At 44.6% G+C, this 129,666-nt stretch overlaps 2 protein-coding genes across 2 annotated transcripts; both read left to right on the top strand.

Annotated features, from left to right (window-relative positions):
- Positions 1 to 26,169: 26,169 nt before the first annotated feature.
- On the top strand, positions 26,170 to 70,522 carry LOC144100910 (cytochrome P450 3A6-like). Its single transcript, XM_077633825.1, has 14 exons — positions 26,170 to 26,552; positions 32,094 to 32,193; positions 37,471 to 37,523; positions 45,679 to 45,775; positions 47,407 to 47,532; positions 50,879 to 51,116; positions 53,539 to 53,669; positions 53,845 to 53,929; positions 59,384 to 59,447; positions 59,518 to 59,626; positions 63,456 to 63,547; positions 64,792 to 64,932; positions 67,086 to 67,248; positions 70,417 to 70,522. The coding sequence occupies exons 1-14, from the start codon at positions 26,476 to 26,478 to the stop codon at positions 70,504 to 70,506; spliced, it is 1,566 nt and encodes a 521-aa protein (XP_077489951.1). The 5' UTR covers positions 26,170 to 26,475; the 3' UTR covers positions 70,507 to 70,522.
- An 8,848-nt stretch (positions 70,523 to 79,370) lies between these two features.
- On the top strand, positions 79,371 to 111,329 carry LOC144100042 (cytochrome P450 3A14-like). Its single transcript, XM_077633091.1, has 14 exons — positions 79,371 to 79,706; positions 84,841 to 84,937; positions 89,679 to 89,731; positions 91,174 to 91,270; positions 93,884 to 94,009; positions 94,972 to 95,215; positions 95,297 to 95,427; positions 98,487 to 98,583; positions 102,159 to 102,219; positions 103,609 to 103,717; positions 104,936 to 105,024; positions 107,599 to 107,739; positions 108,947 to 109,112; positions 110,946 to 111,329. Exons 1-14 carry the CDS (start codon positions 79,585 to 79,587, stop codon positions 111,024 to 111,026), a joined length of 1,614 nt encoding a protein of 537 aa, XP_077489217.1. The 5' UTR covers positions 79,371 to 79,584; the 3' UTR covers positions 111,027 to 111,329.
- Positions 111,330 to 129,666: the final 18,337 nt, after the last annotated feature.

Genomic DNA, 129,666 nt, shown 5'->3' on the forward strand with positions numbered 1-129,666 from the left:
CCACCTGACGGTCCTTGGGAGCCACCTAGGCTGCTTCAAGGTAAAGCAGGCTGCAGAAAAGATCGCCGAAATCGCTGAGTGCGAGCTTAAGCGCTAACGCACTTTGCATAGTTGGCTATACAGCCTGCCGATTGGTCGCCAACAGCCCGGTGGGCAGGTGGCAGCGGCAAGCAGCCACCCGTGAGAGGCTTGAGAGAGACAATGGCGAAACCGGTGAGTGCGAGCTGATGTGCTAACGCACTAAACGTGTCTGGCGCCGCAGTATTGCGTGCACTTGCACCTTCCAGCACCTGCTGCGGTTAGCAGATGACAATGGGGAGAAACAAAAATCCTCCTCTCCACTTGAAGGGGAGAGGAGGGAGAGACCGGAAGGTGGCTACTACGGAAGAACTACAAATGACGCAACAAATGTGTACGCTGTTAACGATTCAGATATAGCTCGAATTTGCCGTCTGCCACCTGCCACGCTTGACACCTGCCACGCTTGGCAGGTGGCAAAGTTAACACAGGGAAATCTTCTCTCCACTTGTAAGGGGAGAGGAAAAGGGAAGTCGGAAGATAGCTGCCGCGGGAAGATTTGCAAATGACTCAGCGGAGAGCGCAGCAAAGTTTTTCAGCAGTGTGCTCTCCAGAGCTGAGCAAGGAACCTTTAAGGAATCAAAAACACACTACAAAGTGTGTAAGACGGTATAAAACGAAGATAAGAACTATATGAAAAGAAAATCAAAGCAATGAGAAGAACTAATGCTGCCTCATTGCCATCGCATATTAATATTTAGACACCCTCGTAATTTGTATTTGGTTTTCCGCCGCTTTATCAATTATGTTTTTTTTGCTGTTTTTTTTTGTTGACGCGTACTGCGGCACCGCCTCATAACAAATGCGAAAATCACATCAACTCGTCGAAAGTAAAAGATTTTTCTTCATGCAGAGAGTCATTGAAGAAAGTGTAAATCATACTGGAGTGTGCCGAATAGTTCTGAAACGAATCTAGAACGTCCACTGATCCGCCAGAGCTTTAGGTAAATGGCCGTCACTGCTGACTCAACAAAAGCAGAACACAGCGGCACTACGTTATAACGACTGTGCAATGGACTTGAACTTGGCGACTCGAAAGATTTTTTTTTTTGCATCGAGAAATGCATTGGGGGGTGCGTAAGCATTGATGACACATAACGAACGCTTGTGGGTTACAAAATGAGACGTACAACAACTGCGGAACTGTAAAAGTTTTATATAAAAAGACATATCTACTACGAAGATCACAGGCAGCCTTGCGGAGCTGGATGAATGGTTAGAGGCACCGATTGGTACCTATAATTGATGAATTTGTCTGAACGATATGCCAACATCGGGGCAGATTGACGGCCAGACAAAGACGACCTGCCCTCGTGGCGCCAACTCAAGTTGGTCATAATCCCCTGCATCCTTCACTTCCGCCGTGTCGTACAAGTCCTGATACCTAAGACCCGCCTGGAATACGCGCTCAACGCAGATCTGCTTGCCAAATGGCAGCCTTCCAATAAAAATACGCACCGCGATCTTCACGCGCATGAGACTCACGGCATAAACACCAGCACCGAAGACGAACAAGAATGCGCTGACGATCATGTAGCAAGAAGTGATTGTAGTCCGAGTTGCGTTTTTGATAATATTGTACTTATCCTGCTTATAGCCTGTTTTAGGAGTTTTTGAATTTTTTGTTACAGTTTATGGTACCCTTGCATTGTTATTGTATCATTGTATTGTAGTGCCTCTTCTCGTTTTTCTATTACTGACCATTGATATATATATATATATGTTATCGATCTTCTTCGTCCCCCCTTATGTAATACTCCACTTAGGGGCCTTTAAGAGATAATAAATGATGATGATGATGATGATGATGATGATGATGATGATGATGAGGAGAAGGAAAGTGTGACATGGGCGCCCGTTCAGCGTTGGAGCACACGTTGCGAAACTTCCGTGTCTGCCATGAAGTCTGGACCTCTGGACACATGTCACCAAATGTCATGGTAACAACGCTCGAGCCCGACCCCCGGTGCTCTCACTTTGTGATCCTGTCTCTAAACCCTCTGTCGCACAAGCAGACGTTCGTGCCAGCCCCATTTTAATAAAGATTACTCAATCACTCACTTGCGCCACTCCTTGGCTGGTTGTTTGCGCCAGCTTATTGGCACAAGATACAATCTGAATTCCGATAAAGGTCAACCTAAGGAGAAGTGTGCAGGTGGGTGGTGGAATCCTCGAAAGTGAGTCCGTGCCAGGTTCTCATCGATGGCTTCGTGAAACTTGGCTTACAGGCACCCGCGCCCGATGTGAGAGTAGCAGTGAAGAACTGGTTTATGTTTTACGAGGGTTTGACCTCCCAAAGCGACTCAGGCTATGAAGGACGCCGTAGCGAAGGGCTCCGGAAATTCCGACCACCGAGTGATCTTTAACGTGCACTGACATCGCACAGTACACGGATCTCAAGGGTTTGGCCTCCATCGAAATTCGACCGCCTCGGCCGCGATCGAACCCGCGTCTTTCGGGTCAGCAGCCGAGCACCATAACCACTGAGCCACCGTGGCGGCACAGTGAAGAACTGAAGAGACCGAAGAAAATGGCGAGTTTTCTTCGACGCCGAAGCCGCGGGCATTTTTTTTTTTTTTGCCCTGAGAGCCCAGGTCATTTAAATCGACGCGTGCACACAGATTTTTATGCACGGATTGCACGCCTGGCCGCTGCGGTCTATGTATCGCCGGCCGATAATCCAGTAAAACAATCCTTATTTCAGCCAAAACTTAGCCACGCGGAATGTGCCTCCGAAATTAAGAAATATGTGTTCATTCCCAGAACGATCTGCCGTGGAATCGGAGTGGAGATCTTCATCGTCGCCGGATGAAATGACACTGATTAATAGCAGGAAGAACCAAGCAAAGATTGATGTGTCTCCTTGCTCTGTAAATCTATCACAACCGTTGATATTTGGCGTGTTTGGCTACCTAATGATTAGTTGGGTGCAGTACCCCCATTGTTTCTTTCTTTCTGGGAACTATTGTTTATTTCACTCCAACCTAGCCAGCTCAATAATTTTTGCCAGCGGCTCCCTGCGCGCTTTTCTCGCTGCGTGTTGAATGTGTGTATGAGATTCTTCGTTTCCAGTTGTGTCCCGGTGCATCGATATTGCTCCATATCTTTATTAAAGCCGTACAACTGCTTCACGGGCAATGACCGACCAAGAGTGAATACTTACGACCCTTTTCTTCTCTTTTATTTTATTTTCATCTCATATTAGAACAGCATCTGGTTAAGAAAACGTATGTCTTTCGACGGAACTTAGCCAGCCGAGTAACCACTGCCGCGGTCTATGAGAAAGAAAAAATTGAAAATGTCACCGCTTTTCTCCCGAAGCAAGAAATTTTAGTTTTATTTCTTGATTCATGGTAAGGGGTGTGGGGAAAGTCGCATAAAAACTGGAAAACAGAAGAAAATTCCACTGCGCTACACAGTGTCAAACAACCAGCGGGAAAGGATAAAGAGGATTAAAGAGATTTTGCACGAATTGCTCCAAATGTTTAAAAATAACTGTTCCCCTGCATTAAACTTTTTGAGCCCTCTCTCTGCTAGACACACACGCTTCGCCTAATTTAGCGGGTGGAACAAAAAGTCTGCTTTGAAGAAGTATTCCTTATACTGCCGGCCAGTATCCGAACATACAGTGCGCCGTCATTCTTCACTTGAATTGCCGTTGCTACATCTAGTCACCAGGTTTAATTTCATTTCATTTCATTTTACTGCCTTAAATACTCCTTTAGGGGTATTGCATAAGGGGTGGGCAAAAATAAAATAAATGTTCGCTTTATGCACGATGCGCGGAAACACTCCACGGAACATCAAGGGACAGCCGCCGCGGTGTCTGAGTGCTTAAGGCGATCGACTGCCGGCCCGAAAGACGCGGGTTCGATCCCGGCAGCGGCGGTCGAATTTCGATGGAGGCGAAATTCTTGAGGCCCGTGTGCTGTGCGATGTCAGTGCACGTTAAAGAACCCCAGGTGGTCGAAATTTCCGGAGCCCTTCACTACGGCGTCTTTCATATCCCGAGTCGCTTTGGGACGTTAATCCCCCATAAACCAATAAATCAACATCAAGGGGCACGTGGTGGCAGCGATGTGCTGGGGAAGGTCGTTCCATTCGACTGCTGTTCTTAATAAGAATGACGTTGAAAAGGTGGTAGTACTGCTATACGTGGCCTCACAACTTGAAGGGGAGAACAAGTGCGGAAAGCAAAACGTGAAGCAGGTGCGCAGATATAGGAGTCCTGATGAAGTGCAGAATAGTAAAACCTGTGATAAAGGCAGAGACTGGAAATGCGGCAGCGAGGTGAAAGATGCTGGAGATTAGAAGGTTGTTCTTTTAGGGATGAAGTGCTGACATTGCGTGAGTAGCATGAATGTATGAATCTCGTGGCTCTACTCCGAACCCCCTCAAGGGCGTTAGCAAGATATAATTGGTGGGGATTTCAAACTGCAGATGAATATTCTAATTTGGGATGCACCAATGTCGTGTAAGCGAGTTGTCTCATGTGTTGAGGAGCACTACGGAGGTGACGCTTCAAAAAACCTAATGATTTGTTAGCTGATGAGATTGTTTTTTTTTTATGGAGGCGAAATTCTAGAGGCCCGTGTACTGTGCGATGTCAGTGCACGTTAAAGAGCGCCAGGTGGTCGAAATTTCCGGAGCTCTTCACTACGGCGTCCCTCATAGCCCGAGTCGCTTTGGGACGTTAAACCCTCATAAACCAAACCAAACCAGATTATGTTTTTGCATCCTGTCGACGTCGACGTAGTGCGTCGTCACCAGTTTCCTTTGCTGACCAACGAGAAAAGCTCCTGCTGCGGTGTTTCAGTGGCCAATGCGTCCGGCAGCTGGGCAGGAGTTTCACGGATAAATTATGGCGGGCGGTGTGGAGATCAGACGCAGGCCTCTGTACCTTAAAAAAACTGACGAGGCGAGATGGTTAAGCAGAACGTGCCTCCAAGATTATACTTTTTCCTTTGATGCTAACTTTCCTTTTGCTGCACCCAACTTCCAGAAATCTCATTCGGAGTCGCATTCCTTCTCTCCGCACGCGCCGCCGAGACACATTTTCCAGCTCGGCTCGCGTCAGGGGGCGGTACTCGCGCTCGGCTTTCTGCATCCGTCCGGCTTCCCTAGGCGACTACGCAGACACACACGCCGGTGTTTTCACCTAATACCGCTCATACTGCTTAGGCAGTAAAACATCATCACGATACGAAGCTTATCGAAAGCCAGAGGCCCTTTAATACAGAGCGCCGCATGCTAGCCTGCTCTGTTCCCTGACGCGGCAAATACCCTTCAACATATCTTGGTAATCATAACTTGGTTTAATCGTTTTCATCCGCAACTGCGCCAACACTATCACTACTACACTATCACTACAAGAAACTGCTAAGGGAGCAGTTTTCGGCGAGGTGTTAGATTGTTCCGAGAGTTAATAAGCGTCCGTAAATGAGGGGGGGGGGGGGGGGGCGGAAGAAGAAACTTACTTTATTTTTATTTATTTACAATATACTGCAGGTCCTTAGACGGGCTCTAACAGAAGGGAGAGCAAAACTGAGACCAACCCGTGAACGAGAACTAGCCGGAACATAGGGCCTGCTCTCGAAAAGAGGGAGCGGCGATGGCGATGATGCGTATGTACAGATGGAACGTGTGAAATTTCGCGCAGGACGCTCGCTCTTCACAATATACTGTACAAACTGTTATAGCTTGGCAGCATGACACTGTGCACTGAAAATCAGTGAGAAATCTCTTACCATTTAGTTCACCTCACTGATTTTCTCCAGCTTAGTCAACTGGTCGGCCCGAGTCAAATTTTCCAGCGCGTTATAGTATGCCACATTATCAACATGTTCGTTCAGAAGCTTACCGCACTCAGCAATACTCTCGCCGAAAATATCTGCGCTGAGTTAAGCAATGTTCTCTAATGGAGGCCGGTAGATCGTGCTAAATGGTAATGTGCAGAAAACTGGGCCCAATTAGGCGACAGCAGACATTTCATCAAGCCGCAAGAGCGAGCTTGAATGTGGGATGAAGTGCTGTTTCCACCTCTGAGTGCGGGATTCTCGTCGTGCTCAGCGACGCATGTTACATGCTAGAGTTCTTGACCTCCAACCATACTACGCCGCACATAATCAGTGCGCACCCCCATAGAGGGTTTGAAAACACGCTACGCATAACCGTGTGTTTGCAAGCACGCTTGCTTTAAAGGTGCCCATAATTCTCAGCCCTTCTGGAAATTTGCGACGAAACACCGAAGACAGGCCCTGTTAGTTTCATTCCAAACAGACACCAAATTACGAAATGTTTTCGGCCTTGCTGTGATTGCACAGTCCGCCACACTGCGATACCAGCATATGCTATGGCCGCCAGAGGACTAAGGAAAAAAATAAAGGACTGGAGACTGCCTGAGAAGAGTCCTTCAAAGCGCGCCTCGGCGGCAGTAAGCGGAGGTGTCTTCATACATTTTCTTTTCGTAGAAAATAAGAAAAATAAAGATGTTAGCAGAAGTGTTTTTGTGGAAACTGATCCGCGCCAAGCCGATTTCGAGCTGGCGCAAGGCCATGTTGCTGTAGCAGTGCCGCACTTGAGCGCGCGCACGCACGCACACAACACACACACGCGCGCGCGAGCCCGCACACACGCACACGCGCACACACACAAGCACACGCACACACACGTGCACGCGCGCGCGCGCACACGCACACTCACACACATGCACGCACACAGTTCGGGTAAAGCACTATTCTGAGACTTCATATAAGAACCGCGCTAGCTACTAACTAGAAACTGCGTGAATGCTTCGATGAATCTCAATTGGTAAGTGAAGATTATGCCACAAGAAGAGACAGCGCGAGTGCTGGGTTGGCCAAAAGTTGGCAGGCCATAGGGACTGCTTTAAAACGGCATATCTTGTAACTTGAGACGCCAATGAAGTCATCAAGGTACTGAGAGGTGAGAATGATTCCTTGCCTCTACAAAGATTTTGAGCTTCCGAGGCGACGTAACTGCCCGGCTATATACTGCTCATAAGCTGACCCTGTGACCTGGGAATTTTTTGCCAACCCATATACGTGCCAGGTATACTAACGAAACCTAGCACTATTTTTCAATATTGCTTTTCGACCTGTACATATGGCTTTTGCTGCAGATGAATACCAGTGCGACGGACATCATAAAAAAAGTGAAGCATGTTTGCTAAAAGGCTGATTAACTAATTTGTAGCAGTTAACCGTAACCGTAAGCCTCCTCTACACCCTAGTTCCGCAATGTCTGCATGACTGCTGAAGTTTCTACTGATTCAAGGAACGCTACATATAGGGGTTGGTTATATCCTGCACATTTCTCAATCACCTGTTTGATAGTGGTTAACATCCCTGCCTTTCGCTCCTCCTCTTTATCTATCTATCTATCTATCTATCTATCTATCTATCTATCTATCTATCTATCTATCTATCTATCTATCTATCTATCTATCTATCTATCTATCTATCTATCTATCTATCTATCTATCTATCTATCTATCTATCTATCTATCTATCTATCTATCTATCTATCTATCTATCTATCTATCTATCTATCTATCTATCTATCTATCTATCTATCTATCTATCTATCTATCTATCTATCTATCTATCTATCTATCTATCTATCTATCTATCTATCTATCTATCTATCTATCTATCTATCTATCTATCTATCTATCTATCTATCTATCTATCTATCTATCTATCTATCTATCTATCTATCTATCTATCTATCTATCTATCTATCTATCTATCTATCTATCTATCTATCTATCTATCTATCTATCTATCTATCTATCTATCTATCTATCTATCTATCTATCTATCTATCTATCTATCTATCTATCTATCTATCTATCTATCTATCTATCTATCTATCTATCTATCTATCTGTTTGATAGTGTGAATACGATCTGTTGTCCAGTATCCACTACGAAAGGCTGCCTGATTATTAGGGTGAGTGAAGTATAAGGTTGTCCTGATTCTATATGCGATTACCCTAGTAAACACCTGTAGGCAACGTACAGTAAGCTGATTGGTCTGTAATTTTTCAAGTCATTGACGTCTCCTTTTTGTATCAATTAAGTTAATGTGAGCGTTATTTCGAGCTTCTATTTTTGCACGGTCGTGGTCATAATTCATTGCGTATACAGGGTGGCCCGTTTTGTAGCACAATCTCCCCTCCGTCCTTCAAGATATCTGCTGTTACCTGAACCTCCCCAGCTGCTTTGCTCCTTTGCACTACTCCTAAGGCTTCCTTTGCGCCATGTCCCCAAGGAATGTTCTTTATTCGGCGTATTCGAATTAGGTCACCGTTGTATGTGGTGCGTGTATGTGCCGGTGAGTGGGTATGTGTGTGCGTTTTTTGTGTATGTGTGTATGAACTTGGGCATCTGCGTGTGCGTGAAAGAGTGAGAAGGAGATAAAACAAATAAATCTCCTCAATCCGGGATGTGAGCTACAATTCTAAACTTTGCGAGGACTCAAAACGCTGATTATGATAATGATGAATTTTTATGGGGCAAAAGCATCTGTGGCCAAAGAGCGCCATGGCACAAGGTATTTTCTTCTATACTCAAGGTGGGGTCGAAGACCCATTTCCCATGCATTTCACCCCAAATAAACCATGCACCAGACCCGGCCGACCACCGGTGGGTACCCGGCGGCACTGGGGTCGAACCCTGCACCTCCCGCATGCGAGGCGGATGCTCAGACCACTAGGCCACCACTGCAGTGACTCAGAAAAGCCCCCTATTCTTTTTCGATAACAATAAACTTCTACTGCCGGTGTCCAGTGCTCCGCGCCTCCTTCAACTTAGTCACTTGACGCACTCAGCTGAGCGCCAGTGCATGTCTGCAGCAGGCGCAGTTCTGGCCACTGCGTCAAAAGCGACGCGAATCTATTGTGTCGCCATCGCGTGATAAGCCACCGCCCGAGTGTCCACCCACTGCCAAGTGCTTTATCGTGAGTAGCTTGGGCAGCGGTGACGCCTACTGCAGTGGTGCCGTCAACGATGCGCATGTGCAACTGAGGTTACCTCATTCCCTGCAACATCCCGCTTGACTATTTAGGGCCTGCGGGGTCGAGCATCGTGGAACTTCTCGAGTGGAAGCATATATATATATATATATATATATATATATATATATATATATATATATATATATATATATATATATATATATATATATATATATATATATAAATAAAATCACCACAAAACTGAAAAACATAACAGGATTTAATTCACGACGTTTCGGCTGGAAGACCAGCCTTTTTCGAGTGTAGTACAGCGTTTGAAACACGCAGCTTTTATAGAGCTTTTATAGAGGTACAAAATTAGAGCAAAGAAGCACGAGTTCAAACAACAAGGGGGGGGGGGGGAAGAGACCAGGAAGAAAAAAATTACAAAAGAAGAGAGAGAATCGGTGACAATCTAAGAAGACGATCTCCTAACCTGAATGTAGGTGTTCCCAAGGGGGCGAACCATAAAAAATAAAAAAGAATAAAAATGCTTATTCTTTTATATATATATATATATATATATATATATATATACACTCCGCACTCAACTCGTCACGACCGGTCTCCTCGCCGACAGGTCTCCAAAAAGGTTCCAAGAGCGCCGTTAAAATAAGCCTCGATTGCAGGGGCGCGGCGGGCCATGGATATATCCCATGACCGGCGAAATCGAACTTCAATATACTACGGAAATTTCCTATACTCCTGCTTATGAATTTAAAAGAGATAATTTGGGTGTTCGATATAACCAATTTATTCCTACTATCCGGGCTCGAAAGAAGCACAATTGCAGTTTCGTACTCCGCTGGAGGGTTGCGCGCTGTGACGCCACCTTCATGACCATCGGGCGAAACCCGGGACGTCCATGCCAAAAAAGACGGGTTGCCGCCGTTTTGAAGTGAATGATGGTGTAGTATAGGCTCTTGGAACCGCACCAAAAATCGATCTCGACGCATGCATTTTACTTAAGAATTCGGCTGGTGGTTTCGACGCCTATACTTATTTTCTAGGTCTCCTCTAACTAGTAAAACTCAGTTTTCGGCGTGTGTGTTCTCATTCTGATTACAATGCGAGTCTCAATAGATACAGGCCAATAATTTCAATTAGTCCTCAGACTCCCTGCAAGAAGAGTCGTTTTAGTGCCGCCGTTATAACGAAGTTCACATGAGAATCTCACTTGAATTAAACTAAGGCATTTATGCGATTAAAGTGCAGGCAGCGGATATTTTTTAGACTAAGAGAATTCGGATACATCATGTTTGGGCGCAGGCTGTAAGAAGGCTTATTTCTTATCCATCGACTCATTTGGCAACTAGTAGCACATTTGGAAATCTGTTTGAAGTAATTAAGTTTTACATGAGCATCAGGAGATTTAATTTCGTGGTGCAGTATACAATCATAAGCAGAATGTCTTACGTTAACACGAATTCTGCCAGGAAGCGCACTCATGAAGTTTAAGAATAATGTAGGATAGTAAAGTATGGAAAAAGACGAACTGTTACTGGCCTGTGTGAGACGCCGCAATGGAGGGTTCCAGAGTACAAAAGACCACCTTGGTTTTTTCAGCGCTCATAGAAAACGCAGAGGACATTTGCGTTCTTGCTTTTAAAACTCCATTGTAATACAGTGCCCAGCGGCCGGAATTCTATCCTGTGATCTTGGGCTCCCCAGCCAAAAGAAACAGCCACCGGAACCACAGCAGGTAGTGGGAAGAAGTCATAGTGATGGCAGCACCATACTAACTGCGCGACCAACCATTCGCAAGCCGAGCAGTATTACACCAACACCGCTCCTGATGACAAGCACGAAGTCTTCCCCCTGTCTTGTATCTACGGCGCAATTGCGTCCCGTTAGTCTGTTGCGCAAATAAATAAGTTTTTGTGCTCTGGAGCTCGCCACTGTTTAGCACCGCATTGAGATGATCAAATTTTAATGAGTGGTAATATACTATATCTGATAACAATCCGGCCACTTCTATGCTACTTGCGGGAGCAGCAGCATGGTGTAATGGCACGTATTAAAGACCCAGCCGAAAGAATTTGTAATAATGACTGCGTTATAATCGACCTACTCATTGCATAATTGAATATATTTACGACTGGTTTATTTTACTGCTGCACACAGATTTTGGTAACTAAGATAAATAAATAGGTTCAATGAAGTGTAATTGTTACAGTGTAGCAAAGATGAGGCGAAATACAGAGCGAAATGCGGCTTTTTACGTCGTGCCCACCATGTCTCATTGCAGTAAAGTCAAATTCAAAAAGGTACTAAGGGCACCTTGAAACAGCACCCAGCGCCCCAGGTACAAAAGCCACCCTACAGGAAGCGCATGTGTTACTCACACAAACCATATCAAAAGCACACAAATATGAACAAAAAGATGGCTCATATCATTAATGCATGCACGTTCACAATAACTATTTGCTGTTCATGTGATTGTGTTACTATTATTTTGAGACTTGGTATGCAACAACGGCACGTCATATTTTAAATAACCTGTGCTCTTTTGCACTGCTGAACAAAGCCCCAAAGGTAGTGACTCAGTAACTGAAATTCAAATTTCCAATAACCAAAAGATTCGTGCTTTATCACACAGACTTCTATCAAAAGAACACATCGATTGTGCAAGAAGAGCAACTAGCTTTCAATGAGGACGTTATTGTAAATACTTAAATTTCACACAAGCACCAGCCGTAGTACTCAAAGGCGCAAAGCAGGGACACATGCGAATGCAACAAGGCCTTCTGCAAAGGTATCCTGAGAAAAGTACGATGACTTTCCTTGAACCCTGATGCTTTCGTGTTCAGAGCCAACTGCATCAAATAAATAGGGTGCAGTCAATACCACTCCGCTCTCTGTTTCGTGCTCGTCGTGAGGAGTAAGATAAACAGCCATGCAATAAGAAATGACCTTGTCGTTCTAGCACTATATCGAAAGCTGACACTTGCAGCTGTAGTATATTACATGCTGTGACGGCACGCAGCTACAAGTCATTGCTAGTTCAAGCAACCACCACCGATGCAATGTCACAAAGCGTACGCCTGCAGCATAATACCTCAGCGAGCCTGTGTCCGTATCGCCACATTTGCGAAACTCGAAATACTCGGATTTGAGACGAGATTAGACGCCCCTTTCTTTTGGGAGCTTTGACATCCAAAGAACCTCTTGTAATTCGTACTGCTAAACTGATTGCAGACCAAACGGATCGAAGCGAACAAGAAGGGGATAAAACGTGGGGAGTATTGGCGGTAACTTGCAGCTAGCGGGCTCTTATCGTAAAAAAGGTCAGCGTTTGATTTGGAGCGTATGACGTCATTTCTTCGAGGGATTGCAACACGGACAACAACAAGCAAGAGCAAGGCGATAGCGCTCACCGCTACTATGGGGTGTAAAACCTTTCTGAGTACCAGGTCTCTCTGAAGGCAATGATTGTGGTCAGTGCGGTCAGCACTATCCCATTGTGATTTGCCTCCTGCCGTTAGGTTGGTAGCACTGCTAAGAAAAAAAAGGGGTCCTCAAAAACTCGCTTAACTATCAGTTTTGATTCGTCAACGACATCCCACTTAGGCTTAGTGGCTTCGGCCTTCTGATTCCTGATGTTTACACAAGTGGCGCGCCTCGTGGTCGCTGGTGTGAACCCAGCAACGGCGGCTGTTCTTGAATGCATGCCAATTGCGCTTCTTTACTAAGCTTTTGGTGAACCTTCAACAACTCCCGGTGAATCGAATTAATATCTATCACCGCATAAAACGATGGCCCGTAGCCGCTGCCTCAGCAACAAACCGTAATCATTCCTTCGAAGAGCTATGTCTCTTCCGACGAACAGCGCGAGACATATTCTAGAAAAGACATCCCTATACGCGAGCATGAAACAGTAGCTAAGTAGCTATCATAAAACAGCGAGTATGAATCTTAAAATATTCTCTAGGAATGAGCGTGCTCTAGATTTGAGGTGTGCTCACCGTTGGGGTAGAATTAAGCACGACTGTCTGACGGGGTTCAGCGCACTCGACGTGGTGTGCATCAATCAACACCTAAATTCAACCGTGTAACCGCAGAAGAGAGAAAGTGCGGGCTGGTTGGTACATATTTTGAAGAACTACATAAAACAGCGCTACGGAAAACAATAGAAGAGAAGGACAAACACCAGCGTTGGTGCTTGTCCTTCTCTCATCTTCCGTGGCGCTGTTTTATGTAGTTCTTCAAAAGTGTGACCGCCGCTGTAGCGATTACGTGCCCGTTAGGGAAAATGCTGCCCTAGTGATCTGGAACTGGGTGCTTTCGTGGGAGCCGTAGTGCAGATAATAATTTCGCTTTTTACCCTGGGCATAGTAAACAGCTTGCGAGCTTTAGTATCCGGTTAAGTTTATTTTCATTATTTCAGCTTTCCGTTGAGTAAGTCGACACAGGAGACAAAAATAAAATTGACCTATATCGATAAATTTCCGCATGCTACTCGCTCTAAATACGGTTCTTTTGTAAACTAGAAGAGGTAAAAAAGTTTAATATAAAGTATTAAACTTGCAGTCCTCGCCATTTACTAAAGGAAACTCTAGTGCCGCCAGGCGATTTTTTGGGCATAGATTAAGGACGCTCGACTGCATCCCTATTTAGTTCGAAACAGCGATCCCGGAGTCCCTTTTTACTTCATGAAGTCAATAGTTTCAATCGAATGGCAGAAAAATTTTTGGATCTAATTTTCTCAGCAATAAACTCATATTCTGCAAGTACATAGCGACTAAAAACGAAAAAGCAATCTTACTCTGAGCAAGAATTTGGAGTTGAAGTGAGTGCCCCTTCAAGTAAATTTCTTTTCCGATGTGACAAAAGCGTATCGCGCTCAAAATGAGCTCGAACGCACAAAGAACGGTAGGAGCTCCGTTCTCGAAGCATTTATTCAATTTGAAATTCAATCAATTGATTAAATTTCCCCGTTGATGCGAATTGATTCAATTGATTCAATCAGTCGTTGAAGGATCAAAGTGCAGTGAATGTTCGTGCAAATTAAGTGCTCTATGTGAAGGCGCGCTGAATTTCCGTAAAGCCGAAACTTAAGTTAGCGAACTTTAAACACGTTGAAGTCATATTGGGCGCGATACAATTATTTCAATCTAATACAAACTCTTCAAGCAATCCGCGCAAAAAAAGCAACGCATCTCCTGGATTTTTTGTTCCCCTACAGGCCAAACAAAGAACAGCTGTATCTCCATCTACAACCTTGTGAGAACATCCACTCAGAATACCACATTAACCACACCAACTTGAGTCAAATGGCAGCACATGGCACCTCCCACAAAGCTCCTCTTCCCGGCTACCTTTGACATTACTTGTTGGGCAGCAATCAAGTAGTAGTTTTACTGCGTGAAGCACCACCATGAAGAAAAAGTGTCCTGACTCCTGGCAGGTAGCAAGAGCCACCTTCCACCTGCCACATTGGCAGGTGCCAAAGTGGCGAGAGAAAAATCCCGCTCTCTGAATGTAGGGCAGAGGAGGGAAAAAAAGAAAAAAGGTGGCTGCTACGGGAAGAACCGCTCCAAAAAATGACCGCGAAATTGGCAATGGCTGAGAATGACTACGAAAGATTCAGCAAAGAGAAAAGCAAAGTTGAGCAAAGAACCAGTAGTGAACAAAGAAATACATGGAAACGTGTGCATGAAAATATGAAGCGAAGACACAAATTACAAGAGAAGTAATTTCAAACGAGGAGAAGACGTAATGCTAACATATTGTCATAGCATAATGATAATTAAGCGCCCGAAATATTTTTTTTAGTTTTTACATACTTCAGCTCTGACGGCGACTCCGAGGGCCGCTTACTACGTACGATGTACTATCTGCCATACCTATCGCTACAAAACTAAGACCGTCACATCACCTGGCCTGTTCGCGTTGCTAGTCAACGTCAGGATGCACCTTGGATGGAGGTCTTCAAAGAAAGAAAAAATTTATCTGGCTTACCAGGTCTTGGTCGTGAGTTGCATTCCAGGACGTTATAGGCGCTCTCAAGGCGCGACCGATAGCCAACCGGCTACTGAGTCACAGTAACAGTGCCAAGGACATCTGACAACGCATTCTCAGGGCTTACTCAACCAAGGGCGCGCGCAGGACCTCAGCAGGCCCGGCTTCGTCAAGTACGTTAACGGCAACTCCAAGAGTCTGTGTCGCCATCGCATAAGTACATCGCTCAGTGTTCTAACGTCACTACAATCACGGAAGTAAGAGATTAATTGTGGTCGGCAAGTGCTCATTGCATATAGTGTATCCGACTTGCCATTTAACTCTGATCAGGTAAAGGGCAACGTCTCCTGCCGCTACCAATACTTACACGTGAACAGTCAGCTTGCTACACTTTAAGGGGGCTGTGAAGGGGGCTCTAATAAAGTTGCGGCGTGCCTGAGATATTGAAGCACGCCGTTTCATGAATAATGTCCAGCGAGGATTTTTTAAATGCGCTTTGTAGAAGCTGAGTTGTCGGTAGTCGAAATTTGAATTAAACGTCTTCGCGACTTTCCCTCTCATCTCGTCCCTTTTTGCACGCTGGAAGGTAGGCGCTCCTTCGTCGACCCCCCTCTGGGAGCGGAGCTTCCCGACACGCCGGAGCCAAGCAGCTTATTGGCCGCGGCCACGGTAGCTGCCTGAGGCCTGAAAGAATCTAACCAATGGCCACTTCTCACCATGTCTACGCAGATGCGGGGGACGGAGGAGGGTGCGAGCATGAAAAAGTCGCCGGGAAGGGCTCGCCAGCTTTGACGCGTGATTGTCGGTCGTCCGCTGAGTGTAGGAGAGTATTATTTGGCTCTGGTTTTCATGGCAACACAGTGCGGTGATTAACTGAGTTAATGTGCTCTCCTCGGAAGGCGTTTCAGAGCCCCTTTAACTAAGGGTCCTACTCGTGTTTCGCAAGGTACGGCTTCAGCATCTGTTTCCTCCTGGTTTATATTGGTGATTCCGCATATGATGCCAAGGACGCTTGAATAGAAGAGTGCATTTTTTGTAAGTTAATCAACAGTCGCAAGGACTAACTTGCTCTAATCGACTAAGTTGAGTAGAAATATACATGGTATGAGAAGATGCAGATCATCATCAACCTGGAGAAAATGGTCTGTGTTCGCCGGTAGTATTAAGCAACCACTCATGTTTCCTCAATCGCCACAACACTAAAACCAACCAGGTTAATATATTTACACTTCAATACATTCACTTGCTATATTCATCACCAAAGACCTAATAAGGCAAACTGTTGCATGTTGCCAGCAACGGCCTCTCCCCTATAATTCCCTGAAACAAGGATTAAAAACCACCTTGAGAAGCCCAAAAATCCCGGCGTATAGCCTGCTCGTCTGATAGATGCTAGAGCACGACCTAGTATTGTGATTTTCGTTTGCAGACGCAAGCATCACGAAGGCAGGAATAAGGAATACGAAGCAGTTATACTGGTTAATTGACAGATGCAACTTTTATGTTTGATCTCCAAAGCTTCTGGCTATGCTGGACAAATCACAGTTAGCAAGCTGGCTATTAACTTCTTACGTTTGATATTTTGGTATTACTTTTACATAACTGCTAGTTAATTAATGAAGGGATGGCTCTCAGCCGCTGCTGTAGAATAAGGAGCAATGGTGGTGTAGATGCAGCAGCAACTTCTGGTAGGTCGCTTCCATAGCCTTCAGAGCAGCGAGTCTAAAACCTTGAATTTTAATTTTAACACTAACCTTACGGCGCGCAGGTCTGGAGGTTATAATTAAATATAAAGTTCATGATTTTAGTCAAGATATATACCCAACGAACAGATGGGTGCTGGGGCATCACTTTCACCGCGGTTCGTTTGCAGGTTTTTACTGGCAGCGAAACTTTCCCAGATGTTCAATACAATTATTCAGTAATATCTTGCAATTGCCGAGAAGCGTACTTTTTACACGGGCAGTCGTTTAAGAATCCAGGTTCATTGCATATCGGAAGCTTAATACTTTAGCGATCCATACATATGTAGATCCTCCCACGGGAGGCTTGCAGTTTTCTGCTTCTTATTTTTAAAAACGCACCCAATTGGTTTTCTAGGCAGACAAAACTGGGTGCGAGTGCAAGACGAACTTTAGAAGCTCGATTTTGGTGCGCATCGTGAGTCCAGGCCATTTCCATCAAAATGGTAATAGCAGTACCTTGCAATATTCGCCAATTGTCTCATAATTAATAGCGACGTCTAGGAAAGCTTGACTTGTTCTGCCATTTTGCCTTCGGGCCCCAAAAAAGAACCTTCGCGTTGGGACGAAAATTGTCATGCAAAGAATATGGAAAAAATGTACACAAGTACCTTCAGGCACAGAGTGAAATGCAGCTAGGTCGTGCAGAATCAAAATTCCGCAGGAAACATAAAAAAACACTTTCAACACTACTCAGCCTTACTCAGCCTTACTTGAGCACGTAAGCGTGCTATCTACCACAGCAGGGATTTCCGCTATCTCTGAGTTGTGCTCAGCGCAATTTCTGTGCAAATGGTGCCATTCTTTCTTCTTTGGCAGAAAAGCGTTTTCTGTGTCCTAATCTTGCTGACTGTGTGTCCCTCGCACACGCGCGAAGCCCGAAACAAGTACTTTTGCAGGTATTTTACATGTGGCAAAATGCAGCGTAGCGCTAAAAGAAATCTTTGCATGGCGTCTAGAACGACTGTGCAGCAGGGACAATTAGAATGCGTTCCAAAGCCTTCTCATTGTCTCCCCTATCTGATAAATGCCTCCATTTGCCTCTGCGTGTTAACAGCTTCCTCGATTTCCATTGACGAGCTGTCTTGTGTGCAACATGCAAAGGCCTCTAGGCCTAATCATTATTTGCACAGAAGTCCTATCAGGGGGGCAATATGACGGTTTCCATTTTGCACGTGTCCAAAGCTCACGTATTGTGACTTCTATGCAAATAATGATAAAACCTAGAGGCCTTGCATGCTGTACACAAGGCAGCTCGTCATTGAGAAATGAAGGAGCTGCTAACACGCAGAGACAAGTGGGAATACTTTTCAGATAGTGGAGACAGCACGAAAGCCCATTATATGCGGTCCTCCCGAAGTGGTTATACCAAGCGGTGTGCACAGCTCTCTCACAGCCTCACGGCTAATCGAAAAGTGTCAAGGGATCGCATGGTTTCCACCGGAACAGGAGACCAGGGCAAAAGCCGGAGAGTGCTTTTTTTCATTTTTTGCCAACCTATCGCTTCCGTTTAAAAAGACTGACTACAGGTTTTGTTTCTATAAAATACTTAGTTAATTTGAAGCACATACTTATCGGCGCACTTTTTTCAGTCTTACGAGTTTTGAAATTCCAAATATACATTAAAACGCGCTTTCACAGAAACGAATGGCGCGACAAAAACACAACGTTGAAATACGTACACAAGACATGCGGTGGTGGTGGCAGTGAACTCTTATGGCGCAAGGGCATCTGCGGCCAAAGAGCGCCATGACACAAGGAATTTTCGTTTGCTTAAGGGCGGGGTCCAAGACCCATTTCCCAAGCACTTCACCCTGATTAAGCCGAGCACCAGGCCAGAGGAAGCTTGTGCCCTTTGTAACACCGGTGGGTACCCGGCGGCACAGGGGATCGAACTCCGCAACTGACGCATGCAAGGCGGATGCTCAACCACTAGGCCACCACTGAGGTGCAAGACATGCGCGTGACTGTTGTGCGCTTCCAAAAGTTCTGTGCCGCTTCATTTCCTCATATTAAACGATGTACCAACCAGCCCATGTAGCCACCCTTATGAAAGACATCCCTGAGGAGCTTTTTTTTTTTTCAGTCGTGCTCAGGCGACATAGCGCCGCCAGGGAGCATGTGCAATGATGCACGGTGAAAGTGAAACCTAAACATTTCCACAGAATTGCCCGTCTGGTTGGGTTTGATAGCACATCAAACCGGAATGATTCATTTAGAAATCCCAACGTTTTGCAGCCGGCTGGCATCCATATTCAGAAGTGATGGGGGCGTTTGGCTTTTCGCGTTCCGTACGTGGCGAGGCAGGAAGAAAATGCGCAGCGTTGTGAAGGCTGCGAGAGGGGTGAACCTCAAAGCATTCCTTATTTCCTCCCCACAATGTGTAAGACGCATGCTCAAAGTAAGGGCCACTTGGTCATAAAATATATATGTCTATTTGTTACGAAATGTTGTAGTACGAAAGCACTATTCACTTCCTAGTGGCCTGCTAACCTGACAAATGCCGGTGGGTAGTCATGCCTGTGGAGTTAGCCACGTGATGCGGGAAATGGCTAGCAATAAACTATATCTTGAAATACAGAGACTTTGGCACACCTGGAGAAATAAGATAAACATTACCGCGACTCGGTTTCGAACCACCGGCGGCGCGAAGAGATCTGCTTCGCTGGCCAACTGCACTAGAGCCCTATGCTATCGCCACTTTTTTTTTTGTGCAGCTAAAGGTATTGTACGCCCAGACTGAATTTCAACCAGAGTGGTAACCACTCTCACTGTTGTGCTCTTCACTACCCGTTTTCTAGTGCGTCGTTGCTTAAGTGTCTCGTATTTGGATGTAATGTGATGTGCCCTGTGTTGCGTATTTTCCCGTTCTTGGTTGTTTAGGTGCGTCGTATTATGTTTTATGTTGATTTGCGATTGTTTTCTTCATGGTTTGTACATAGTTCATGCACATAGAGCTTTGCTTCACTGTAACAAATACCATGTTTAAAAAAACTATGCCATCGCCGCCGGCAATCACGCCTCGTGTTGAACTGCAACACACTCTCGCGCTATACATTCTACGTCGGCGTCTTCATCAACTTCCGTCTGTGTGCAAATCCTTAAAGGAAAGAAAACGCGCTTGCAATCGCGCATTCAGGTTCGTGTCGTTGGTTTCCTTCTGGAAAAACCTGCTTTCGCACAATATTTCTAGGTTAGCAATACAATTTTTGATATCCGAGCTTTTCTTCAACAATTGTGTAAATAGTGGCGCGTCTAACAAGAGTAAATTGGTCAGCCGAAGCACTAATCGTCAATCATCGATCAAATCGAAGTTCTTGGTCCTGTTGTTGAACGATTTTATCGGTCTGAATAATAGGCCTGCCATTACGCTGTTCATCGTGCGCAATTCTGCTGCTATTTTTATAGCCTCTGCACCAATGTTTACCTATTCCTTCCCTAATTACTGTAGGCTCAGAAACTATAGGCACAACTCCCGATTGACGTGGACAGCTGATGAACATGCTGCACACTCAAAAATCGAATCACAGCACTCACTCAACAACTGACGGGAGCAAAAGTTTTCGTGGATATTGTTGTCTGCATTCTTCTAAAGACAAATGGCTACTAAATCACAGCAATATCTGCAGTGTCTTCGGAAAGAATCGCTAGACCTCGCTGTATGATAACAACTTTGTTCTGATCCGTCAGTATTTAAATGTTAGCAAACACTCCTTACTATTCCGACACGCCTGACTTTAAGCTGCAACCCGAATGAACCCCTGTCACCCCTGAAGAAGGAACCGAGCCAGCTGCGAAACAAAGAAAATTTTAACTTAAAAAGTTATGGTTAGTGGTCTCTCGCAGTTTACTTAATACATAGCTAACGTACCGCTGGCTTTTTTTCCCACCCGACACATCTAAACAAATGTCAACTGGCGCGAGATACGGAAGGCGAAACAAAAAGAAGCTGTACCAGCGACACTTTTTTTTTACTGATTCCCTTATCTAATTTTCAGTTTGTTAGATCGCCCTTACCTCCTGCAACCTCCTCTGCTACGGAAACAGAGTTACACAATATTTGTTAGGTCATCCCACGCTTGCCATATGCAAGCTGCAATTTAAATAGTCACGCCTGGTTATGGCCAACCCCCTTGTGGGTATGTGCCATTTTGTGAGGAGAACAACAACGACACTTACCAAATAAGTGTGTTTTTTGTTAAAATCCGGTTGGGACCGCAGCAGGAATACAAAAATAAAAAAAAGACAGTGGCTCAACAGTGCATGTCTCCTTGAGGCATTATGTTCTACTATCGAGAAAGCTTCAAAAATTCGTCTCTGTATACTCAGAACCCCGTATTTGACAAAAATAGCATGAGTACCTTCAAAATCTGAATATTCACGCGCGCAGTACACTTCCACGTTCTCAGAATGCAGGCCTATGATTTCGCTTTCTGTTCTATCTATATTCCTACGAATGTGCAGTTCTTTACGTATGGCATTTTTCAGCTACGTCGCGCAACAACCAACTTCCTCAAACTGAAGTCTTTCTTTTCTTCATGCTGAGGAATGCTGAGCGTTTCTTGCTGTAACACGACAATACGTCAGCCTCTGAATTTATAAGCAATACAAGTTCCGAGTTTTGATATACAGCCTTATGGCGATCCTTACAGCTGCTTTGATTAAAGAACCATGCTTCATCGGTGCTGTAATTCAAGCTTGAACATAGTTGCAACTTAGTCTCGCAAGTTGTCGCTTGCTGCGTCCAGCTACTGACAAGACATGCTGGTCAACTTAAGGCTCTTTCATCCCGACACCAAGCTGCTCTAACACTTGTGCCTTTAGCCTAATACGAGTAGCATGCGCTCAGCTTGCCTGGTCGCGATCACGCAAGGAGATAAAAAAAATTCACAGGGACCCCTAATCTCATCACGTGCTGAAAGTGCGACACAATTAGCAGCTGCTGATGCTTTCAGCGGAAGTGACGTCACAATCCGGTCTGGTGGCGTCATTTCCGTCCAGCCATTCGGAATTTTTCGGCTACTTGCCGCGACTTCCCTTCAGCCAATGAGCGAATTTTATGACCGATGACGCATTTACGCCCCAAGAAGCTTCTAATATTGTTGCATTAAAAAATGCTTGGGTTTTGCATCAGGAAGGAGGTGGTCATGACCAGGGAAACGCAATGCATCCCAGCGTATAATGCGTGCCTCCTCGGCAAGATGTGCAGTCGGAGGCGATTTACAGGTGATCACTTTAGGCAAAAAAGGCGAAAGGAAGTACATAGTGTTAGTCATTTGTTTCCTCTATCTTGTCGCGTCAATTTTATTGGACAGTGTTACCATCATGCCAAAGAAAATTTATTGGTCCTATACAGTGGAAGCAGCAAATATAACCATAAAATCACGGCAGATTGTAGAAGAATTCATTCCTTACACCTGCACCGGCCAGAAAAGTAGGTTGACATTTTGTCGTTTAAATCATGTCAGAAATCAGCTAGAGCCTCTGATTTACGCTTCTCTAAAAACGCAAAATGTGAACGAAACTGTCGAAATGCAAAGACGAAAATAACTGAGGCATAACTGCAAAACTGGTTCATGATTATTGTTGAAGGTCATTCATTGCACATGAGAACTGCGACAACCAACCCCACAAGCATTTAATCTCCTTCAACTTGAATTCACATGTGTTCTTGACCACGCCCCATTTCACCAGTGACCACATAATTTGCCATGTCTCTTGAGTATTTATAACAGTAGACATGCGCGTTCCTTATGCCACACTATTTTTCTCGCCCCATCTTCCACTTTTTCTTCATTGCAAAATCCTTTTAGTCTAACTGGTGGAAAACTTAGGTGGCAAATCAAAACGTTAAAAAAGTATATGCTGAAAAGAAAAAAGAACTTTACGTGAAACTAGCCGGTAGCATGGGCTATAGATTGAAATCACTGCCTTTTTGTCGCATCATTCTTAGTTCAGCCTTTCTCAAAGCTTTTTCTTTTCTTGTTTCAAGCGCACTCTCATCCCCTCAAATTGCGCAATCTTAAATGCGCTGCCAAGCCTGCAATGGTTAGTCAGCACGTGTCCCTGTCTTTACCTCCGCAGTTTGGTTTGGTTTGGTTTATTAGGGTTTAATGTCCCAAAGCGACTCAGGCTATGAAGGACGCCGTAGTGAAGGGCTCCGAAAATTTCGACCACCTGGGGTTCTTCAACGTGAACTGACATCGCACAGTACACGGGCCTCTAGAATTTCGCCTTCATAAGAATTCCGCCGCCGCGGCCGGAATCGAACCCGTGTCTTTCGGGCCAGCAGCCGAGCGCCGTAATTGCTGAGCCACCGCGGCAGGTCCCTCCGAAGTTTCCGTCCGGCATGCTGTACATATGCTCAGTTGCGAGAGTCCGCTCTACTAGTTTAAACCTGGAGCTACTCGTATCTGTGGATGGTGGTAAAGCAACATGAAAATGAAGAACCAGTATCTTGCAAAACTTGCTGCGGCGAAGTCGGCTGGATTGAGACAATCCCCATTAAACAGCTTTCGCGCTTATGTCCATCGGAGTTCCCGGGTTCGAACCCGACCGCGGCTGCTGCGTTTTCATGGAGGAAAAACGCTAAGGCGCTCGTGTGCTGTGCGATGTCAGTGCACGTTAAAGATCCCCAGGTGGTCGAAATTATTCCGGAGCCCTCCACTACGGCACCTCTTTCTTCGTTTCTTCTTTCACTCCCTCCCTTATCCCCTCCCCTACGGCGCGGTTCAGGTGTCCAACGATATATGAGAGATACTGCGCCATTTCCTTCCCCCCCCCCAAAAAAAAAACAATTATTATTTTTATTATGTCCACCGCACCAAGGAAGACCCAAAACTATGCAACAATTTCTTTTCTTTTTCACACAAGGGTCAGTGCAGTTTTAGTTCCTTATTTTCGTATTCTTGAAGCTCTAGAGCGAAACATTCGGCTGGCGATACGTGTAGCAGCTAAAATACTATTGCTATCGGTTATAGCACGTAAAGCTGAGGAAAAAAAAATCGCCCTCTTGCTCCAATGAGACGAAGTAGCAGTTGCACTTAGCGTATACATAATGTCCCGCCAGAACCGCTAAGGGATTCTAGTGGTCTGAATAACGCAGATCTAGATCGCTGGAACTGGTCGTTTGTCTTGTGCCCTGAATGGTTATCAGCCATTTCTAGGGGTCACGTGTGATCGCCACATTGCACACCACTAACATTCTTTCCAGCATATGGTGAAAGGCAAATAATTATTTTATTTCATTGAACCTGCTAAGTTGTAGCGTAGTCTTGACATCTTGATACCAATTCGATCCTTTTTTCATCTAGTGCACTCAGCATTCAGGTACACTGCAACTGCAGCTTAATTATGCCTGACTAAACAGCGCCAAACCTATCAACTTTTCCCAGTTCGCTTTGTATAATTTGTGCAAATTCATCCATGCCTTTTTCTTGTGAATTTCAGTTTCCCATTTCTGTAAGTTTTCCATACACGCCCATTGTTAGCTAGATAGAGTTCGGATTGAAATATTTAAAGACTGTTCTTGTTTCATTTTATTGATCACCTTGTTATTTGCTGCCTTTTCTCAGTTGCTACCGTAGGGAGCGTGTATCGTTAGTACAAAATTAGTTTGCTAATTTATATCGCGTGTTATGCCCATATGGTGCGGTGTCGTATAGACAGTAGCAGTCTTCTAAGTAGATACACACTTATGGCACGGGTATAGTATTAAAACGACACCACCGATTGCATTTATTAACACAGATATGTTGCATTTTTCTCTTTGCCTGTGTACACAGTACATTTATGCATTTTTTATATCATGTAAGCAAGACGCACCTACGTAGAACACTGTATGCCTCACTTCTAATACGCTGCGTGCCTTAAATAAATGAATAAATTAAATGAAATGCAGTGGTACTTACTCGTTTTCCCAGTCTTCAAGTGGAATGGATTACCTCAGTATGAAGTAACGTGCATGCCTATGTCCTTCTAAAATTTCTTAATGAGCGCTTTACAATTTTTTTTAAACTTCGTAGTAAAATCAATGTGTCTTGTTCCAGCTCTCAGTTGCTTATTTTATGCTTACTAAGGAATCTGGAAAATTTCATTTCGTTAATTTACAAAGGAGTGCATTACCTGTTTCCGCTGTTCCAAGTGGTATTGCAGAATTATGTAGCTTTCTTTATCTGGTCACGCTCTTCCATGATACCAAGGAGGGCCACTAATACATTAAGAAATCAATCTATAGAATAACAAGCCTGGAAACCTACCACGGCTCGAAGAAGATCTAAGATAATTATTTATAGAAATTGCACCAGAATTATGTACTCTAGGAATGAATATTTTAGGTTTGTACCAAAGATGAAGCGCGAGGAATTGGGCTGCTTAAGGAAGTTAGACGTTTTCTTGTTTTATTTTTTGTAAATTATGGCCTCGTAAGAGAAAAACTGTCGTTCCAAAAAAAAAAAACACTAATCGCTGCATTCGGTGCTACCACGCTCTTCATGACAACGAAGTTTAGAGCAAACCTTTGCCCCCTTACGCTCTATTCAAGGACTTCGTTGAACGTCTGAGGCAGCAAAGAGGAAGTTGCAGCGACAAAAGGCGAAGGTTGCGTAGCACACGAAGGGTACAACTAAATTCTTTTGCGCAATCATCATCCACTGTCTTCGCCTCTATGATCATAATTCTTATCAGCGCAAATTTTGGAGGCATAACAGATGCTTTAGCCAGCAGCCTACAATTTGCCCTGCCTTGTTGCAACAGCAGCCATCTCATTCCGACACACTTCCTGATCTCAATCTTTCATATCGTTTATACTGAGCCTTATATGTCACGAAAACATCTTCTTCCTCGTCTTAGTTTAAGTACAGATATTATGAACCAGTGATTTTCACACAATCCACTCTACCCTTTATTCCTCGCGTCGCTTTATGCCTACTGGTTTCTTTGCCATCATCAGCTACTTTCTTTTGCAGAACAATTCCAAACTCTCCGCTAGTCACTAAATTGTTCAATGTATCCCGTCTAATAGAGAAACAGAGCCAGCCTGCCTGGTGCATGTCATTCGAGACGTCGTGCACTGCAATGCGCTGAGCCGAACAAGAGAAACACGAACAGAAGCCACCTTAACTCTTTCCCAATGGGACCTGTCTGCCCAAGGCCAACAGCGTCGTAGTCCGTATAACCTCGTTACACGGCAGCTCGGCGGATCCTATCAAAGTTTCGAAACATCCCGCGCACATTCACATTTATACCCCTCCCCCCAACGGTTGGGTTGCGCAAAGCGTTTGACCCTGAATTCGCTGTATGACAATCAGCTGCGCACGATAGAGGCGCGATAAATGGCTGGCTCAGAGCGGAGGGGTTTCTGTGGCGCGTCGATAGGTGTGCGTGCCGGTGTGTCACTCTTGCGCATGCGCCGCGTACAGCGCACGAAGCCGTTGGTGCCTTGCGGTCATTAGCACGCGCGAACGCTTTGGCAGCGCGTCGTGAGGAGGCGTTTGTGCTGCGGCGGACTGATTGGCCTTTGCTTCCTGATTCGACGAAGATTTTGTGGGGTTCTTTTATAATCAGTAATTGTTCGCGTTCCTTTACGGAACGCACCGTGAAGCCGGTACAGAGACAAGAGATTCCAGGGCGAAGAGAGGAACCTCAGCCGGACGCCATGTTTGACTTTGGCTTCACAACCACTGTGACATTGTCCCTGCTTCTCTGCTACTGCTTCTTCCTTTGGCTGCGCAAGTGAGTTCAAATTTTTTTTTAATATAAATTTGTTTTCAGCTGTGCTAGAGAAGGGGGAATGCTTGCAGCGTTCGGATTTCCGTTTATGTTTACATGGTAGCCGTCGACTGGCTAGAAAGGCTTGGTTAGGGATAGTTTCTTACGAAAGATAGTTTCCGATATCATAGCCGACTAAACTACTACAAGCCGCAGTGTGCACAAGCGTAACGTGCGATATCATCGCTGTTCACGTAATTTAGCTACATCACGGTTCACTTGGGATCCCCAAACAAATGCTTAGAGCTGCTCTTTCTCAGTGGTTTTCCTGACTATTTAAAAGGGACCTTCAGTGTGTGCCAAAAATTGAAGGAAATATTTCCTGGTTTGTATGAACACTGATTCAAATCGCTTGAATGCGGAACAACACAGCCTGTCTGACGCCAAGATGCTGCGCAGAACAGCTTAACCGTGAAGTTGAAATTATAACGCCGTTTTCTCAAGGGTTAATTACTGCTGCGGACAGGGAGGCTTTTTGTGCGTTGAAATTGCCCTAGATATGCACATTTCAGCAAAAAGCCCTCAGAGATTTAATCAAAAACGTGCAAGACTTTTTGTCTTCCGTTGGCTTTATGAAGTGAGAGAGATATGCACTACACTATTCAATAAAGGCCGCGTTTAGACGAGTTGGTTTTCCATGCTGAACGTAAAAGCGCAAGAAACAAGGGCACAGAATAAGACAGACAACACGAGCGCTCGTGTTGTCTGTCTTATTCTGTGTCCTTGTTTCTTGCGCTTTTACGTTCAGCATGCACTACACCCCTTTTTCTAGCAGGGTCACCTGGTCCCCAACAATTACAGAAACACCACGGGTGGTGAATTCTTGACCACTGATTTTGCGACACGCAAGATGATTTGCTGAGACTAGTCAGTTATTTCAAGGAAATAGGCAGCTCGGAACATGAAGCAATACAAGATACATTTTGCACGCAAGCATTTGTTTAGAGTGAGGTTAACTTGGCTGCACTAGGCGCGTGCGATGCAGACCTATGTGTTCTAGCAAAAGATACTGGTAATTGGCGACCGGCGGGTCTTCGAACTTTGTATCGGTCATCAGGCTTGCGTAATGTGTATGCATTCCGGGTGGCAGGCCGCCGCAGTGGCTCACTGGTTATAGTGCCTGGCTACTAGCCAAAAGGACGCGCGTTCGATCCCTGCCGCTGCGGTCGTATTTTGATGAAGGCGAAATGCTAGAGGCCCGTGTGCTGTGAGATGTCAGTGCACGTTTAGGAACCACAGGTGGTCGAAATTTCCGGAGCCCTTCACTACGGCATCCCTCATAGCCTCAGTCGCTTCGGAGCGTTAAATCCTGATAAACCATAAACCAGTCAAGTTGTTTTCTTCTTTCCACTTAGCGATGTTGTTAGTAAGAGAAAGAAACATCGGAGAGAGGTCACGAGTATGGAAAAAGATATGCTATGTCTTGATTGAGTACCAGACAATGACATCAGAGCTAAAGCAGGTGCGAGTTGGTTCTGCATCTCACTTTACTGCGCACTAAAACATGGCACTATTGACGATGTGACAGATGTGCCAGCGGAGCGGCCGATAGCAACGCTTGGCTCCGAGATTACGAACACGCCAATAACAAAAGTGTCAGGTGGGTTCACTAAGCAGGGAACCGCGCTAGCCGCGAGGTGCGATTTTCGCCGCTCCAGTGACGTCATCGTGCTAACCGTTTTTACTCTTGACTGTATTTGTCACCTCTGCGGCGGCTTAAATGGCTACGGCGTTCGATTTCTGAACCCCAGGACACAGAATCGAATCCCAGCCTCAACTGCCCAACTTCAATCGAGGCGAAATGCGAAAGCCAGCGTGTTCTGTGTGAAGTTAGTGCACCTTAATGAAGCACAGGTGGTCAAATTTTACGACGGAGTCTGTGATGGCCCATTCGTAACTTTGTAGCGTTATACACTACATGCCACACCATATCATTAAAGGGCTGGAGAACGGCACTCCAAGCATGCCTTCCAAATTGCAGTCTAACGCTTCGCACTAGTAGTTAAGTCTGTTTTTCTGTTCCACAGTGTCACCGTGACGACAGCTTAACGGCTTAACGTCAGCTTAACGGGAGGCCAGCCTAATCGGGCAGAACTGGTTTAAACGCCGTGTTAATTCAGACACCAAAAACGAGCGCCTACACTTGTCCTCGTCATTCTTCTGTTGTGTTCGTCTTTGTAGACGCTATTGTTTCCTGTCTAAAGTAGTATGCACCATCTAACACAAACTGAATTTGTCCTAACCCCTTGTTAATGCTAAGAGAAATTCTTAACGCGTTTGGTTTGGGGAAAACGGGCGGGAAGCTGATCTAACTAGTTGCAGGTGTGCCTCACAGAGAGTGCTTAATAGAAGCCACTTGAGGATTAGAGTTCTCATCGTCTGAAAGGTCACTCTGCGATAATGTTACAATGACCCTTTATGACGCATGTGCAACTTCGTTGTTATTACGGCGCAGTTTCTTTATCCCGCCTTGCAAAAGCATTCCTCGCATCCTCAATTGTTCAGTTTCTGCTGCCCCGATAATCGCAAGAGGGAAGGCTATAGTGTGCTCTGTCATGTCAGCGAAAGATTATCTCAGACACAATGTCACGCGACAAGCCAGACAGACTCTTGAGACTCACATGGTACGCAAAGGAAATACTCTTCAAATACCGAAATGGCACAAAATAAAAGATGTCCTCAATGGTGAGCGTAACCAAACTATCGCTATTGCGTCACTGTGCAATGGTCGTTAGTTAAGCATGCTAAAAATGCATCCTTAAAACTTTTATTCACAAAAAAAGTTTATAATGAAGGCATAGCTCAAGTGTCTTTATTGGGTCAATGTTCAGTGGTTGCTTGATAAGCGTATAAAAAAGCAATGAAAAACTTTTCTCAAGGAACATAATCTTCGTCAAAGGGTACACACTTGGTGCGCTTAATTTTGTTGTTTGCATATTTTGCTACAAAAGTCAGAATTCTCAAAGGTGCGGAAATGCAAATAGACAGCGACCATGACATGTTTCTCGAAAGAGAAGTCTCTCCCACCAGTCCAGATTTTCAAGTTTCTTGAGAACGATGCTTTCGGCGATGGGGCCCAACATGTACTACTGGGGACAAAAGTTTCCGGGACGCGAGTTCAAGAAAAAACGTTTATTGTAGCCCCATCTCACTACGCAGTCGACTGATATTATACGAAGGCATTAAAGGCCCAAATGCTCCTCCCTCATTTCACAATATCAGGCGACTGGGTAGCGACGTCGAGCTGCAATAAACGTTTTTCCTAGACCTCGCGTCCAGGAAACTTTTGCCCCCAGTAGTACGTTCTCCGCTGGCTGCGCAGTCGAATGACGAAAATCACATCGCAAGGTTCGTGATACCGATGCGTTACTATCGCGGATGAAAGGACATTTTCATGCTGCTTTTTGACATTTTTATTTATTGTTTTGATTTCCTCTGTCCACACAACTCATATCGAGTTGTAAAGACCTCCGAGACGAATGGAGCTCATAGTTATAGAGGCCAAAAATATAAACCGTAACCAAAAACACAATTATAACCAACGTGTTTTCCGGCGTTTTCAGGATTTTGAGGAGTTCGGCAGACAGCAGTGTGTGACTCTGCCCATGGGTGTGTGGACATGGGGCTGTTATGGTTTCGCATAAAAAGCATGATCAAACGACTGGGGTTCGATAGACCAGTGGCAGGTGATTCTATCGCGGCACTAGGAGAACGCATCGACGCTCCGATTTCAGTTTACATGTAACAACAGCTGGCCTGCAGCCATCATTTTCAATCTTTTGACGCCGCATTTAGAATGCATATCACTTCCTGCTCTTTCACCTTTACATCTCTTTGGCGTTGAAATTTTGCTCGATGCAGTCTTTCGTTCAGAGAAATGAACCCATTGGATCTCCTCTCTATTTCGATTGTCGAGGTAGCCCGAAACGAATGGAGATATCAGCGGTACTTGAACGAGGCACGATAACGTTTTTGCATACGCGCCGCAACGACATTACATACGCACAACCGGATAAGGTTGCAACAAGCGTATCCCTTTCTGGCAGATAGTAAAAGCTGGAAGGCTCAACTAAGGCCCCCTAGAGACCTCCCCTCCAAAGCTCTCTTAGTAGTGCTGGTTCACTGTTTTGCACATTTTCTAAGTTCTACAATTTTTTTTTTGCCCTACAGTCTTTCCTCTTGAAAAGAGCCGAAATGACGGCACAAGACAGACGGGCAATACAACCGCTCACTATCAACAGGCCTTTTTATGCAGGTCTTCCTTCAACAGATTTTTCCTTTTCTAAATGAGCTACACCAGCAGCGCTTGGATGGTGACGAAATTCAAATTCCTGTATGTAATGAGATTTCTGAGCGCGTTTCAGCACTGCAGGCAGTTAACAAGAGTCCTCCCCTGCGGCATAACTGAATAACTTCAGCGCTGGTTTAGAGAGTCAAAATTTTTAACGAGCCAAACAAAGGCAAATGTATAATGTTCTCTAAAACAATTGTGAACGCTTCGGCATGGCCACATGTCTTGTGTGCGAAACGTAGAGCGGGAAGCACACCCTGTGTTGCAGGTACAACACCACTATTCGTGCTTTTTTTGTCTACATGTTTTACCGACCACGTATGCCAATGAGACCACATGCGTTAAAGCTTTCAGCGGAAGCGTATTTCCACATTTTACTACCGGTCAGGAAGAGAGAGGGGGAAGAAAAGAAAGGACAGAAACCTGTATCAAGCAGCTAAGGTCTTAACTCCGCAAAAAGCACTATAATGCAATCGAAGAGCTTCGTACGGAGCCTAGAATGATAGTGTCGCTGCGCAGCCCGAATGAATGGGTCAGAGAGGGGGGGGGGGGGGGGGGGGGGGCATTATTGCGAAGTTGGGCATCATTCGCACAAGCATTACAAATGACGCTGAGCGCGAGCGAACGGGACCTAATTTGCGGTCCTGCGTTTCAGAAGCACTGTAATTGCTGTTATATCAGCGTTTAATTTTTTTTTACTAGTACGAAATTAATTAATGCTTTATTCAACATAGCCGAGTTCAAGAGTACACGGTGTTGGGCGAGTTGGTTTTACATACTTAAGCAAGAGAAATGCGCTAAAAAAGGCACGGACGAGGAAAGCACAAGGACGGCTGCATACTCGTGACTGACTTTACTGAGAAAAAAAACGCATATTTACACCTTTATGAATGCAAATAATCGTCTAAAGCTCACACGCCATCAACCTTTTTTTCTTTTCTATACAATTTCATTCATTTTTAGAGCATTTCTCTTGCTTAGGTACAGCCGTGTTCTACTGGTTGAATAAATTTCTTAAAACCCTCATGACTTCATGAAACTCTTATCCTAATCTTATTGCTCTTAAATGCAAAGAAACTTCTATGCAGGTCAAGAAATTACAGCTTGACGGTGGTGAAATTCATGTGCTTGCTAGTTAATTGGGTGTTTGATCAGTGGGGTATTTCGCATGCTTACCAGATTAAGCCTACAAGTATTTTTCTTTGTTGGTGCAGTCAACGCAAGAAATGCTTCGACGCCTTCGAAGGCACCGGCATACCCGGACCTCCGGTTAAAAGTCTCATCCACGGCAACGCAGATGAGTTTTGGTATCCGGTGAGTAAAATTCCCGTGAACACCGAGCGATCTTCGAGCATTTTGAGATTATGGTGGCCTCACATTCTTTAGTGTCGCCTTCCTACGTAACAAAAATTTTAATAGATTGATGTCACCGCACTCACTGAGAACGTGCAAAATTCGTGTTGTGACTTTGACGCTTGTAGTCCTCATCGGCTTACTATCTCTCTTGAATTTGAAACAATCTGAAGCCATGAACATAACCATCATAACTTATTTACCCCTAAGGCCCCCTAACGGGTCATTATATAAATTGCCAAATTGCGCCTAGTGAGGGAAGGTTTTGCCTTCTCGTGTTCTTCCTGGCACCTTCCCGTGCACTTTAGAAAGAATGCGAGCTTTGAAATAGCACTAGACATTTTTCTGCAATGGGAAAAAAAGTTGAAATTTTATGTTCAATTCGAAATGCAAGATCCTTTTCAACTAAACCAGCCTTGGTAGGAAAACAAATAGGAGGTTACGAATGTGCGTTTGGACGCATAGTGGCATGGGTTTAAAATATAAAGTGTTTAAATTTAAACACCTATTTATTGTTAATTTCTCTCCTCAATTCCTGTAGAAAGCATTTTTATTTACCTATTTATTGCCTTGTTAATTCCGATGCGTTTACTGAGTTTATTTGTGCTTGCCATTTATATTTGTGTTCTACCTTTGTGACTTTGTGGCCCATTTTTACCATTTTCCCTCCCCCCCCCTTATGTAATGCCCCATTGGGGCCTTTAAGGAAAAAAATAAATTATTCGTTATGGTGCTCTTTGTTTATTCGTAACCTCCTGCTCTGAGCACTTTTAGAATGCAAAACCTGCTACGTACAACTAATTGTGTTATCCTGCGGTGGCGTAGTGACAGTCTTTTGAAATAGTGCATTGTTGCTTTAAATACTGGACTAGATAACTCGACTAGATAGCTCGCATAACTCGACTGCGTGGCTGAATCTTACGCACCGACCACGTGGCAACCGTTTTCTTCACAATTGTAGTATGCTCGTCGAACGGGTAACCAGCATCTGCTAGTCATGGCCCCACTCATAAAATTTCAGAAATGACCGAATATTTACGGGAGAAGTTTCCTTCAGAGAGCAGAGGTAGGTATCAATGTGGAGGTAGTATTCGGGGCGTAATAGACGCAGTGATTCCCGTAGAAATTGCCCGAACTGAGACCAAGTTAAAGGCCAACCTCAAAATTCATTCCCATACAACCAAAACGCCGCATCGACAGTAATTTAGAAACAATCACCAGGACAGACAGGAGAGCCGACAATAAAAGTTATATTAAAATGGACGCTGTCCAGAGATCGCCAGAGTCCGCTGCTGCTGGTGGTCACTCGTCAGTGTCATACATATGTAACATAATGGGTTAACTGATATGTATTTATTGCTTTGCCTCTTTGTGTATCTGCTTTAGTTGTGGCCCACACGAATAGAGTCATTCTTAAGGAAACATCCCATAAGGGGCGCTGCCTCGTAATTACTTTCAAATTGCTTTTATCTTTACATTGCAAAACAAGAGGCCGACCTGGCCAGCTCAAACAGAGCTGTTTACAAAAGTTGCTGTTACATGTGGCTCATTTAAACGGTTATCAAGGAGTACAGTTAATGAACGCAGCTTGCAATTCTCTACTCGTTCAAAGCAGAACACGTTTTATCTACTGGTCAAACACAGCAGCGCATTTCAGTCAAAGAAATATATCTTGAAAGAATCCTGTCTCTTTCAGCGCAAATAAATGGCAACAATTGTAACAGATAAATGTATGAAACCATATTTACGGCATGAGATAACATGCTGGCCTAAATTGGGGAAATATGAAGAAAGGGCTGAGGATTGGGAGAGGGTTTTATGCTGTTGTTAGGGGCTATTTATTAATAGAAAAACAATGGAAGGAAAAGATGTTGCTAGCCGCGGCATCTGTCGTCTAAACCAGAAGCACCCGAGCTGCGGCTAGCTGGAATAAAAAGACACGGAGAGGAAAGGAAAGGGGATGGCAATAGCAAAGAGGAGGAGGGTTCTTAATAACGCCTTATTAAAGGGGAGGGGTGTTAATAACCCGTTATTAAGGGGGAGGGGTGTTGATAACGCCTTTTCGTGTTGTGATTGAACTCTACGCTACGGCTACTAAACACATCAAGGAATGTCAGAAGATTCCCTCTAGCGCCGTCATCGGCAGGCGTTTATTGCGCTGGACGCAGTACGCGTGTAGGATCCTAGTTATTGGGCGGCTCAAGTGAACGCCATCGCGCGAACTTGCCGCTGGCTTAGCTGGCATTTTCTACGGAGCATCTCCCTCTGGGAAAACTGCGGCTAACGCTTAAGCTCGTTTGTTTCTTGTTTTTCTACATGTTAGTCTAAGTTTCGCGCACCCTTGGCAGCGTAGGTAAATTAGGCGAGCCTAAACTAATTAACTCCGGCAATCCTGTAGACCGATAGTGGCCGAGCATCCAGATTGGGCGATGCTGCGTCCTGGTACACTTATTAGACTGAGCAGCTCTCTACGCTAACGTGAGAGAGGGAGGTCATCAAAGAAAACGATACTGCTAATCGGTCATACCCTATGGAGCGAGAGAATAGCGTAGCCTGGAAAAAAATTTGTGTCTGGAAGCTGCGAATATGTACCGTACATGCCGTTACAGCAAATGCGGGCCGAGAGTTTAAAAGTAAACAACTGATGGAAGTGGCAAAAGTTAAACTGAACCAGCACTGCCGGCGCTCTCTTAGAGCAAACCGAAGTAGATATTACTTCGTTCTTTTATAAAATAGACAGTTAAAGCTACGTTCTTCTAAAACGCTGGAGCGAACGAAGAGGCTTCAATTAGAAACTTGTAGTGCGTCAAATGAAGTTCGTACTGACGTGATTTAATCACAGAATCCTGTTCCTCTAGGTTTTTTTTTTTATGCTTGCAGCGAATTACACAACCGGTTCTGGTCTTTAGACCAAACTGGCGCTAAGGTCTCTTTTTTTCCGTGTCCGATTATTGCTGCTTCACTCTTGTGTGAATAGGTGTGCTAACCCGTCTGAAATATCTCGCAAGCAATTCCGATTAGTTGCTCAAAGCTGCTTATGGTAAATCTTTATATTGGCTCGTCTTACATGCTTAGCTTCATGTCTACTTGTGAATGTCAATGTATCCGGTAACCCTGGCGTGTGTACATATGTAAAAAAAATTATTTCCAATTAGCACACAAACGGGTACCGAAGAACTAGATGGAGGCAGGTCAGCGCTAGCTTTGACATGCGGCGCCAACGGCAGCGCGAGCTTTGGCACGCTACGTCAAGTTTGCCACAGCTTACGAACTTGGACAATACATGCAGAAATAGCTGCAGTAGGCTTGCTCTGCATCACGGTCCAGGTTAGAGTCTCTTGTTTGAACTTGGATGCCCAAGCTGGCCTTGGCCAGAGTGTGGAGCCCAGGGTAGGGTCACCGTAGGGGGCCGTAGGGGGGCCGTAGGGTAGCCGTATGGTAGCCATAGGGTGGCCGTAGGGTGGTCGTGCCTGAGCTGGCAGCTTTGTACATACGTATATAGATGTTCATCTTTTCGCTCCAAAATGTGACACGCGGACGGACGACGACATCGACGTTGCGAAACACCTATGAAGCTATGCTAATACAGATAACGCTTTATTACTGTTATGTTTGTTGGATGAATGGTAAGATCAGTGTCAAATAGAGCATTACAGAGATGGCTGAACTGCACGGAAAAAAAATGTGTGAGGGAACAAGATAAATAGTGATTAGTCATTCGAAGAGAGGCAGGAGAAGTTACAGAAGGTCATGAAGTTATGGTCGATGAGTTTGTCAAAGGTTCTTTTGCATCGTTGAAAAGCACGCAAAATTAACCCCATTCTGCATAAACTAAACTCGGATGCAGCTGAACAAAGGATTACAGATGCAATGCAAATAATGGTATCCCTATCTTCCTTCATCAGACTTTAAACAAGTGGCATAAAAGCAGGCGCTTAGTATGAAATTGTAAAGTTTCCATATTTAGGCTTAATGCGTGTTTCATTTGATTATGTCAGTAGAGTTAAGCACGGTTAAAAGATAACTTTAGTGGACAAACAATATCTAAATTTTTTTGCATGCATTTCGCAACAAATTGGAGGCGATGAAAATGTAAAGCGTCGCAGCTCCATAATTGCTGTCAACATTCTCCCTGCTTCTTTCTGGAGTTTGTTATTTCAAAGCAGATTTTTCTTTTTCCAGCCAGCCTTGAGTTATGACAGTAATTAGCATTGTGCTACAAGTAGCTGACGCAGCAGTGAAAGAAAACCTAAAGCCTAAAGCGAAAAACTTCATGAGACCAGCTAATATTGCGTATCTGCAAGACACGACAAAATGCTGTGGTCTGATGCGCAAGTGTTCTTGGGGTTTTTTCATAATATTGTGCACCCTACCTGACCTTATAATTGGACGCCGATAGAACAGATGTCAGTAAATTATTTTTGAAAACTACAATTTTCATAGAAACGCCCTGTTGCCGGAATTTTTTTTGTGTGTGATAGCTATTAATCCTGAAAATAAATTCACCTTCTGTAATCTAGCTTACAGATCCGCAGAGGGTATGCATGGATGCTTGGAGTGAACGCAGTTGCTGCTGCAGAAAATGCTTAGAACTTGCGTTCCCAGTATTCCTGTCGTCTGCAGCGCAAAATTTATGGCGAACGTAGTAATTTCTTACCTCTCGTCCATACAAGCGAAACTCTTGTTATCTCACTTTTAAATTCAGTGCCGGCATATGTTCTTTGCTTTCTTCTTTATCTTTTGGTATAGTTTATTATATCTGGCGATACGCTGCCTTATCGCTTTGTTTGCGATGCCAGCCGCAACCTCAGCGTTCTGGAGGGATGTTGGTCGCGGGCGGCGGTTTCCACGACTTTCGAAAGGGTAGTTATTATATCAGGTGCCTTATCTCGAAAGTTCGATGCCACCTTTAAATTGAGGGTGCTGCCAGCGAGCGCCTATCTTAACCCGCCGACAGTCGAGTGCACTCACTGATATCCACGCCACCCAGATTTTCTCTGTTTGCGAGGCAAGTTTGCTCAATAAACAGTTTTCCACCTAAGCCATTCTTTGCCTCTATGCTCGTATGTGTGACGATGTCACAATACATCTTTTTCTCAAAGGGATGGAAACAAAGATAGGACACCAAACACTCATTGCGAGGAATTCTGAACGATCTTTATCTCTGCCTAGAAGTCTTATCTTCCACTCCACAGAGACACTTTTGGGGTAAGAATGTTTCTCTCTGTCTGTTTCCAGTCTCAAATCGAAAGCCTGGATCGGTGGCTGAAGGAATATGGCGACGTTTTTGGGTGAGTGCGCCACGTACATGTCCGATAACACTTGTACAATAAAGCGATTAGCGGAATGTGCGTCGCGGCATACCAGGCGCTCTACTGAGGGGTACATGTAGCGATAAGAAAGCAGTCCTCGCTTTTGGTCGTTTGCTCTTCTTAATTTTGTGGGTGTGAATTCAAGCCTTATGAGCTTCATTAAAACCGTAAATCTCTCCGTGAGCCAAAGATTGGAAGAGCTTATCGCAAGCTAAGTCGCAAAAGTGTGTTTTTTTTTTTGCACATCACGACCGTTTCTGACCAGTCACAAGTTAAACAATAGCTTAAAGCTCTGCCTGATCACGCGTCATGAGCTCTCTTGTGAAAGCGACGCAGAAAAGTCGAACGTGTGCTTTGCTGACCCAGCTATAATTCCGCTGTGATGGGAAGTGCGTTATCGGTGCTGACTGTAAAAGAGAACACTGATTCGGCGCGATAATAAACATCACAATTGTGCTTCGAAGCTCACAGTCCTCACAATTGCAAGCCACTGATGACATTACTTTTTTTTAGAAGAAATAACAACGAAAAAAAGACACTCGCAAAAATGCTGAGAAAGACAACGGCACGCGCTGGACCATTTGATATTGCGTTTGCGATGAGCAGTATGTTCGAGCAACACTGCATACCCCCTCCTTCCCATTTAGGCGGGCCTGGCAAGCTGCCGACCAGCTTACCGACCAACTGGCTTTTGAATCACACCATGATATTTTGATTCAACGTGTTTTGTCTTAACTTCTTTCCATGATATGCTTTTCTCTTCACGAGAGTTGCCGGGTTAGTTGGCGCTGCTTGGTGTGAAGAAGTCAACGCAGAAACTAGATGAGGAACCGAAGTCTAGTTTTCGTACTGGCTTATTCACATCATCCTTTTCTGCTTCGTGCTTTTTGCACTATAATTTGCGCCATGTTTCGTATGATATAAGAGAATATGTTCGTTATTTTTGTTTGCTAGGTAATATGATTCGCATTGCCATTTTCTTCCATTATTCAGCTAATCGCTGTTTATTGGACAGATATATATTTCGAGAGGAAAATAAGTTAATGGTGGTCATATTGCTTATGCCATGCTGTCACATATACAGCATTCGTGAGAAAAAGTACAGTCCGCTAGCTATGCCTATGAGGTGAGCAGCGCGCACATCTTATAGTGCAAGCATATCACTCACAAACATTCAAACAAAGGCCCTTATAGTTCATTGCCCATAAATAAAGGGTTGAAAAGTTTTCTGGCTAAGTAATAATTTCTCCGCTCGAAGTGTCCTCTACTGTTTAGCCCATATTACAGGACAGATTAACGGTAGATAGAAAAGATATTTTTTATTGCACCGTCAAGTCGAAAGGCATCGCGGAGAAAAGTCAGTTGTAAAGAACGAATAAAACCCAAAATATTTAGTGTAGTTAAAAAACACAATGAGTATCTTTAGAAATAGCATTTAACTTAATGTTTAATATATTTTCTGTCGGCCATGAAATCGCGCCATTTCGCATGTGCAACGGGGTTGTATCTCTTTGCTGCCCAGACTCGCACAACTTGAATCCTGAGAATTGACATAGCGTGAAAAGTCCGTGAGCATACTTGAGATTGAAACGTGGAAGAACGTTCTAAAGAGCAAAAGGCTAAGCACAGTCAAGGCGTACATGCATTATAAGCAAGAGGGCAGAATAATGTTTGCAAGTCCGATTCCGAGGAGCCCGCTGTAGGAGAACGCTACAGCCGAAGCGTTCATATACCCTTGCCAATAACGTTCTGCAAGGACATTCGTTGGAAGCCAGTTCTCATGTCTCAGTGCACAAGAAAGATGCGAAGAAGAATATGCGAAGACACGAACGTTCAGATGCACAGATATGCGCAAATATGAAGGCATGCATATATACGAATTGCGCATACAGCGGGGTACGTGAGGAAGAAGAAACAAAAAGACACAAACATTCCATATGCACGCAGTATTTTGGCGTATGCGGACGTCTGACATGAACAGACATTCGCTACCTCTGTGCACGCAGACCAAGGAAGATGTGTGCAACCAAATAAAAAACAACAGAAAAAACTTTGGTGCAGAGGAGGATGATTTATATGTGTAGACAAACATATAGAAAAGCGGGCCGTTTATATACATGACGTCGTCCGGTGGTTTTGTTTTTGTTGTTGTTTTGGCCTTTTCGGCTTCTTTTCCGGCCTTCGGCTCTGACAAGGTCCAATCCTAGTGCAAGCCCTCAAGGCGTCACATTTAACATAAAAAGAAAAAAAACAAGCAACGCATGTTCACAGCAGTGCTAAGGATGGCCTCCGTTTTTTCGTTCCCTCCCCGAGCTGCCTGAGGAAAGCAGCGACTGAGATTTGTCATTTCTTTACCGAGACAGGTGAATGAGAGACTTCCTTGGGGTAAAACATGAAGACCGATTTGCTGCCGCTGAATCTCTCTGCTGCAAAATAAATTTCAGTCAGGCGAACTGTGAGCACCAATGATGAAGGTGGCAGCGGATAATGATGACGATGAATCAGTGTGTAGTAGAGCTCGGAATGGACAATTTAGCTATCACTATCTGCCCTCAGCTACCCCTTTCCCTTTTCCCTTCCCAAGTGTGGAGTAGCAGGCCAGGGTCGCCTTACCGCCGGTTGACCTCGCCACCTTCGCTTTTATTAAACTACTTTCTCTCCGAAGCAACCGACAAGCTGCTTCTTACGAGCGGAAAAACTGAACTCAATGAGATTCGAGTTATTACATTTTTTTTCTTTGCCGTGTCGCTTGTTCGCAGTCTGGGAGGCGAATGACTGAAAATTGATTTCACGCTCACTTTTATCTATTCCCTGCTCAATAAAAAAAAAGTGAAACAGGTGAAATCCATTCTGACGCATCTTAGTGGTGATTGTTTTGCAACGATCGGTGCTAAAGGCCCGTCCCCTGTGTTGGTCGCAGTGGCCGTAGTAGGCGTTATTAGAGGGTGGTAACCACGGTAACCATCCTTCGGGGCGCTACCGTGATAGGCGGATGAGGAGTTTTGTAATGACGTCACTCATAATGTCCTCGAACTCGCCATGGACACGCATCACGCTTAGGCAACGTGCTGGTGTCCAATGTGGCAGCGTATTTTCTCTCCCTCGTAACATCTCCAGCTGCTGTCATGGCCTCCCGAAACGCATGCATAGACCTCGTCATTCAGAATTAGGCGTGGGTCGACCCTCAATACACATCCCGTGCTACTCCTCAGATCAAAAGGCTTTCGCTACGACCATCTAGGACTCGCAGGGAGGTCTTACGTAAAGAGCGAGTATCTCTGCGAAAAAAAAGAGTCAATTATAACTGTACCTATATGCTTGTCACCCAAGGGTTATCGCGGTTTTGAAATTCTAAAAATTTAAATGGCTATTAATAACGACCGGCTACAAATATCATATTGCAACAAGTAGCCTAACTGTTTTGTTTAAAACGTTAATTATCATAAGGTATTTTGATGGCTAATTAATTAACATTATGTGCATGTTTTTTGTTGTCCGCTAACATTAGTATTATTGTTCCGCAGAAGCCTCCTTCATACCTGAAAAGGCCTATTTTCATAAATTTTGGTTCACCTTCGCTGAAACATCCGGTATAGTAAATAACATTAGGCGCAGCCATCCTTAAAATGCGGCCTGCATCTAAGACAGCAAGCACGAATATTTCCCACGAGTACATTTGTGTTTGCTTCAAATCAGTGACAGAGCAACAAACAAACCTCTGCAAGGCGCGTCTTTTGTTTAAGTTCTTCCGAGTAACACGCCCACAACAGCACTGGGGCAGCACAGTTTCATCATTGCCCTTTCTGGTACGAAGCCTACAAATATGCGTTTAACTCAGATATGCACATTAATTAATTTCTTTGTTGCGCTAGAAAAACAGGCATAACTTCGAGGCCATTATTACCACCAAGTTACGATTCTCTTGGTCGAAGGCTCCAAGCAACTAGGATGCCTTCTAAATTTCACGCAGGACTTTGCAGTAGACTATTTTTATTTTTCTTCATGCACCATTAAGGTCGTTACTTTCAGTTGACATAACGCTAATGACCTCGCCTTCTTGGGAGCATCGCAAATGAGGCTTGTCTATGGTGGAACAAACTGTTGGTCAAAAAAGTAAACGGGCTTTTTTTTTCTCAGCAAAGCCAAACACTCAAATTTCCTACTTTAAGGATACATACAATTAAGGCGGCTGATATACTAGGTCTAATGTAAGACAAATATGACTACACATTGGAAGGGGCCAGGGTCATGTAATAAAGTTCTAACGAAGAAACAAGACAGCAGCCGGCAAAATCAAATTAATGAGGCGTGCCGAAAAGCTCAACTTAAATAAAAAATAAGGAAGGAGGGTGAATGACGTTTAGCGCCAAACTAGAGGCCTTGGTAAGCCGGCCGTCAACGCTAACAAGACCACGGAGCTTAAGTACAGCACCGAACAGGAGCCCAACTAAACTTGATGGGCTTTTCCCTATCTTTTTTATCCGCGGTCGTTGGCATAATGTGGTCCCTGGATAGCCGGAAAGACAGCGCGGACCGTGTTCTTTTTTTTAATATCTCCTTAAAATACGAGTTATGTTTTAACCGAAACTACATTCTTGTTACATGTTTTATTCAGGCGGGATCTGAGCAGTCATTAAGGCACTAGTGCGAGTGAGCTGAGATGATGGCACCAGTTAACAATTTACCAAATTAGTAATCTTCGAACCAGGAAAGTCTGAGCTTTACTGCTGTTTGGGAGGGAAGAATATTCGAAGAAACCCGCTCTCGAACAAAACAACCTAACGCTGTGAAATTAACTCTACACGTTACATATTAATGAAGGTGGACAGGGAGCCTGGGGTTCATTTACATAGAATGCTGAAGAGGTTGCTGTTTTCACTACGGTGTAGTGAAGGAGGCTGAAATGCGAAATGTCATGGTGACTGTCGCGCATCTTTCCGCGACAGATCGGATTGCATTCATCGCGTGAATTTAAATACCAGTAACAATACGAGTACACGGTAGGCGGCTCTTGGAGCAGATAAAACATTCAAACGCTGCCAGCCATTCTTGAGCCTTCCTCTTTTAAACAGGCCATCACTTAACGATGTATCCGGCGTTGACCACGATAGCAGTAATAATAATAATGCCTCTATTTGCTATTTTGCATTTATATCAAAGGAGGCGGAAAGAGAGACAATGGAAGCTATAATGAGTGTCCCAGTTCCACATAACAGAATAAAAGAGGCTGAAGAGCATTCATGAAGAAGGTGAAAAAAGTTAGCTGCTTGCAGAGATAACACAACAAATACGTGAAAGCCAAGGCACATGAGGCAAATAATGTCTTACTGCGTGGCAAAAATTTGAGGGTGATTACTCAGAGTAATAACTTACTAAGAGTACGATGTTACTCCGAAGTTTATTTTTGCAAAAAAACTGAAGGAAACACATGAGCTTAGCTAAAGCCGATCGCTTCCACTAGTCAGCACTGTCATTTTTATTACTGAATAAAGGGGCTCTGATAAAAAATTCAAGTTGTGTTCCACCGATATATAACCATGTTATATTTATAAAAAGTTGCCTACACTGAAAATGGAGCTTTTATGAATCAGAATAGATAAACCACGGAAATTCCGCTATGGCCTCCACCAGGCGATTTCACAAGAGAAATGTGATGATGCTTGACCAGTCAACGCGGATCTCAGAGACTAGGATGACACATCATCCCCTTTCCAAACAGTGATCACGGAGTCCATTTCGGTTTTGACGTTACGAGTTTTAGGAAGTGGCGGGGTGAGGGAGAACTGCCACCTTTAAATACATTTCCTCAGCAAGATATTCAGAATATTGCATATCCAGCCACAAAAAAACATCAGTATAACCAGAAAGAGCTATAAAGTGAATTTTCAATCAGGTCCAAAAAGATCGAAGTTTCTTATGAAGTCAGGTGACCATAGCGCTGGAGGAAAGTACCCCAACTGCTAGGAGAAAAACGGAGCGATAAGCTTAAAATCGTGTTAAAGTATTTGTGTACATTCTGCGTACATTAACAAATTGGCACCTCCAATTGAGAAAATACAAATTATTCAGTATAGAAAAGAGCCTAGAATATGTTCGAAACACCCCCCTCCCTTTAACTTCAAATAAGTACAATACGCAATATAACTTCAAAAAATAAGTAGGTGAAAAAAGAAAGATGTGCATACTGCACAATTTAAATTCTCAAGAGAAAGCATCGCAAGCCAGCTATTGTAATTTTCTCCGCGGTTAAAAGTTTATTCACAAAATATTTTCTTGTGTGCGCAATTCGGGCAACACTTCGTTCGCTGCAGTTAATCTTCCGCAGATAAGCTTCACAAATTTAGACTTTTATGTGCGGAATACGAGATTGATATTTAATTGAAACCACTCGATAGGAGAATAATTTGGTGTAGTTTTAAGCTCGATAGCTCTAAGACATCTCCGGAGTTACATGTCTTCTTTGGCGGCTTTGTACGCCGGGGCCAAAAACTCCCGCTTTTACCGGCCATCCAATCAAAACATTATTCAGGTTGCCCATTAAGAGGCTGCTCTTGAGCATGTCCTATCTGCAGGTCACGTGACCCAGCTGGGAGTGGTTAATGTAAGTGTTCAGTGGGGCACTATCAAAGAAGTGGTCGTGAGTTGGAAGCATGCGATAACTGGTGTCACTTCTTCCAAAAAAGCAAAGGTTAGAAACCTTGAATTCTTTAATTTTATTCACCGGCTTGAGAATACACAAGGCGGGCAAACAGTATGCCCTAGCAATGTACCATCTTCCATTACGACAAGGTCACCGAGTTAATATATATAATGGACCCATACATGCTCTAGACTCCCCGTAATCATTACCTCCACTCCATCCTATTAACTTATTCTATTTTTAAAAACAATCAAGCTATCTATAACTACTTGGTACAGGTGTACGCCCAAGATGAGATGGACAGTGCTGTACACAGAGCACTACCTCTTCCTTTCCCTTCGTAAGAATAGTGATTCCTCGTGGTATGCTTCTCGAACCTGAATAAATTATTAAGGCCAACATTCGCTTCTGTACGCGGGACTTGTATTCACTTGGCCTCAGAAAGGAGGATCTTGATCATCGTGCCTTCTCCCTTACTTCCACTATAAGTGTACTACATGGTATTTATACCCACGATATCCGGAATTGCCGACGCATCTGCCTTTTAGCGAGTTAAGAGGTGCGATATTGCAAAAAAACTATTGGTTTCACTTAGTTATCCCGCTAGTTTCTCGCCGATTATTGCGACCGACAAAAACTCCAGTCCAATAAAAGCAAATGATTAAGCAACAAAGAACGCCAGCTTCGCTGCAACGAACCGTTTATGAAGGTTGCAGAAGCTCTGTTCATATTTGTGACGTGGAAAGGACAGAACGTGCTTACTACGCCGCTCAGACAATTAATGAAGCACACAGCGTGAAAAGAATTTTGAAACGCTTTGGTTTCAATAAAACGGGATCAATTGATTTTCTTCAGCATTTGGCCATTAAGTGCGACCTCACATGCTCTAGTGCAGAATTGGCCAAAATGCGGCTTGCGACCGACATGCGACTCCTCACGGGTCTAAGTGCAGCTCACAGCTCTCCGGTATTTGCCCCCCCCCTTCTCCTTTTTCATTCTGGCCTCTACAGATAGCTCCCCTTTCGTTATTAGGGGCATCGCAATGCAGAAGCACAGCGAGAAACTGCTGCATGAGTACCGTTCACTCTTACCATAAGCTTTTTTGCAAGAAATTTAACGCGCCCCCGTTTTAAATTCCGGCTCTTCACTAAAAAGATTTTTTTTTTATGGCTCTTTGCAGATGCCTGTTCGGGCAACCCTGATCTAGTGCCTTCTTTTCATCATAGAGAAGGGGAAAAAGCGTATATGTTGCGAGCAAAAATGAGACAATATACGTTCTGTATCGATTCGCATGCTTTGCATTTAAAATCACAGGGTGGGTAATTCTTCAACGTCTTCAATTTGTTTTACCAACACAAGCGGGGAAAATTGCCTTGTGTCCTAAGGCACAAAGCAATTCGACTAACTCCATCTTTTGTTCATTCGTTCAAGTTGCATCATGTCTTTATATTTACACTCCACCTTGAACTCCTGACGTTCTGCAACAATTCACAGCTTCTACGTCGGGGACACTCCGTTCGTGGTTATAAAGGACCTGGACATGATAAAGACCATTTGTGCCAAAGACAGCAGTGTTTACTCGGGCCGTGGGGTAAGTTGAAGCCTTCCAAGCTGCCACAATATTTCGTTCTTAATTCCTGTCAGTTCGCGAAGCTTTATTGGATATTTTCTTCTGTTAGTTGATAAACATTAGCAGAAGGTGTTGGCAGGAATGCTGCTGTTTTTGGTTTCATTTATGTGTCTAAAACTCGCTGCTAATGCCAATACAGTGGTTTTGAATGTTAGATGAGTCATCCTTCTAAAAGAGAAGTTATCACCGATTTTACACGACAAAGTAAAGCTCCCGTTCAGCAGAGAAACCACCATGATTGTTGGCGTTGGACTCTGAAGAAAATCCTGATTGGTCGAGATGGTCGTGACGTCACACGTTGAGCTGTAGATTGAAAATGACTAAAATTTGGGCAAAATTGTGATTACGAGTTCGTTGCGTGGCACAAATGTCACCATGAATGAAATGATATAAAGTGAGTTTATTACGCTGTAAAGAAAATTTGTACGAATAGATTGGAGTAGAACCAACTACCCTTGAGTGGCTAGTGAAACAGGCTACCCTTATTCATTGAGGCACGTTTGTTCGCCTTGGTTAAAGGCAGACCTTATGTGTCTTCGGGACTGTTGCGTGGTCTAGTATGCCTGCTGATGTATGCTAATGAGAGCGTGTGATTAAGAAGGGGTATTAATTAAAAAGAATGTAGCGAATAATCATTCTTGCTGTCACGTCGTAGATTTTGGGCGGAGCTTTAGTGTCCCCCTAATTTTGTTGCATCAGTTAACCGTAAATATGCGCTTGGCTCACCTGTAAAATATAGTAAGTCTTGCGCCACATCTATTCGACCCACTGCACTGCCTCCGTTTTGTGAAGATTCCTTTAAAAAATACGCTTCCGTTGAAGTAGGCTAGAGGAGGCGCACTAGGACTCCTGCCGCTAAACTGGCTGTATGCTCATTTGAATGGCGGTAAACTTCACAACCAAGAATTTTGGAAAATAGACTAACAGCGCAGTGTAGAGTGCGACGCATCACAAAATACTGAAAGTTTTAGACAGTATAAATTTCCTATAAGAAGGATGAAGCGAAATGAAGTTTAAAAAGATAATCTTATTTCCAGAACTGAATGGAAAACTCGAAGAACAAAAAAATTACTGCTGGGCTGTTCCTCCCAATCCGACGCTCAGGCTATAGCTACTATTAAAGAAAGCCCCAAAAAACCGAAGTGGCAGCATTGACCATCACGAAAGACTTCACATTTCGGACAAAAGACGACCCTCTTGCCTTATGTTCTTGACCCAGCGAACCTTTGCAACAGCTCTGCCAGAGTAAATAGAAACTACTTGTATTACTACCCATAGTATAGACATCTAGAAGCGCAGATTACACGTGCTGCTGCTAACATTCATTTTTTTCCCGCGAAATTGTCTTGGTTGGCGTCAGTCATGCTCGTGTTTGCTTGTATCAAATCATGTTGAAATGTAATATTTGTGAGTATTTTCTTTTCTTCTCTCCCTGCCAATATGTGGTATGATTATGTTGTAACTCCCCCCTACTGTAATGTCAAACAGGCGCTGTGGGTAATGTAATAAAGTGAATGAATAAGTAAGCCTCACCGCCAACCTTCCTCTTATTTGCCCTCTCGCCCCTATTTTCTTCACGTCCTTCACTGCAGCACCTAATGCACATTCACGAGCTGCATCCTCTGATGGACCGCAATCTGGTGTTCGTCAAGGGTTCCCACTGGAAGGCCTCGCGATCCTGCATGTCTCAGTTCTTCAGCAACGCAAAGCTCAAGACGGTAAGCGTCCAGTGCTTTCTCGGCAGTGATGCTGTTCGCAGATCGCTACGCGCATTCCCACTTCGAGTTGTTCATTCCTTTCGCCCTCGCCTTACCATACGCTAGTCGCCTTGGTTGGCTATATTGCAAGAGCGACTGCCCCGGCGAGGCCGTGGTCCCGGCATCAAACCCCGGAGCAGGACGAGTTGTTCTTCACTACAAAGTTTCTAAGGAAGATGTACAGCTTTCCTTTGTAGCCTTACGGCAACGCTGGTGTGGATGCTACTGAGTAATTACCCCTTTATTACAAATCTGCTTCACCTTCAAGGATTGCTCTAAAACCTTTGACCAATAAGCTGCAACGATCCTTTGCGCACTCCGTTCAAATTGAAAAATTGAAAATTGGCTTGGGGGGACAGGAAATGAGGCAGTTTCTGTTTCACATCTCGGCGGACACCCTAACCGCGCCGTAAGGGAAGGGATAAAGGAGGGACTGAGAAGAAACGAAGAAAGAGGTGCCGTAGTGGTGGGCGCCGGAATAATTTCGACCCGCTGGAAATTTTTAACGTCCACTAACATCGCGCAGCACACGGGCGCCTTTGCGTTTAGCCTCTATCGAAACGCGGCGGCCGCGGTCGGGTTCGAACCCGGGTACTCCGGCTCAGTAGACGAGCGCCTTATCCACTGAGCCACCGCGGCGGGTCACTTCAAAACGCTCAAAGTGTTATTTGGTGTATGTTCCCCCACAGGCACGGTGCAAGAATAGGTTAGGTGAGGGAATGTAAAGTGAGCAGCGCATACAGCGATAAGAGGATAGTGTGTTAGTGAACAGACGCTTCAAGAGGGGGCACGCAAAACTAATGCCCGTTAATGCCCGTTAACCGCCAGCCAGCTGGTTGCCTCCGCATCGCGTGCGTCGTGTTTCTGACTTTGCTAGTGTTTGTTAGTTCTTTTGTGATTTAAGTTAACTCTTGCGGAGCGGTGTAATGAGCAACCGTTTTGCGCACTTTTATAACACCGGTTAAAATTTGGGTACGGAGAAGCTGGCGCTCTTTAAGCCACCGTATAATGAGAGCAGGCTAGAGGTATCGCGACAAGCAATTTCTTGTAAATGCCGGGTGCCGCGGAAGACACAGTTTGTGCGAAATTCACTTTGCTCAAGATTTTATCGCGAAGATCTGGTGCGCACTAAAAAGATGTGAGCCTTGTGGTGTCTGAAAAGAGAAGAGTCGGCCTATCGAGAGGAGCAGCGCTTTGTATTGGTCCAGCAGTGAAGAACCTCAGGAATCCCCGGTAAGAAGTAAGGTTGTTTGAGATAGACATACTTAAGCCTGAGCTGGTGTTTTGTTGTCTGGGTGAAGAACACACCCCCACGGTCTTGACACTAACCAGAGTAATACATATCAGCGTTGAATTAAAGACACGATGTACCCTTCTAGATCTACTAAAGGGTGCGAAAGCATGTACTCGACTGAGTTTCGTCCAGAAGGCTTTGCCCCGCGATATTGGTAGAAAACCTAAGGCGATTTTTAATGCCATAGTGTTAATGAGCCAGTGTCGCAGAAAATCCTGCGTCGTTATCGGCGTCATGGCCTGTGAGCGCCAAATTCACGAAATATCCTCAGCAGCAACCTAGGTGACAGGTGGCCCATTTAAGTCTCGTATCATTTTGACGTCATCACAACCCGCCTACCAGATTGTGAGTAAACTGATCGCCCTGGTATGTGTCAGTTCGTCTAATGATTTGTCGCGAGAGGTTGCTGGGTAAGAGCAACCTAGGCCTCACGAGTTCTACTGGTAGCAGCAGCACCTGGCACCACAGGGCACTGGTGCATCTATTAACCGCTGCACCACTCGGCCAGGAGAGGTATGAGGACTCCCAGCCTCTATGAATGTAAAGTCGAGAATCAACCATTCTGCATATAAGGTCATTAACCCGTTAACGCTGTCACGTGACACCCCTAACGCTGAGCTGAAGTGTCCACTCCAGTTCAGTCTATGCAATGCCTCCAGGAAGCTCAGCATTTCGCAAAGTAGGAAGAAGAGATATATTCTATTGCAGATTCATTACTGCTATATTGGGCAGCTACACTTTTGCATTCCTGTGCCCTCTCCCCAAAGAAGAAATGCGTACACTGCAGCCAGCTGAAGAACAAGCACTCCGGAAAAAGCCAGGGCTTGCATTCGATATCTAATGGTGACTTCCAATCGCAGAGTTGGAGCACTTCTGGGGCAACGTTTCCTGCTCTTTTCGGAGCAACTGTATTCCAAACACGGATCTGAGCCACGGATCGCGTCTTCCAGTCGTAGACAGGGAGCGGTTGCCACACAAGATTGCTCCGTGGAGCAGTCGGGACTGCTCCGCCGAAATCGGCAGAGTCGACCGGAAGCTTGCGTGACGATCTTATGCAGCGGCGATAGCGGCGCCCTACATGCTCTGGCCTGCATGTTCTGGCCAGAGCAAGTGTACTCCAATCGCAATTTCAGGTCGCGCGCCCTGCGCCGGATTCAGGCGCTCTGTCACAGAGCGTGCAGACCGCTCCGGGCCTGCGAGTGGAATCCACCATAAGCTTGTATAAGCGTGCGTACCCGGGATGTGTACAATTTTAGTTATTTTAAATACATGCCTGGTACTGAACTGAAGGGTTTAGTCCTATACTTTTTGCTTCATGAGCGACGCACATGCACCTCGTTCTGCTGGAGTTGCAAGTATTGCTGTGGTGTGCAAAATGCCACCGGTAAGGTCACCTTTACAGAAAAGCATGCAGTTTTTTTTTTAAATAGTGGGCTGTAGTACTAGAAGAATGAGTACAGACCCCCCTATTTACTTCTTGATAAATTCGCATAGGTCCCTGAAGGCCATCGCCGCGGTCGCTTTCTCGCACACACAAGCACAGTACGGTTTCGATGTGTCACCAGCAGAATGTAGTTTTCTTGCCATCAAACGCGAATTTCGCGTTGACGTAGCCTTCCACTTCTCCAGTGCCATCTATAAAGTCGCTCAACAGTTAAAAGCAGTAAATGAGCCCAGTTCGCTACTAAACCCACACGTAATACCAGTTCGCTTGCCCTCCGGCCGAGTAATTCAATGCCTCAAATGGTTATTCAGGCGAAAAACGTAACACTGTCATAGGTACCAGAAAACTGCTGCTGAAAACTAAAATGCTGCCACAGGGCTTTCACCGTGCTTCATACCAAGACGTCGTACGTAAGCGATCTGAGTACTAGTCGAGACAGTAATAGTCGAACGCGTTTATGGACTAGTTGAAAGCGCCTGTGAAAAGCGCGCTATCGACGCCTAACGTTAGCGCGTTGCTGTTAGCGGCGGCGTTAACTCACTTAACCTGTCCTTGCACCGGGGTCGCAGGTGATGCCATCAGTGCACGACGCAATGCGGCAGTTGCTCGAGGTCCTCGGCGAGCACGTCGACAGGGGTGTTGAGGTGGACATCAACACTTACTGCGAGCGCTTCACCTTCGACGTCATCTCCAAGGCGGCGTTCAGCATTGACACAGGCGTGCAACGAAACCCGCATCACCCGATGTTCTTGGCGTGCCTGGCCACCTTCCCCAATTTCATGAGGGGCTTCTTCTACCGCATGGGACGTGAGTGGAGCGGCGATGCTTACAAACATTTCCCGCCGCTGAGGAAATGATGCTTCGACTGCCAGGATGAAGTTATAAAAATTCAATATCTTTAACAGCGAAATCAAAACGCTTTCTTTATCACCAGGTTGAAAGGTAACGGGACAGGGTAATGTTTCGAGAAAGTACGAAGGCGGAGTGGGTTAGAGGAAAAAACGTTAGTTGGTAAAACATTTACATGAAGAAATCTAAAGCAATGTTCAAGATACTCGGAAGGGCACAGCAGTTAATGATAAGCACCGAACCAATGGAGGTCGTGAGAGAATGTATCTACTTTGGGCATTTAGTAAGCGCGGACCAGAACCACAATAGTGAAATGACTACGCGATCAAGAACTGGGTGGAGTGCAATTAGTTGATTCTCTCAGACCTTGCATGGCAGCTTCCTCATGAAGAAAGTATACAACAGTTCTTTCTTTCCCGTATTTGCCTATGGTGCATAAACTTCGAGGGTATCAAAAAGTTTATGGTTTGTATGGTTTCTGGGGTTTTAACGTCGCAAAGAAACTCAGGCTATGACGGACGCCGTAGTGAACGGCTCCGGAAATAACGACCAGTTGGGGTTCTTTAACGTGCACCGACATCGCACAGAACACGGGCCTGTAGAATTTCGCCTCCATCGAAATTGGACCGCTGCGGCCGGAACCAAACCCACGTCTTTCGGATCAGCAGCCGTGCACCATAACCACTGAACCACCGCGGCGGACTCCTCACGAAGAAAGTATACAACAGTTATTTTTTTCCAGTACTTGCCTATGGTGTATAAACTTCGAGATAACGAAAAGGCTTAAAATTAAATTCAGGACAATACAGTGAGCTATGGAAAGGCAAATGATACTATAGCAGTAAAAACCTCAGGAGGTCGAAATTTCCGGAGCCCTTCACAACGGCGTCCCTCATCGCCTGAGTCGCTTTGGTACGTTGAATCCCCATAAACTAGACCATAACCGTAGGAGAGAGGTCGAGTGCGGAGTGGATCGAGTTTGCGATCTGCATTAGTGACAACCCAGTTGAAGTCATTTATAAAAGATGAACATTGACCGGGCACGCAAAGCGGCGAGAAGGTAACCGATGGTCCTTTAGTGGTGTGACTGCGTGGATTCGAAGACAAGGTAAGTGCAGCAGAGATTAGGAACTGTGCTGGGATAACGTGGGCGCAGATGATATTGGACCGGGTTAATTGGCGAAATATGGGAGCAGCCATTGTCCTGCATTAGACGTCGATCGGCTGATAACGATGACGAACTCGTGCAGACCGCCGCCATTGCATTTGGGGTGCGTGCAAATGAAGTCCAGAAAGTAGTATGTAGGCACGCAGAGATAGTTGTTGCGAAAGCGTTCTGGGGATGACTCAAATAACGTAAACTGGGTAGGCACCTCTGAATATAAATTTACTCGCCACTAAACGCTTCCACGCATGACTCACTACATTTGGACTAAGAAGTGACCGCAAGCTTTGTCCATGCACGCTCACTAACCGTCCTGTAGTCAGTGAAATAAATATTATAATGTTTCACTCATCGTGACGCAGTATTACGACCGCTCGATTCCAAAATCACGGAGAATATCTTCTAGCGATTATTTTCCTATTAAATTTTTCACCTCTCTTTCATTTGTCAACCACGCCTTTATTATCAAACGCGGCAACCAGCCGCTCTCACAAGCCAATTCACCGTGCCAATAATGGCGTACTATTCTTGACGGTGCGTGGCCTATTAGGCGGCAGCTCATCATGTCGGACGGGTTCTGAGCGCCCCGTCCGCAACGCTGACTTGCCAGTTCTACAAATATGAAGGCTCGATACATGAAGGTCAGTTTCTGAACAGACCACTCGACCCGATCTCCATTATTAGCTCCGAAACGTCTACTCCAGGACAAATGCCTCTTTCACTGATCTCAAATTAACCATGGCCAGAGCCAGCTGCAGACACCCTGCGCATTTAAACTTCTAACTTCGCCAGCCCATATGTCCTTCGGTCGCAGTCTGCTTCCTCTGCCCTCTTATCGATGACGTGCTCTCAGCATTACATGCCCTAATCATGCAAATTTTCTTATCAAGTTTGTAAGTATAGGGTTTCAATAATTTGTGTCGGCTACCTCACAACTCTGCTCTCTTCTTGTATATTAAGGCTACATACATTATCCTTGCTTACATAGCTCGCTAATTTGTCCGATATTTTAGTTGAAGCCATTTCGTTAGCGTCAAATGTTCGGCCTCAAAATATTACACACTTTCTCCTACCGTGATACTGAACTTCTGTTGATAAAGAAGCCACATGTTGCCACCAATCACTAGCCTGTTTCGCTATACTCAATAGGTTAGGCTTCTCTCGAAATTTTGGGATTGTTGCCTACGAATCAGCTGTACTCTGCTTTGCTCTCAGAGAGCTTCTACCACTGGCCTTGGGTGATCAAGTCACTACAAAAACTCATCGACTTGCTCTACCACAACCCCCTGGCCGCTTCAACCCTGGAGAGCCTGAAGATCATGAACTTCCGCTACGAGAACCCACAGGTAACACTTCAGTTGTATGTAAGTAAGACCCTGCGTATAACATGAGGCATATCAGTCATTTACGGCATACCTAGAGCCGACAGCCGAATAGATTCAGGATATTGGGCTGTAGAAGTTAGAGTCATGCGCGAGTTTTTCTTAGCACTCTTTTAATCTTTATCTATCTATCTCGCAGGGTAATATTACTGACATGGCTCAACTTCTTTTGGACGAAGCACTTGGAAAAAAGGAAGGAGCACCTAATAAAGAAGGAATTCCAGGTACTGTTACAGTATTTACTTCACAAAGGTATAATTAAGCAAGACGAGTTGAAAGCGTGCGGCAATTTACAGATTTTTCATTTATATATGTGAATTTGTTATCATAATCTCAAAGGCACAGCGGTTACCGGCGCAGCGATATAAGAGCTGTTCTGAATATCTGCCTCTCAGTCTTTCTGCATGTCTCTCTGGCTTCTTTTTAGGTGGCCCCAACCTTACTTACTTACACACACACACACACACACACACACACACACACACACACACACACACACACACACACACACACACACACACACACACACACACACACACACACACACACACACACACACACACACACACACACACACACACACACACACACACACACACACACACACACACACACACACACACACACACACACACACACACACACACACACACACACACACACACACACACACACACACACACACACACACACACACACACACACACACACACACACACACACACACACACACACACACACACACACACACACACACACACACACACACACACACACACACACACACACACACACACACACACACACACACACACACACACACACACACACACACACACACACACACACACACACACACACACACACACACACACACACACACACACACACACACACACACACACACACACACACACACACACACACACACACACACACACACACACACACACACACACACACACACACACACACACACACACACACACACACACACACACACACACACACACACACACACACACACACACACACACACACACACACACACACACACACACACACACACACACACACACACACACACACACACACACACACACACACACACACACACACACACACACACACACACACACACACACACACACACACACACACACACACACACACACACACACACACACACACACACACACACACACACACACACACACACACACATACATACATACATACATACATACATACATACATACATACATACATACATACATACATACATACATACATACATACATACATACATACATACATACATACATACATACATACATACATACATACATACATACATACATACATACATACATACATACATATATATATATATATATTCAGGCTGGGCTGGGACACTATTTTTCGTTCCTTTTTAGGGTCCCACAAAAACTTTTCTCTCTCTGTCTGTCTCTGTCTCTCTCCTGCCTCTTTGTCTATCTCTGTGTCTCTCTCTGTCTGTCTGTCTGTCTACCTTTCTGCCTCCCTGTCTGGCTCTCGGGCTCTCGGTCAAGCCCTCTCTTTGTCTGTCTATCTCTCTCCCTATCTTTGTGTCTCTCACTCTGCCTCTCTATCTGTCTTTCTCTCTCTGTATATCGGTCATTCGGCCTGTCTCTGTGTCTCTCTGTCTCCTGTCTCTGCCTGTCTCTATGTCTGTCTGTCTGTCTGTGTCTGCCTCTCTCTCTCTCTCTCTCCATATATATATATATATATATATATATATATATATATATATATATATATATATATATATATATATATATATATACGTGCCCGTCTCTGCCTGTCACAATCTCTGTCTGTGTTTCTGTGTCTCTGTCTTTCTTCCTTTCTGTCTGTGTGTCCTTCTGTCTACCTTGCTATCTATCCGTGTGTCTAGGTCAGCAAACTTTAGCTATAATTTCCGGTAAAAAGGCAAATTTTTTGTACTTGATCCCAAGAAAGAATTGAATTGAAGTTTATTTCCGAACATTCATGCAAAGCATATTTGAAACAACGTCTGGATCCCTAGCTAAAAGCTAGTTGGGATCCATCCAAAACATATCAAGTGAAATTATGTGCAGGCATCAGAATAAACTATTTACGTTGCACATGATGAAGGCTTTTACATTCAAATAGAAAGTTGAAATCTTCTTAAGCAACGAAGGTATAAACAAAACAAATAAGTATATACGTACAAATACGAAGTCGCTGCACAATCCAGCATACAATGAAAAACAAACTGCAGAGAAAAATACACTCTCATCACTCTGATTTATAATATTTTTATTAACAGGAGTGAAAAATTTCTGCTTTGCTTCACATCATCTGTAAGGGCATTCCACAGCTTCGTCCCCACATGAGCTATGGTCCTTTCTGCGTAGACATTTTTCGCTTCGGAAGAAGGAAATTTCCATGTGTAGCGTTACGCGTGCGATTACATGGCAGAGTGAAAATGAATGAGTGTAATGGGTAAATGTTCACAGGACATGCATGTACCGTAAGTATAGTCCTGTATTCAATAAACGATTTTAGTCGTACAATATTCATGTGTTTAAAAAAGGAGCAGTGTGCGCGTTGTAGTTCGACTTTGTGTTAAACTGAATTGCCCTTTTTTTGCAAAACCCTGAGCGGCTCCAAATAACACTAGTAGGTGTGACCCCAAGATTCAATGCAATATGACGACTGGCTTTGAAAAATGGCAAAATAAATAATTCTGAGTGCGTCTTTGTCAAAGTACTCGCGACCTTTATACAGTGCAATGCACGGTACATCCAACTTTTTAGAAAGTGCCTGAATGTGGTCCTTCCAGCGCAAGTTCTCGTCGAGAATCAGTCTGAGATATGTCACCTTATTGACAGGATCAACAGAATTACCCAGCCATTGCAATGCAGACAAATTTTCAGGAATTATTTTTCTTGGGCTCTTAAATATAATGCATTTTGTTTTATTGACGTTCACGACAAGTCTGTTGGAGGTAAACCAATTACTCAAAGTTTCTAAATACCGGTTAGCCGTGCTAGTACAGGGGTGCACTACAGCGCTATCTACCTGCGCAGTGATATTTCCTAGCTTGCTAAACGCAATCAAATCCTCCACTCAGCACTTGGTGCGAGCTAACAGGAGAGCATTGGTTGGTTATTCGTTCGTTATTGGTGTTTAACGTCCTAAAGCAACTCAGGCTATGAGGGATGCAATAGTCAGGCGCTCCGGAAATTTCGGCGACCTGGGGTTTTTACCGTGCACTCATATCGCACAGTACACGGGCCTTCAGCATTTCGCCTCCATCGAAATGCGACCGCAGTGGCCGAGATCGAACCCGTGTCTTTCTTGTCAGCAGCCGAGCACGATAACCAATGAGCCACCGCGGCGGCTATGAGGAGAGCATTGAGTGACGCACTTATGCAGAGCAATAAATTCAAGAATATTAATTTCGTTGCTTTGCTATAAAGTTAGTGCCATCGAGTCACGCAGAAACCACCACTAGGCGTTACCAGACGGCCGCCAGCTTCTGTCTAAGAATGTTGAATGTGATCAACGTTCCTTCATGTGGAATTAAAGAAAACAAGAAAAGAAACTTTTCTTGTGATTAACGTACATTTTCTTTTTATTAGGAGAAACGCCTTTCGTATGCATTTTAATCAAACGTGACCCTTCTTAATTTTAAGCATGAGACTCAAGATTTAAATCGGTGAAAAGTGGCATAACCTAAAGGCTATCTGCACGCTGCTGGAATGAATACATACTGGAATTCAGGCGTCGAGTAGCAGTCCTGTCTGACGATTAAGCTAACGAAGATGTTCTACAAACGCAAGATTAAAAAGAGTGAATGCCTTAACTCGGTTACATCGGATGGGAGACAGCGCTGTTTCCAAAAAGTTTCCAAAAGCGCTATTTCCAAAAGTGCCTTTGTAAGTACAGAGGAAGACTGAGATTAAAGTAGGAACAGTTTTTGCTGGCCTAAATGTTTCCTTTTGAATTTTGTTTTAATTGCATGAAAGCAAGCCTTATAAAGTGTGCCCTTTAATGCTCCTCAACTATGCCAACTTGTTTTGGAAAAATCTTGAGCAAAACAAAACTACATAAACTGGCGCACAGCTGGCTAGGCCAAGAACTCAGTCTCACGAAGTCCTACTCGTAAATGTGCAGGTTAGTGAGTGATACATTAATGTACAAAGATAATGAAAACAAAGGAAGGACTCTACATGCATACACCGTAGATCATAACCTAAAGATGAAGCGAAAGATAACTACGAGTTCTGCGAAGGAACAGAAGGAATAGAACGAAAAGAAGTATACGCAGTCAACGTTACAAGTCATGCAAGTCACGTACTTTACGGTAGCAGTCTGATTTACATCCAGCTCAAGAGCGGGATCACTACAGGCAACCCCTACCATTTTGCATTGCTGCTCGTTACTCTAAAATTTCTGGAACCTAGACTTGCCTTCTAGAGAGAGAGAGTTGTCCGTACATCTAGCCTAGAGCAAATGACATAGAGGAACACTTTCGCCAGTGTCTCGCTGAGCACTAGTGTTTTTCCGTGGAGTTAAAACGAATTACTGTGCTTGCAGCGGTACCACTTCGTTGAATGGTGTGTGCTACAGCAAAGTACTTTTGACTGGACTCATCTAGAAATGAAGGTTTTGTAAAAAGTATACATGGTTTTGTTTCTGTTTCTTCAAGTGTAGCTCGCTTTGAATCTTCAGCGTTCCGAATATTTCAAGGGCGGCCGGAACAATTCTCTTTACCTGTTTTGAACTTCGAAGTCCCAAACAGATCCAAAAAAGGGTCTGTGAGAGTTTCTTTAATTAACGTAACAAGAAATGCGCCAGCCTATATCCATAATTTAGATTTCGGTATATTTCTGACTGGCTGGAAATTCTATCGGCCGCAGCATTCTATAGCGTCCTTTCCGGTCCGAATAGGCAACAGGTATCCTCCCGCCGAAGCGCAAAGAATGTCCGGATGGTTAATATTCTCACATCAGATAGAATAATCTGTGCTCTCATTTACTTTGAATAGCTTTTGAAATCTTGATTCACTAGCAACCTTGCTAAAGTATTTTGTAATGTTTAATGGCAACGACGTTTTCAGAAGTTGGTACTATTTGTTCTGGAAGCAAAATGATAGAGGCCCTTGTGCTGTGCGATAAAAGCTTAATACTACGCCTTCGCGCTATTGTTCGGCACCATACTAAAAAAAAACGTAATAAAAGTTCATCGCTGTTAATTCGCATTGGCTTCCACGTATACGGAGACAACTTAGCAGCGGGAGACCAAAACTGGGGGTTGTGAAAAGAATAGTCGAGTGCACGCATTTCTTCATTATAGCATCAAGTGCGATATGACTCAAAAGATTACATAGCCGTCAAAAACCGGCTTTTGGTGGGCAATGATTTGTATTTGAATACCGTAATTTTTTGTTCGTGGAATAACGAGAGGCTTTATATTCCCCTTAAAAGGAATAAATGTACACAATGACTAATAAATCGTAAATATAGCAGGCATTGCTCACATACAAAAGCTGGGGAGCTATCTCAAGCTGGACACGTTTTTTTTTCAGTTAGCGAAGCTTTTAAGAGCGGTATTTATTTTCTTGTCGACTTCTAACACTTTATTCTTTACCCTGCATTGATCTTCAGCTCCTGTTACACAAGAGAAAATGATCGAGGTTGCTACAAATGCCATGGATATTTTTCTCGGAGGGTGAGTTTTGCATCGAGACAACAACTGTTTCGAACAGGAGCACTGACTTGAAGCATTTTTCGTTATTTAGATACGACACTTCACGGCTTACCCTCACGTCCTGGTTTTTCCTGATGGGCAAACACCCGGACGTTCAGGAGAAAATGAGAAAGGAGATTTTGGAGGCTTATAAAAATGAGGTGAGAGTTCATTTTGTTTTGTTTCTCTTGAAAAAAAAGTATGTCTTCTGAACCCTTCCCTTCTGCAATAAGGTGTTTGTCTGGGCTAGTCGGTACATGGTACTAAATGAAGGCACAGCGCACGAAAGGCGGGACTCTTTCTCAGTCCCGCCTTTCGTGCGCTGTGCCTTCATTTAGTACCTTCCCTTCTGCATAACCATTCTGAAATTAAACCAAATTTTCCCGAACGAAAACGAAATGTGAACCGGATGCAAGGTCCAGGTGTTCGGATCTCTGAAAAGCGTTATCAACGTGTGTGACACTTCAAGACAGACGGGAAATTATAATTGGTTTGGAATTGGTCTGCAAGGTGGAAACAATCTCGGACGTCACCCGGGCAGGGAGGAATTCACAGAGAGGTCACAGAGACCCAATTTTGCCCCAACCTATTCTCAATTTGTAACCAGCACAATGCGGTCTTCCTTTCCGTCCTTCAGGACAGCCAACACTACGACACCTGCCGTAAGTGTGCAAAACCTACGCTACGACACCTGCCGTAAATGCGCAGACGGAGCTGTCTACTGCTGCCTAGTTAAACAGTTAGTAAAAGGTACAGGAAAAGAAAAAGAGAGACGGACTTTATCTGCTGTCTATGTCGAAAGGAATGAAACGCCGACCAAAGGTTGTTAAAATGTTAGACGTGTCGGGTTCCGCACGGAAGTCTTGTTCACTAAACGGAAAGCGTGAAGCTTAATGGTGTCGCAGGTATTGCTCCAGGAATATGGCGTACGTAGGCTGAAGATTACCGTCGTTGCGATTTAGGGTGTCTTCTGCTGTCTGGATTGTCACTCCAGATATCTGTGTGGCAGCCAAGTCTTCAGCCTCCCGACAATTGATGCTTGTTCCCAGGCGATCTTGCGTGTCGCGGCCACCATGTGTTCCACAAGGGCATGAGATGCAAACCTTCTTATTCGTGACGCCGTTCTTGTGATTCTTCAATCGCCTTTAGAAGTTCCCGCTCTCGCCTATGTAACAATAGTTGCAGTCTGGGTTGGGAACTTTTATTGACGACGCCAGGGAACTTATATTTTTCCAGACGGTCCTTAACATCCCCCAACTCGTGCCTCAGCTTTCACGCTGGAACGTGAGTGACGTGCGCATTGTACACGCGCAGAACACGCGCCAAAGGCTCGCTCACGCCCGGCACATAAGGGATGGCGGCTCGGGCTCGGTAAGGAAGACCAACCGGTCCTAACGGGAGTGATGACAGTCATAGAACGGAATCGACGAAGTGCTTGGGGTAGCCGCACTCGAACTCTCTGTAAGCTTGGCGTAGGTCAGAAGCGTGATCTTCAGGTTTCGAGGACATCTTTTCGGCACGTCGGATGAGGTAAGCACCGAAAGAACGCTGGTGGCATACCGGATCAACAGAATTAAAATGAAGATACCGGCCTGTGTGAGTGTCCTTTCTGAAGACGTTTAATGAAAGGCAGTCCCCACGTTACCCAACCAGGACGTCTAGAGAAGAAAGACGTCTAGCACCCCCTACAGTGAACTGAATGGATTATTCTGTGCTGTTCAAGTGGCCCGTGAGAGCATTCAGGGCGTTTTTCTTGATTATGCAGAAGGAATCGTCGATGTATCGCAGAAAGACCTCTCGGCGCGGCTCGAACGAAGCCAATGCGCGGTATTCTAATGTTTCCATGATGTGGTTCGCGGTAGTCACCGAGATAGCTGCGTCCGTAACGGTACCTTGAGCGTGTTTGTATACACTGTACCCCGAAAGAGGAAGTATGTGTTCTCCAGGCAAAACTGTCACACTCACAGAAGGTTCGCTGCGTCTAAAGGGGTTTTCTTACAAAGTACGTCGCCACGATGGCGGACTGTGCGAGAACACCCCTTGCGTCAGAGGGTCCTTCTCAGAGGACCTTTTGTGGAGCGCTTCCATCTTGTCTCTTCGTTGTCTTTGTGCTATGGAACCTCAATTGACGTGACCCGTGACGGCGGTCGCCACTTCCTCAGGCACAGATCTTACTAATGCTAACGCAATAATAAATAAACACCGAGCCACTTCTGCGTTTGCAGCACAGGAGAGGCCGACAGGAAGTAGTAGTAGTAGTAGCAGTATTAAACTTTAATGATTCTCAGGGGATCAAGCCCCCGTTACACCCCCTCCCGGGAAGAAGAGAGAGGGCCGGGCATTTAGGGGTCCCGTGGCTTGTGCTCAGCAGTACGGCTTTCCATTTGGGAATGGGTGGGGTTGGGAATTAGTGCACTGCCAGATAATTCTGACACTCCCTTGCGGAATGGCATAGTGCTGGGTAGGCGTCGCATAAGCTACTCCATGTGCCGGCAGGAAGTTAAATTTGGCAAGCGCGTGGCTTCTCAAGCGTGAGAGTGCCGCTGTGCTGATTCTAGCTTCGGTCGGTCTTGTGTGACTGTGCTCGATTGTCATGAGCAAGGGTGTCAACATCATGCGTAGAAAATAATTCCCGAGAAAATTCGCAGGAATTTTCACGCCATTTTTAACCCTGTTATCGCCCGTCGCAGGCAGTGCGAACCAAATCGCCGCTTTAATTTTCTGGCTTGACTGCCCTGAGTTGAATGCAGACAAAACCACAATTTCAAGCTGGTGTTCCCTCTCCCCTTTTAATCTTCATTCCATCACATGTCTGAACGCAATTTTTTTATACAAATAGACGTCAAAGAAAGAAAAACAAAGTGCTGTTTCTAGGTGGACCAGTTATCGTTTCAAGCAAGCTTTTCATCGCAACAAAAGAGAGAAAACAATTCAGTACAGGTGATGACTGTGCTGAACTCCTCCAAATGCAAGTGTGGGAACAGCTTATCGGCGTGTTAGTTAACCGCAGCGCAGCGAGTAGTCATTCCTGCACTCCGCTGATCGGTCAATTTAGCTAATCTTTTTGAAGCAAGAAGCTGTTGAAGAGTTGCTCCGCCGAATGACGACACTAGCCCACCGTACCTCGGAGTGACGCATGAAAGCCTTCATCCGGAACGGCATTGGAAACACCACCGGCGTAAACAGAGCAGCTCCGTTTCCCGACGCCTTCGACTATTCCGCCATTGCCGCAACCTCAGAGCAGGCGCCTGCGCACCTACTCTCGCCATCCAAGATAGAAGAAAATTGTGCGTCATTGGAGGAGTAGAGAAAAAAAGAGTTAATATGTATTAATACTAAAATTTAGGCACATCTGGCAAAATATTCTGTGCGCGTCAAAAATAACACAGATGTTGTATGTGCAGGCATTATTATCTTTTTGAACATGAAATTATGGGTATATAGAGTTTAACGTCCTAAAGTAACTCAGGCTATGAGAGGCGCCGTTGTGAAGGGCTCCGGAATTTTCGACCACCTGGATTGGACTGTAACGTGTAACATGAAACTGTAACATGCACTGACATCGCACAGTACACGGGCCTCTAGAATTTCGCCTCCATCGAAATTCGACCGCCGCGGCCGGGATCGAACCCGCGTCTTTCGGGTCAGCAGCCGAGCGCCATAACCACTGAGTCACCGCGCTGGCTTTAAACATGATCTCTCCAGTAACCAGGTGCACTGATTTAGTCGAAAGTGAAACTAACCGGAGTTTCCTATACCGCTTAACGGGAGCGCATAAGTGAGCGTCAACAAGACCCAACCGTGCGTGAAGCCGGGAGGGAACGATTTAGACTTCATGGCCAAACCGAGAACCGATATCAGCCTCTCGCTGGATTATTCGTGTCAAGCCACAAACTTAACTGTCGCAATTTTTTTGGGTGGGCACTGCACCTGTCCGCATTAAAACGTGACCACAATATTCTTCTGCATCAACTTTTTCCTCCATTTCAGGGAGAGTTCCTCTCGATAAAGACTCTGCAATCACTTCAGTACACTAACCAAGTGATCAACGAGACCTTGCGGATGTTTCCACCGGTTGTCACGTGAGCATTATGCCACTATTTATTTCTTTTTTTTTAGAAGGCAGGACCTTTTTAATTTTTTTTTACTTGACAGTATGGTGGTCTACGCTGCTGCATATGAAGACTTTTTAGGCATCGACAAACCACGTACTCCCTTTGTTAAAAGAAACCAGGCTGCCCCGTTTGCTTCTCAGTTGTATAGCGGAACATTTGTCGCACACAGCAAGCTATAAATCACTGTAAGGTAAGGGTAACCATTTTCCTCACCTTCCAACACCTTTTGGTGTTTGTAAAAGCGGTAGGGGCTCCATTATATGAGGCAGAAGCAAACCATGCAACCTGGTTACTTTTGGCAAAGACTGTACATAGTTAAATAAATAGAGGCTTTTATGTTGCCAACTAGCTTTCTAGATTAAAATGGATCGTTTTTTGTCTAGAGTGGCCTCATTGTCGTTAGAATGCCATTGTCTAACTATGCAGTCCAACTTCAATTTGTCCTCATTGTTCACCTTTATTTTAGAGCGTTTCACAATGTTGACGGTCTCCCTGGAAAAAGCTGTAGCAACAGCTTGACGAGGCCTGGGGAGCCGGCGGCAGGCAACAGTGACAGGAATACAAATATTCTATACAAAATAATAAATTCCTATACCTAAACAACAATCACATTTTATTATCAATTTACAAAAATAAGAGGTGAAGCAAATGTAAAAGAAAGATCTCAAGATGTTACACAAAGACTAGCGTTAACATGCAAGCGATATTACAAGAAAACCTATGATTGCACACAGGAGAGATAAAATTAACATAAGTATGTTTTTATTGCACGCGCCACCATTTTACACCAGAAACAGCAAACATGGGTTATTCTAGAAACATTGAAAGCAAAATTTCGCGTGTTATTAAAACGTTATTAAAGCTAGATAGACGAGCTTATTTTGCAACACTGGCACTGTATAGCTCAATGACTGTAGAAGGCAATTAGCTCGGTGGTGTGGAATCATCATTTATCAGGGGTACGTGTTTTAGAAATATTGCAGCGTAACGTTGCACCCGAGAGTGTCATTAGGAATTCATTATACTTCTCATTAGCGAAAAAAAAGTGGTAGAAGAGACGGTAACTAGGTATAAAGAGACTGAACATTGATAACATAATGTTGACAAAATAGCTCGGCTGAATAATGTAGATATGGTACATTGTCCCTTAAAGAAAACGAAGTCTAAAATAGGAGGAACTTCTTTCGAGTATTGTCACTGTGTGTGCGCAGGTTCACAACACGGAGAGCGGACCAAGACCACAGATGCGGCAAGTACCTCATCAAGAAAGGAACATCGGTCATGGTACCCACCTACCAGTTGCACCATGACCCAGAACTTTGGACCGACCCTGAAAAGTTTGACCCGGACAGGCAAGTGGAGATGATTTTAATCATTAAATACACCACAGATGCCACGACAGCACCTGTGCATACCATCGGGGCCAGCGAGGTGCCGGGCAGCGGATAATCTAGTTTTCCAGGTCCCCCCCCCCCCGCCCCCAGTCTAGTCCCGCCCAAATATGCAGAAATCATCATCATCATCATCATCATCATCATCATCATCATCATCATCATCATCATCATCATCATCATCAGCCTTACTACACCCACTGCAGGGCAAAGGCCTCTCCCATGTCTCTCCAATTAACCCTATCCTTTGCCAGCTGCATCCACCCTTTGCCTGAGGGTGGATGCAAAGGGTGGATGCAGAAATCACAATTACCAAAACCTGCTCAAATTTACTGCAACCCGTTTCTCATTGGAACCATTTTTGACGATTCTTAAAAGAACATGGACACACGGACGCAGCGAATGGACGTGTACAGGAGCGCTCGTGTGTTCTTCTCTTCAAAGCGTCCGTGTCTTCTTCGCGCAGTTCTGAAGATTGGTCTGCCATTAGCTCGCCCAGACTTCTACGATGACACTTTTGATTTTGTGAAATTGCTAATACAATTTTCACAGTCCGCTGAGCACCGGCCCGAAAGGTGGAGGCACGCTCGCCTTGGGCGCATCGTGGCACCGACAGCTTATAGAGTGCTCTGGTGCAGGAGAATCTATTGGCGTACTCCAATAGTCGATGCCGAACAACTGTCCGAATACGCGCAGGATTAAGATGTCTAGGTAGACCAGGGACCATACAATCGCGGTCCATCTTAAACTTAAGATCTGAATCCAAATAGCCCATCGAAACACACACTTCGGTTTCGCGGAGGAAGAAAACTTACTCCGGGTTGCCAATTGGAATACATCTTAAGAGTCATATGTAACAGTCTTGTCACCATTCTTCATGTTTTTTTGTCGCGCGCTCCTTTGATAGCCATGTTGCACATTGCACCAGCTTCTTGTCGTGCACAAGACGCTGTGTCATTTGTATTAGAAGAAGAGATATCGTCACTTGGATTTCGTAATGGAACAGTGGCACAACAACGACAGCCCTTGTGTCGCATGTGTCATTCTCTTTCTTGTGCTGTCATAGTTGCGTGCTTCCCTTCTACTACGCCATGCACGAACTCACCCACAATCTCTCATTTTGAAGTCACTTGGGTTTTATCGCTTGTATAACCCGTACGCTTCAAAATAGCGTGCAAGTTGCTGCTCATTCAATAATTGTGCTTATTTTCGCTGCTTTCATCGCTGAAAGCACGCCAAAGCGCTCTATCGACTACCGGTGTTGCAAACTGCAGTGCGTCATGTTTACGAAGAGCAGTACTTGGTACCAACAACTGCTTGGTGGAGCGCGCTATGCCCCGGGATAGCTCTGGCTGTTGAGAAGGGCACGTGATCACGTGTTTCCTTTAATAAAGTTTTTAACCGCACACATTGCGATGCTAGCGTAATTAATTTGCTTTAACGTGCCGACCAACATATTTTTTCGGTCTTTAAGCGTCGGTTAGATTCCTGAATATGTGACGCAGGGTTTTTTAATGCGAAAGCCTTACTAGTTCCATTACGAGTAAAGCCCGCGTAGGTGCGCATGCACGTATGTACTTGCAGATGGTACAGAAAATCCCAACGATGGCAACAAAACTAGGTTGACGTCATCAAGCGGCCCTATAACACACACAGCAAGCACAGCACCGCCACTTCAGACAATAATATGCATGCCGTTCATCTACATATACTCGCCACTAGTCTAACTCCATGTGGCGCCAGTTTTCCTGATATTCGTACCAAAATTGTGACGCAACCGTTTGTCGTATAGCGTCCAGGTGGTGTCTTGAGATGTTTCATTGCATATAGCTCACATTTGCTAGTCAAGCTGGGGGCTAGCTTGCGACAACGATTCGAACCGATGACATGAGTACCTTCAATTATATGCCTTCCCAGACTTTCGGATCGAAATTGTGAAGCAACCGTTCGTCGTACAGCGTTCCAGCTGGTGTCATACGCGCGCGCGTGTTTGTGTGGGTGGCGTGTTTGTGGGTGTTTGTCAAAGCAACCAGGGACAGTACTGCTTTCTCCCTTTATCATTCACACACGTAAGCAGTCTTAAATGTCTCCATCAAATTTTTTTCCGTCTGTAGGTTCAGCCCAGAGAACAAGCATCTCATCAACCCGGTTGCCTATCAACCTTTCGGCTACGGAGTCCGCATGTGCGTCGGTATGCGCCTCGCACTGCTTGAGTTGGCCTCTGTCACCTCACAGACGCTGCGTCGGTTCCGCATAGAGCTTGGCTCCACTCAAAAGGTGAGACCCATACATTGAAACCATCGTCCGCTCTTGAAGAAAGTGAAAGACGGAGCGAAATAGAGTAATGGAGAGAGAACGGAAAAGAAAGAAGCAGGGATGTTATGCGGGTCTCACACGGGAAAATTCTACTGTCACTTTCAGCCAGTGAACTTCACCTTGTGGAGGGTTACTTTGGCGGCACACTACTACATAAGGAAAAAATGTCACTTAAAATCAATTTTGACGGCTTTCTTTAAAGGTTATACGCGGTCCAAATTTTGAACACATATTATTTATTCATTACTAGTTTTTATAGACTTGTGTTGTACATTAAAACTTATTTCTACTTCATTGACTAGGCAAACAATTAAAAACCAGGACCATCATGACTTAGGCATGTCACGTAGAACAGCGGGATATGAGGTTAGCGCAGGGCGTGCTTTTTGACAACTTCTTATCTTTTAACACCGAAATTTAATATGTTTTCGACACACAAACCCTCGTCTTAAGATGTGGCAAAATTCCTCCGCATGATCGACGCAGCCTGACTATTAGACAATACTTCGGTGCAGTGCTGGCGTCTTCTAGGCCCATAGAGATGTGTACCGGCACTTACTTTCCCTACGCGAGAAGACGCGGTGTGGTTTTATGCGTCCTTCAGGGGGGGGGGGGGGGGGGGGGGGATAAAGCAGATTAAGGGCAACGCTCACACCGTACTGCGCGGCAGAAGTATCTACAGAAGTATCTACAGCAGAAGTATCTATATCTTTCTGATCCAAATTACGCGGGCACTGCATTGAATTATTTCCTCGAACTGAGGCCACTCCGTCATTGTAAAAGATTTTTCTCGTGTGAATAGTTTGAAGTGTACTCAAGCCGTGAGGAGACTTTGCGGAGTGTGCGTTCTGCAGCGAGCGTTACTAAAGTTCATCGCATTACACTGCTCGAATGACATGAAGAAAAACTGTCACTGTCAAAGTGCCACAGAATTTTCCGCTTTGAGATGGAAAAGAACCCCATTTCCGGATGGTTGGCTGCTCTCTATAGGGGGATAACCGATAAAGAAAAGAGGGAAATATGAGGGGCACGGTATACATTACGGCAGGGTACGGTAGGGTGCGGTAGGGTGCGATAGGGTGCGGTTGTGTACGTTATGGTATGGTACAGTACGGTACGGTAGGTAGGGTGCGGTAAGGTTTATGGTTTATGGTTTATGCTGGTTTAACGTCCCAAAGTGACTTACGGTACGAGGGACGTCGTAGTGAAGGGCTCCGGAAACTTCAACCAGCTGGTGTTCTTTAACGTGCTCTGACATCGCACAGGTACGGTACGGTACGGTAGGGCATGATATGGTACGGTATGATACGGTATGGTATGGTATGGATGGTGTGGTATGGTATGGTATAGTACGGTATGGCACGGTACAGTACGGTATGGTACGGTAAAGTATGGTATGCTATGGTATGAATTATATGGTATGGTAAGGGATGGAATGGTATGGGATGGAATGGTGTGGGATGGTATGATGTGGTGTGGTGTGGTATGGTATGGTATGGAATTGTATGGGATGGTATGGTGTGGTGTGGTGTGGTATGGTATGGTATGGTATGGTATGGTATGGTATGGTATGGTATGGTATGGTATGGTATGGTATGGTATGGTATGGTACTTGATGTAGAGTTTAACGTCTCGAAGTCGCAAGTGAACTGTCGGTAACACCGTGACACCGCAGTACAATCAAAGCTCCGAATCAATTTCTCCCATCTTGGGGCGCTTTATTGGCCCTAGAAAATCGCAGAGTAAAACAGTGCCAGTTGGGCTAGTTGGTACGGCATATTAGAGAAGAAAAAGAACCGCGACTTTGGTACAGGACTTAGGGCAGATACATCAACAATACGAGCGGCAATACCAACTGCAGTTTATAAGAAAAGAACACGATAGAACAACAGTGTGCGCATGCGCGAGCGTATCGTTTACATAGAACACATAAGATGATTACACTTGGTAGAAGGACAATGAATTGACGGTCAAAAGTAAAACCAACTTCGGAATGAAAGAGGCGCATGACTAGCTGGTATAAAATCGGGTCTCGTTACCTAAAAGAGCCTCAGAAGTCTAAGTTACACACGTGTCAAGCCCAAATTTACGCTGGCATAACGCTTCCAAAATCCCCCCCTTTCGCTGCCAATGAAAGTGCTTTATTAAGCTCGTGGTAGTAACCTTCGTATTCTCTGCAATGTCTACGAAGACTGGCGCCATTTTCAATTTCCAAAGAGAAGAAGTGCTGTCTTAGCCTGTCATCGAGACAGTGGCCCCTCTGGCCGAAGTGAGCTACAAGGGCCCTGAGTATAAAGGCGAGTTTTATCTTTGGGGGGCTCTTACTCTATACAAGGCAGAAGGCAACTGTCTAAGATGAAAGAGAGCTGAAGCAAATTTTTATTACTTCGAAATAAATAACAAGCGGTTTGCTGGAGGCCATTCATATTGTACTGTGTCTCAATTCTGGGTGCATCATGGAGTATTCATCAATGTTGCTGGACAATGCACGCGCACACATCCTGGAAATCTCTGAGAGATCAAGACGTTCGGTATTGTGTTTCTGTGATCGCACCTATACCAGCTATAGTTCTAGACATACCATAAAAAGATGTACCGTCTTTCCAAAAATCCACTACGCCTTGTAATACAGTACTTACTGTACACATTAAACCCTGTATCTCTGTGAGGTAAGGAGAGCCGTTGTTCTCATCTATCGAGGCCTTTTGGTCTATAAGTATGCCATAAGGACTCTATTGTAAGGCTGAGAATCAAACCCAATTTCTTGGTTGGTTGTGACAAAGACGGTACTTGAAAACGCATTTATAATGCGGTTGGATTTTCAGTATATGATAGCCATACGGCAATAGTATCCTACTGCTCGGATATAACTTTTTTCGTTTCTGATTATTACATTTTATATTCTAGCTAACGATAATTGAATCTAAAAGCGTTTCTGTTATTGCAAAGACAAGGAATGCTGTTCAACCTGAATAACTGATTTGTCTTGAGTTCGGGTTGCATATAAGGCATAGCGAGTGTGGTAGACGGTTTTTATTCATTGGTACTTTGTGAATGTAAGGTTAACCAACTATTCTGTGATCAATGAACGTTTTCCTCTGACATAAACGCATTTTTCATTCTTTTCAGCGAGACCTGGAACTGTACACATACGCGTTTTTGGCAGCGCCAAAAGAGAAAGTCTGGATTCGGCTACACAGGCTCAACGGTGTCAAATAAATTATTTCTTCTTGCTTGTCACGTTCCTCAGTGTAGTATTACAGACATTAATCATCATCTCACTCAGCCTGCTTGCCACACGAGTCACTGCGAGGCCCAAGGCTCATAGGCGGAGCGGTCATAAGTGAGATGCTTAGTGTGTCTTGCGTTTTCATCAAACACTCGCTTGCGGGAGAACTTTAAGAGTGCTTGAATACAAGCCTTCAGCGCTAGCTGACTGAAGGAATTTTTGGACCTACGTTACCCACGGGCAAATATCATCGGTACTATGCTGTAAGGTTGTTGCGCGCCTCGAGAAAGAGGAAGCTTGAAACTAGATGAAAAAAAAAGTATCACGGCTGAGGGATAAAGAAAGCAGCGAAAAAAAACGAGAGTGTTAGAATAAAGAACACAGAGAGTAAGTTTTGATTGTAGCAGATGGACGACGCAATCTAGTAAACTAGTTTTTCTAGTTTCTTATTGTATAAATTACATCAGTTAGCGTGCCCCTTAATTGCATGTAACACGAAGCTAATAAATTGTGCTGCAACCATGAATAAACAACGCTAGATGTGTGGTACAGCAGTTAAAGGACGAAGGTTCAGTGAGACGTTAGTTATGTCACGACGCATGCAGAAATGCTGATGATGTTAGTTGTGGAATTAAAATTTCAGCAATGGACATGCATAACAACGTGAATTCACTCCTACTTCTGGAGGAGCCTCAAGCACCCAGAACACACGTCGAAACATGCCGGAGTTTTTTTTCCTCGTGCTTGCACGCGTTACGCCTGGGAGGGCAATGTTGTTGACTTCAGTGAAACACTTGTAGTAACGGTGCCTGTGGGGTGAGTTGGTGCATGATGAAATGAACGACTTTCTTTGGTCTTTTTCTCTTTTTAGTGCTTTCCTAACTTGTCTTGCCATCGCTCTCGGTTTGGCTTGACTTGGTGCCGATCCACTTCGGCGGCAAGCCGAGGCAAGTAAAGCCTAACCAAATCAAGCCAAAAAGGAACAACAAATACCAGGACTAACACTACAATGGGCTCGGTTGCACCGCGATTCATGGTGGAATCCCATAGAGACTTTCGTCATAAAAAGTAGAGTTTCTAACTTCCGCTTGACTCCTTACTTCTACAGACCGCTTTGACTACCACGAACAGGGGAGATGAAGATGCTCTCAGTTCCTGACATTTAAATACCACCTGTGGTTGGAAGTTGCCTTTATGACCGCTTTTCCTTTTTCATCTAATTGTGATCCCTGGCCCATCAGCGCCTCAATACTGTGGCGGCTAGGAAAAAATTGCGCACCTGCTTTACCACTGAGCTCACGTGGACAAGGAGTGATCCTCCTTGCACGCAGCGCTGTACCGTTTGGGACATGACGGGGGGATTATTAGCTGTGGCATTCGGTTTCTGAGCCCGAGCTCGAGCAGGCCGTAGCGGCCGTATTTCAATGGAGGCGAAACGTAAAAACGGCCGTGTCTTATGTCTTATGTGTTATCATTGCACGTAAAGGAGGAACCCTATATGATTGAAACCAATCCGAAGCACTTCACTACGGCGTCTGTCGCAGTCTATGTCCAGGTTTGGGACATTTAACCTCACAAATCTTCGCCCTGTGTTGTTTGTACACAGGTCGCCGGAAAGAAGCCAAAATATTTGTTCCGTGGCTTCAAAGTCATCAGCACAGACCGCCATCAAAACTCTGCTTAGAAGCTTCGGAACCACATACTTGAGCGCCCGCGTCTAGACACGCTGTCGGCATTCTTCCCTTTTGGTTACCACAAAAAAGGCATGGCATTACCATTCGTATTCCCACGCTTCCCTCAGTTTCGGTGACTGTTGGCTCCCTTCATTTCTCCTTTTCGTATTTTTGTCATTCTTCCATGAATTTATAAGAAAATATATATTTCGGTTGAATATCCCGGCGGGAAGCCTAAGGACAAAAATCAAGCTTTGTTGAAGTTTGGCAGCTCGCCATCGCCAGTTGTACTACATATCAGAATCCCCTACATATCGGAATGTACTACATATCGGAAGGTCTCCGTAAGTCTTCGATTCCCACTGCGGAGAAAACAAGCTTCAATATCACCACCGAGCATCTGACCTACATTGTCCCGTCCTCGCCCTAGAAAACGCATAAAATTTTGCAACTATTCTGCACTCTCCCTATTCACTGTCTCGCTTGCTTTTGTTTGTTCAAATAATTATCTCAGTCGAATGGCGGCCACCGCACTGAACACACGTGATACTGCATCTATACTGAAAAGCCTTCAAATTTCTTCCACAAGTGCATCCCAATACCTTATTGATAGACATCTTGCATGCACGGAGGCTTCAAAGTCATCTCTGGCTAGTTTTATTCTGCCATTAACAATTTATTAATGCGAGAGTATTAGATGGCTATGTCCCGAGTTTCGTGTCAGCAAAACTTTCTCCGCACGATTACGTCGTTTTGTAAAGATAGATGTGCAAGTGTTTGATTGCATTCGATAGTGTGTGATCACATGTTGCTGTGGGAAACATTTGGTTGATGAGTTGTAATTAATGAATTACACTTCGATTACTCAATAGCCACGGACGTTGACATAACACCTGCACGTGAAAAGTGAAATAAATAAAGTAAAAAACAATAAAGCTAAGAAAAGCAAAAATAACAAAAAATAAAGAAAAAAGATAAAAGTAAACAGATTGCGTACTGGCATCGTGGAGAAAACCCGCGTCCTAGAAAGTTCCATGCACCCGCTGCGGTGGCTCAGTGGTTAGGGCGCTCGACTACTGATCCGGAGTTCCCGGGTTCGAACCCGACCGCGGCGGCTGCGTTTTTATGAAGGCAGAACACTAAGGCGCCCGTGTGCTGTGCGATGTCAGTGCACGTTAAAGATCCCCAGGTGGTCGAAATTATTCCGGAGCTCTCCACTACAGCACCTCTTCTTCCTTTCTTCTTTCCCTACTCCTTTATCCCTTCCCTTGCGGCGCGGTTCAGGTGCCCAGCGATATATGAGACAGATACTGCGCCATTTCCTTTCCCCAGAAACCAATTATTATTACTACTAAGTTCCATGCTTTCGCATTCCTCGACGTAAGCAGACTTAATTGCCCTTGTAATTTTTACTCTCATTTCTCGTTCAACCTTACTCTACTTTGAGTTTAGGTTAAATTTTCGACATTCTTCTCGCGTCTTCCGCCGACTCGCTGTAAGGAAGACCTCGTGCGACTACCAGTGCAAAGACATATTTGCTTTGTGCTTAGTCTCTTTGAGGCCGCAGTATTTGTAAATAAAATAAAATGAAAATTCCTCCCAAACGGGGTCAGCATCATGACCTGCAAGCAGCAGATACACCTTGACCCCCTGTTTGTGGGAAAGGCCGAATGATTTCGATCCAGGCAGGCCAGTGAATCGCTGTACGTCGATTGCATCTCACGCATCGCGTGGCGTTTGCGACACAGGCTATCTAGCGCCCTCCGCGCTTAAAGCACGCTTACAGTGCCGCCGGGCGCCCCTTTCAGTGTTGCAATTGTAAATGTTGTCCGAATGGAATCTTATAGAGCATAGAGGTTCGAGACGTTTTTATTTATCTATTTTATTATTTATTTATTCTTACTATACTTGTACATACTAGCTGATCTGTGCCGGTGCCTCAACTCCTGCTTTTCAGCTGACAAATCTTTCCCTTGAGCGTGTAGGTATATATATATATATATATATATATATATATATATATATATATATATATATATATATATATATATATATATATATATATATATATATATATATATATATATATATATATATATATATATATATATATATATATATATATATATATATATATATATTCGGAGGTCGATATTCGGAGGTCGTGCGTTCGGATCCCACCGGTGGCATGCTTGTTTTTCTGCTGCTTTATAAGTAATTTTCTTGAAGCGATAGATTAATCTAAGTATTATTATCCCACTGATCAGCACTACACATTAAAAAAATTAAACATTCCCCTATGCACCTTGGTTTCGGTGACTGTTGGCTCCCTTCATAAGTTTGCCTAAGAGCCCCTCATTTCCTTTACCTTGTCTGCTGATAGCTTAACGAGGGTCTCGGTTCTGGCAGTCTTGATGCCATAGGTAGCATAAGAGGGCTCTCGCACAGTTTCCACCCTCGCCGTTAGATGACGTTCCACGTCACACTCGCGTTATTTCAGGACGTGCTACGTCCGCCGCTATGGTCGAGGGTGGCGCTGGTGAACACTCTCAAGATTCGCTCACACCCAATAACCATAAATACCCACGAGAGGAGCAGATTGGACAGCCGTCGTCGTCGCTCAGTTGGTAGAGCACCGGACGCGATATTCGGAGGTCGTGGGTGCGGACCCCACCAGTGGCATGGTTGTTTTTTCTGCTGCTTTATAAGGAATTTTCTTCAAGCGATAAATTAATCTAAGTTTGTATATATGTCTGGCGCCGTTCTTAGTGCACAGGCAGTAATCCGATAGGTACAAGCCCTGAGCAAAATCGTCCGTTTTCTGTTCCGTTTACTGTTCGCAGCTGTTGTTAGCTTTCTATAAACTACTGTGTGTGGTTGTAAGGCTAAAAACTACAAGGCGCTGTTAACGTTTGGGATAGCTCCAAGTCTAACGCTCGTTTCTGACGCACATCCGCTATAGAGAGACGTAACTTGCGCTCACAAGTTACGTTTTAAACAATGAAAAGACTCCTACGCTATTATTTAAGCCAGGCACGTACTTGAACCCCTTACAAACTCGTTTTAAACGTTACCTAAGCTCTTCTTCCCACTTGGGTGCGTCAGACGCCTTGCAGAAGAGCGTTACGACAAATTTCAGTTGCAATTGTTCTCAAAGTGGGCGGACCTGGCAACAACGTGACTCTCGAGGCCGTAGTTCCGTCTGTACCAGCCACAAAAACAAACAGAAGTTCCACTAACGCTATTACAAGGGTAGATGTGCGTGCTAGTCGGTGGTTCATACTTCTTTTAAGCAGCGCAAAATACGCAGTCGTAGAAGGGATAAGCGCGCTTTTCTCTATGATTGGAAAGCGCGCGAAACGCGATTAGTATTGATTCTTCCTTTATTTCTTTCTTCTCTTTTTTTGCGCACTGTTTTTGTTTTCCACCTGTTGCTCATCAGGCCATCTCTATATGTACATGTAAATGTCATGAATTAACATAGCTGAAAGTCAGCGCTGTACACGTGTGTCCAGTGTGTCCCTTCGGCACCCGCCTCTTTTGCGCTGTTTAAAAGAAGTATAACCCTATTAGGATGTCGATGCTCGGCTGGAGCTCGGAGCTGGCGTGAGAATTGTTGCAGCAGCCTGAATCGCGAATGTCGTTCTTGCTTGGGAACTAGACAATGCGATCTCCGGTCTGTCATCATTTCAGGAGGATTTTCAGACGAGAAGATTTGAAACTTTGTCACGCAGAAAATTTGGCTGTCAGAACGCCTTGAGTTGTGGGAAGCATTATAGTTAGCGCTGCCCCCTGTTTCGGAGGTTAATGAAAAACAATTAGGTTTAGAGAAAAAGAAAGACACAGTGACTGTCACACTCTCGGAGCACATCTAAACCGCGCCGTGTGAGCACGGATGAAGCAGGTAGCGAACGGAGACAAAGAGAGAAGACGGTACAGGAGAAGACGGTATTGAAGACCTCCGGATTAATTTCGGCCACCTGTGATTCGTCAACATGCACTGGCATCGCATTGGGCACGGAAGCCTTTTGCATTCCGCCGCCATCGAAACGCGCTCACCGCGGTAGGAATTCGATCTCGCGAGCTCATGCCCAGTGACTCTACCACGTCGTATTATCTCTTAGAGTTTTTAAATGAAAGCAGCGCTCTGCCTAGCACGCGTCTCTTCAGAACGCTTCGTGCCAGTGTGTGCGTCTGAGCAAAGCACATACTCGGGCCCGTCTCTTCATCCGTGGCTCTTCTGTATCCAGGGCGCGAACAGTTGTACTCGGGCGTAGTGTCCAGTTTAGTTTATAGTTTATGTTGGTTTAACTTCCCAAATCGAGTCAGGCTATGTGGGACGCCGTAGTGAAGGGCTCCGGAAATTTCGACCACCTGGGGTTCTTTAACGTGCACTGAAATCGCACAGTACACGGGTTTCTAGAATTTCGCCTCCATCGAAATTCGACTACCGCGGCCGGGGTCGAGCCCGCGTCTTTAGGGACAGCAGCCCAGTGCCATAACCACTGAGTCACCGCGGCGGCTCCGGGCTTGGTGTCTATTTGGGTGCATGTTTGGCGATAAAGGTGCGGCGTCGACTCGGGCGCGTACGTCATAGAAGAGTTGTACTGCTTAGTCAAGGGAAGCCTCGAGACTGCGTAGCCGAAGTGGCCGTGAGAGTTTCACACAGACCTTGTGTTTGGTTTGCTTTTTTCGCTTATAGCAGTTGGACCGGATCGCTTAGCAGCACGAAGAAGTGCGTGTGTTGGCCTTTCGCTTTTGGAAAAATGCCGCATGGCCCAGATTAATGGAGAGGAAAGCGCACAGGGCCTTGCTGGTCCTCAATTACTGCTTATCATATTTCAATCTTTAATTTATACAAACATCACAACTTCACATTATATTTCGTCGCTTATGTTCGTAACGGCATTTTCAAATGTCAGCTATGTTCGCAGCACTCGTTAGCTTTTGTGACATGAAAGTTGCCAAAAGCTTTCTGCTTCTTTACGTTTTTTTATGCACTTGTGATATTCGTCAGTATGTTCGGTATCTGCTGGGGAGGGCCAGCTAAGAACACGAATACTGGCAAGCTACGACCAGCGCAACTTTTCACTCAAACCACCGTGTTTCTCCTAAAGAACATAAATAACCTCCTTCTTTACGCTTCTAAATCCGTCTCCTTCCCAATAAAGATAAAGTTCAGCGTCGCCTTCTCTGTTTCCTTCTTTGGTGCGGGTGTGCTGTTCGCTGCAGCTTTTGCAGAATGACGGCGCTTCTACCTTTTCCTCTGCAATAAAGATGCTTATCCCAGCATGCAGCTGTTCACGGTCGTCGCAGTTGGCAAGCAGGCTGCGCGACCTTCGGCACTGGTTTGTGTGAATGCATCGTATGAATCTAAAACCGCTAAACGACCTATTCAGGGGCCTTACCCTTGATAGGTCAGAGATCGCGACAAGTTCGATGCCTTCAGCTACCTTCGAACCTGTTGCCATGGCCAGTCTACCGTTCTGCCGCTGACATTACTCTCGCTTTCATTTTACGTTAACGAAAGTTGCCGGGAGGGTGGGGGGGGGGGGGGGGGGCGTTTGATGATTGGAAACGGCTGAGCAAATTTAGGACTTCAGACAGGCAGGTAAAAAGATAAATAGAACGATAACTCTAATAGATGGCGTTATTAGGGACCCTGTGGCCATGGTCTTCGGTCATGAACATAGCGTAGCAGTCTTATTACTTGTTTTATATATCTGACTGAAATTAACTCGTCGGATAAAGTTTTCTCAATAGTCAGCCCCACAGGTGCGAAGACAGAGGCAGATTTTATGTGCATCACCTTGGCAATACCGTTATTTATTTCATGCGATCTCATAATTAAATCAAAATAAGGATGGTTTATAGCAAAATTTATATCAGCGCTTGCTTCGGCGGAGAACTGCAGATTGTACGATGTCTGCGTAGTAGCTGCGAATATTGGCGATTTTATGCTTTTTAAAAACTCAAAGTCGTCACAGCGTTTGCTGCACCAACAGCCTCCCGATCTCCGCCAATTTCTACCTAAAGCGATCCTTCAGCGATTGTATTCCATCTGGAAGGATCCTATTTGTACGCCTCTGGCTCCAGTGACAAGGGTGAAGACAACCCTCCACCCCCCCCCCCCCCCCCCTCCCCGAGGTATGTGTCGCGGCGCGTCGTGTTGTTTCGCAAGGTGAGTTTATACATACAGCGAAAACTCAATCAACAAATAGTATGCGAAAACTCAGATGCTAAACTACAACTTTAAAGAAAAAAAAGTTCATGCATATACAAGTCAGTAATAAAACAAAAGCAAAAATAAACAGAAAGTGCATAAATAAATTAAAAGCATTATTGAGAAAGGCGAAGTAACATGTAATAAATAAAGCTTTTTGTTTGTTTAATTTTTACGCACTCACAAAAATGTTAGGGGTGAGTATAATAACTTTCGACTTCTGTGCATTTCTATAAATGAGTAACTGATGTTAAACACGACGTAAAAGCGTTAGCGGTGAGTATTACAACTTTCGACTGCTGTTCATCTATAGAATTCAGTAGCTGACGTTTAAAAAAAATGTAAAAGAGCAACAGGTGAGTGTTATAACTTTCGACTACTGTGCATTTCTATAAATCAGTAACCGATGTTTAGACACAATGCCAAAGAGTTAGGTTTGAGTCCGGCAACCTTCGACGTTTCCATGTGACGTGCTGTGTGTGAATGCCCGGTTTCTTCATATTTAAGTAATTTTAGAAGAAAATTTTCAAAAGTTGTACACATCTGGCTATTTGCTTTAATATACAGAAAAGAAACGAACTTTGCAACTGCCAGATCCCGCTTATTCGGGGATATGACTAACAGGCCGGAAAGTACGGTATCATTTCGCGATTCCCCACTTTTCGCATTCAAGGCAGCATTCAGTGTATTGGTAATCTCACGCCTTCGGTGCAACGCGTACAAGGGCCCGCTCACCGCACAGGCGCAGTCAGAAGTGCGGAAAGCTTTAACGAAAAAACAAATAATGAATAAAAGAAATAAAATAATTTGGCATCGTGCCTGCGTTCCTCTCGTAGAAATTTAAACCGGTGAGAAACGTCGCCCGTTGACCTTGAAGCGATTGCCTCGAGGGGCTGGCAGCAGCTGAGAGAGAAGGTATTTTTGTTATTTCCCCAACACATCGAGCCAAGGACGGAACACTTTCCAGAGGTATCGCCCAGTATCTACTGCGTCTCCCGCGTTCCACATTTGTTGACTGGGGCGCATTTCGCTTTGGCGTAACTGGATTCGTGGCGAACAGCCTCCACCTACACAGCGACGGGTTCGTGTCCCCTTAGAGACAGTGGACGCTGAGGGAGCCCATCGCAAGACGCTAACGAATCAAACTGACTGGTTATTCTCGCATCACGTTTATGCTAGTCGCGTTTATGTCGTCTTTTGGATTTCCGGGATACGCCGTCATGCATTCGACCTCACCTGAGTGGATTATCTCGGTTACTGCCGCTGTTTTGTGCCTTGGGATGGCTGCATGGAGGTAAGTGATCGGTTCATGTTGGCGCTGCTGCTGATAATCATAGCACATGGCGCTATATATTCTTCAAGCAGCTTAATTTTTGCGGTGACCTAGGTTTAACGATTTTTGAGAATGGACTGCATTTGAGAATGGACACGCAGTAGCACAAGCAGAACTCTACGGCTGCGCGTGCCTTTTAATTTACGCTGCTACAATTCTGATATTCTTAAGTGTAGTGTTTTGTGTAATAGCTAGAAAACAACAATCGCATGCCGCCATCGGTTGGTGGAGAATAGCAGTGAGTTGCATTTCCTCATATTCGTCATCCCTGTTTCGCCGGCGCTTTCACCCCTCTGTGACTGCGCTCGTCACTCTAATCACTTTTGTAAGGAAAACATCATTTTCCGCCTAAATATTGTATTCAGGGCTTCGCAAGTATGTTGACAACGCAAAGCATGAACGGTAATGTTTTTGTAGGCACATGCCAAATTTTGTGCCAATTGGAGTCACACTGGGGCAAACTCGTGGAATAGAAACGCCAGGATTCTTCAGATGAGCACTCGAAATATATCGGGATATCATATAGCTATTTTTCAAAAATGCGCATGACACTAGAGAAGTCGAATAAATTATTATATTATCAGTAGCCGCAAATTCTGCCTGCGCGAGAACGGTGGAGGACCACCTGTTTTGATAATTAATATTTACTGCGTTAAATAGCGAAAGCCAAATAGGCCTTCACTTCCGATAACAAAACTGGTCAATTTGTCTGAAACAAAAAATTCACTGCTAGCTGGCGCACAATACCAGATAATGCTTCGCATTTTCAATGTGCACAACTGCGTACCTAGGGTGTGAAGAGTTAAACAAAACGCTCGTTAATGCGCTTGTGGCTTGTATGTCACTTTGACCCCAGACAGATGCAACATGTCATGCGGGCGCCCACCGCGCATGCTTAGTTCCAATTCTGCACGCCACGACTTTCTTTCCAGCCGTGTGGTGAAGAACTTATGGCGTCGCTCAGGTTCTTAATATCGGTAAGGTCGTCACAGACAGTACTGAAGGAAGCCGACAACCAGATGCCCACAACAAACAACATCCGTTTATTGCTGGACATTGTATTTACAAGTGCGTAGGTAGGTGCATGCGCAAGTCAGGTGCGATGTCATCAAGTTTCCACAGTAGCTCGATACAGTTATTAAGAGAACCGCCGTTGAAACCTTTCAAGGCCATTCACTCTTCAAAGAAGTCATTAACGCTCCACTAATAACCCCTTCCGACATTAATTATGTTCTACTACAGAGGAAAAACCTGAAAACATGTTTTTTCATCATTAGAACTCCCAATTTCACGAATATAACATGAACGGTTCAAAAACTATACGAACTCACGCACTGCGCACACTTCTCCTATCACGGATTTCCAGCCTTATTTTCCAACAAAACAAACACAGTCAAGCCTTATTATTTATTTTATTTATCAGTCGAAGCTGTTTCTGCCCCGAAAAATTAGCTCCAGTTCCCTTCCGTAAAATATTCCAGGACGTTAGGGAAAAAATAATTAACAGCTCCAGACAGCACTTCCTGGGTGCGCCGTGGAACTTGACGATGTCCAGCGCTATTTCTTAGGTTGGAAAAGCGACTCTTTATTCAAGTTACGAAATGACCTTATTATTCAGTACAGAAGAGACCTCAAAAGTAGCTGGCATAACTGACTCGTTCAGAAGGGCTCTAGATGCTACGGGAAAAATTGTGAAAATTAGCGTTCATAAGCGTTGACGCCGTCTTTCAAAAACATATGGCTCAAAACAAAAAGCATGGAGTCATGAAAACTAGTCGCGCAACGCAAACAGTGCGGCCATGAGTGAGCGTAGTCGTTTTTCCTGATTCTTATTTTTTTGTCTATTGTCTGCAAGACCTGCAAACAACGGAATAACTCAAAATAATCAGCTAGAACCGTGACATGATTTACTGAATGCGGCCTGAAGGCTTTTGACCAGGGTGTATTCTCAGTGCTTGCGTCCCATTAAAGGCTCAGTTATTTAATTATCAAGCTATTCGTTCGTAAACGCCGTTTACTTCGTCGACCACGGACGAGGTAAGCTCACGTGAAACTCTTCAGTGCTTTAACTGTCTTTCCGCACTTCCCTCTGCCATGGTGTAAACGCGGCTTTACAAAAGATGCCGCTGTATTTTCAACGAGCTGAAAATATTTAGCAAAAATGTTTTCTGAGCACGTAGTACTTAGTGCTCCCGGTTCATCTATCAAGGCGAGCACGGCCTCCTTGAAAGCTAGAAAATGATGCGAGCTCAATCCATAGGTGTACGGCGTCGTCTACTTTCGGGGTGAACGCTCTGCGTAGCGTAAACGCCGCCCGCGTGTACCGTGCTGCGAAGGAAGTTGACGCATGCGCAGATAGGGCTCTGGGCAGCGCTTACTGCCGGTACTACAACGTTTCAGGCACGAAAAGCTTGAGTTCCGGGGAAGAAAAGACCACCGACTGCAAAATGTTTTTCTTGTGGGAAGCCACAAGCATCTGTCAACATAAATCACCACAGCATCAGAACCAACTAGCAAAGCGTGCAGCGTGCGCTCAGTTCTCAATGCGCCCACAAAACATGTCGCGGTACGCGCCCCGCTGGCTGAGTGGCTGTGGTGCCCGGCTGCTGAGCCAGTGCTTTCTCAAAACAAGAGCGCATCTGCACTCCTCCTGTGACGTCACAGCACTTTATCCAGTTGACCAAACCATGACGTGAATTTAGACTACAAGGCTCAAAAGCAACGACTGCCAATACCTTGACGACAGCGGAGGAAGCTGGCGGCCATTACTTCCTGAGCCTTGTGGTCTAAATCAGGCATGGTTGGTCAATCGGGCAAGGTACGGTGACGTCACATGAGGAATGCAGATGCCTTCTCTTTTTAAAAACCTCTGGCTGCTCTCCAGGTTGTGGCACTCATTCCTTGCCGCGGGAACTGTATTTCTCTGCAGTCGAAATACTAAAACGCCAAAGGCCTTTACGGTGTCAGCGTACGTTAGACAATCCTGTATGGTTGCAATTATGCGGAGGTCTATACTGCAGCCTCTCCCATTTATTCTCCCAATGAAGTTTCTCACTCACTCACAAACTCTCATAGCCAACACGATGCTTCACGACGTTGAAACTCACAAGACGAGAAACTTATGAGGCGGAGAGATCGCCTACTGGTCTGCTTGACAGAGACGTGCGTGCGGACTTGAACAGCACAAATACCTTCTATGTACAAACCTTAGCGCAAAATAAGACACATTCACAAGAAAGGTGGACACGACAACGCGCTACCGACATCAGTTGTCAGTAGCGCGTTGTCTTGTCCACCTTTCTTGTGAATGTGTCTTATTTTGCGCTAACGTTTGTACATAGGACTATGCACCAACTAGCCCCAGCAACAAGTATTACTTGAGTACAATGACCTTCATCTGAAGGGGGCACTGAGTGGTGACAGCGCGTTTTTGATGCAAGAGGCAGCGATTGAAATACCATGGCCTTGGAGAACACCGAAGCAAACTTCGCCGGTGTGGCTGGAATTAATATGCGAAACGCACAAGGTGTGCGGAACTCTTGCTCCAATGTCGCTGTGAAATACAGTAAAGCTACTGTGAATTGTTCCTTTACGTGAAGTTTACTTTCCGCATACAAAAAAAATATATGCTACCAGCACCTCGCGCCCCAGGCGAGCCCCAACTGCGTTTCACGGCATTCTATTGCATGATGATGATTGTCCAAATAACATATTTCGCACACCCACACTCAGAGATCGGCAAAAAGCAGCCAGAAATAGGTTTTTATCTTCCTCCTTATCCTGTTTAAGGGCAAGAGTGCTAGATGCCAGGGCGACCGCTGACGTAAATTCGCCAGGCAATGTTGAACGCCGAGTCGGTTTCAGGTGTCCTTCAGATGCAATTAGCACTGCACAAGCTGTCCTTGCAAATTAAAAAACAATCGCGACATATTACTGTGTAAGAGCGAGCTAGTTGGTAACCCATGGTAAACGTAAAACGCGGAAAAACACACAGGCATAACAAAGATAACGGAAGCAAGAAAGACAACCGCTATATTACGATTCTTGCTCTTCAAACCTAAGCACGTATTTTTTGTCCTTAGAAAAGAAGAAAAAATAAGCAGCGCATATACCGAATTCATGAACCGCCGCAGCAAGTTGTGTTTCTTAAGATCCAGAAGTTTCTATTTTAATTGATGCTATGAAATCCACGAAGAGTCATCAGTGTAAATCACTTCAACTGTGAACAGATGTACGATGGAAAAGTACTACTACGAACGCAAATTAGGTAGAGATTCTTTTGTTCATCGGAAGAACATCACCGCGCGCCTTTCTTTCTCTAAGCCACACTGAAAATACCGTGCAGTCAAAGCAATTGATAACTGCTAGGACGAGGGAGATCTCTATTATAACTGAACACTTAATTATAACTAAGTTACTACAGGATCAAGCGCTTTCTTAATACACAATCCCCTTCTAGATGTTCAATAGCCGAAATTTGTTACCTTGTTGGCGAAAATATCACTGCATACCGCAGTGTGGGCTATTACAGCGAATTTTCCGGAACAATGTATACGGTTATTTCAAAATCTGATGACGCAGACGATGAGAGCGCATTATACAAAACGTCTCAATCACAAGACGTCTAATCATAACTGAACAAATTCTCAGAAAACTCCTTGAAAAGTACTCACGGTTGTTCACACCAAGATGTAATGATGCGAAATTAATGCGGTGTGCAGTTGTTCAACAAGGGCATGAAATTAAAACCAGCCATCATGAAAATTTCTACTCAAGTGTAATAGGAAAAGTGTTTTCAGCGAGAAGGAGTGGCTTAGTTTAGAGCAAGTTCTGACTCAAAATCTTCCTGTTTTTGATTAATACGCACACCTTTAGTGTGAAAACGCGCCTTCCTTTTAATCACTGACAAGTGGCGCAGATTGTTTCACGCCAAATCGGCAGTCTGAAAAGAAATCTATCCTTCAAGCTTTCAAAAAATGTGTAATACTAGGTGTGTTTTCGGAGATAGATTTCGCTTAAGATTGAAAGAAAAAGATGCCATGAATTACTTCGTTCCGCTGTATTAAAAAACGCCTCCTTTTCTTTGTGCACGCAGCTGGCGACGGAACAGATTCAACTTCTTCAAGAAGAGAGGTATTCCAGGTCCGGAGCCGAACTTTCTATCGGGAAACTTTCACCAGCTCTGGAATCAGGTGAGAATAGCGCGAGCGGCGACTCAGCTATCGTAGCGGTTGCACCTTAGGTGACCTCGCGAAGTGACCTTTGTACGCAGTATGTGGGGTGGAACTCACAAATGTTATCGAGACGATTATCTTCGTCTGCCAATTTAGATCAACGCAGAACATGGTCATCTGCCCCTGACCTTTAATTAACCTCCTTTTCCAACGGCTGCGGCCACCCCAAAGCAGCAAACTGAAGAATCCCATCAGCCGATACGGTTTTCTGCCGCCCCATACTGGTATTAGATAGATGGGTTGCGCGAATGGAACATTCACAAGAAAGAAGACAAGACAGGCGTGAACTAACAACGGAAGTTTATTTATTTATTTATTTATTTATTTATTTATTTATTTATTTATTTATTTATTTATTTATTTATTTATTTATTTATTTATTTATTTATTTATTTATTTATTTATTTATTTATTTATTTATTTATTTATTTATTTATTAGATATACTATCAGTCCGGTCAGGACCAAGATAGGAGCGATACAGGGTGCAGATTACAAAGGCGGAACACGACAAACAAAACACTAGCACCATCCAGTCGGTGCCAAGTTTTAACATATCAAAAAATGGAACTGACGTCTAAGCAACAAATAAAAATGCGCAAAAATATCGCTGCAACGAAACAGAAAAAAATGTGAAAACACCATGCCCAACACAAATGCAAGGCGCATTATATCAGGCACTATGCCAACAATCACGAACTCCGGCAGAGAACATATCCGAGGAAACGGATATTCATACATATGCTAACCAGCACACGCACAAAAGAGCACCAAAAGCAGAAAGCTGGAAAAAAAGTGGGTTTACATCACCCTGCATTATTTTCATATTTTTTTTAAATAAACGTGCTTTTTTATTATTGCACTGGCGTAGAATCGTGACTTGTCTGGCCAGAGGCATGTATATGTGGGCAACGCAATGCATAGGCAAATGATGCTGCTCCTGATTTTCAACTGTAATTTCATGTTTATACTTAGTCGCACGAGCAGCGACACTTTATTTTTCGTTATTTTTATAGTCCCACAATAATTTTTGTCATTTCATGCTCACGAGTGCGTACACTGGTGCGGCTGTCTGCCCTATGCAGAGTTTGCTACATCTCAGGGCAGATCATCATCATCAGCCAGACTGCACCCACTTCAGGACAAAGGCCTCTTCCGTGCCTCTCTAATTAACTTGGTCCTTCGCCAGCTGCGGCCACCGTATCCCCGCAAACTTATTGATCTCATCCACCCACCGAACGTTCTGCCGCCTCCTGCTACGCTTGCTTTCTCTTGGAATCCACTCCGCTACCCTGAGTGCTGAGGAACACTTGTGCATGTAGGGTGGCACTAAGCGAAAATTCCTGACATAAATAGCAACACTGATCTATGTTTTAAATCTTAGTGTTCTTGGATCATGGGGATGGCTTGACGTTTGACCATCATAGCTTGCTTCGAGTGGATCACTATGGCTGCTGTTTATTTCAGCGCCAAGTCAGGGGACAAATGTATATGTGGCGGATGGAAGACGGCATACTGTTATGCGACAGACAAGAAAATAAAGAAAGCAATGAGCACACATGGCGCAAGCACTTTGCAGCAGTAACGCAACAAGGCGAGAAATTTCGATCGTCAATATAATCCTAAAATTTGCATCTCAAAGTTATGAATACGAGTACGCTAAACCACAACGTGAAATCGACGCCAACTCCGTTGTAGCATCTGTTTCTAAACCGAATTCGTAAGTGGCTCTCATAATGTGATCGCGAAAGGATATCCGCTTCCGCGCTCCAACAGCAATCCTCAAAGGGGTCTTTTCTGATTTTCTTATACGAGATTTCGCAGTTTCAAAAGAACAGTCTGATGCGAGAAGTCGAAAACCCTAAGGACTTTTCGCAACAAAACCTTGAGTTCCGCTTCTCTGGCTAAGTTAAGAGAATTCACAATGAGCTTTTATGCTGATTCGGATCACGTGGCTCCTGGAAACTTACCAATGAAGCTCTATCGCAAATGGCCTTTTCAAGATGTGTGCAGGCGCAAAAAAAGTTAACCACTGCATTGGAAAAACCCCAGCGCGTTGTGCAAGGAAGGATTGCCTTACATACGGCCTGCTAATAGGCCGGAACCTTAATGCGTAGGCGGCCGGCCCGACTAGGCTTTTGCCGCAGCAATCAAAGCTTGCCACGTTTCGGAATATACGAGTCCAAGGCTGATGTATACTGCAAGTCTGGTAAATTCCAGCGCAGAAATAAGTAACTAAAAAATTGGCAGGGTTTTAACGTAATTAAACAAGTAGACATGCGAAAGCATGTAGGCATGCGAAAGCTGGTTGTATTACTGCTGTGCTGTCGGCACGTCTGGTGACTTTATTAGCCTCAAGCTTATCTCATCTATTCGCGGCGCAGATGAAAGTTAATTGATGAAGACGAAGATGTGCAATGCACAGCGCGATAGTGTGTTGCAGTTAAACGCGAGGCGTGATTGCCTCCAGTGATAGCATAGTGCTTTCGTGCAGTGGCCAGCGAAGCTGACCTGTTCGCGCGGCCGTGGGTTCAAAACAAATCGCCAGAGTGTCTGGTCGTTCCCACCCTTCAGTCTTAGGGGCGCTCAGCTGGCAGTCATAGCCTGTGAATAATCATGCGAACGTGGGATCGGACAGGGGCTGTTGCTGTCAGCGGGTTCGCGACCTGCAGCCCTGCACCGTTCTATTCTGCCCTTCCAGTGTCTGTGCACTTCTGGTAATCTATTTAAGGCTGCGATTTGGGAACGTTGGTATTGATCTATTGGTTCAGTTAGCAGCGCGGTAATACCTATGTGTTCATCGCTCACATATGTGTGCAGTGTTTTCATCATGTTGTCGTTTCTCACCACACTGCACCACACCCTGCATACGGTTCACGGAAGTCAAAAAGGCAAAAAAGCAGTGTGTATTGCAACGGTGTATCAGGCCATGCTCTTCTAAGTGTTCTTATAATTGGCAGTCTCTTTCCAATCCTCCCCCAAGATTTCGTGGTGATCTGCGATACGCAATAACGTAATCACGTAGCAAAGTAACGCGACCCACTGTCCCACCCAGTATCGTGGCCGATTAGCCAGATTGCCATTCTTACCCATTCTTGGGATGACTGAGTCATGTCGCGCCGTTTGCTGTCACATGCTCGATCAATAAACTGAACCCTGGAACAACTTCTGCCCCCACAGTTTGCTTAAACCCCTCTCACATACAGGTGACGCTCTAACTAATGTCTCGCATTACGTGAGTGCATCTTCATTTTCTGCCGTTCATGACGCCGCTCGTGCATTGTAGAAGTCAGCCTCATACATCCATGTGGCCCGGGCCACACTGGTTATGGCAAAAAAAGAACCTGTTAAAAAAAACTGCATGGTGGTGAATAACTCCTGCGCTTACCTACTGGAACTCAGTGTTCTTTGCTTTTACCGTTGCCTTATTAAAACAAGTAGCCTGGCCCTATTCAGCACATAATATATAGGCTCACCGTCACACCACCTATCAGCTGCAGCAAACGTCTGAAATATGAATGTGGTCATAAAAGCGATAAAAGACAAACACTAAAAACATGACTTAGTTAAAAAGGATAAGATCGGAGAAAGATCATTAAAAGGCATGACACGTGGTGTAAAGGGTCAAAGAAACATGACTGAATATGATCTGAAAGGACGAAGACAAAACCAAAAAGCAATAAAACCGTAAAAAACCAGAAAGAGAACGTGACACAAGAAAACCATCTACAAGCCTTAGTGCACTGAACCCTTCAGATTACACTGGGAAAAAACCACAGCATCTGCACACGTGTTCGTATCAGGAAAAATTTTTTAAAAACGCTTTTTCGGTTTTGTTGCGCCTTTCGCGTCACAGCTGTCGTTCCTTTGACCCCCCCCCCCTTCCCCCCATACTCAAAAGACGCTAGCTACTGCCCTCAGTCACCCCTGATGAAGGAGCCGAGTCGGCTTCGAAACGTTGGGTTAAAGTTAAAATTTTTGGTTGGAGATGCGCAGTTCATTATAAGAAGATAGAAGCATCGCTAACGGTACTCAGACCCGTTTTCCTGATTAAAAAGGCTTCTTTTAATTCGCGGGACACTCGATCACGGCCATTACCTAAATTCTACAGTTCTTTCAAGAATGGACCCGCAGGTGCTTTGTTCACAGTCCTTATAGTGAAGAGGCAGATTAGAACCTGTTCCCGTCCCCCATCGAACGCTCCCCAAGCAGCACAGTTAATCGGCCCAGTATTGCAACAGGATGGTTCAATCCTGGTCCTTTGCAGGGCCGGCCTTAGCCAGTGCGGTTCCCATGTTGGGCCGATTACCTGTGCTGCTTGGGTCATGTTCCCTCAACCTTTCATTTTCATCTCAACCTATTCATCTTTCTGAAGTTTGCTGCAGCTGATAGGTGGTGTGACGGTCAGCCTATATATTATGTGTTTCTGTCAATAAAAAAACCAGTTGTCAGTAGCGCGTTGTCTTGTCCACCTTTCTTGTGAATGTGTCTTATTTTGCGCTAACGTTTGCACATAGAACTATGCACCAACTAGCCCAGCAACAAGTTTTACTTGAGTACCTATTCAGCACACACTGGAATTAAGCTCGCTTCCGCTTGACTCCCAGTAGAAGATATAGGGTTGAAAAATAGAGTTCCACTATATGCTCAGTGCTTTCTAACTTTTGCTTTTCTTTCTGTTTGCATGCACTTTTTTCCAGGACACAATCAAGGTCATGGACGAGTGGTCAAAAACATACGGCGATATCTACGGGTAAAGAGATTTCCAATGCATTGGTCCGTCATGTGACTTGCCACTGCCTAGTTCCTCTGAGTATAGCTTTTCTAACTCACCCCTGCAGTGGTTCTTATCAAGTAAAGCAGTATTTCTAAATAAAATAAAGATAAGTGGACCGTAGAGAGACACAAATTTATCTTTCCGAGATGATAGAGAAAGACGGGTACCACAGCCATCTGCTTCGTCGGTGCCTTTCTCGTGCGAAATGTTTCAGAACAAAATCCAAACGTTAGTTCAACAAATAAAAAAAATCGGCCAGATTCGGTCCCACTATACACCCCTTGCGTCTATCCAGTGCAAAAGTTTATATAAAGACAGGGGCTTCAGTAGTTTTTTTTACGCATTGACCTGGATTCTATGCACCGGCAAACTCTCTATCGCCGACTAGTTAGTCACTCTGTTAGTTGACTCAACACTAATTCACTTCTTTCTCTGAAAGTAGTGTTCAGCCCTTCGGTGGCTAACCTGAATAAAGGAAACCTACTCTTGCCTAATTGCACCAGTTACTGGACAACTGCCTCAAAGATTCAGAGTAGGACACCTCAGTGCAATTTCTGACATTTTGATTAACACCTGCTGACAGCAAAACTCGGGAAGCAGCCCTATAACGCATTGGGCATTTTACTTTTTGGGAAATTTTACGTTTTGAAAACAGACCTAAACACCATCCGACATTTCTATTTTCGAGGCCTTCTGCTCCTTTTAGATTCAAAGAAGCGATAAGATCGACGCGTGACGTTCCAGATAAACTAAACGGAAAAAGTGTCCTTGCTGATAAATGCATTGCTCGTAGAAAAAAAAAATGGAAAGAATAAATTAGCCTAAATGAGTGGTAAAACTAGTCACAAAGCAACCAGTACTAGATTAGAATACTTGTTTTCTTCGTTCTACAACATTTTTTAAACTTTCATCTAATGCAATTCGGTTTCTTTCCCGAATAAGTTCTTGGTTTCTTTTGCTGGAGAGTTTACGAGTAGTTGCCGGGCAATCTGCATACCCCGACTGTCCTTTGAGGGTATATTGTTGCAATAAACAAACCTGACTAATTACCGCTTGTGTCATTAGTCAGGTTTGTTTATTGCAACAATATGCCCTCAAATGACAGTCGGGGGTATGCAGATTGCCCGGCAACTACTCGTTTTTATGCGGCTGCGTTTTTATGAGGAAAAACGCTAAAGCGCCCGTGTGCTGTGCGATGTCAGTGCACGTTAAAGATCCCCAGGTGGTCGAAATTATTCCGGAGCCCTCCACTACGGCACCTCCTCTTCCTTTCTTCTTTCACTCCCTCCTTTATCCCTCCCCTTACGGCGCGGTTCGGGTGTCCAACGATATATGAGAGATACTGCGCCATTTCCATTCCCCAAAAACCAATTATTATTATTATTATTAATGACCGCTTGTGTTTGTGCTCAATGCAGCATCTTCAACGGCGATGCCCCGATTCTTATGGTCAAGGACCTAGAACTGCTGCGGCGTGTGTTCGTTAAGGACTTCGCGCTGTTTGTTGACAGAGGGGTGAGTATACGGGCGGTCACCTTCACCAACTTCTCAAGCGCACATGCAGACAGCATCACCGCAAGTGTGTGGCTGCGGCATAGTCTAAGGCAAACGTCCAATTCGGCGCCGATGACAGACGCTAAGTGATCATTTCGGGCTTTTCTGAATAAACTACGGAAGTTTTTCCCCAAGCAGGATAACCGTCGCTGCACACTGCACTTTGATCCAGCCATAGCAAACTTCTGAGCGGGTCAGCTAGGAAAGCTTCCTATAGCTCTTCGTTGTTGTTTTTTATTTGTACACACTGCAGCCCCTACAGTGGCTATCGCAGGAGTAAACATATACATTCAAAAACTAAAGACGTGGTAGCAAAAAATTAGAACATCAGAGTTGAATACACAGGGAAAATTGCACAAATTGGGAGCATGGGTACAGTAAATAAAGAGATTATGAATCAGTTATGGCCTGTATAAACTTGTCCATAGGGAGGGGACTCACTGGACCGGGCAATGTATTCCAGTGTTCGATGGTTCGCGGAAAGAAACTGTATTTAAACACATTAGTGCGAGCAAAGTAAGCTGAAAAATTAAGATCATGATAACTTCTTGTTGATGATGGTATGACACTCGTGATGTACCTGTCGCTTGAGAGTCGATAGCGCGAATTAACGACACATTGCAGAAATTTTAACGATTCTAGTTGCCGGCGAGTAGCGAGGGTAGTTATTTTCAATGACTTCAGGGCAGAAGAGGGTGAAAAATCACTGTGATATTTGTTACATATGAAGCGAACTGATTTCCTTTGGATGGCCTCAATTTTCTTAATCTCTGTTACCTTGTAAGGATTCCACACGGAAAGAGCATTGTCAAGCATTAGACGGATTAGGGATTTGTACATTTGTAACCTGGTTTCTTTCAGAGCCTGAGCTAATGTTCGTCTAAGATACCCTAACTTTTTTAGAGCTCTATAACAGATGAAGTCAATATGTTTGGACCATGATAAATTGGAAGTAAAAATAATTTCTAGATACTTGTACTGGGACACCCTTTGAAGGGGTATGTTATGAAAAGAGTAACCAAAAACCAATGAAGACGAACTATTGCTGAATGTCATGACAACAGTCTTACGAAAGTTAATATTCATCTGCTAACTTTCACACCACCTATGGAAGCTAGAAATTGATTCATTAATGCGAGAATGTTCATCTGAACGTTGCTGAAGCAATGTTGCCAAAAATGTTTGAAAACTGGTGTTAAAAATAGCGTTGTTGATAAATTTAGCCGCCGAGCATTTCCTGGTGTATTATTGCGAAAACTGCTGCCGCAAAGATTATATTTATATGTCCGTATATACTATACGGCTTATATCTGCTGAATATCTTCAGTGATGCTGAATGAAATCACCGATTTTTTTATATGCCTATGCTACTGTACAAGACATGCCGTTTCCCACCTTATGCTGCGGAATGGTGTGAGATATTCTTCAAATGATTGTTTATTACTTCTCACCTAGGCCCACTCGCATGTGCAATGTAAATGAATAACTCGAAAGCACAAGCCAGAACGTGTTCTGTTTGCATGCATTTTCTTAACCGTCCTTTTATTTCGTTGTTTGCATTCCTTTACTACCAAGCAGCCAACCCGACCACTCCTCTTTATAACCTGCCATCCATTCATTGCAGCTGGCTTTTAAATGAAACAAATAATAAAGTAAAAGCGCATTGTTAATGATCTGAAGAAACAAAAAAGTTCCCCGTGTTATTATATGCACATCTGCATTGCGGAGGCCACACTGCACTCAATATAGTTTTCATCTTTGAGTAAGATTAATTTTATCTGGTTATAGTTTTTTTTTTCGGTCACTCGCTTCCTCCAGTGACTGAAGATGGCAGAGTACCATATTGACAGTAGCATATTTCCGCTCTTTTAATGACACTGTTTTTTAACTGGTGAACTTAACTTTTCTCTCAACAACAAATATAAGCTAAACGATAACAATTAGTGGTAAGATGGCTTCTGGGTCTTGACGTCCTAAAGCTGCAAATGAGCAGTACTGTGATGTTTAATTGTATTGTGGATCATTGTAGGGTTTATCTGTCATGTTATTCTGTAAGACAGTGCACATTTTAATAACGTACTTTCCGGTTTTTCCTGTTGTCCGAAGCCATCAGTGGTATTTCTTTATGTAATTTTTCCTCTCCTGCTTGGGTACACATCTCCACAAGATTTCATAAACAAATAAATAGTTGTTGTAGTGGACGCGTCCAGATTAGTTTCGACCATCTGGGACTCTTTATTGTGACGTACACTGGTAACACACAACAAGCGGGCGTATTCGCGTTTCAGCTTCACTGAAATACGACCGCCGCAGCCAAAATTCGATCAGTGGTCACTGATCTACTGTGGACGGTCACTAACCGCTTTTTTCTGACGTGCTTTGCTTGGAGCGAACTTTTGTAAACACTTTTTCTTTAGACAACTCCGCAGTGGCACTGTTTAGCAGCATTGATTGCTGAGTGGCCTAGTGTGGATTCTTTCGTGAATTATAGGTCGCCACACTTGATGTGACCGTTTCTTGCCTGGACAGCACTGTTACCTGCAGAATGCGTGAATAACAAAACATAAAACGCAGGACGTCTGGGGCACACTGAATGAAAACCCGGAGCTCCGCAACAACATCTCTTTTGCCAAGGGCCATCGGTGGAAGTTCGTCAGGCGCTCCGTGTCCATGGGCTTCACGGCGGCCAAGTTGCGACATGTGAGCTGATAATTTCCTCAGCTGTGACTAACACTATGTTCCCTTATATGCTATGTTATGTGTTATGTTGTGTAACACTAGAGGGCTACACCGGAGGACTGAACTCGGGAGAGTCCAAATGCAACCGTGCAATGCTTTAAAGCATTAGAAAAAAACAATTCGCTCGAGAAAACTACTGCCTTATGTAGACTTCTTTTCAGTTTTCCAGTTTGGTCTTCAATTAGCAGCCAAAATTTTAAGCCATGAGAATTTTTACATTCTTTATCAGTGTAAGGTGGTGCAATTTAGCGACCTATTATGACACTACGCGCGAAAAACCCACACGCCTTCAAAGGAGGCATGGAGTGCTGGCCACCAAAACCGCTACGCATTAAAAAAAAACTGTCGATACTCGTGGTGTTTAAATCCAGGAAGCACTGGCCGGGTTACAATTTGGCGAACATTGTGACAAGCAAAAGTAAACTATGCTCTCTTCATCCATCAGGCTTATATGGAGTCATTATGCAACAATGAATGTAGCTTTAAAACACCATGTAGAAAAGGCGAGTATGTCACGGTGTCTACACGTGCAACTAAATTATATAAAAAAGCGTCCCATAGATGCGCAAACGTTAGATTTCACAAACAGCCAGGAAAACAAAACCTAACGGTTTTGGGAACAAAAACCTGACGGTTTTGTTTCGACATCCGCAAATTTTTGCTCATCGATAGTGTGTTCTGATTTCGTTCATATCTTGCATATCTAGCGTCCGTCCAGATTACTTTTTCTACGTGGTGTTTTAAAGCTAATTCTTTGTTCCATTATTACGTCAGATCAACTTGACCCCTAATCTATATTATAACATGAAGTGAGCGTGTTTTCAGCTCCGCTCGGGGCCAGTGTCACCAGTTACTATTATCACAGACCGCGGAACTGGTTGGCTGTTTGGCTGGCTCATATACTGCGATGCTTCTGAAAGCAGATGATGGAAGGAATGAACAATTCCGTGGACCAGTTCCTGAACCTCATGGAAATCAAGTGTCAGGAAGCAGAGGACGGGGAGGCGAACGTTCATCCCCTTCTGGGCAAGCTGGCCTTCGACGTGGTAGCCGAGACCGCCTGCGGTCTTTACCTGGACGTGATGCACAAGCCGGACGACGAGTACTTCCGCTCGGCTCGCTCCTTGGTTCTCAACGTGGTCGAGAGTGCCTACCAGAAGATCGGTCGTGAGTGGCTTCATTCATTGCTTGTGCGTTGAGAATAAATGAGTGAAAATATGTGTTCATGTGTCCATGCATCCGTTCCAGAGTTCTTCACGGCGATCAAAGCCTTCAGCAAGTTCCTGAGCGTTCTAGAGCTGCATTTTGGCCATGAGCCCCTCACAACTCTGGCGCGAATCGCCCAGCCCATTGCGGAACTCCGAGCCAAAGATCCAAGCGTATGTGTGGCTTCGCTTGCTTCTTGAACAGCATCATCACCGTTGTGCTGATAAACAACAGAAGGCCTCCCATCAGGGACCTCGCAGTCTTTTAAACTGCTAAGTTTGATGGTTTATGGCGGTTTAGCGTCCCAAAGCGACTCAGGCTATGAGGGACGCCGTAGTGAAGGGCTCTGGAAATTTCGACCAACTGGGGCTATTTAACGTACACTGACATCGCAGAGTACACGGGCTACTAGAATTTCGCCTCCATCGAAATTCTACCGCGGCCGCCGGGATCGAGCCCGCGTCTTTCGGGTCGGCAGTCGAGCGCCATAACCACTGAGCCACTGCGGCGGCGGTCAACCCGCTAACGATGTTGCTTATTTGTTCGGCTCAAAGCAAATTTTTTTCCACCTATAGTGTATATACAAGAATCAGGAAAGCTAATGCTTCAGTTTTACAGCTAAAAACAGAGACATCTACAAAATTTCATACTAATTTTCGCAATGGGTGCAAATGTTTACATCAATACATCAAGAGTTGGCAGATATACTTCTCATGGATTGTGGAATCGCTTTCTTTTTCAAAGGTAGACATGCAGAAACAGATTTAGAATAATGTTATATTTTTATAAGAGGGCTAATATGTCGGCATGAAGATGGCGGACGACGGTCAACATGTACACTTTCTTAACTTTACTATTTAATACATTCGCTTGTTAGGATATTGAACCTCCTATTTGCGGTACCGAAAATGCTGTGGCTGCTTGAAATAAAGAAGTCAATCTTAGTTGTGGCACACGGCTAGAAAAGGCTATCAGTTCGCTATTTGCCCATTTGTGTAGATATCAACTCAATTGGTTATTCAATCCAGGAACTCGACTGTGCGTTTAATCGGCGGTGGAGAATAGTATGCTTTGATGCCAGCGATTCAGGCCAGGGCGTTAACATCCTTTACACAATCGAGTGACCCCACTGGGGACCAAGCAGATTGCATTCACATTTGCTATATACAAGAGCTCATGGTATCGCACAATCCACTGTAGCTCGTTAAAGGTAAGCTCTAGTTAAGTGAAATTTTTCAGGTAGAATCATCAGTCCTTTAACCCCTTACAAATACCTAATATCTGATTCCTGTTCTTCTACATAAACCACTTTGACTAATAACTCTGACACTCTAGAGTGCCAAAGAGCAGTGATTTAATTGATCTACAACTCTTTCGATAACCCAGCAACATCTATCTATATCGTACAACAAAATGAATGAAAGTAGTGTGTTTTGATGGCTTCAGATATTTCTGCAAAGTGGATGCAGTATCCAGGTCCTGGAAAGTTCAGGTAAACCGTAAAGCGCCACAACTGACGAAAATGCATCCGCTATTCGTCAACTCATTCAAAATAACAAGCATCACCATGAGACAGATCATAGAACGCACAGTCATGGCATTAGGATCTGTCTTGACGTTAGTCGCACGACTGAGATGCAGAACCATATCAGCTCCTTGTTTCGATGGCTCTTGAAAAGAGAGATTATCGAAATGAGAAACAATGTGCGTTAATATCTGCGAAGTTCCTTCCGAGATTGTCCCAATTCTTCCGCCTCGTGATTAATTCCTGAATCCCATCGAATTTCTATCTTTGGACGACTGTTGGCTCATCTGCGTGGCAAACAGGTTCCGGGTGCCAGCGAGTTTATTGCGTGTGTGAAGAGGTGGTCTAATGACCAATTTCAAGGGTTTTGCCAACGCGAATTCGAGTGATGGAAACAAAGACGGCTGCAGTGCAGTGATTTATGTGGACAAAATACTCAGAGGCATTTCCAAAAAACCAAAGCCCCCACGTGTCTGCCTAAAAACTTTCATCTCTCCACTGATCTTTGTTACCGAGCTACAGTAGGTTGTGCGTTGCTTGTTGACTGACCTTTGTATGCGCAAAGCTTCTGTATCTGTACCTGACAAAGCGCATCAACGACTGGTAGAAGTAGTGGGCGATTCCGCGGTGTAGAGGAGCCCGAAAACTGTCTTTCTTTGTGACCGAGTGCTGTCTCGACGTACACTCTGCTACAAATAGGCGCTGACGTCTCCAGCATGGAGTGTAGAACAAATAAGCGCTGTCGTGAACTCTGTGAACTGCACAGTAAGTTAGTTTTGCTTTCTGGCAGCTCTCTGCTGTGCAATGTCAGTGCAAGTCAAAGAACCCCAAGTGGTTGAAATTATTCCATAGCCTTTCACTACGACGTCCCACATCAGCCACGTTGCTTTGAGGTGTTAAACCACATATACCGAACCATCTTCTTTTTCGATGAGAATAAGTTTTGTATCAGCGCTGAGCAGTTGATCTGAACACCACAAACAGCGTCCCAGTGCACTAAATTCCGCGTTATGAACCAGCCATCAGGCTGGTGTTCAATGCGAAGGGCCCATACGGAGGTTCAGAGCTAGCAAGGTCAAAGAGTTCTGGACAGCTCAAAGGCCTACTGCAAATTCTTGTATCAGACGCTCGCGTAATTACATTCAGTTCTTCAAAATAGTCCTTCACAGCTCTTAATCGAACTTCATTTCCTACACCTGGAGATTCTTTTCCGATGACTAAAAAAAATTAACCTTATCGTCAAGTCTGTGGAACGAAAAAGAGGTTGATATGCGTGAAAAGGGACTGATTGGCAAACCACTGTGTTCTAGACGTTTTGTGCTTTTAATACAGCGCGCCAGCCTCTGACTGCGAACCCCACGATCCGTTTTTGCTCATACGATAGCGGACCATCCGTAGCATCACAGGCGTTAGAGCATCTATCACTCCAGGTAACGCTTTATGTGCTGTAGTCACAAATGTGAAAAGAAATGGTCGTTTATTATACAACTATTGCAGCTAGAATATAAGTTATTTTAACGTACTTTTTACCTATATGGCAGTATTTGCATAAGGGGCCCTTTCCTGCGTAATATCAGTAGTTATTACGACTGTTATCGGTCATTGAAGTAAGGAAAAATAGATATATGTGTTTTCTAGTAAAATATTACCGAAAACTATTGCCCGTGTTCGACTTATCGATGGCTCTGATATTTTTTCGTTTTGCAGCTAGCACGTCCGGATCTCATTCAGAGTCTTTTGGAAGCAAAAGTTCCAGAAGAACTCCTCAAGAAGCGTGAATTTCGGGTGCGTGCGAACGAGAACGGTAAGCCGTAGGGACGTGCAGGATTGTATATATATATATATATATATATATATATATATATATATATATATATATATATATATATATATATATATATATATATATATATATATATATATATATATATATATATATATATATATACCAAAAGTGATTTCTGGCAGCTGATTTGGTCAATATAATATAAAATCACCAAAAATTGAAGAAACATAACAGGATTTAATTCACGACGTTTCGGCTGGAGGACCAGGCTTTTTCGAGTGTAGTAAAGCGTTTGAAACACGCAGTTTTTATAGAGAATGCTCGAGGTACAAAGTTTACAAGTTTACAGCAAAGTACGAGTTCAGAACACTAGGGGGGGAGGGAAGAGACCAGGAAGAACATTTTTTTTTTAACAAAGGAAGAGAGAGAATCGGTGCAGGTGTTCCGGAAAGGCCGATTTTTTTTTAATAACAAAAGAACAATAAGATTAAGATAATAAAAATATAAAAAAGGGAAATTCTTTCCCACCACCTCAGGGCTGCCTTGAAAAGGCCCTCGAGGTGTCGCTCCTCTCAGAATTTTGGTGACAAGCGTGAAGGGCTCCACCCCTGTACAAGGAGGAAGCTTCCTCCTAATATATATATATATATATATATATATATATATATATATATATATATATATATATATATATATATATATATATATATATATATATATATATATATATATATATATATATATATATATATATATATATATATATGAGCAGAGAACGGAAATGAGGGGCTCGTTATACATATGATATAGGCCAACAGCCACAGAAACCAAGTAGCATAGGGGATTTTTTTCTTCATTTGTGGTGTTGATCAACGGATAATATCAGCGAGTGTTTTATCACTTAAAGACAGTTTATTAGAAAAGCAGAAGAAAAAACGACCACATTCTGCCGGTGGCAACCCAACCCACAACCTCCGAATCACGTGTCCGGTGCTCTAGCAACTGACCTACGGCGACGGTTGTCAGATCTTTTGCTTTCGGAGGTATTTAAGTTTACGTATGAGCTAACCTTGAGAGTGTTCACCAGCGCCATCCTAGTTCATAACCGGCGGACGTAGTACGTGCTGTATTATCACTGGTGTGACGGGCGCAAGGCTTTTCAATGAATAATATGTTTACCACAACGCCAGCCAGCACAAATTTGAGATAAGCAGTCTGGCATGCCCAAGGAACCAGTTGCAATCATTACTTACGAAAAACTCATTATACAGGACCCTCGATATGGGCACATCAATTTCGTTGAATCAAACACTCTCGAGAAGCGACCTAGCCTAGCATCGGCCTAGCGGCGTGCATCTTTTGAACGTTACGAGAAAGCAAGCCTTTATTGAAAAGCAGAAATTTTAGCCGGCATTAAAATTTGTCTGACATGCTGCTTCGCGTAAGGAAGGAACTTGGGGTTAGAAAGATGGGACAGAGGCTCACAAAATTATAAAAAAGTAAAACAAGGAAGAGATAAAAATTTTAATGAAATGAAAAAATAAATTGCGATTGAATTTGGTCAGAGTTTCAACAGGGTGGTAGCACTAATAATCCAGAGCCGCAATCACGTAGCAGATATAACAAGAAACAAACGGTCTCAGAACTCGGCCATAAAACTTTGTTCGGGAGTTTTCTTCGCACGAAGCACAACAGCCGAGCAGGCGACTCTCGTGATCGGTGCGCATGATTGTTCTCTTTCCCGAAAAAGAGCTGTAGCTTACCATAACCGGAGGTTTAGGCTCAGTAAAGCCTTTGCCGTCCTCCCCATCATCGAAATCCTGTAACTGCGCAGGCCATCTCCCCCCCCCCCCCCCCCCCTCTCAAAAAACTCGGTTTATTCATATATGAACAACTAAGAGAAACACGTGTTGCCTAAGGTTTGTGAATAGCGGAAGAAGCAGGAGAAACAGGGAGCCGTATTTTAGTGCCGCTATAGCGCCTCCAGTGGTCCTTGAGGAATTCCTTAACGGAGTGGATTCCTTAACGGAGTGGATTCCAAGAGAAGGCAAGCGTAGCAGGGGGCGGAAGAAGGTTAAGTGGGCGGATGAGATTAGGAAGTTTGCAGGCATAGGGTGGGCGAAGCTGGCAGAGGACAGGTCTAATTGGAGAGAAATAGGAGTCTTTTGCCGCGCAGTGGGTGTAGTCATGATGATGATGATGATGATGATGATGATGATGATGATGATGATGATGATGATGATAGCACCTCCGAGACCATGTTAGCTTATCGTGATCTCGGAGTCGCCTTTATACGCTCACATCGCCCATGCTTAACGTCGGGCGTCACTGCAGGTCGCGCTGGTCTCGACCCGCGACATAGAGTTCATGTAAAGCCACTGTAATCATGTTGGAATTGATTCCTTTCTAGAGGCTGGGTTGGTGTAAACGAGGATAGTGTTCCCCCAGCAGAACGTTCCTAATACCGCTCTTTTCGTAAAACGCGGTCCTGACTGAACGGTATCAGACTAACCTAACTAAAATTAATATATATATATATATATATATATATATATATATATATATATATATATATATATATATATATATATATATATATATATATTGAAAAACCGAAAGACACTCGCGAGAGGTCAAACCATTAAAGCTTTTTTTTTAGTCAAGGTGAGTCGGCGGCGACTGTAACGAAGAAAAAAATGGGGCTATAAGGCGACTGCCATGCTAGAGTTTGATAACAGATAATTTTCTCGGTACAGTGTTCGTCTAATGACGTTACGCATATCGTAGCGATGCGAATGGTGCTAACGAATTTAACATAGTTTACGATTTTGCATTTTAGGAGCACTTTTTTTAATGTGTGTGTTTGGCTGTGTGTGCGTGCGTGTGTTTGCTGCTGTGATTGGTCCCTTTTATTTACTTTCCCTAATTAGGTCATCACTTATGCAAATTAGCAAAGCAGACTTAATTCCTAGAACAGGGTGAACTTCAGATCTCTTCTAATAGCTCATTGGATAATGCAGCAGTTTATATTGTTGTTGTGCGTTTTATTCTTTGGCACGTACATCACTTTTGTTGTTCGAATAATTCGTTAAACGAGCACGTGAATATGGACTTCGCTCCCTAAGTGAAGCGCTGTTTAACTCGCAGCGTTGTTCGCGCTGTGTGCTGGGCATTGTTCATCAAGGAAGTGGTACGAAATTGTTTCTGAACAAATCACAGGATGCGAATGAACTCTAGGCGTCAACTGTCAGACCATTTTTCAGAGAGAAGCGGCTATTCGAAGACGACAACTTGCTAGCAAGCAGCAGGATTCGCATTGGACTGCGCTCTGCAGCCATCATAAGACGAATGCATTCCAAAAAAGTACTAGTGGGGACAAAACTCTCCAGGACGCATGCCCTGGAACAAAAGCCGATAGCTCCGCTATTGGGCTGACGATTAAAGCCTAACTTGCGGAAGTTAGACTCACGTGCTCCAATGTGGTGCCGTGAAAGCAGGTGTTCGTTAGCACGTGTCATACCTATCGACCTTGATCACTTTTACCGCGTTCTGAAAAGTTTTGTCCCCGATAGTACGTTTCCCTCTCTTCGCAGGTGAGTTTTTGATGCCGCTCGAAGATGTCGCTACCAACGCAGCTTCAGCTCTAACCGCTGGGTAAGTTGTCATTGCCCTGATGTACTACGCAAGCACTGGTAGTGGTTACTAAGAGATACTCTTCATGCAGAACGCGAAACTTCCGACATAAGGAAACAAAGAACATGATGCATGCCTACTTTAAAGAGTAAAGTCTTGCGGCAAGCTGCACTTTAAAGGAAAATACGACCCAAGAAGAAACGCTCGAAGACTACCAGGCAAGGTGTTGCAGTATTATGAGCGGTTCTTGTAGAAAGGCTTAGTGACCGTACGGCATATAATTTTAACACCTCTAGCCTTAGCTTATGAATGCAAGAAAATTTATGCTGTCAGTGAGAAATCTGTCACGCACAATTTACGCACATGTCCTCATCTCTATGTTCGCTTCTGTTAGACACGTATGTAAAAAAATACTCAGTACTGTTAAGTCATGATCATCAACTAGCGCCATCTGTTGGGTGCCACTCGCGAACACCGCGTAACAAAACGGGGAAATTTCAATTTTGTAGTTGTGAGAAAATTAAGGGCTCCCGAAAGATTCTGCACAAACATGGCGATTATGATGGCCGACTCTTCTTTCTTACTGGGAAATCTGACCTGTAAGATGCTTCCTGCGGCCACACTATTTCCGGCGGCCACAGAAGATTCGAAATCCTCGCGGTAATTTTGAGTTTTCAGCGCCACTCGACAAATGGTGGCAACCGTGAAAACTATAAGCGTTTGCTCATGTTTGCTGGGCTTTAATCCTAGTCGCAAGACACTTTGTCGCCTACAGTGCAGCATATAAATTCTTGCCCACCACGCTCGCGCGAGCAAGTCATGCCGCTTCCATTTCATGTGGTGTAATTTTACAGTGGTAGAGGACAACGGAGTTTAATTGATGTGGATAAAATGCATGGCCATCTGCCTTTGGCAAATTAAGTAACAGACGATCAGTACAATACATGCGGCAGAATATGTGTTAGCATTACCGTTTCCCTCTAGTGGCGGCGGGTGGCGTCATCGAGTCAACCGTGAGACGCCATTCCCCTCTCCACTCGCCCGATCCAATCAAGCCATCACAGTGTGCTCCGTTGTACCCGCCAACCATCGCCTCCCACCGACTCGCCCTCTCTCTCCACTCTCCCGTTCCCTCCTCTCTTTCTATCGTCCTGTCGTCCTTTCCCTCTCACCACTTGAACTCCTCTCCCCTGAGTCTTCACACGCCGCCGACGTCGAACAAATTGCTCGCAAATGGGAGTTCTAATGCTAACGCATCAAAAACATGCCCTTAGCATCGCAGGGCTTCTCGCACAAAAGAAGCCATCAAGATATTTCACAGGGGTGCGAGGGCACCCCTGCTGCAAAAATCTGAACTTCAAATCATTTGAATCTTAATAAATAATTTGAACTTCTCCCTTTTCTCCACAGGTTCGAAACTGTTTCGGCTAACTCCTCACACTTTGTCTTCTGTCTGGCAAAATACCCCGAAGTGCAGGAGAAGGTCAGACAGGAAGTGAACGCTGCCTACAAAAAACACGTGAGTCAATGCGGTGCGCCTTCTCCGTGATTTTACAACACACGCCCTGAACGCTGATTGAAGCAGGGACATTGACTCTGCAAGAATATCGCAATCGTGCTACTCCGTTGGCCTTTGCGCGAGGCGAATATTGCTACTCATAATGATTATGCCGTGGCTAAGCCTACTGTAAGTATCCTCATAGCGCCATATTGCGCTTTCTTGCCTTTTACAACGGCTACTTATCTCAATGCTGGCCACCTTTGACGATCATTTATATGGAATTTCTTAGATTTGTTTCTTTCAGACTTTTCAGGTTTAATTCTAAAAAGATGTTTACAGCTTCCTGCTAGCAAAAATTTCATTGGGACTACAGTTTCATTGGTTTTACGTTTTATTGTTAATTGTTTCACCACATCGCTGCGGGCAGAACAGCTTAGCTTTACGTGTGACAGATTCGGAGAGGGTTGAGTCCTCGAAATCATGTGCGAATAAAAAGCTGAAGACTCATAAAAGTATGGCACTACAAAACTACTGGACCTGTGCTGTTGTCAGATTGCATTTCTTCTAGAGTAATAATAGTTGGGTCGGCCTTTGTGCTTGTTTATAAAATCCCCACACACAAACAAACATCGAGCCGGTAGGATGAATTGAACGCAGTTGTACTGCTCCTACAGATGTGTCCCTTTGTACCAAAAAAGCTTCTTTTATTTCAATGCGAGCCAAATCAACAGTTTTCGACTAATGAAGTCTTCTCCTACTGCGCTTCTCAACTGGTGACGTACCAATTGAAACGGGCGAAGAAATGTTTGTTGGCCTTTTTTTCGCGACGTGGCGCTTCACAAAACTGCATTGGGCAATCACGCTTGCACTAACGCTATGACGTCAGCCACCACTACCTATAAGTGGTACCACGTCACGACGACTAAACAAACCAAGGTATCCAAAGAGGTCTCATTGCAGCATAAGTGATGCGGCTGACACTGATATAAAGGAGGCGTTGGTACCAAAGCCGAGAGCAAAGTTTCGTGTTGAAGCAATGCACCTGTTCCCACGAAGGCCACGCTCAGGAGCACCGAGGTACTTTGGGAGCCGGTTAACTGCATGAATTTCTTCCCGCTCACTGTTTTGATTTGTTGAATTTTTTTTTCCTTCGCACTGTAGCACCGTACGTTCCGAGACTATGTGGCGTGTTATGTCGAGTCGCTTCAAGTACTAAAACATCTTTGTCTCTTCCAGGGCGGATTCACCTACGACGCCATCAATGATTTGCTTTACACAACGCAGACATTATTCGAGACATTGCGCATTTACAGCCCGGTTGTCACGTGAGTGCACAGCTGTCTTATAGTTTCGGATAATACCTCGGAGATATACTACCACTGGTGTTGCAGTCGCTTAGATGATAGCCTAATTGATGAGTGAATGAAAGAATTTTAGAAAAGCAATGGCTTAAAACGTTAGTCGAGTTAATCACGTTGAGACATGAGATTGGCGGGAAACTTAGTTCTGTGTCTCTCGGGTCGTTCCAAGTCTTGTGGGTATTCTTTTCTAAAGGCTTTGGAACCAAACGGACGAGTCTGTACAGCTTCACGCAAGTGTGCACGATCCAGCTCATGACCTAGATGCCATGAGGCATGAATGATGAAAAGCACCCTCCGTGGATTTAGCGTACAACGGAATGCTTAGAGTTCATTGACACGAAAGACGTTTCATGGTTTCCAAAGCGGGGATCTTAGTCAGGACCCTCATGAAGCTGCGTCTATGACGTCCATTCGATCAACCAACTATTATTACTGGCCAGACACTCTGTTGTTGGTCACGTGTCCGTCTCATGGTACCTTCACACTAGGGAACTCAGAGCCAAGAGCGAGAGAATTTCGACGTGGCCGCAGTAAAGTGGCGTTAGCTTGAAGTGCCTACGCCGCTGACACGACTTCAGGATTGTACGAGAAGTTAACAGGAATGGAGTGCAACCTCCTTCCAGAAATATATTGGTTCTTCTGTCGGCGATAATTCGTTCAGGACTACTAGCGCATTCACCCTGGTTGTCCGCGAGCGATTCTCCGCGGAGGGGTTGCTTGCCGATCGGTTCCGTGTAACAAAGTAAGCAGAGTTTGCATTCACCAATTAGGTCATCTCATTTGCGCACATCGCTTAGATTTGCAGCGCAGTCGTTAAGAAGGGGTTACGGTGTACGCGCTTCGAAAAACAAAGCCCATTTTTAAGAACTGGTTTGGTTTATGGTTTATGGGAGTTTAACGTCCCAAAGAGACTCTGGCTGTGAGGGACACCGTAGTGAAGGTCTCCGGAAATTTAGACCACCTGGGGTTCTTTAAAGTGTACTGACATCGCACAGAACACGATCCTCTAGAACTTCGCCTCCATCGAAATTCGACCGCCGCAGCCGGGATCGAACCCGCGTCTTTCGGGTCAGCAGCCGAGTGTTATAACCACTGAGCCACCGTCGCGACATTTTTCAGAACTCTTCCCCAAAAACACTTGTCGGATTAAAATCCAGTGTGGTTAGATATTGAGTTATTTCATTGCTTTCTGGTAATTTGTATTTATTCAATAAATTATTTTAATTTCTAATCTTTTATTCACTTTATCACCCTCAGCGCCCGAGGGCATCACAGGGGAGCAGGGTACATTGAAGTTTTTTTCACCAAAAACAGCCAGCAATGACCACCACTAAAGATAACAGTGCAGATGCGTCACTGTTTCCGTGGCTGAAACAAATTAAAGCATACCTGCGAGACGTTGAGGGCTACGAACGCACGTCGCGGCCTATGCACAAGCGGTGTGAATAGACAACAAACATGGCAAGAGTCAGCATTTGCGTGCCTGCTAGCGCACGGCGTGGAAGTATACATCGTTCAACTCTACAACAGCCCGACCAACTTAAGCATGAGGGTCGGGAGTTTACTAGAGTAACATTTGTGAGTTCAATTCTTGTTTTTTGCTCACTATTGACTACTGATTTGCGCTATATGGCCCCTTTATCCGCTTCCGGGATGGAGAAGTGACAATTGCTTCGGAGTGACAGCTTTTACGCTGTGCTGCCAGTGGAGACGACGAGTGGTATACGTCGTCAGGGCACAAAAATGAACCCGTAATTGGTCAAGTAATCTGTAACCCCCCAATATGGCGCCTATTGCACTCTTGATTTTTTCGCTCCCACTTCGTCTCTCCCTTACGGCGTGGTTGATGTGTCCACTGAGTGTGAGACAGTTACGGCACCTTTCCGTTCTTTACAACCACACCAAGACCACCACCGCTTTACAAAACATACCATGATAATCCTAGTAGTGTTTTATTTATTTCATCGAGAACCAGTGTGAGAGGTTTCATACACGTTTTTTTCAATCCGAAGTGTCATACTCACGCTAATCCGTCTGGTCACTGTGCTGGGACCCGCCGCTGTGGCTCAGTGGTTTACTGAGCACGAGAACGCAAAAGGCGCCCGTGTGCTGTGTGATGTCAGTGCACGTTAACGATCCCCAGGTGGTCGATATTATTCCGGAGCCGTCCACTACGGCACCACTTTCTTCCTTTCTTCTTTCACTTCCTCCTGTATCCCTTCCATTACGGCGTGGATGAGGTGTCCACCGACACCGAGTAGTGAGATAGTTACTGCGCCATTTTCTTTCCCCAACAAAAGCCATAAACTATGGTGGGATAAGTCACAGAACCGTGGCCCTCCGGCTTGAACTGATATTACTTTGCATTTAATCTTGAAAACTTTTGGAGGTTTCTTCTCCGAGCTCCAATTCCCAGCGTTATCTAGCTCGCAAAAGCCGTCCTTGTTGCCACTGTACTCTCCTCACGCGAGTGGTAGCCGACCAAGTGTTAAGCGCTGACTCTTAAAATTTCATTTTTTCTTCTTCTCTTCGCCGCAGGTTCACTTCCCGGATGGCCTCCTGCGACTACAGGTACAAGGATATGATTATACCAAAGGGAACCAGCATCATGTCGTGCACGCAACAGATACATATGGATCCCCGTTTCTGGGAAAAGCCGGAAGTGTTCGACCCCGACAGGCGAGTGCAGCGCAGCAAACACAATTTAACGATACGAATGTCTTGTATGTCACAGCCTTTTGGGGGGGGGGGGGGGGGGGGGGCTTTCTCCAGGTTAAACCGCGATGACGTCATTAATCATAGCCCAAAAATCTCGCGTTATTCAGTTGTACATTTACAATGTTATTTAGGCTATTCAAGGGAAGGAGCGAAACGGGGAAATGGAGAACTTATATGACCTATAGGTGTCCCTGGCCTACGTAGGCTTCACAAGGGCCGCTCTCATGATGTGCAAGAAGACCTGTCATAACTAGCTGTCTCACTCATTCACACCTGAGGAGGAAAGCGAAATGATTGGAATTTTTTTTTCCGTGATGTACAGCTTTTTTTTTTGTCATGCGCTATCCGGTAGAACTGAAAGAAATCCACAGGACGGTTGCGCTTTGTAAAACACTCTTGTTTGTTCGTTACTACTTTCTCCTTACCAGCTAGAGCGCGCAGGAAGTCACTGCGCTTTTATTTCTGACGTCACCGATCTCGGACAAAGCCCCGTTGTGCGTTTCTGCTTGCTAATCAATCTGCATGGCGCGGTGTTACGCCAAAGAGCCCAAAATCTTGTCCTTAACAGCTATCGCTCTAGAGAAAGGAAGGGCCGTTCACGTACTATGAGACCAATTTTCACGGAAGTTTTCATTGTTATGCAAGTGGATCACTGTGGTGGTGTACCGGGCCGGTCAAAAGTTCCCAGGCCGCACGGTCTCCTTTTGACCAGTACAGACGGGCGGTTACAACACCTCCGAAGCTCAAAATATCTGTAGAGGGTAGAAGTATCGTTTTAGCCTCTGAGAACTTTGGTAACTTGATCGGCATCTTAAGTGCTAGGATATATAGATAAAAGCAGACCCTGTTGCCAGGGAACTTTTGACCAACCCTGTACGTACTATAAAGGTCAAATGAAACGCCAGCAGCGTAACTGTGGGTCAGATGTTTTTAGAGGAATCCCCCAAGGTAGAGCAGAGTACGAAGTTTCTACAGAGTTTGTGTGGAAGCAATGTCGCTTTCATTGGTGGCCTTATGGCAGCGCTTGGGTGGATGCCAATGAGTAATTACTCCATTATTACAAACCTCAGGGGATTTACCTTGGGGGATTTTCCCCAAAAGCAGCTGACCAACACGGTTCCACTTCTAGGTATTGATCAATTCTCTCTCACCCTGCGACATGCTACAGGTTCTCTCCCGAGCAGAAGGCGTCCCGTGATCCCCTCGCATTCCAGCCTTACGGCATTGGGCCTCGCCACTGCGTCGGCATGAAGCTGGCCCAGCTGGAGATGACTCTCATCATCGCCAAGCTTGTGCACCGTTTCCGCGTGCACCTCAGCTCCAGGCATAAGAACGTAGGTGCCGTGCTCTCGCAGTCACTTCCGCGTATACGGGTCGGGCGTACGCTGGTCGAGACTCACAGGAAGAGAAGTTCAGTACCCCTGAGATGTTTGCGCTCTTTCAATAATTATCTGCCACCAACTCGCCCACGCGTCTACATTGAAAAGACGCTCAACGGTGTTAAATGCTATCATAGCCAGCCGTAGTTTTCTTCAATGTACTGGCTTCAGTTTCGGCGTTGCGTAAACTCTATTTCTGATCGCTTATCACGAGCACGTACCAACCTCCATCGGCCATCACCCACAAAACATACGGTGACAGCCAAGATCACGTTCTGGGAATCGCTGTTCTCTGTGACGCTGCGCTCAGTTTGCTATAATCAGTCCACTAGCCAATTAGGCCACTAATTAGTCCAGTGCGCAGCCGTCCATCTGAGCGCAGCTAGTTTTCTACAGTACTACTGCTTGCCCGTGTCCCTTAGAGATGATGTCAGTCCTTTTACCTAAAGGAGTTACTGCTTTACACTGGAGTCAATCGCGCAATATCAGCAGAGAAGTAGGCGCCAAAATGCAGACATTGAATATGACAGTTTGCTCTTACAGAACCGAAGCGGGACCCACGACGCACACACGCGGATAATTCATGCCGCAAAGAAAGCTTAATGACGAGTTTTATTCCATGATGACGTACAGTCGCGGACAGAATAATATAGATCGTGCTTCCGCCTTGAAACTCTTCTATCGCGATACGCAACTGATGTGGATCCAAGGGCAAAAAAAAAATATTACTTACATATGCATCCAGCACGTTCTGCGTTTCGCTCGACAACACGTTAGAAGACAGACAATCGAAACGTGGTTTATACTCTTCAGTCCGCGACTGTGCACACACATATTTGGTCACCGGAAGGATTGCTGTTTAATATTACGCAAAAGTTCATTGCACGGAATAGGTAAATTGTGGCGCGGATTTTTTTTTTCTAGCAAGATGAACTACATTCACTTTAAACTGAATGGCACCTGGTTTCAAAAAATTTAGCAGCATAAGCTTCCTTGATAATATAATAGATTTAAGTATCACTACGCGTTTAATCGTAGTCATTTAATTTGTACTTCTCTTGGTTCTTCTGTTGGTTATTTTTTAATATTTTAGTCACAGTGTGTGAAGTAACATTACTACTGTACCAGTTTTCAAGATACTGAATCTAAAACATTTACCGAGGGACTTCTATTCGGTACCCGACACCCGTTGCAACATTACAGGCCTCTCCCCAACTATTAACCTCTGGCAGGCTTTCACCTTTTAAACAATCGGGTGGTCGTTGGTGCTTATTCACTGACAAAACATTTCAAAGCCGTGATTACTTGCTTACTGCTTTCTTTAGTTATGGCTTGACCTTCGGAGAATTTCAATTCGCCATCCAAAGTAAGAAATCCGTATGTAGTCTAGCGTTATCTACACCTATGGTTTGGTTTGGTGTATGGGTATTTAACGTCCCAAAGCGACTCAGGCTATGAGAGACGCCGTAGTGAAGGGCTCCGGAAATTTCGACCACCTGGGGTTCTTTAACGTGCACTGACATTGCAGAGCACACGGGCCTCTAGAATTTCGCCTCCATCGAAATTCGACCGCCGCGGCCGGGATCGAACCCGCGTCTTTTGGGCCAGCAGCCGAGCGCCGTAACCACTCAGCCACCGCGGCGGCTTATCTACACCGAGGGGAGTAGAATAATACAAGCGGATAAATGTTTTCGCTCTTCAGAGATGCCTGTCGTTAAAAGTTATTCCATTGCTTTCCGAAAAGTCATTTCATGCAATACACTCGTCTTTTTTTTTCTTATTTTCTAGGGTGAATTGGAACGAAAGACCCAGTCCATCATTGCTTCACCCAGAAAGGGCGTCTGGGTCAGCATCGAGAAAATACGATAGTTTGCCTCAATGTCCTTCAGGAACAAGAGCAAAAGGGGAAACATTTGAATGCTCCGAATGTTCTAAATATGGAACATGGAGAGCTAAATACTGTGATGCAGACAGAGAAAGATGCCCACTTGTTTCAGGCGAGTGTAAAGCTCTTGAAGAAAAGTGGAAAAATTGGTACGTGCATCAAACATGCATCGATGCTGGCATCGAAAGATCTTGACAATAGAATGTCTGCAGAAAGACTGACTGTCCTGTACAGATGTCTCCTGCTGTGTGTGTGTACTGTGTACTGCTAATAAACGTTTTCGGCAGAATAACTCCGAGTCGCAAAAACGACAGAACCGTGTCAAAAATACGAAAAAATGTTTTGTTGTTCTGTCGTAACGACACCTTTTTTTTTGTTTCTTGGTATTTTAAGTTGTAAGGTAGTTTTTCTGTAGTGTGTATTTATGGAGCACTTTTTGCGTAGTAACTACAGAAAATCGTGTTTCTACTTCACAAACTTCTTTCATTCCGACAAGTTCAACAGCAAAAAATTACAGAATATATATTATACAGGCAGAATATTTCCTTTTCTCTTTTTCGGCTCGGATCTGTGTCCAGCAGGTTGTAGAACAGATAGGATTATAATCATCTAAGTGCGAATAGCATCATCTTTAGAATCCTTTTTGTAGGCGACTTAAGTGCTCTTGACTGCCCTCGAAATTACGAACTGCTCTCGAAATTAGAAAACAAATAAGCCCATTTCAACGAAAGTGACGCAGAAAGTTGTCGACAAAGAAAAGTACCTTTAGAAAAAATTAAGAAAAAATCACATGAGCACGGGCCATGCAATTCAAAACTTCCCAATAGAATCTTATATTTTACGGATATTTTCGATAAGGTGTCAAGCATGGAAACGAAAATCCTAAACGGCCCACAGACAGTGTGTTCTTTCATTTAACTCTCTGCTAATGGTCGAAAAGAAAACCATTCTTCTCTGTCATTTTGTTCAGCAGTGGATGTACTCAAGTGAAATAAGGCTTGGATTGCCACAGAAGTTCCTCCGCCTCTAAGGCCCCATTCTTATCATCTTTTTTTTCTTTGGGGGGGGGGGGGGGGGGGGTCACAAAATGAATGCTTAGTGCAGAGGTACCTCTTGTCGTTTGTAGCAAAGAAAAAAATAACCCTAGGTAGACAAAAGGGCGGTATTTATAAACGAGCCAGAAACGCACATCCGGACTCTTGCGAACTCTACAAGAATTTATATTCATTGCTTTTATTTTTCTCGCTTCCTCCGGAACTAGGAATAGCACCCTCTCCTTCCGCACCTTCTTTGAGCACTTTTCAAGCTTTCAATTTTACTTCTTTTTCTTCTCAAAATAATGGCATTCGTTACCCAAGCTACAAAAGCAGAAAAAAACAAGAAAATCTTTCCCTCAAAACTTCTTCCTCCTTTTTACCTTCCGGTTCTCCATCGGAATAATCCCTTCTCGTTCGCATCACAGCGCAGGAGCTGGCATTCCTGCCCGTGGGCGGAAGGTGTTGAGCATAATCTCTTCTAATGAAAGGTTTAGCCTAGTTAAATTAGACTACTGTCTTGCGTGGCTTGACGGTGCACTCTTGAGGTCTTATCTCGCATAATAGGGATTATCGTTGACTACGACGCGACATCTGGTGCCGGCACAGTGAAGTTTAGCAGCCCACGCCTTGTAAATAATCCGGCTCGCTAAAGCCACCTTGCGAGAAGTTCCGCCAGCACTGCTGCACTCGAAGTGACTGCATGCCTAGTTATCCGGATAACACACATGGCGTCCCCTACTAGCGCTCCAAACTTAGGAAGCCTCCGCTCGCTTCGCTATCATGATCGATGCTGGTGGATCTTTTAAAGGGCTTAAGTTCAACTTACAGTGGAACTCGAAGCAGTAAGGGCAAGGAATAGATGCCAGGCCATCAGATGGAAGGATATTACCAGACATGCTCAAGAGAAAACACTGCGCAAATCTTATTTCTGATCTAATGATATTCTTCGCCGCATCATAGACGTATTCGTTTCCTCTTTTTGAGCGCTGTTTTGTCATAGCTTGAGCTTGGGGACATAATCTCGTTTAATTCAACCATCGCGAAACACCTATGAAGGAGCGCATTTACAAGCTCACTGCGCTGGCTATCCTTCCTGCTCATTTACCCTGGTTAAGGGTACACACAGAAGCACGCCTGAGTAACGCCCCCCCCCCCCCCGCCCCCCCACCGAGCTCTCAGCAGTGATCGCCACACAGGGAAAAGCAGAAGATATAATCTCACTCCACCAACATGAAGCGACCTTGGAGTAACAAGGGCGCATAACTAGTGCACTCCGCCAGGCTTTTTTGACTAGTTACATGCAATGAAAAGGCTCCTCGGCCTGCATGCTTTTCGAAAGCGCATGTAATTTGCCACGATCCAGCCAAATCTTGTCGAGCCACAGCGCCGAGTATAATCGCGTTTTCGAAATTCTAAAAACTGATATGGTTGTTACTAACGGCCGACTACAAATCTATAATTGCAACAAGGCGCCTAAATCTAGTAATCAAGAAGTTAATTACTAAAAGTTAGTTAACCAATATACTACTTAAGACGGTTCGTCGGTTCCCTGGTGTCTGCCAACACTGGTAATACTATTCTGAAACAGTCATATTTTGACCGCGAAAAACCGATTTTTGAAAATTTTTGAGTCTTCACTTAAACGTCTGGTATGTACGGCAATGTCGCCCACACTTAAGACTCGGAGGCGCAGGTCGGAGGTTATGTAATTCATGTTATTCAATTGGTCTTGGAAGAAGAGGGAGAATATGACCTTGAAAACAATCAAATTGATTCATTTTATTTTTACTCTAGCCTGATTATTAAGTTGGCAGTGCTAAGGCTCCTGTTGAGCAGAAAATTTGGCTTAGTCGGGGTTTTGAGCGAAATATCCCGGAGGCGTAACCTAGTTGGGCAGCCTGTGTCCTGACAATGTGACGTCATCACAACCTGCACTCCGAATTGCGAGCAAACTGATCATCGCGGTATTATCATCATCACCAGCCTGACTACGCCCGTTGCAGGAAAAGGGCCCCTCCTACATCTCTCCAATTAACCCAATCCTGTGCCAGCTAGGACCACCCTATCGCCGCAAACTTCTTAATCTCAACTACCCTTTAACCGCCTCTACTGCGCTTCTCTTCCCTTGTAATCCAGTCCGTTAAGCTTAAAACCATTGGTTATCTTGCATTCGCAATACGTGGCCAGCCCAAGGCCAAGTGGCAGTTAAATTAATGATTTCTCGCAAGAAATTTCTCCAGAAGAGCAGCTTGGGTCACACAAGCCCTACCGGTGGGAGCACCTGCCATAATAGCAGGGCAGCGGCGCATCGCTTAACAGCTGCACCATTGTGCCAGGATTGCTATGAGCACTCCCAGCGATCTATGTATGCAAAGTTGTTAATGACCAATTCTGCATATGGGGGAATTAAACCATTAAAGCTATCGCGTCACACCTTGAAGGCAGAGTATAAGTGTCCCCTCCAATTTTTTTGCATTCAATCTTAAAAAAACGCCGAAAACTTGAAGCCACCCGCCTATGTCATAGCGAATGGCCAATGTTCCTATGTGGGTATGTGTCATTATGTCTTGAGGGCAACTACAAAAATATACAAACGACCTTTGGAACTGCCGTCAGGAAAGGACATTGAAAAAAGTGAGGGATTTGCCCTACTGCGCAAAAAAATATCCTATGTGATTCCATGCTGAAAGATAATGCGGGCATAGTTAGGATAATCATACAAAACTCTTCTGCTGCATGTTTCACATTAAATACTAAACCTTGCAAGGACTGAATGGCAATAGCCCTGCGTGCTGTATTAACCGCGATTCTCGAATACGCCTCTGCATGGCGGAGACCGTCCTCACTTCGATTCCCTAAAGGTTTATGGTTTATGAGGGTTTGACATCCCAATGTGACTCAGGCTATGAGGGACGCCGTTAGTGGAGGGCTCCGGGAATTTCGAACACCTGGGGTTATTTGACGTGCACTGACATCGCACAGTACACGGGCCTCTAGAATTTCGCCTCCATCAAAATTAGATCGCCGCGGCCGGGACCGAACCCGCGCTTTTTGGGTCAGCAGCCGAGCGCCATAACCACTCAGCAACCGCGGCGGCTTCTCGATTCCATACAGCCGAGTAGAATTTGTAGTCGTAAACATTAGCTATGAGGTCACTCCATTTCGTGATACTTGTTCTAGTGACGCGCGTGTTTCAGATGTCACTCGGGTCAGAGTCACACCTGCTGCTTCCACTGCAGAGCAGTAGAAGACATGCCCTGCCGGAATCGTGTCCGACCTCACTGGACAAGCTACATGAATCATACAATAACTAGCGCCAAACCATGCACACCATGGTGTACATGGTTTGGCGCGAGTTTTTCTATAATTCAAGTATGCACCAACTCGCCCCCCCCCCTCCCAAAAAAAAAGTGTTAATGGACAAGCTACGTTCCTTACCTGCGGGAGAATGAGAAAACTGCTTGAGCGCAAAACGTGCAGAGCAGTGCGGGTTGGGGAAAACCCGTTCGCCCACAGAAATAAGACGATTTCAACCTGGTGCCTGAGAGAAATTGTTTAATCTAATTTGTACGTGTACGTAGGAAGTAGCGAGAATCAATGCATGGACCCTGGGAGGAACGCAGAGACTGTAGAAGCTTGGGCAAGTTGGTGTGACATTGTTTTTCAGCAGCGCAAGGGACAAAGGACGAGACAAGTGCACAGACACGACGCTGATAGGAAGTAAATGCCCTAAGTAAACCTAAACGAACATTGGCGAAACTTTCAGTTCAGCCGCCCCTGGAGTTTATGTGCTGCGCTGCCGCCGGAACAGCGCATGCGTCAACAGTGTCCTCATGGTCACGTGGCGGTAAAAGTCGGCGTGCTGCGCGCAGATGCCGAAGTTGTGTCCTGCAGTGCGAAAATCGTAAGCGCAATGCTGGTGGCACGTAATGCGCGCCGGCGACACAGGCACGACCAGCACGGCCAGTAACCAGCTCTGGTCGCGCGGGTCTATATACGTAAAAAGCGGCCAAGAAATTCGAGCGTGCTGTGACTTCGCGGAGGAAAGTTTAAAAAAGAAAAGCCGACGATATCGAATCCTTCCAAACATTAGAGTGTGGCTGTCTGTGTAAGGAATCTGCGCTGGCCAGGTGGATCTGAGATTGTTCCATTCGGCCACGAAAAAAATGCTTCCATCAGTCGCTTGCGCCGCTATAAACACGAGAGCACTGAACGATTAGAAGGCCACGTTTGGCGGAGAGCATTCATTACATAGCTTATCTCGGCGTAGCCCAGACAGGTGACGCAAGGCACTTGTGACATGAACAGAGGGCGGCGCTCATTCCAATAAGCGCATGACGGTGGCGTGGAAAGACACTACGAGTGCACCTAAACCTGCTTGCTCCTGTCGCTAGGCTATGTGTTACGGTCCTGAAATCGACACTGCAAACTTCAGCGCAGGTTCCGTGTATCGGCCGCCCTTTCCAGCAGTACATTTCATGCCTATGTTGACGATTCTCGACGACGAGATAGCCTGTTTCTTTTTTTTTTTTGCTTCCAAAGCTTTTAGACGCTTATTTGTACCTGTGAGGATAAAAATATACTGACGTCGGACGTTGGGTGGCTGTTGGTTCAGACATTCGGTGACGTCCACTTGCGCAAAAGCAGTTTCTTCGGTGCGACTTTACGCGTTGTGAAAAAAAAATAAAGAAAAAGCGCTGCTAGCAGCATAACCTTCTTCACTTCGCTCCATCTAGACAAATTAAACGTCTCCAACAACGATGGACACTACGGACCTGGCTTTCCATGTCACGACAGCGGCAGTCGTTTTAGGTCGGTCGCACTGACATTGCTTCGAGAGAGTGACGTTCTCGTTATGTAACCTGTCTATAATTGTGGAAGCGATGTGAACGATTGACGTGGGCTCCTGGTGCTGTAATGATGTGTTCGAATACCCGATCCGGAGCAGAGCTCTAAATCCACGAAGGAGCAAAAAGTTAGTCCCGGCGACTATGTGCTCGAGATTTCAACAAAAATCCCTTTTTGGTCAAGCAGGCCGTTCCGTTCACAGGAAAAAAATACTTGCTCCATCATCGCGCTTGCTGTTTAGATGATGTTTGTTAAAATAGCAAATTAGCCATAAATCACCCTTTCAGGTTTTGTGTTTTAAAAGGCCGTTGCTATTTCAAGGCAGCCGAATTCGAATTTGCAACTGAGCGACTGTATGCGATGAGTTTAGAATGCTATGTATGATAGCGTTGGTCGCCTATTGGTATGTGTTGTACAAGATACTGTTATGAAAGAGGAAGTCCTAAAGCGGTAAGTAGTATGAGAGTCTACTGTTAGTAAATATGCAAAGATAGATACTCATGTGAGCACCATGCAGCATAAAAATAGTAACTAACTCATGTATTAGGTGTCTAATATACGGTAACTATATTATTGGATATAATATATTGTTAATACTCAAATATTAAAAAAGTGCCTCTTTACAAATACTTCTGGATGATTGCTTACCATACGTTAGGATGATGTTCGAAGACAATAAGGCCTTCAAGTCCGCAGTGAGCTTACGAAAATTGCTCTGTATGATTGATAAATAAACGTTAGTCATTTACGGCAAAGAACTTTGTTTTATTTGCGGGCTCAGCACCTTCGGCTTTATTCAGTAAAGTATAGCCTTCCGGGCATTCAATTCCCACGAGTGTCAGTTGGGCTGCAGGGAAGCTTATTCGACAGCACATTTCGTATTGAAAATAAGAGCTAAGCTCACTTTTATGCAACCCAGTTGGCCTAAACTGAAGTGCCCGGATTGATATTTTTAAGCGGCGACAAGTTCTTCACCCATCAATATTTTTGCTAACTGCTCTATAGGAAGGTCCTGTCTATCGTCAGGTTAAAAACCTAGATGTGCCGGCAACCTCTTCCGCGCCATGCATAAAATAAAAGATTCTTGAAGAAAAAAAAAAGATTGACGGTAAATGCGATTGATGCGGCTGAGCATGCTTTAGTGTTCCCCGGAGACTTAGCTGACGCTGCCGCTAACAGATTCAGACCGTGCAAGAGGGCGACTGTGAACATCAGTCACTGTGTGACAAGCTGCACCCCCTCCACTCTCCAGATTAAATTCAGTAGTCACAGTGTTGCATGCCATAGCTCCTCTCCACTCTATCGGCCAGTCGAGTCCGGTTGGCGACCAAAATTTCCGTCACGCTACCGGTCACGTGCCACCTTTTCTTCATCTCTTTCCCACTTTCTCTTTCTCTCATCTTCTCTGAAAGTGAAGAGGTGGATTTCCCTCTCTCCACCATGCCACCTCTCAAGCGAGGCTTCGGACAGACGGACAGATTTTTCCAACATTGGGTTCTAATGCTAACGCAGTTAAAACCAAAAATGAGGGTTGTTCTAAATCACATGCGAGTACCACCAAAACCAGAACAGGAAGGCCACATGAGATATAAGCCACTGCTGGCATCAACAACATTGTCATTACATCTGTTTCCTTCTAAGTCTCTCTGCGCACCTTAGGTCGCAAGACAAGAGATATCTTCCTAGATCTGATCTGGCTTTTTCCACGCTTAACAAGGCATGCGTTCAGCAGCTTTAGCTGGGCATTGATGAGCTTGCATGAACAGTAAACGTGGTGATCCACTGACCAGTTATTCTCACGTGAAGGTGCAGTTTACAGCATCCAGGAATCTTGGAGTAGAGTTGTCAGGCGAGTTCCCCGTGAGTACAACTCCTGAAAGGATGCTTCTAAGTCTACCATACTCCTGAAAGTTCCTGCACGCAAACAATTCAACGCCAGAGCAACAGCATGGTGTTATGAGACTTCATTTCATAGCGGTGGCTGGCGTGTGAGGAACTTTCCCTCGTACGCCTACGTCACCGTTCTCGACACCGTGTCGACGTCAGTTTCGCATTACATCGCAACTACAAACCAGCTACCATAAGCTTCCTATTATTTTATCTAAGCAGCTCCGTGTAGATCGGGAAGCGGGGGTTGGCACCTGCGGCCACTTAATTCAAACAGATATGAAGGTGGGTGCTGTCGACGTGACCGCGCCACAGCTGCTATTGCCTCATGTTCTCATCGTGGGTGGTTAAGGTTGCGGGAACATTTTCGCAGGCTTGCACACTTCATTGGGCTATTTGGTACAGTGTGCTTTTCACTGTACTGCGCCAAAAGCTTTACACGTCACGGTTAAGAAGCAAATGCGCTCAAGAGCTTCAATGCGAGTGTGGCTGCTCTAAGGCAAATCATGTGGCAGCGAAACTCCCAGGCTTTGCGAAAGGCTTTACGGAAGGCTTTACGGAAGGCTTTACGGAAGGCTTTACGGATTGCAACGTGCGTACTGAGAGCAATAAAACCTCACCTTCAAGGTTAAATGCCAAAGCGACGCAGTGAGGCACAGGTCGTGCAGGTGTGCATCTACAGAACACGCCGCCACTTGCCACGACGCACACTGTGTTAAGCGCTGACACATCATCGTCGGACCGAACAAGAAGGCGAAGTTCCTAGCGTGGGCCCACCGCCTTCGCCTTGCTGTCACTACCAGCGCAACACCACGACCAACTCAACTAAATGCGAAAATGTCTGGCACAGATAACACACATTCTTCGCAGACACTCACAAAAAAGCAAAGCGACCGCAAAGCAGTAACGCTAAAACAGCTGCTGCTGTCTCCCGCATGTAAAAACATTTCCGCATGGACGTTGTTACACACAAGCTCTGTTCGTACGCTAAGCGGGCTGCCGGGTCAACGGGAGCGAGAGAGGGCACTAAAAACAAGCTACAATATTACTAATAAAAACAAATTTCACGCGTCCTTTCATTTTTAACAACAAAAAAACATGATCATGCTCATTTATGCACACGATAATAATAATTTACGCTCATTTTAAAAGTTTTAAAGTAGTTCGCCGTTGCACCACCATTACCAGAGTCGCTTCAATCAATAGTTGAATTGATGTCGCTGGCAATAGGTTTTGGCACGTGTTTCGTGTCTTCAGGAGACCATTTGATGGACCTCGGATGCTCCTTCTAGTCTGCCCTCACTGCTTTTGTAGCTCCCCTACGACAGGGGTGCCTGTTTCATGAAGACACGGTGTGCGAATCGCCATCAACTAATGAATGCTGAAATTCTTAACGCTCTCCTTCCTTCGTGTTGGGAGCGGCAGCCCAATCTGTGCCTATCGTAATAATGAAGACTTAGTGAAGGGTTCCACGTAAGTTCGTCTGCTCAGGCATTAGTTAAAGAAATAGTAGAGCAGTCTCTGAGCAAGAAAAATGTAGGGGTTGCGGAACGACATTCCCCCTCTGACTTGGTCAGTGACTTACTTTTTCTTCTATAATGAGTGATTTTATACTACCGCTAAGTACTGTTTGGTTCTTGTTCTTTTCCTATATTTTTTCTTCATCGCAGGCGACATACGCGTGCTAATCACAATGCCATGCGCGACCAGGGGCCGTATTCTGTAAAGGTTCATTTGAATTTACGTTACATTTGGCCGTGACGTCAATGTGACAAAAGCAGCAGCAGGTAGGAAAGCGAATGGTTAATCACAGACACAGGCTGTCCGGTCGCGGCGTCGCCGCCCTTATAAAAATGGTCTATAGACACTCTATACCCTTCTTATAGCCTCTATTGCTTTTCTATAGATATTTCTTTTTTATATTTATAGTCTATAGACTGTTTATAGATAAAAGTGTACTAAAAGTGTATGGCCATAAACCTATAGATTGTTTATAGACTGTCTATAGCATTTGTATTGCCTATAGACGGTTCCCTAGGGTTTGTCTACAGACATTCTATAGACTTTATCGACAGAAGTCTATGGACAGTCTATGGACTGTCTAAAAACATTTGCAAGGGCGATAGCCAGCCTTGCACGGCCGTATCCAGTCCGTCTCAATCGCATGGACCACGCTGTGCTAATTCGTGGCACAAGCACGCACAGGCGGCGCCCAGTTTCCTTGCCGAGACTGAATTAGCGGCGATAAAGCTCTTCAAACGCGTCGGCGTGATCCATCACTCATGGACGCCGACACCGGTCGCCCAGTGAAACAGGGCTCGATATGCGCGTTTATTCAAGCAGGTAGGATCATCGGCATGTTTCTGTCACGACCAGCTCGACGTCTGCTCTGCAGCCCTACGCCAGTGGGCGCAAAGACGAAATGGAGCCTTCCAAATCGAATGCAACTGATATGCGTCGTTATATAATGCAGCCCCAGAGCGCTCTGGAAGAGTCATGATCCCGCCTGGTAGTTTCAGCGCTATTCCAGATGGCTGTGTACGCTCAAGTGGCCTAATTGACGAAAAACACAGTGCGCAAAACATGGACAAGAGGGGACACAGAAGAGAGGACGGGCGCTGAATACCAACTCTTTATTTTAAAAAAAAGCCAGCACGCTAAATACCTATTCGACCTCTTCTCTCTAGCCGTTCATAGGTGACGGACACACTAGTCCCACCAGATAACAGCATGCACTTCCATTGGCGACCACGTTGTTAGCGCACGTCTGTCTGCTATCGTGATTTGTTGTCGAATAACCACGGGCAAGCAGGTCTGCTGCTGCTCCCTCTTCTTCGAAGTTTTGCGCGTGCGTCATTCTTCCTCCGCTGACGCTCCTTCCATCGTTGAACCATCAACTTGTGTGCATTCTTATGGCGATTGTTTCCTTCACCTGGTGAATATTCTTGTCTTTCAAAAAAATTACGAATCTTTATTTCGGAACGTCCCTAGTACTTACCCCGCGTAATAACGTAGAGATAGTCACGAGAAATCCGGAAGCGACAAGTCGGCAGCAGCCACAGGAACAAGCAGAACACCTGCCTGCAACTGAAAAGGGAGTCGGGGATGGCTCAGTGGTTAGGGCGCACGGCTACTGATCAGGAGTATCCGGGTTCAAACCCGACCATGACGGCCGCGTTTCGATGGAGGCGAAACGCAAAACGCTCGTGTGCTGTGCGATGTCAGGGCACGTTAACGATACCCAGGCGGTCGAAATTAATCCGGAGCCCTCCACTACGGCACCTCTTTCTTTCTTTCTTTCTTTCTTCTCTCAGTCCCTCCTTTACCCCGTCCCTTATGGCGCGCTTCAGGTATCCGCCGAGATGTGAGACAGATACTGCGCCATTTCCATTCCCCGACAATTTAATTTGCATCTGAAAAACTACAGAAACCGAGGAAAGAAAGACGCAACGCGACAACATTCAAATTCATAAAAAAAACATAAAAACAAGCCATACATCAAGCGTTTAAAAACAAACGCTTTCTACCCTTATAGCGTGTTCTGGCGCCCACTGGTATAAGAAGATCTTCGAGTCCTTAACTTATGCCAAAGTTGGCCTTACAGCCCCCGTCAAAACTATACAGCCCAAGGGGTTTGCTTCTAGGCTGTTTAACCGGACTCCTTAGCACCTGGAAGTCCAAATCTTGGGAGGATTGAGGACGCGAACCCATTCCTCTTTAGAGAGGTTGCGGTCACTTTGGGTGCATAACGAGGCATGCAGCAAGCCTCTGAAGCAAACCCCTTGGGCAGTATACTTTTAACGGGGAGTGTGCATAAAAACAACTCGCTTTTATCACAATGACTGAATTTCTCAGTTTTTTTTTCTTTCCGCCGATGGCGAAGGAAGACCTTCGACTTTTTCCGAGGCACTGGAATCTCGGGTCCTTGCCCAAGTTTGATCTCAGGCAATTTCTACCACTTCTGTCACAAGGTACGACATTAAAATGGCACGAATGAGAACAGTGATGTTTGAAAGGTGGCAAAAAAATATTTTCTGAGTAAAACGGCGGAAAGGCGAGCAGGAACAAAACGAAATATCACACTAACGCTGTCCACGGCTGTGTTTTGAAGGTGCTACTAAAGATGGACAAGTTTCAAATCGCCATGTTGATTAAAACGACAGAATTGCTGTGAAAAGCAGTCCGCAAGACATTGCTTCCGGGTACACGTTCTGAAGCAGTCGTCTTTTCAGATCAGTTTTTCCGTGATGCTTTCTGTATTTAAAAAGGCAATGAAACTTCAATGAACGGAAATACTAGCTCGACCATTTTTTATTAGGCTATTAAAAATTTCAATATCTGTTTCCAAAGCTTCGATGACTCCTTACCGCTCAAGTCATAGAATGCGTAAAAAGGGCAAAGGGCAGCTCCAACTTTTCTTTTTCAAAAAATCACTGCTGACGCACAAGTGGAACAACTGTTCAGTAGGCTTCTTTTTGTGAAGCTACTAATTAGAACCATTCCCCAAGGCTCCTTGCTTGGGCCTCATTTTTATCTGCTGTTTATTAACAACGTTCTGGAGAATGTTTCCTTTACAGTAAGAAAGACAAATGACAAGAAGAGGAATGCGCACAGTGATGCCCAGGATTCATTGTCTGTCTTCCTCTTCTCGTGCTTTGTCTTTTTAACTGGTTTCCCTTAACTATAATTCGTTCTAACTGGCCCATATACCGACTTCCTGCTATCTCAGACAAAAACTCTCGTATCAGCTAGAAATAAGGGAAATGCCGAAGACAGGTACCGGCGCAAACGGCCGTTTCGATAAATACAACGAGATGACATGAAGTTTAATTGTTTTGGGAAATTGAACTTAAAAACAAAGTATTGTGTGCCTGATTATGTTTGTAACTTTTGTTTTGATCTCTATCAAGTATTTGTAACGCGCAACGAAGGCAATGAAAACTAAACTCGAAAAGCACAGGGAAACCATACTCGATATCATCATTAACGTCGCCACTGTGAATCGCGTGCCGAAAAAAAAAATACTCCATCTTCAACTTTCAATTCCTTAGCTGTGAACACATCCGTTGATGCCGAACAAACGTCGTCAAAGTCACGGAAGCCCGGCTGTTCGAATTTGGTATGAACGCAAAAGCTGATATCACTCAGTGTCTCATCGGTGGCTCAATTGAAAAAGCCCAATGAGACCCTCAAATAAGCTCACATTTTGTTGTCGACTGTGCCTTTACTAGGTTCGGCTACAAAGCGCACGTTTCTTATAAACCGCTGTGCATGGTGTCATTAGCGCTTGCTAAAAAACCTTGCGTTTCATGCAGGTTCTCACCTGAAGGAAAAGCATCGCGTGACCCGGTCGCCTTCCTGGGCTACGGCCTGGGCCCTCGCAACTGCGTCGGTATGAAGGTGGCCCAGATGGAAATGTTTCTTACCATCGCAAAGCTGGTGCACCGATTTCGACTGCGTTTAGGCTCCAAACACGAGAACGTAAGTAGCGTCTCTTGCGTTATGCTACAAAGGAATGGATAGATTTAAAGCTACGCAAGTAGGATTATTAGTGCAACTGGCGAACAAATGCATCTTTATCAATTTGCCACAGAAGTCTGCGTATTTTACTAAAAAAAAACCCCTTTTGTCTACTGACTCTTCCTTCTCTTCATCTTCTGCTTCGGAGCTCAGCTGGATAAGATAGTTTATCACCAAATCTACGCAGCCATACCTACGCAAGCAGTGTACGCTACACGTCACCCTGAATACAGTGTACACATAAAAGATATGGGTGGTCTTTATCGTCATTCAGATGGTAAGAGAGATGAGCCCGCAGAATGTGATAGAAGAATGGTATTTATGTATGAAAATGATGACCAAGACTAACATGCGGAGCACGAAGACTTGTCCTTGCTGGTTTTTTCGCACTGACCCTCTAGCGATGTCGGCAACAGGAGAATTCCCTTGCTGGCCCGTGGCTCTCACAGCCGCTTACAAAACCCGTGTCTGGCTCCAGCAGCGGTGTCATGGGACTTAATAACCCCGATTTTCCCACGCCTCCTGCGCCGCTATCCAAGAATCACAATGTCTGGCCTCGGCAGCAGACGTAAACACGGCGTTTGCGGCCGACGCACCCGTGAAGCCAGGCGAGAGTCGCGACCGGTGTGGGCGTAAAGTAATGTCATGCAACTGCTGGCATAAACAAAGCGTCGACGGGCTGCACGCTTAAGGAACCAATATCCGCCGGCGAGCGTTGCTCAGTTTGAACGGAGTACCGAATGTGTGCGGTCGTGAGTTAAAAGCCCCCGCGGTCGGCCGAGGGCTCCGCGTATTTACGGTAAATTCGGTGCGGCTGGCCCAGTTAAAACGGCTTGCGGTCCTTAAGTCTACTGTGCGCGACCACAGTCCGTATTCTGCAGCATATCGCATGAGTTCGACCTGTTGGTGTTACTTGCAACACCTGCACCCTCTTGTGAGGCTACTTGAAAGCCGCTCTGTTTTCGCGATCGGGCAAATACCACCGCTGAACACCACTGACGCCCTACTAGAAGTTGACTTGACGCAACATGTAGATTTCTGGAGTGTTCATCTCTTATTATCGGCGTGGCTGATTTTAAAAAAAAACAGCAGCTTGTTCAGCTGTTACAAGTATTATGTGCCGCCGCCTGTACCTTGCCGGTACTCACCTATGGTGAAGAAACTTGGAGAAAAACGAAAAGTTCAACTTAAATTGAGAGCCACGCAACGAGCTGTGGAAAGGAAAATGATAGGTGCAACGTTAAGAAACCGGAAGCGGGCAGAGTGGGTGAGGAAACAAACGCGGGTTAGTGACATCCTAGTCAAAATCAAGAGGAAGAAATGGGCTTGGGCAGGGCATGTAATGCGAAGTCAAGATAATCGATAGTCTTCAAGACTAACGGAATGGGTTCCAAGAGAAGGCAATCGTAGCAAGGGGCTGCAGAACGTTAGGTGGGTGGATAAGATAAAGAAGCTTGCGGGGATGGGGTGGCCCCAGCTGGCACAGGACATGGTTAATTGGAGAGATATGGGAGAGGCTTTTGCCCTGCAGTGGGCACATTCAAGCTGATGTTAATGATTATGATGATGAAAACTAAGATTAGTGGTCAGACTGGCAATGTAATCGCTCATAATGCAGGCTTATCTGCCTCCTGCACAGTTACTACGAGAGTTCGTGTCGCAAGCTTCGAAACGTTAGTCTTAAAATCAATAAATCTCGAGTGTGTTACTTTACAGTGCACTGAGGAGATGAGAAACCTTCACACACTGTCCCTGCGACTAAAATATAAATATTCTCAAAGACCCTCATGTAAATTTTAAATTTGCAGTCTTTCTTTGTGTCGCAAGTTTTGAAATCTTACAAACACTACAAATACAATACTACACAATACATGCATAGTACAAAACAATAATACAGTTACAAATGTTTACAAATATGCCGTCATCAGTCGTTCAATGAATCACTGCTCCGAGATGTTTCCAACCGTACTTGTAATTCGGTGCTCGTTAGAACTACAATTACTGGCATTCCGTGCAGCAGTGGTGCCCAGTGAAATTCTTGATGAGTTCGGTCTGTTCACTCGCTATGTCCAGCAAGGTTATCATTTCTTGTTTTTTCTTGTCTTCTTTCCCCAGGGCGAACTGAAGCGCCATATGTATTCTATCATCGCCTGCCCAGTGGATGGAGTCTGGGTATGACTTGAAAAGTTCAGCAACGACTCCTGTTGAAGTTTTCTCGACATGTGGACATACTGAAACGTACTCCAGCACTGCTTGCTCCCATGGTTAAAGCGAAAAAAAGCACAGGTCATGTGGAGAGTTCAAGGCGTATCTGTGGTCCCGTTTTCTAACACCCCCTAGGAAGAAAAGAAAGACGACATTCTTGATGCAATTGCGATCAGCAGAGACGGCCATTTATGAGGATAACAACAACAACAATCAGCATAGATGTTTGCGGTTCTTTTCACCTCATATTGTTAAGATGTTGTTGAGAGGACGAAGAAGACACTGTCATGTAGAACAACAAAAACGCGTTGCCTAATTCACAATCACAACGCATGACTGGAAGAACCTAATAAACTATTTATCCTGATTGCTGGTATACAAGTTATAATAAATTGTAATGAAGAGCAAAAGTCTCTAAAATTCTTAACTCTCTGTTGCGGGCTTCAGTGAATTCATTTCGTTAACGGGAACTGCCAGGCTGTTTGTTTTGTTTTTTTTAAGAGCCGGCCTCGGTCCCTCCGAAATTTGCCGATGAAAAGGATACCCTATCGCCTCCAACCCCTCTGTAGTTCCGCTCATTTCTGCCGCATTGTTCAAACCTTGTTTGAGCATAAATAAAAACAACAAAAATAATAAGTAACTTCAGTGAAATCATAAAATATCGAATTGACAATTTTGTAAGAAAATTCGGAGTAATAACAGAATATCAGCAAGTTTTCAAAACAAAAACGTCCTGCTGGAATTCCAGAAAGGACAATATTTTATTAAGTGTACAGATGCTATTTCTTTTTAAATAGTTATTATTCTATTTTCATTTCGGACGAAAGTTTATTTGTTATTTGATTAATTCTGCATAACAATTATAAAAGAGATGTTAAAGGTACAATTAACAACTTGTCCTATATGGCCAGGGCCATGTCAAGCTGCTTTGCAGCTTTTTCTCCTGCACCTCTTTTCGCCATGTATGCCTTTTTCGTAAACACCAAATATTGATTGATTGATTGATTGATTGATTGATTGATTGATTGATTGATTGATTGATTGATTGATTGATTGATTGATTGGTCGATTGATTGATTGATTGATCGATTGATTGATTGATTGATTGATCGATTGATTGATTGATTGATTGATTGATTGATTGATTGATTGATTTCATAAAAGTCATCTTTGACCTAAAGGTATCCACAGACCTATCGCTGACACATTCGATTCCCCTCTTTTTCATGTGGCATGCCACTAACATCTCGTGTGTGGTTGCGTCATAGCTTCTACCTAGAAGTGTTGCTTGTTGGGCGGGTTGGTGATCTATAATAACAGAGGAGCGCGTAACAAGACATGACAAAAGGAGGAGGAACACAGAACGACACGAGCGCTTGTGTCGTTCTGTGTTCCTCCTCCTTTTGTCATGTCTTGTTACGCGCTGCTCTATGATTATGGTTCTACCTAGAATCTTCTACCTAGAGCTATCACTAAAAAATAATGGAGTCCATTTAGCTTATTCTTGGTCTTCCTGTGCTCAGCGCTCACTCCACCTGGTTTACAATAAAGGTCGGAGCTCACCTGAACAGCAGGGTAGCACCTATTCGTTTATAAGCGCACACAGTATGTACGGAAACGTAGCACACACTTCACACTTTTCCACGCACGTCGGAGGCCATTTATGCCGATTATTCAAGTGTGGTTGGAATAACAGGAATTTGGCCTCGAATAATATATGGTCTTTCATTTGAGCTGTCCTAAAAGAATGGTAGTGAAAACAGTGGGAAAAGGTACTGTACGGAGCAAAGAAATGTTCTACTCCGCTTCATGAAGAACAGTAATACTTGCGTAGCTCAGATAAGTAAGCAAGTTTCTTAGCAGAAATAGTGATTACTGATACTGGTACTAGCAATACTAGTCAATCTACTCATACTGACACTGATACTACTGATGTGCATACTGATACTAAATCTGGCGAGATCTGCATGAAAATAGCACCGCGTACTACTTTTAACCGCGCTTGTCCAGGTGGCCTTCCATACGGCGGAGATTGTCTTTTTTTGCGAGGCCGTAGTAGCGCAGAGCACAAACGGGAGCATCCTCATAATTAAAAACACTGAGGGCACTTATATCTGCTTCCTTGAAGAAATGCGAAAGCATGCAACCTAATAGAACGCAGGTTTTTTTCCACGACACCAGTACGCGATTGATTTCTTTTTCTTCATTTTTATTTCATTTATTTTTTATTATTTTTTCATTTTTTCTATTTTTTGCTTTATTTTACTTTTTACGTCCAAGTACTATGTAGACTAATTATATTTCATCAACCTAATGTTTCCCACAGCAAGATCTCATCATCCACCATTTAACACAATCAAACTGTAGTATATATATATATCTTTACAGAACGACACAATCGTGCGGAGAAGCTATGTCGACGTCCATGGCTATTGTGACGTCGAAGTGTAATTTTCGCGTTTGATTAATGAACTCAATACACCACATCCACAAAATTCTTCCACAGCGAGATCTCATGACACACTAACACATTCAAACTCTTGCACATTTATCTTCCAGAACGACGTAATCGTGCGGAGAAAGTTTGGCTGACCCGAAACTCGGGACATAGCTAACTAATGTTTTCGCATTAATAGCTCGTCTTCGTGGGCACCAACTATGAGGTCACTGCATTTCCTAAAACCTGTCGCTAGTGGCGTGCGTGTTTGACATGCCAGTCGGGACAGGGTCACACCTGCTGTTTTAATTGTGCAGTAGTCGCGAGGAAGCCCCACCCGACTTCGCATTCGTCCTCACTGAGAGTGACTACTTTCGTGACCTGCGAGAGAGGGAAAACTTCTTCAGTACAACACGAAGTATTTTGATAAAGAATTCAAGATGTCCTTCGCCAAAGCTTCCTGCTTCGTGCAAAGAAGCGTGGGTGTGCCGGAGAAAGCCCGTTGGCCCGCGAAATAAGGCGATTGCACCCTTGTGCTTGAGACATAGACTGTTTAATAATTTGTAAGTCAGGGTGGTCGCACAATTATTGAACGAGCTTTGAGAGGAAGTTCATGCTATCGCTCTTCGAAGCCGATCGAAGTTTGCTTTGCCAGCTTTCAGAAACTGCGTTTTTCTATACTTAATTTTT

The sequence above is a fragment of the Amblyomma americanum genome, chromosome 8 (assembly GCF_052857255.1).
Source record: "Amblyomma americanum isolate KBUSLIRL-KWMA chromosome 8, ASM5285725v1, whole genome shotgun sequence".
Classification (NCBI taxonomy): Eukaryota; Metazoa; Arthropoda; class Arachnida; order Ixodida; family Ixodidae; genus Amblyomma; species Amblyomma americanum.

Coding starts and splice junctions, on each gene's coding strand:
- LOC144100910 (XM_077633825.1), top strand. CDS start 26,476: ATGTTTGACTTTGGCTTCACAACCACTGTGACATTGTCCCTGCTTCTC. Junction 26,553..32,093: donor TTCTTCCTTTGGCTGCGCAA/GTGAGTTCAAAT, acceptor TTGTTGGTGCAG/TCAACGCAAGAAATGCTTCG. Junction 59,448..59,517: donor ATGGATATTTTTCTCGGAGG/GTGAGTTTTGCA, acceptor TTCGTTATTTAG/ATACGACACTTCACGGCTTA.
- LOC144100042 (XM_077633091.1), top strand. CDS start 79,585: ATGCTAGTCGCGTTTATGTCGTCTTTTGGATTTCCGGGATACGCCGTC. Junction 94,010..94,971: donor CGGCGGCCAAGTTGCGACAT/GTGAGCTGATAA, acceptor TTCTGAAAGCAG/ATGATGGAAGGAATGAACAA. Junction 98,584..102,158: donor GGTGCGTGCGAACGAGAACG/GTAAGCCGTAGG, acceptor CTCTCTTCGCAG/GTGAGTTTTTGATGCCGCTC.